Raw genomic sequence first — 144,179 nt, forward strand, 5'->3', positions numbered from 1 at the left:
AAAAAGGACAAGATTGATATTTTTGAGTACCTAATAAAAAATCTTCATAAAAGGACCTTAGATCAGAATAGGGGACTCTGGGAGATTTCTGATGATATCTGGTTTTTGGAAAACAAAGTTCAAATGTGCAAGATATGGCCTCAAAAGAGCAAAATTCAAGGATGACTTTGGAGGTCTAGTACTAAAAATTGGTGCAGAATATGGAAAAACCACCTACAGAATCATATTGGTTATTGGAACTAGCTTTTAAACAATACCTTGTTTTCCCAATTTTGACTTCGTATGACGAAGTTATAGGCAAAAAACTAAAGGTAGATTTTTAGGGTTTTGACACTAAAAATAGTGAAACATTGCTAAATTTAGTTGAGCGCCTTTTTTTGGGCCACCAAAAAAATCTTTAGTTTGTTGATATCAATGGGTGCACCTGCTTTTTGTAGGCCTGCACAGTCCTTGTGTACCTTCCTTTTGACATTTAAAAAAAATAGACCAAAGTTTATTTAAAACCTTGCAAACATTCCTAAAAGTTTTAATTAAAATTTTCCAAACAACTTGGCTTGTGATGGAAAAAAATTTACCAACCCATGAGTGATGGAGGCACGCTACGAGTATAACCTATACAACATACGAATCCATACAATTGTACGTATTTTTGTACAAACAAGGATACCCCACAAAAAAACCTCATTTTTTGCAACAAGTCAACTTTCAGCATTTTGATAGGCATTTTAGGGGCGTTTGGGCCTTTTATGCATGATCATGACCTCTGTTTGGCTTGAAGGTGCCTAGATCTTTAGCTACCCCCATATTTTGCCTCAATTTTTGTGCTCTCATCCAAATTGACCTGATTTTACAACTACTCAATTTTTGATGAAATGACAGTCAATCATAAGGTTTTGGGAAGCTACAGGCACGATTGAAACCTCCATTTGAGCCTAATGTGCATAGAAAATTCACCCTAGGTTGAATTTCTCAAGCATGTAGACAAGAACTTCATAAATTTGTTATGATACTATGTGGAAGTTGATGATCAACCACAGGAGTCAAGATTCATTTGCAAGCAAAACACCTATCACATAAAAGAGATAAAGCAAAGATAATATGCTCTATAACAACCAAACAATTCTATATTATGGCACAAACAATATTGGAGATACAATTATAATGAATGAATGAATCCTTATAAAGGATGAATGAAACCCTAGATGCTAAACCCTAATGTTAAATTAGGAGAACTAAAACAATGCAAAGTAGGAGCTAAATTAAGCTCAACTACAACTATAAAAGCAAACTCTAGATAATAAAAGAACCTAAATGTAGCTTAAGTGAAAAAGTAATTGCAAGAACTAATTAATAAATAATTGGATAAATGTGTCCTAATTACTCCAATGGGCTTGATGTGCATGCTCACATATCTTATTTTTCACCCACCCATACATCACTTTATAGTTTGCAATTTATATCTATTTTAGATTAGATATAGGACTGTAGGACTAGTTTTCATCTACAACAAATTGTACCTCATTTCTGAATCATTTTTTTGGGGTTTCACATCTTCATTGTATACACTTGTGAACCTTACATCCTTGGATAGATCATTTATTTTACATCATAGGTTCTAGTGTCCTCTATTTTAGGAATGTATTCATGCTTCCCTTACAAATTTTGACATGTGTGCATACTTCAAGATATTTTGATCTATTTGTGCTTAATTCACTTATGACATTTTATCACTCAAATGGGTCCTTTATACATGATCACATATGTTCATTTTCTTCATTAAAGAATTTGATAATCAGTTTCCCTTCTCTATTGAGTACCTTACTCCATTCAATCTCCAAGATTATAGTTATTGCATATCTCTTCTATGGAGAATGATATTAGTGTGTTTGATTCCATGTGCATTCTACCTTTGAGTACCTTTCCTTTGGATGATACACTTCATGCTACATCTATCTTACACGTCTGAGAATTCATTCATCATGATACATGCATATAAATGTATATATCACATACATGTTTCACAGCTCTTTATTCTCACATATATTTACTTCATATTATTCCATACATGTTTGCACTCTATTTCACACTCTTATCTTCCACTTTTCCCTCTTCATATAATCTCTTAATGCCTTTTAATAATGTTTTTCCATCCATCCTTTCATAATAACTTTTAGTTATTTTATTCTCACGAATTTGCCTTTTGTTCTTCAATATTTTACTCCTCTATAACTTATTTAGACATATTAGAGTGTTTTTAAGGCTAAGGGGTATATAATGGATATATGGGTGGACCCAAATGGCATTTGTCGCGCATCACAATGCTATTTCCTACCAACACTTTTTCTCTTTCTCTCATTCTCGTTCTTCTACTTCTAATTCTTGTTCTTTTTTATTTCTCTTGCTCTTGTTCTTATTCTTTTTCTTCTTTTACTAATTCTTGATGTGAAGAAGTTCTAGAAGAATAATTTTGCAATAAATCATACAAATAAATTTAAAATACTCTAAAAATTTTACTATAATATTCCAATGGAAAGGTCACAATTACCCAAGAAAAACTCCAAGATAATAATTGATTTGTAGCCTTGGAAACAGTTTTGATGGAAACCCTAATTTTACAATATACTGCTTATTTTAACTCCAATTTTTTTTAAATTAATATTGTAGACTTTCAATGTTTTCCTTCATGGTGCTAAGAATGTGTTCAGATGCCATTTTTTATGAAATAACTTGCATAAGAGATTAAAAAAAAATAGGAGATATGTTGCAAATAGTTGATAATAATATGCCACTTGAAAGGGGCAACCTCCTAATCCACTTCAAGGACCATACCTTCAATAGTCTTCACCAAGAATACAATATTCAAGATGATGATAATAACTAACTCATACATCCTATATATACCATACTTATGCCAAAGATATCACGTAAGTCAAATTAGATAACAACGTATAGGCCACGGGCCAGCATAAATAACTAGATAACAATATAATAATAAAAGCTAAGGTGGCCACAAGAAACTACCCAAAACCCAATCTACACTATAGGGTTAGGGACATAACAATCTCATCTTGAAAATATATTTTCTCTTTCTAGATTATACTACTCCATTTGCATTAACAAATCATTGTGATCCTAGAAAAAACCCAAAATGTATTGAAAGGCTCTTCCATGGCTACTACTTCAAAATTGACTATTAACTTGATTCCCTACACATTCACTTCTACATTTTTTCATGTGCACATGGTTTGCATACTTGAACCATCCGTTAAGTTAATGAACAAGAATTTGTGAGCTTTGACCTTCCTAATTTCTCCCAAGTCTTTTGTGGTATAATATTATATTTTGCTCCCAGGTCTACCATGATTTGTTTGACCTTTATATGATTAAGATGTGTAGTTATCATTAGTAGCATATTCTTCCAATCTTATTCTCTTTGCAATATATGGATTTGACATTGGATGCTTACCTATTTGTTCCAATATTTGTCAAACTACTCTAATTTCGCAAGGAGTTGCTTTTTTATTGTACCATGGTATGCAACTTCTTTAATGCTATAATCTCCTCTTTTACAAAATATTTGCTCTCTTTATTTTGTTGTTGAATGATTGTTCTTTTTGTATTTTCAATAACTTTATCATGTTGTTGTTTGCTAAGTTGGAAGTATTCAAGTTCTTTTTTTAATAGATTTTATATTATCTTCATCATACTCAATGTTTATTGTTTTTGGCGGTATTAGTCCCTTAGCAGGTGATTACCACAATTTTATTTTTCTTATTTTTTATATTTTTTTTGAAACTATAATTTTGTCCTATACTCTTCTTCAAAGGTATCGTCACTAGTAGATCTATCAAATGAAAATATATCTCGCTTCTGATATCTCTTATCTCCTTGTGGAAGATTTATTGGGGTTTTCCTTACGAATCTGACCCGTTTACTTGGCCTTTAAATTTTATCACACTTTGATTTGCACAGAGCATTCTAAAAGTAATTTTGTGTCTCCTAACAATTGTAGAGATAATGATCCAAATAGTTGCCAAATGTGTAATTCTTCTTTTTACCCAAGCAACATTTTAAAGCACAGTGTATGAGCTTTTTGCATTTAAAATATCTTGTATCATCATTTCTATGGTTTCCTCTTCTACATACTCTATCTCCTTTATAGTTGTAAGATTAGTTATCCTCATGGTCAAAGTATTTTACATTCAAATTGTATTCATGTTTTCCCTCCATGATGGTAGCCAATATCCATGATCTTTTGTATACAAGAGGCATTTTACAAGCCCCTTGACAGTTAGTAGTGTTTATTTAAGCTTTAATCAATATGATGTTATGACTGTCTATGATTATATGCTCTTATTTTGGATGGGTAGCCCTTTTGGGGGGGGGGATGGGTTTCAGGTATTAGTGTTTTTGGTTACTTACTAGTGGGCTAGCTTCATGATTTTTGTCTGGCTTCTGGTTGTGTCATGTTAGTTATTGTTCTGTTGTTGCTTAGTTTTGTTGTTTGAAGTCTTTCTTGTGAGGGATCAGGGCCCTTTCCCTTCTTAAGTAATAAAAAACAGATGTCATTGTTTGGTCAATTTCTCTATTATACCCATGGTTTAGCAAACATCAAGTTCCATGAGGTGTCTCCAAGTTTTTAAGCTTGAATTCTTTTGATGAATAGTTATTTGCAGCATGATCATCACACTCATCAACAAAGTCCACAAAATATTGATTAAAGCTTTTGCAATAGTGTTTGTAGCTCTACTCTTAATGTCGTTGCCTTCTTATCACCTTGTGTCTTAGAGCAATCATTCCTTAAATGACCTTCCCTAGAAGAGTAAGAACATCATATGTCTTGTTTCCGTATTTTGGATTCTTCTTTTACCATAATTTCCTAGGACAAGGCCAATTATTCAATTACCAATTGTAGTTTTCCTATAACCTCACTTTCTTTATCCTTATCTACTTTCCTCTGTGGTTGCACGTTAATGAGATAGGCTAGGATTACCATATCTATGTATATTCAAAGATTCTACCATCCAATGCTACTCTGATATCTTTCTAAAGCCTGGAGATAAATCATTCCACTTCATGCTTCTTTATTGGTGATTCCTCCAATTTGTAGGAGACTTAAATATTTTGTCATTGTCCTTTACTAATTCTCCCTTTTATGTACTAATTATCTCATATTACTTACAGACTCAAATGTGTCATTGTTTACGAAGAATTCATTTGTCACATTGAATCCTAGTCTTCATCACGCTTTAGATAGGCTTCCTGTACCAATCTAATGCATCTTTTCTCAATGATCCTACAAAGTCAAGTAACTTAGGTTTATCTTCATAGAATCATTTCTTCCACCAAAGTGACTCCAATATGAAGATATATTCTATAGCTTCGATGATATCCTTACCAAATATTGGCAATTTGATTGCGAGCTCCATTGCATGTTTGACTTTCTCTTGTTTTGGTTTATGGAGGGGTTCTATTACTCTTCTCCTTTTTGATACTTCTTGTTATCCAAGCTTGTCTTCTCAACTCTTATCTCTTGCTAACCTAATCTCAAAATATTCTTTACCAGAATTTCTTCAAAATATATCACAAACTACTCTCACATATTCTTTTCTTCTTGTGATACTTCTCGACTATAAATCCTTCTTGTTTTATATGACATTGGAGATGGGTCCTAATCTAATGGTTGAGTCTCTTGATAACCCTATTTCTTTCTATTTGTAAGCAACTTTTTATTAGTTAATATTGACAATTCTTTCAAATACTCCTTGTAGTCACATAAATCTGTCCACTTAATTAAATGAATATTTAATATTTATTTGATTATTTAACCATCAATTAATAATTAATTAAATTAATATATTTAATTAATTCATCTTAACCCTCTTCTCCTATTAATTAAATAAATTATTCAATTTATTTGATTTAATTCACTTAACCAAATTCAGACCATTAATTAAATAAATAAATCATATTTATTTAATTAAATTTTCTCTCACATTTAAATAAATTAATATTTATTTAAATCCCCCAAAATCCCACCTCTCACATTTAAATAAATTAACATTTATTTAAATCACCTTTATCCTCTACCCACTTGCATTTTCCTACAAATGCAAGTTGCACAACTATTTTAAATAAATCATTTATTTAAATCACCTTTATCCTCTACCCACTTGCATTTTCCTACAAATGCAAGTTGCACAACTATTTTAAATAAATTATTTATTTAAAATCCTATTTATCCTCACCCACTTGAAACCTTTAATGGTTTCCCTTAAAGTCTTCAAAACTTGATGGCTTTAAAGTTTTCAAACTTGATGGCTTCCTTCTATAGTCTTCTTAAGACTTTAATGGTTTTCCTTAAAGTCTTCAAGCCTTTAATGGTTTCCCTCAAAGTCTTCAAGCATTTTAATGCTTTATCTTCCTTTTTCTCATTTAAATAAATTAATATTTATTTGAATATTTATCCAAATGCAAATTACACCATTTAATTGAAATAAATGATTTTATTTTAATTGAAAATACCAAAATTTCTCCCACTTGCATTTTCCTACAAAATCCACTTGCATGCCTAAACCCCTTCTAGAATTTTCTAATCACTTCTAAATAACCTAACCCCTTCTCTAAACTTTGTCACATTCCTAAGCAAAAGGGAAGTCACTTCTCAAACCCTCAAAGTCTTTGATAACCATTAAAGGCTTTCAACCTTCAACCACTAAATGGCTCAAAGTCTTTGATAACCATTGAAGGCTTTCAACCTTCAACCACTTAATCCCCAAAGTCTCCAATAACCATTAATGGTTACCTCAAACCCTCCCACATGGTTAAAACATTTGTTTTGACTCAATCTCTACCCAACCCAAAGGTCTCATCAGGCCATTAATGCTTTGACCATGATTATCTCTTAAACATTTGCACAAAGGTTTATCCTTGGATTAACTCTTAATCCAGTGGGTAATCTTAATTTGGACTTGACCCTTAGCCTCTAGATAACCATGAGATCTTCTCAGGCCTTTAATGCCTCCAACCTCTTCTCTCAACCCAATCCTATGTTGACACTTGTCACCATTTTATTGGTGCCAATTGTGCACATGGATCCCCAACTTTCAAACTTGGCCCTTGATTAAACCATTCAATCTTAACCCTTCATTTCCCCATTTCTTCTATAAATAGAACCCTTCTCCTCAAGCAAAAAAAAGAGAAGCATTAGAGTATTGTTGTTATACTGGCATTAGCATAGAGCTTTTTCATAGCATCATTGTCTACACTTGCATAGCATTTGCTTATCATATTCAACCATCTTGAATCTCCATATGGCATCCATGGATAGTGCTAAAAGCTGAGAGCTACACTCATTTGGGACTTGGAGAGGAGAGGAACAAGGGAGGAGCAACTATAAGCATCTTGATTAGCTATTTTATTCTATGTTTATATGATTTCTATTTCATGCTTAATATCTCTCTTGATATGCCTGTTTAGGATAATCTTTTGTTGCTAACACTAATGTTTGTTTCTTGTGCTCTTGTGTGTGTTGCCATCAAACAGATTTTCTAATCCTTTTTGCAGAGCATCACTCCTCTTTGACAGAAAATATTTTTTGATATTTTTAGGAATTCAAGGAAATCTATTGTTTAAATTGTAATGCTTGATAGATATGGTTTTTTAATAGTGTTTTAGTGAAATGTGGTAATGCTTAGAACAACCATCTACAATCTTGCCTCGTTCCTTGCAAAAATCATCAAACCTCTCGTAGGGAAAATCAACTCCTTCATTCGTGACTCATCCCACTTTGTCCACTTCAATGATGACCAAAGGTTAGAGAGTAATGACATGTTGGTTAGTTTTGATGTGGTCTCGCTCTTCACCAAGGTTCCCATTCCTGACTCTATCAATATCATTAAGAGAAAGACCAATGCTGAAATCTCTAGCCTGGTAGAGTTATTTGATCTACCTTCTTTTCCTTTCAAGGTATCATTTATGAGCAGGTGGATGGCGTAGCGATGGGCTTCCCTCTATCTCACATCAGTGCTATACTCTACATGGAACAATTTGATAACATTTCCCTCCACTCTTTCCCACTTAAACCAAAGTGGTGGAAAAGATATGTGGATGACACGAATGTTTGTTGGCCACATGGCTTAGAAAAGTTGGAAGAATTCCATTCTCATCTTAATAGCATTGCACAATGTATCTCCTTCACCAAGGAGCTCAAATCGAATAACAAACTTCTGTTTTTAGACATCCTGCTCATAAAGAAACTGGATGGTTCCTGGGGTCGTTGTATGTATCGAAAAGCAACCCACACTGACCTCTACTTTCAGGCCTCTTCCCACCACCACCCCCAGCCAAAATTTAGGGATCCTTAAAACGCTCACCATTAGAGCGCATCGAATTTGCGATAAAGAATACCTAGAACCTAAGTTGAACCACCTACGCAAGGTTTTCTTGTTGAATGGGTATTCTTCTAAGCAAATTTCTAGAATATTCTACCATGTCAGGTCTTGGCTTATTTTGGACCCCAAACTTTCTCGTCCTTCCTTCTCGCTCTATGGATCTCTTCCCTATGTTGAAGATATTTCCCACATAATCAGCAAGATCCTTCTTAAGAAAGGCATTCGTCATGCTTTCAAGTCATGCGCCACTATTAAAAGGTGTCTTCCTCCCCTCAAGGACTCCAGAGACTCTTTCTTTGACTTGGGTGTTTACAAGGTGGTATGTTCATGTGGCACCCCTATATAGGTGAAACAGGCCTTTCCTTCTCCACTTGTATCAAAGAACATGTTGCGAACATTAGACATGACCAAGTGTCCCAATTAGCACTTGTCAAGAACTCCTCCTCCAAACACCATATCTATTTGGAGAACACACAAATCTTGTTCAAGGAGGATAATTTTTTCAAAAGGAAACTTTTGGAGGTCATTGAGATTCATAATCATCCCAATAACTTAAATAGAGATGATGGTTGGAGTCTTAGTCGCACTTGGTACCCCTTGCTTTCCAACCTTGGTAAGTGTCGCCCCCCATGACCGGCCCTCCTTCCCCCCCTGTAACCCCATACACCCACCCCACCACCACCACCCACCCTCTTTCCTCTTTGCATATTCTTCCTCCTTGTTCGTTCATGCCTTTTCTATGCTTTGTTTGGCCTCTTGGTTTTTTTCTCTCTTATATTTTAATTATTTTTTGTTCCTTTTGTTTGTTGGTGTTTGTCTTTTAGTTCTCTTTTGTTTTCTATATTTATATAAGTATATAATTTCATATATATATATATATATATATCAAAGAAACGAGACTCGGACTCGGCAAGGCTGACTCGGACTCGGACTTGGGACTCGGCGTCAGACTCAGCTCTAGAATCGGCTGGACTCGCGAAAGTGAATAACTCAAGAAATTTAGAGATTTTTAAAGATTTAAAACTTGTTTCAGACACCCTTTATTGAATACACCTTAAAGACACAATAACATCATCAAAATCGGCTCATCTGATTACATACACAAGTATACATCAAGCATAAATGCAAATTGTAGCTGAGAAAATAACAAACATAGATATATAAATATTGTCAAATGTATACAATATTACAAAACTCATGGAATAAAAAATACATGTCATCATATGATCATCATCAAATGTTTCATACAAATACCAAAGGTAAATACAACTACAAGCCTATGGCTCAGAGGAGCCTGCACGACAGCACCCTCTGGCCCCGACCCCTTGCGAAGGCGTCTAAGGTAAGTCCTGGATGATTGGACAGTCATGGCCGCTCCCCGTGACACCATGCCATGCTCACCAACATCTATTTGCCTCTAAATCTCCAGTCTCTGCTCGTGCTCTCCGCTCCTCCTCTGCCATACAGTCTCAGCCTCTATATCTACCTGGTCGATCCAATCAGTGTCAGACTCGGAGGTTAAATTTTCCCTACTTCTATCGACGCAGTTTCCCCCCATAATTTTCGACAGGGGTTTGGAGGTTGTAGTGAACAAAGACGAGACCATTCATTTTTAAAAAACTTCTTAAAATGTTTTTTTTTTTTGTCATTTTACTTAAGCTAGGCAGTAGCCGAGTTTGGGGGTCAAGACTTGCCGAGTTTGGCGAGTTTAAGCCAAACTCGCCAACTCGGCAAGTCTGGCGATTTTACTCTCCAGACTCGGATGAGTCCAAGTCCGAACCCCTAGGACTCACCTCCGAGTACGAGTGAGTTTGGGCGAGTCCCGTTTCTCTTGTATATATATATATATTCACATATACTCTCTCTCTCTCTCTCTCTCTCTCTCTCTCTCTCTCTCTCTCTCTCTCTCTCTCTCTCTCTCTCTCTCTCACTCTCTCACTCTCACACTCACACACACACACATATATATTTGGTGGTAATTTTTAGTTAAATGCATTTCATTGGTATGTGTGTGCGAGTGTGTATTTTTTATTATTATTATTATTTTATTTTTTTATTATTTTTTTTTTTAATTTCCTTTTTTCTTATGTTTATATATATATGTTTTGTAATTTTCTTTCTTTCCTTCCTTTATTTGATCTTTTCAATTTCTTATTTTATTTGTCTTTCTTCTTTTTGTTTTTTAACTTTTAATTTTTTATTGTTGTACTTGTCTTTTTCTTTGATCTCTCCCATCTTTTTCAGTATCATCCTAGTTTGCTATCACTCAAATTTTGCTTAATATGCTCTCATTCATCCTGATGATGGATCACGGAGTGTGATCCAAAACGTTGATCAAAAACTCGCACACAATCGTTTCCAGAAGCTTTTACGGATAACAACTTTCTTAATACCCCATATTCTTCTATGTTTTCTAAGCCTATCAAAATCTCTCATATTCTCTCTAAATGGTAGATAATTTACTCTAGAATCTTCCAAATTTCTCTCTTTCATCGTTTTAGCAACACTTATATCAATGCATTCAACAACAACCACATTGGTGCACTCTATTTCCTTTTCCATGTTCTTCATTCTTCTAAGGTGTCATTCCTCTCTTTTAGCATTATTTGCCTACTTTCTTCAATGTTTTAGCTTGTCATGTTAACTTCTTTTGTCAAACTTAATTGATTCTCTTATTTATCTAGATCTATTGTTTTTTTATTAACAAGCAACATTGATTGGGGCGCAGACCCTTTACATATACAGAGACTCAACAACACATTTACTACAACAAACATAGTCAGAGACTATCAAAAACACATATACAACAACAAAAACCTTAGAAATCATCAACAAACCAAACCAAACTCAAGGAGAGGTAGGGACACCCGAGCCTTGACAAGGAGGGGTCACCGGGATCGGGGAAAACTTCCCCTTTCACCTATGACAAACAACAATCTAGACGATATTGTAATTGGAACCGTCAAGAGAATGGTCAAGCGGTAAGGTCCATGCTTGGGTACCTGCAGTAGATTCAGGAGAGTTTAACTGCAAGGCACCGGTTGGCTGCTACAGAACAGTAGGGTGTTGTTGCATAACAATAGCAGGTTGTTGCAAAGGACTGGCATCATGAGCAGAAGCAATAGGTGTGGAATAGAGATGCAAGTCGAAGGGGGCAAGAGAAGAATCCAAATCAAGAGCCACAGAAGTTGAATCCTCTCGGACAATAGTAGCATCAGCAACAACATCATTGGTGGAGAGTGGCTCATTAGCCAAGTAAGTAGCATAAATAGTCAAGTGATCTAGGCCGGCATCCTTCCGCCAAGTAGGCACCCCCTTGTGACGCATGAGGGAGCAGTCTAACACAAAATGACCCATGGCAAAACATTTTCTACAGCAAAAGGAGAGGCCCTCAAAATCTAGTGGTTGGATCCAAGGCCCATCCCCAACCATAAGGACCACATCCTCGGGGAGAGGCAAGGAAATGTCAATATCCACCAGGATTCGAGCAAAGGTCGAGTGAACCATAAAGTCATGGCATCATCAGCCATCAGGAAACAGCCAAAGGAGGCAATGAAAAAACCTTTAGCACAGGGAAAGAGTTCAATATTTTGAGCAACCAGAGGCTTCCATGAGTTACTCACCCAAGAATGCAAATCAGGTAAAGAAGGCCAAAGTCTAGAGAATGTGCACACCAGAGCACAGCTTTGGTAAAACCCAATGTTGTCCAAAACATCTTGTCCACATACCACCACAGGGGAAGACTCGGCACATGGACGAGGACGAACCCCTCTTGAGGGCAGGGCAGCAAATCTGGCCACACGAGTAAAGCTACGCTTCCCAGCAAAGGAAGGTCGAGGTGGAGCATTAGCATCCATAGTAGGGTTGTCATCTGCATCACCCAGCCGGGAGGAAATTCCAATAACCCGAGTACCAACATCATCACCCACAACCAGAGGGGGCGTAGGTGCAGAAGGGTAAGCACCGGGCAAATCTCTAGATCTATTGTTATCCTTTTTTGTCATTAGTGTTTTTAATTGATGATACATTACTCCTTTATTTTATTCTATGGTAGTTACTTTGTAATTTATTTTGATGGATCACATCCTTTTAGGGATTCCTTTTGGAGATCCCTCTTTCCCTTCTCCATCCCCCTAATGCTTAACCCCCTCCCACGAGGCTAACACCAAGGAGATAGTATTACAACTTACAAGAAAGTTATTGTCTTTTGGTCTCCTTGTCTAAAAAATAATTTTTGCTTCTTAATTCCCTCTATATTGCCTAATGAGGACCCTAGCAACAGAACTAGTGTTAGCAAGAAAAGTGAGGGAACACAAACAAAAGTTTTGAGCCCCAACATGCTCCATGAATTATATTTATACCCGTAGAAGAGAGATAGGAGGTTTAGGAATAATGTGGAACACACAAATTAATAGAATAACATATGAACACAAATTTAATAGCCTTTGGCACATATACATTAACCAACTTCCTTGTATATATTGTTGTTGTCATCATCATCATCATCATGCAATTATAAATAGTGTGTATGATTCTTCATATCTGATATGATTCTTTTTCATACAATGTCTATTTCTTCTCTATTTTACATCTTACTACGGTTACATAATGTTCTATCTTATGCATATAGATTCCTAATGTCTCTTACATACTACAACTCTTGTATTTCTAGCCAAAGCTTCACAACCCTTTTGCAGTGGTTTGCAGTAGGATCTTCAACTTTGTTATATTCACTGGCATATTCCTTGCTAACAAACTTCACAATCAACATTTAATCCTCATTTTTTTGCTACAAGCTCTGTGAGGTTATTTGTTTTATGTTTGCTATGATTTCTCCTTTCTTTGTTTTTTCTATTTTTGAATCCTTTGTACTATTATTTTTGACATTGAGGATCAATTTTATATTAAATAGCATTGTTATCCTTTGTTTTTGCATCTCATTCAGCATTGATACAAAATTTATATTTCTTATTGGTACTAAATTTCCATTTCTTAATACAAAGCATATAAGTATTCAATATTATCAAAAATGGGTTGTTAATGCAATTTGAAAAGCAAAAGAACAATTTAACATGAAGAGAAACTCCTCGTGGCCACCAAAACATTTTTCCTCTTTAGCTATAAGTTACTATTGAAAACATATATTCAACCTAACACAATCTTGGTTCTCTCTCCATCTCTCTTTACCATTTACATAATTTCATTGTAATGGAAAAGTTCGATTTATATCACTTCACTTTGTGTTTTTCATTTCAAATTTATGTAAACAAGTCACATTTCTCAAAACATCATAAAAATTCCATTGCTTTTGATCATAAAAGACTACAATGTGAAACGTTTGTGCTTAGCACTAGTGTCCAATCCAGAAGCGACAGATTTTAATGTTAAGTTCTCTATCATCTTTCTACACTTTTATTTTCAGCTTGTTATTTCTCTGTCAATTTCCAATAAACAACCATCTATTTCCCTCTGTTTTTGCTTCTTAATGTATGTTAATGTAAAAAAAATTAGTTCAAACACCTTTATATTAATCAGTGCAATCTACTCTAAACATCAAAAAATTAGTTCTCAAACTCAAACAAGGCTGAGGCGTAGAATCTATTAAGATTAATCACAAAGTTGGTCGTTCACTAAGTCAACTTTTGATCTCTATAATATTCCCTAGAGATAATTGCTTGCAAATGCACCATAGACTTCAAACAATCTAAGGCTTCCTAAGATGAAGTTTCTCTTAACCCTGGAGTGTCTTCTAACTCACCCTAAGGTATGTAGAATCTTGACTTTGTCTATATATGTTCTTCTGAGATGTAGGTATTGGTGAGTTATTTCACATTCATAAGCCAAAATGTAAATAAAAGCGCGAGCTCTATAATATTTTGAAATCCCCAGCATAATGTTTCTAATCTGTACCACAACTACAAAGTAAAAATGTGACAACCAAATGCTTAAGCCCCACTACTTTTCAATAGTTTTTAATCATCAAAATATTGTAAAGAACACAATGTTCGAAAAATCAGTGTAAATATGCTTATATTCAAGAATCTAGAACAAGTATTGCAAACCAATTTGAGGGGTCAACCTTTGATCTAGAACATGTATTACAAACCTCTTTGAAGGGACAACATCCTTAACAGCAAAACTCCAAGATACAGAATATGATTTCAAAATTATTCTCTTCATCAATATATAAGCATCAAAAGAGTAACTTATGGGTTGCAACCTATATAGAATAAATCTATACTTACTTTGAACTTATTACACCACAAGACAGCCATTTCAAGTGATTGCATGCAACTCTATGACGGCCATTATAAGTGATTATGTACCCGTGTACATTAATACATGTTATCCATTTCAAATACCATGCTCCCTGAGACTACAAACTATCAATGACACCCGTAGATACCTGCAATAACCCATGCTACAATAATAGAAAAGACAACAATCGCCAAAATACAAGGGGAAATGGACTACATCCACTATTCTACCCATAAACAAAATGATCGCCAAAATATGCCCATGCTATCCACAAATCTAAACAAAAGGCTATAACCCCTAATTCCAATGAAGAAAATTCACATCCCTCAACAAGTAGCATAAGAGATGCATCACTTGTATGAGTCCCAAAATGACCTCCCAAATATGGAAAGACGATATGGACTTCCAACAGCTTCCCAAACACAAGAAGTTGAAAAGCCAGATGCCACGATGTAAGCTTAATCATCACAACACTTCAAATTCCATATTGTTCACCCAAAAATGTTTTCTAAAACTGGCCAATAATTTGTATCCAAGGGCCATCAAGTCATTCACCAAGTGAACCATACCTATAAAACTAGTGAACTCGCCATTCTCACCTTTTCAAGTACTTTCTATGGTAGTAACTTAGAATGGATGCATTTAAAGTAAGTCCCACACCATCCTTCACCTGCACAAACCTGCACCACACCCTTGCATATACCAGTTTGATGATGATCACACCACTCAAATGTGTGGGCTACACTCCAATGAGTTAAAATGTCACGATACTAATGGTTGAAATCCAACATGCATGTGTGCTCCTTTCCCCAACCAACCATCCAATATCTTATGGACAACTTAATTCGTCAAGTTTCTTGTAAACTTCTGAACCCTTCCCTAAATCAAGTTGCTACCAATAGTTTGGTTATCATCGTACGTAGCAACTGATAAATATAAATCAAGCTAGCAATAAAATTTATGGTTTATGTAATGACAACTCAATTTGCATTTTGGAAAACAAATCTTTCCCAAAGCAAAAAATGGCATCGCATAGAGATCCTCGTGACAAAATAATTACAATTTCATAGGAGGATATACTTCTTAGCACCAAGAAGGCCTCTCATGTTTTTCTTCATTTCTATGTTAAAATAAAATAAATATGAATGCATACAATTTCAGATTATAATAAAAAACATAAAAGCTTGAGCTCCGTACGCATTATGGAGAATGCAATATATTTAATTTACAAAGAAAATGGACTCTATAAAAAATGGCATCTATCTGAAGACATTGTGTGCCACTTCTATTAGTTTTAACATTGCATGTCACTTGTACTAAGTTCTCTTGGATAAATCAGATTAGGACTGGCTTAATCAAATCTCACAGAATATATATTCCCACAAAAATGAAGCTTTAAGCTTGTAGTGTCTCCCAAATAATTATGGATGTCTCTCAAGTGCATGAATATGAGTATTAACTGAGGCAGCGAATAATACTTTTAAATAACATCCATATTTTCTCTATGTAAGCATTTATAGTTCCTTTTATTTGTGCAAAAGATAATTTATTGAAACAAGATTTTGAGAATCTTCGTTTCTTCTAAGAATTTGGTTCACATGCTAAGATGGCAGTTCAGTAAACGAGAGACAACACAAAATGCCATATCAATAACATGGCATAGAATATTTCTAGCTAGAAGATGTCCAGGTCAGTGGAAAGCTGCAAAATCAGCATCCTGACAAGTATTACTCAGTCAAACGAATCATTAATCAACGGGTTTCATATCAATCACAGCAAGACTAGAAATAAAAAATTAACCAAATAAAAAAGTGGGCTGTTGAGCATTTACAACTTTCTGAAAGGTTCTCAAAAATGTGGCAGGCTAAATAATTTTGAAATCGAAAAAGAAAAGAATCTTCAAAATCTTGTGCTGTCTTGGAATAATTTGAGTAGGTGAGGCCAACAAAATCTGTGAAGATTGTTTAATCGTATATGATTAGACTAGAATAGAATCTTCAAAAATCTCAATTGTACTGGAATAAATTCAGGAGCAGCAGCCAACAAAACCTGGGAAGATTCTTCAATCATACATATGTTTACACTGACAATTTCATTGCTTTTAAGGTTTTCAATTTAGACTCACAGATATCATGTAAAAGTAATGCGAATCTGTGATGGCTATTTATAATCTTCCTAGGAACTGTAGCTGCATCCCATGTCTGCACTGCTTGACCTATCCTGGGACCTAATTCGGAAACCATATCCAAACTCGATTCTAAAATCTTAAGCACACAACCTGGTCTTGCAGTGATTTTTCCTGAAGAACTTTCATCAGTCTCTCCCCTTCCCTCCAGAAGTGCAAGAAACAAGTCCAGCTCCTGATCCTTGGAATTATCTAGATATCCTCCCAACCAAGATTTAACACTTTGGATAGTTGATGTAAATGAGGCTATGGAACATTGTATCACTTCAACAATTAATGAAGATGATCCATCAATATGGCTGCCAAGTGCCCCACTTTTCTTTTTCTTCTTTCCTAATGGAAGTAAATATCGGACACAAGATTGTAAGATAAGGCCATGCCAGGCAAATGATTCTGTTACAAGATGTGTCATTGTTGGCATGAGAGACCCTGCAGGTATGAACTTTAAGGAACAGTCAGATGTGTAAAGTTGAGGTGCAGCAGAACATGCAATTAACTCCTTAACAGATAGTTCCATTAGTCTGTCAATGCTAAGTGAGGAATCAAATGATAACTTTTCCTTGCTTGCAAACCCAGTTCCTTCAGCAGATAGTTTCCAGGCATTATAAAAGACTGCAAAGGTTATCCAATCCACCAAGTCCAGCTTCAATTCCTGAATTTTAAAGGGAAATCAACACATTAGCCTCCAGAATTTTAAGTATAGAACAAGTACAGAAAAAAAAAAATTTATCAATGTTCCACACAACCGTGTAAACCATACTAAACAGCACCTTGAACGATTTCTGCCCAGATTGTATACTGCTAAGGATTCCTAATGCCTCATCAAAAGAAAACCCAAGTGATGACGAATATTGTACAAGAAGCTGCTGAAATTCAGCACAACTTCCATGCATATCAGAGGCTTTTCCTGCATCTGAGTCCATGAGGAAGCCCACACACCGAATTGACAAGCATATGAGACGAGGCAAAAGACATCTTCTTTTAACAAATATCCGCATTTGCTTTTCCCTTAGACATTGATACTCCTGGAAATTGATAAGTGCAAATTGCAATATTTAATTGATAATCTGAATTACAAGCAATGTTGAACTCAATTCAAGCAAACAGAAGGAATTATCAAGTAGAAAAAAAAGATAAAATGTATATCACTATGCATTTCAAAGTTTTGATTATTACAAACTTGACGAAGATGTAAATGAAAATATGTCGAGAAACTAACTACTAGGGCAGATAGCCATCATCTAGAAAATCAGTATAGAACTGAGAAATATGTTACTATAGTCAATACTTCAACAGAATTATGCATGAGTGATTCAGTAAGCCTTCTTGATACAAAGTTTAGAGGTTAATTAATTACTAGGATAGGATAGCAGCACATACATGTGGCCAAAAATATGCAGTAGCATTTGAATACTCAATTTTTATAAGTTCCTTATAATAAAAGATAAGTATCTTTATACAGAAGATGAAACAAAGCATTCAATCAATTACAAGAATTCGACAATAAAGGTGAGACAACCTTAATTGATGCTCTTGAACATAAAGCAATGGTCCTGAAAAAAATCATGAATTGCTACATTTCATGGTTTCTTCCCCTCAATTGTCACATTTTCTTGAGCAAATTGTTGACTACAATTTTTGATCCATTTTTCACATTTAACCGCAACTAAACAGTCTGAATCATGGGCTGCCTGATTTTCAGTGATTTCTTGACAACCTGAGTTTTTTTCTTTTTTGGAAAGAGAATTTTACATGCATTATAGTCATGTGTTTAAGGAATTTACTTAATTTGGAAGGGATCCTTTGCAGGAATCGACTAGGGCACTTTGCCTGCAACATGCGACACATTTGCATTTTTGCCTGCATAAAAGTATTGAACTTAACCTACAAAATAGCTGTGTTCCACGGGGATGCGTCTCCCCCAAAACACCATGAGTTTCCGAGACGGGAACGTTTCTTGGACAGGGAGGCGTGTCCAAAACTTCTCTCCACCGCACCTCCACCTTCGTCACGTCTCTCAACAAGAGAAGAGACGTGTCTTCCATCCAAGAGCACAAGGACATCTCTCTCAAAAGAGATGCCACAAAGAGACACATGGACGTCTCCCGACAAGGAAAGAAATGCCCAGGCGTCTCCCACGGCGATAATGAAAAAATGTTTTTTAAAATAAAAAAACATAACAATGCCTTGGTAAACATAACCCTAAACTGGTAGAAAGCTCATAAAAGAGACATTCAGTCTCATTTCGGTCATTTGCAACCACAAAAAAGTTTAGAACATCTGATTTGCTCTAGCTTGGAAACCAAGAAGGTGGCCTGCAAGTTGAATCAGCAAGCTTGGACGAGGATTAGAGGAAGCTTCTTCATTCTTGCTGCAAGATTGAAGGTAGGCATTTGCCATTCTAAATTCCTTAAAAAGAAAATTTGTTAATTGGGCAAATTTTTTGATTGAAGAACCAAATTGCAGCCATTAGAATTTTAGAAAAAAAAACTTAGAAACTGAAAATTTTTTGTTTGCTTGAAGTTGAATATTAATAATCAGCATCATTAATAATATTCAACTTCAAGCAAACAAAAATTTTAAATTTACAAACATTTCTAAGTTCTTTGAAAATTATTGTTTGCTTGAAAAATTTCTTTTTTTTTTTTTCAACATTGTTTGTTGCAGCATCATTATCACTGTCAAAATGAGTTCTAACACCATGAGTGAGGATGAGGAGGTTTGAGATTCATAGAGAAAATGAATCATCTGATGAACCTAGCATAGAAGAAGTGGGGGCAAGTCAAACTGAAACAAGTTCGGTTGGGAGTGGAAATTTCAATTGCCCTTCTGAAATCCTCAAAAAAATGGGCCAAGGGTCCCTTTGATCCAAAATCACCCTTAAAACAATTTGCATCTAATGTACCAGCACAACCTGGGACAGCTAGGGGAACTAGAAAGTGGAAGTGCAACATGTGTAATCTTGAATAGTTTGGCAGCATTACTAGAACTAATGCTCACTTCCTTCTTGTTCCAAGCAAAGGTGTAGAAGTATGCAAGAAGATGCATAAAAACTTGAAGTACAGGGCTGAAATGTTAAAGTTATGGGGCTGCAATGAAGATAAGTACCTACATCGTGTACTTTGCCACATAGGAATAGGGCTTATCAGGTTCTTGCAGTTTCTTCTTCTAGTTTGCAAACTCAAAGGCTACCAATTCCATCCAGTTTAGGGGCAGCAGAGGCTAGGGGTAAACGTAAGATGGCTAGTCCATCTTCACAACCATTGGCTGATTTATTGAACATGCAAAAAAAGATGAGGCAGATGATGCCATTGGCAAACTCTTTTTTGCCAATGGCATTCCATTCCACGTGGCCCACTCTCCTTATTATGAGGAAGTTGTAGCAAAGATAATAAGGGCAGGACCATCATATGTGCCACCTGGTGAGACTAAATTGAGGACAACAATCTTGGATCAAAACTATTCCAAGATTAATATTTTGATGGAGAAGATGAAGAGAACCTGGCTCACAACTGGTTGCAACATAGTCATCGATGGGTGGACAGACATTAGTCATCGTCCACTCATCAATATCATGGTTACATCTACAGCCAGCCCTTATTTCCTTAGGGCTATTGATTGTTCAGGGCATAGCAAGGATGCTCATTTTCAGTTCCAGATCGTCAAGGATGCTATAGAGGAGGTTGGGCCACAAACTCTGGTGCAAGTAGTGACAGATGCAAGCCATGTGTGTCGAGCAACAGGAAGATGATTGAGGCAGCCTATAGACATATTTGGTGGACTCATTATGTGCATGCCATGAATAATGCACTCAAGGACATGGGTAAAATCTAGTGGATCAAATCTGTTGTCAATGATGCTAGAGATGTGCAGATGTTTATCTGCAACCACCATACTTCACATGCACTCTTTAGGACCTCCAAGAAGGAATTCCTAAAACCTGTAGAGACTCTGTATGCATCATACTTTATTCTCTTGGAGAGGATGCTTGAGTTGCAAGAGCCATTGCAACTAATGGTTATGACAGCAAAATGGAATAGGTGGCCTGAGTCGAAGATACGACAGGTGTTGAGGGTGAACGAGGTGGTGAAGAATGATCTTTTTTGGGCTGATGCCAAATATATTGTCTCCATCATTGCTCCAGCCTTCACAGTTATTAGATTTGGGGATTCTAATGCACCTTCCCTTGGAGAGGTGTATGAGTGCATTGATTCTATACTTGTTCAAATGAAGTTTGTTGTGCGAGAGGACCCTACATTGCAATTCTACAATGAGCATATTCAGCCAATCATTCATCGTAGATGGGAGAAGCTTAACACTCCCTTGCACATGGTTGCCTATGCATTGAACCCGAAGTAAAGGCCAAGCAAAATTACACCTATAGAGGATCCTAAGGTTAAAGACGGATTCATTAATGCAGTTGACAAATTGTATGTTCTTACTGAGGCTATCCAGATTTATACTGAGTCTAGCCAAATCCGTACTGACTGGACAAAATTTGCCTCTATGGGGATATTCAAAGGCAGCAAAGATAGATCTCGAGATTATGTCACAAGAGGACCCCAAGTTGTGATGCACCATGCATGGACCTAAATCTTTGATAACTACTCTAGCCATTCGTTTGCTATCCCAGTTTTCTAGTTCTTCTGCTGCTAAGAGAAATTGGTCTACTTACAGCTTCATCCACTCCATTAAGAGGAACAGGCTTACTTCTAGGAGGGCAGAGAAGCTTGTGGTGGTACAAAGTGTGTTGCGTCTCATTGACCGCAACACATCTACGTACAAGGAGAGTCCAGCAGACAGATGGGAAGTAGAGCTAGAAGAGCCAGAACAGATTGATGATGATGCTACAAAGACAAGGCTGTTGGTATTGGTATAGATGAGCTTGAGAATGTGGGGTCCAGCAGTTCGAGTGATGAGGACATTGAGGAATTTGGCGAGGAGCTTGGGAATGATTATTAGTCATTAGACTCTACTTTTAGTGTTATTGATGAACATTGGATCGTGATTAAGATGATTGTGAAATGAAAAATTTTGAAAATTATCGTTCCAATGTCTATATTTGATATTATGTTATACATCTCTATCTTTTAAAAACTAATTTTTCAAGTACTATATGTATATGTACCATGTATAGGGACCATAGTTGAAAAACTTGAACTCAGTGAGCCCAGAAATTTTTTAAGATATTCTCCAAAAACGCACATGTTAATAAATTTGTAGACCATATTAGTAATTTCCATCATATATAAATCAAAATTATGGTTTAATATATATCACAGACCAAAAAACAAGTTCAACCTTTGGATACGTATGAACTTCAGTTTCAATATCAATAAAAATTTGGTGATTAACTTCTAAAGTTCTATCCACATTTTTCCATCAAAATGTGATGAATATTTTTTTTTTTAAGATGCTGTAATCAGGAACCATTTTCCATGTCATTGTTTGATGCTAATGAGTTAAACCGTTGTTGATTCCTATTATCTTTTCCAATTGGCAGGTTGCATAAAATAGGAATCCACCATAGTAAAACTTTCCCATGCAACCTGCCCAATTGAAAAAGATAATACTCTAATTGAAAGGAATAGGAATCCACCACAGTAAAATTTGTCATATTCATGCAACGGCCGATCAGTTCAAAGGCAAACAAAAAGACCTATGTTATCGTGCTTTTGTTGTGTGCCCTAAGTCACCGCAGCCATCCTCAATCACATCTCAAAAGTATTTGAATCGCATTAACTTTTTAATGTTCTGAAAAAAAAGTTTTATACCAATTTCAGCAAGTTTTTGATAGGATTTCATGCAAAAATTGCTAGTTTTTGATGATTTTTCATGCCAAAATCACGAGTTAAAACCTTATAGCGAGCTTTCCGACGAGTTACTCACAATTGGTTCTGCCTCGCAACTACTCTTAGATTTTTGCAACTATGGTAGGGGCAATCCATTGCATGATGCAAAACCAACACAATAATCTTTCGAGTTTGAATTGACACTTCTACAGCATGCAGCCCAAACATAGATGAAGAAAACAATGATTCTTGACAAAGTTAGTGCAATAAGGACTTCTTTTGGTAGTGAAAAGGAAAAAGTTATAACCTTGAAACATGAAAGACTGAATTCAATTTATTTATTTTAGAAATTTATTAATATTGTCACGTGTGAGACTTGGTGTGAGCATATTGCATGTCAATCTTAGGTACAAAGAAATTCAAATGCAATTTTTGGGATTGTGATGTTAATGGAGACATATATATCCTCAAATGGCATTTGCCGAGGAACCAAGAATTGACATCATTCCTTGCCAAAAGTGCCCTAAAAACATCACATATCAAGGACACTAGGACCTTCAAGTAATTTCTTATGGCAAGGCTAATAAGACAAGAACTGGGACATAAGTGGAGGATTCTAATTCAGTAAATGGTAGGGGCAATCCTTTACATGAGGCAAAACCAACACAACAGTATTTCAAGGAGTTTCAATCAACACTTCAACAACACACAGCCCAAACATAGGTGAAAAAAAAATTTATCCTTTCTTTGAACCTCATACTTAACTAAGATTGCAAAGCACTTTGGAGAGTATAGAATGGAGGAAAAACATTCAAGAAAGGATGAAAAAGGCAATTGTGAATTTTTGGTTCCACTCTAGCCTATGATTCCATATCGCCAGAGTATAGTGTATGCTATTGCAACTATAGGTCTTGCATTCAAAGCTCTGATGTATGAGATAGTGAGAGCTGATACTATCAACGATGCAATACAAGATGTTAAGTGCGTTGTTAACGAACCTTCATTTAAATGGACAAACACTAAATGCACTATAATGTCAAACTGCTGGATGGATAGACAGAACCAAACTCTCATCAACTTCCTTGACTCTTGTGATATTGGCATGATCTTTCTGAAACTTGTACATGCATCAAATAGGATCAAATCTATAGCTACACTATTTTATTGTTTGACGAAGTGATCATGGATATAGGACCACCACATGTGGTTTATTTATTATGGATGTAATTACTTGTGTTGCTGCAAGGAGACACTTGATTGACAAGAATCCATCTATGGTTTTTAGAGCCCATGTGAAACACACTACCTTAATCTACTCTACCAATCCAGTGAATTATTGGCAAGACCTATAGTGAGGGTTTTGAAGCAGCAAACTCTGCATATCCACGAACTTCTTTTTTTACTTGCATGATCTCACCATTATTTTAATGGCCCCTTGACTAGACAAGACCTTAAATGACCTCCTAATGTTTAGACCTTGCAACATCCTTCAATTGGTAATGGTCACTCATAAACCCAACAACCACAACTGTTAAAAACCTTGCCCACACAACTAGAAAACTAACACAATTTCTTGTGATCAAAGATTTGTTAGTCAGTGCTTGTGGAAGAAAATGGCCATATGACCACATTAAGAGGCCTGTGAATGTGTAGTAGTCTAATAAATACCCCTGATTTTTTTTGATTTTTTTTTTCTTTGTTGAAAATGTCAAGTTGACTTGCTGTGTGTTTGCTTTCCAGTTTATCGTTTCGTTGATGGTTGGTTTCAATTTGTTTGCATCATGTTTGTATAGGCATTGAACACAATACAGCAATAAAAGAGCATAACACATATTCAATCATTTCACTTGAAACTCGTCATTTTAATCCAAATTAACAGCAGTATGGAATCAGAACATTAGGACAATATTTCCAGACCCGAGAATGTTGGTACAGTCATGAGAGTAATGCTCAGAAGTATACAGTGGCCAAACTGAACACCAACACTTAACAGGATACTTTGATAGATTGTTCTTAGGCTTCTTTACCTCACCGAATCTGCTCCAGCATGCAAACATCCAATCTGCAGAACTGGGCACTTTAATAGACGGTTTCAGACTTCTGTGACTGCAGATTGAGCCCCTTTATAATGTCCTCATGCCAAGATGGAGCTATACAGCCTGCCCTAGGGGCAAATTCCTCTTAGAAATCAGATCTCCAGCAAATACAGCAAATAATAGCTTGAAATGAAGCGCTTGGCTGTAAGGAAAACAACCGACCAATACCCAGAATGATATCCACAGACCTCCGGGAGTTATGAATAGGTAAAAAGCTTCAGCCACACCACAAAAGATTCCAGATTTCCTAAAATCCACGCCAGCACACTGAAGAAGTCAAAACTATCCATCCAGACTCACACCACACCACAAAAACACACACCACACTGATAACCTGCAATCCCAACTTAAAACACCATGTAAATCTTCAACTTCACACCCCAAAACACTCACCAAAATAATGGAAACTTCGATCTTCTAACAGTAACCAGTCTGAGTGGGTCTTCCACCACTGAAACAAGTGTCCCAGCTGAGGGTTTTCATCCTCAAACCAACAGATTGTCCTTCCTGGAAACACTCCAGCAGCACTTCCTTAGGTTGCCAAAATCAAGATGTTCAAAATGAGAGCTCATTGACATTTTTAAAAGAATGAGAGGGAGAGTTAGTGCACCTTTAGGGTTTCCCTCCATTTAATCTTTTTTTTTTCTTTTTTTGAAAATCACTTTATTCCCTCACATGGGTGTGTCCCTTTCTCTTTGAAATAAATTACATTTTTTTTTAATAAACTTTTCCCTCTCAACTAGGCATCCAGCCTATAAGGCATAATATTTGCCTTTAGTCATGAAATACATTGACCCCCCTTTTAAAACAACATTATCTCACTAGGACATGGGGGTATTTTCCGAGAGACTTAAAAGGCAACATTTTAAAGATTAATAAGGCCAATAAAACAAATATTTCTCTAAAGCCTTTTAACTTACCAATGATATGAATAGAAACTCTTCACTAACTGAAGGACTGGTGGCCCACTGACTTCTATATTTAGTAAACACCCAAAGTAGCTCCCTGCTAAAGAAAGCAACTCTGCTAGAATGAGAAAGCTCAAGAAACCACTGCACAATCTCAACCAGAGCACAAAAGTCCCTTAACCATGACCACATAACCTAAAGGGACTCAGAATAGGCTATTGGAACTCCAATGCTGACTAGGCGCAAGGAGAGGGCATTACAAATAAAAGATGCAAAAGACACCAGGTTTCAAGACATAAGTCATGAGTTAGCACTCGCATACTTATTCTGCATCTCCTTCAAACCCATGACAGTGATTTCCTTCCTTGCACATGATGTGATTGGGCTAAGACCTTCACTTTGATACCATATTAACAAATGAAAAATAAACATAAACAAATATAGCACTATATTATAATAAAATACTATAGTGAGAATTACAAAAAGGTTCATCTCGTCCTATAGAATTTGAGAGATGTAACCAACAGTAAATAATTTGTCCAACTCTTTGTCCAAGATTCTAAATATTAATAATAGCTACACACCATTAAGTCACTACGGTGACTTTATTATAAAGTCACCTTGGATTCTCAGAAGTATTAAAAAAACTTCTTACTGTGACAAGATTTTCAGCTAAGACAGCCCTAATACTCTATAATATCCATGCATACACTTCACAGAAACTCAAACAATGCCCTTAGATCTCATCTGCAAGTACTATGTTGCTCTTCTACGTGGACCAAATAAGCCTAAAGTTATGATAAATAGATGTCATGCCTATTTAAAACCAAGTTCTTTGGAAAAAATTACAGCAAGGTCAATACCTTGCGAAGACTTGGCTGTCAAAAGAAGAATCATTAAGAATGACATATCTGACATGTTATGCCTTTGGTGTCAGAGAAAGTAATCAATAAGACATTTACGTTGGTATAATAAGAATGATCATATCATAGGTTTAATTGGTTGTAGTTCCAGTGCAAGCATCTTCAGCAAAACCTATAATCAGATTTCAGGAATCAGATGCCAATGGACAGTTTAGACCAAGATTTGGGGGCTTTTTGGAGATTCACATAATTCTCCATTTCCAGATGATCCTACTTCAGATTGCATGATCTTCTAAAACGTTCCAGGTATGCCTGCAGGTCAATCAGTTGGCTTATCCATTATCCCTCTCCCTTGAGATAGTTTGAAGGTTACAGAATAAGATAAACTTGTCTGCTATAAATGTTAATTTAAAGGCAAGATGGAAGACAGCTGCTCATGCAGATAGTTCCTGATTCTGCATGGAAGAGTTGAATTGTCTTTAAATAGATGTTGCTAAGCACATTGTATTCAGAAATTATTTGTTTTGGCAAAGGATACATGCTCTATGCCTCTTTAAGCAAGTCATCAAATTTCCAGATTTTATAGGACAGGGTATTCCCATTGAACCTGATGCTCAATAGAAGACCAATGGTATGACTAAAATATGTGAATTTATAATGATTTTAAAATATTTTGAATATAGAAATTTGCTAGCCTAAAATATCAACAATAAATCTCATGAAGAAGCGTATTGTAGCCCTTCAACAGAAGCTGAGTTTATAAAAAAATTATGATTGCATTGAACTAAAGAAACTGATTGCAACTAAAGGTGCCTACATTCTTACCAAGTCATTTTTCTGATGACTGGCTTCCCCTTCAAAAGGACCTGTACAACAGATTAAACATTCATTCAGAGGATTCACTATTTATATGTAAAATATAATAGTAAACACTGTACTTGCCCTCAAAGTTGAAAGATAGTATGTGAATTAATAATGTAACAGACATGTAGCTAATGGTTGAACTTAGAGAAGGATTGACAACAGAAACATCAGCCTTCAAATCTCATGTTAGATGAAAAAAGTCATTTAGCATCATAATTGTTGATGTCAATTTCCTTTCCTTAGGTTGTTAATCCTCACTAAACATAAAATCAAAAGATTAAAAAAAGGTACAGCAAAAACAGCTAGAAAAGAATGCAACCAAATTGCATCATCACATAAACCTGAAAGATAACATTCATCTGGAGCTGGTGACCACCAAGGACGTGTTTTCCAGTCTCCATTAAACGAAAGAGAATCAAGGCATTTTTCTTCAGACCACTGAAGCACTTCCATTCCCGAATTCAATTTCATCAAGATATTCTGCAACAAACTAAAAATTAGAAAACAGCCACATAGTTAATAATGACAAATAAAATTGAAGAAATGGCTCAGACCAACCTCTACTTCTTTAAACTTATCTGCTTTCTCTTTCAGCTGTAAGATTGTTTGTTCTATTCTCACAAGCAAATAGTTATATGAATTCTGCATTCGCTCACGGAATTTCACAAACTCAAGAACCTGTATCAATACCCATATTCAGTAAACCATGTATGAAGGTGGATAGTCAAAAAGCGTAAATATGAAAACAGACAGAAGGGATCTTTTTTAATGTTAGAAGGATACAAGTAACAGCACCTACTTCATATGGAACAGCTTCTCTCTAAGAGGCAACCTAAGAATATTCTCTTGAAATTAAAAGTTAAACCAATATAAGCTTGGGTTCTATACAGAAAGGCCAAGTTTTAACTAGGAACGTATTGCACTGATGCTTTTAATGAAATATGGTTGATACTAAAGATTGTAAACCTAAAAGAAAACAGATTTAGAAATGCTTTGAAATTTGCAAATCAACATGAAAAAAACTATCAATGTGAAGAGGATTGAAGAAAGATAAAACACCAACCATGCTTCAAAAACTTAGCACAGTAAAAATATTAATAAATCCATAGACAAGCATTAAATAACATGCAAAATAGTGTTAAAAAGCATAAGATATGAATTTAATTCTTGCATAGCTACGAAAATTGTTGAAAAATTATTTAAATCCACAATTTTTAAAAAAGAAAATGATAAAAACTTCTTTCAAAAAGAAAAAAATGATTTTCTGCTTGCTCAAGAGTTTTTGCTGCATGAGTCAGTGTAATGAGACTCACCTAGACTTGCCAAAACTTGGTGAGTTTGAGGCAAGTCAAGCTTGCCAAGTTTGGGGGCCCGGAACTCAGACTTGACCGAGTCTTTCCCAGATTTGCCGAGGCTGTAGACTCACCCAGACTCTCAGAGTCTAGGCGAGTATAGGCCTAAGACTCGGCCATTTTAGATTTTTTTTCTAACTCGCAGAACTTCAATGTTTTTCATATGCCCCCAAACTATATACATGAAATATAATATTTAACTTGCCATTATTGTCTTCAAGTCAGTCTCATTCTCTACATCAGAATATATACATGAAATATAACATTTAAGTATAGGTCTTATACTTTAAGTTATATTTCATGTATATATTGGCAACATTTTTTAGAGTGGTTTCAAATCTGTAGGAGTTATGATGCAGATTCTAGGTTTCATTCTAGGTTTTAGAAAATCTTATAAATTTTCAGTTAGTCATATTTCAGTAATCAAAAAGCTCCTATCAACATTCTCTCTCTCTCTCTCTCTCTCTCTCTCTCTCTCTCTCTCTCTCTCTCTCTCTCTCACAGACCCAGACCCAGACCCCCCGCGAAGGGTGCTACTCGACCTAATTTTGCTATTGCCCCCAAAACCCCATCAAACTATTAAGCCTAAGCAAGTAATAAGCCAATGATGTATTATGATCATAAAAATCTACATAATACATATCCCTTGTTACAAATCTCTGCATATTCATAGTCAAAGCCACAATCAAGGATTATCTTGTTTCATATATCAGACAACTTATTCAGTATGCAAGGACCACTATAGACAAAGTTGGCATGCTACAGTCCTTGTACTACTGAAAGCAAGTTAAGTCTTAGTTGGCAAGAAATATCGTTTTCATCATGCAAAATATATCAATCAGCCTTCCACAGACAACTAATAGAAGAATCCCATCTATTGGTATCCTAGCTGAAATCAAAATAGAACATAACCATTTATCTTTTTACTTAGCCACTCCTCTTTGTTAATGAGCTTGTCAACAAATATACAATATTGAAGTGTAATGTCCCGTTTCTAGTATTCATAGCATAATGTTGTCGTTAGTGTATTTCCGCATGGTCCCGTAGGCTAACCAGGACATTAATGGGACTTAGAGACCGTTTGGCCTAGACAATTTTAGTTGCAGATCTTTTTGAGCAGTTTTGAGGCAGTTTTGGACATACTTACTATTTATAGGAGGTCATTCTAGACATGGCTGGACATCCACTGGTAGTGGCATGTCGATGGTAATTGTTTAAAATCGACAAGAAGAATTTTTTATCATTGATAAGATTTATTGTGCATTAATAAAGCTATTTTATAAAGTTAAATTTAAATATAAAACTTTATTAATGCATAGACTATAGATTGTGGGAAATATTTAAATATAAGAGTCCCCTTTAATTTATAATACATCAGAGATATAAGTTACATAAAGGGAGTTATGTTTATCCCACATTGACAAAACGAAGGAATGGGCTCTTGTGAGAACATTATAAAAGAGAGGGACGAGCTTCCATTTAGCATGCTTGGATATGATTAATATTATGCTGTTGGATTTCTTGAAAATCTGATTTAATGGGCTTCGAGGACGAAATCCCTCTTTGCCAGCATTCTCTTTGCTGTTGGAAGACAAAGTCAGGAGGATTATGGGGTGTTTTCATCCAAGAAACACAATGGGCTTCATTGGCGAGTTTGCATAGAGTTTTTACAAGGGTTTGAAATGCAGATCAGAAGTTGGTACCTATTGCTACAGTAGCCGTGAATAGTGTTTTGCTAGTGGTCATGAATGGTGATTTTGCTACATTAGCCGTGAATAGTGATTTTGCCACAGTAGCCGTGAATAGTGGTTCACTATAGTAGCCGTGAATAGTGATTTTGCTACAGTATCCGTGAATATTGATTTTGCTACAATGCCACCAAGATTCAAAGTTATAAGAGGTCCGGGATCAAAGGGAATTAAGAGTTGCACTTATTGCTGTGTGTGGGCTTTGTGAAGTTTGATATGTTGCTATTATGCCTCAATTCCCAGGTCTGAAATCACTTTTAAAATCTGTTATATATGTTTGTAATCTGCTCTTGAAATATCAATAATAAAAATCAGGTTATTGGAGGATTGAATGCTGCTACTTAGTGAGTTATTTATATGCTTTCTAGCAAATTGTTATATTCCATTTCGCATTATTATATCATGAATGGCATGTGAGAAGTTCAAACAAACAAATAAGAAAAAACACAAACATTGAACCTTCATACAGCAGTTAGGTACTTTCAAAAAAAATATTTGGGCATTCATTACAGTGGTATCAAAGCAGAAAATCCTGCCATCCTAAAGGGGTTGAACATGAACAAACGGTGATGACTGATTGGAGTGTACAACCATTATCGCATCATTACAACACATGGAAAAACAGGACTTTGCTTAATACCGGACAAGAGGAACAAAGAGCTGCAAAGGATCAGAATATTAATAATACGAGTGAAAGAAGGGACCCTGGTGAGGAGAAATTTTTACAGTTATTGGACACACTAGTTCAGGGACAGCAGTTAGCAGAGCAAAGAGCACAACGACAGAATCAGCATTTGGACTTACTAACACAGATGATAGCCCGCTAGATGGGTATTAATGTGAATAATATGGGTGGCAGAAACAATGCTGGATAATGATCAAAATGGAGGTAATAATGGACATACAGGTGTAAACAATGGGGGTAATAATGGTGGACAAAAAGGAAATGGGGGTAACAATGGAGGAAATGTGGACGAAAACTTTGGACATGTAGCTCAGCCCACTTGAATAGTGAGCTCTAGACCTCTTCTACCTACCTTCCCACCTAGGGCACCAGCACAGCCTGTGAATGAGCCTCAGATCACTGACATACAGGATCAATTCAGACGAGATTGGGAGAGTGGAGGACCCGAGTTTTCAGGCAGCTATATCTCTACAACACATGCTTCATGCGGGAGACAATAACCAAAATTTCGAGTTATGGAAGAAAGTAAGGAAATTGTCTCTACCGTATTTTGATGCTTCCGAGAAGACTACAGCACGAGCCTGGGTTCAAAAAGGTGGATACTTACCTTCATCTTAATCGCATGCCTGAAGAAGAAGCCATTAAATATGCAGCTATACACCTTGATGGAGTTGCACATGAGTGGTGGCACCATGGCATGGTGACTATGGGACATGATCAAATCACTTCCTATGTTGAGTTTACAAAACGATTGATAGAGAGATTTGATAGGAAGGATCCAGAACTACATTTTAAGAAGTTGGCACAGTTGAAACAATGGGGAAATAGGCTAACGACAACATTATGCTATGAATGCTAGAAAGGGGACATTACATGAAGGCTTCAAAAACAAATTACTAATAAATTCCTCACTTGAATATACACACCAATCATTGAGACACAAGAAAATATCATGGCTACATCATCATCAAAGACCCATCTTAGACGCCAATGCATGACTTTTCGTGATGTTAGGATGAGCAATGCAACCTCCTTTGAGCCATATTCTTGTAATTTTAGTTTTAATATTTGTTTCGATGCAATGGATTTCATATTCCATGAGTTTTGTATATGTGTATTATTTCCTTTAGCTACAATTTGCGTTTATACTTATGCGATCGATGTATACTAGTGTATGTGATCAAATTGGCTTCTATTTGATGATGTTATTGTCTTTTAAGGATTATTTAATTTATCTTTTATTTATTAAGCGATGCATGAAACAAGTTTTCAAATTTGCCGAGTTTATGTCACAAGTCCGAGTCCAAAATCAGGTTGCCGAGTCAAAGGCGAGTCCAAGTCTCATAGCTATGGTTTTTTCAGAGTACGCAGCAAAAACTCTAGCCAAAATCTCAACGAGTTATTGAAAAAGCAACTCTCTGGCTGGCTTTGACTCCAAGTCAGCAAGCTGCTCACAAACAAAAAATGAGATGCTCTCAAAATCAAACTACTACTTACAATAAAACATGATGTGATGAAGAACACACATGAATCAATCCATGACCGTTAATTACACCAATTCATTCCTGCTTGGCAAATAATTTTTTCTCTCTATGACAATTGTCACAAAATATATTCTCAGGATCATCTAGCATCCATGATATGCTCCTATAAGGAACACTTGAGTTAAACTCTATGTGCCGCTTACCTCAGCTGTTTTTAAGCATAAAAATTAATCACTAAGATTTTTAGCATCTTAATCTCAAGGTTTTGATAATGTTTAGGCATTTTAGCAAAAAGGAAACACTATTCAATATGTCTAAGGTTGCAATCGATGTACAATTTTTCTTTTTTTACAAAATCTTTTAGATTACTGTAGGACAGAAATTTTAGTCAATAGTATTCTCTTATTGGCTCTTTATTACACTTTTATAGAAATATTTTGCCATACAAAAGATTTTTCCCAAATTGCTACAGACCCTAAAACTGGCAAAAAAAGTTAACAGGCACTCAACAAGAATTAATCATACCTACAGTTATGGTCCCGGAACAGGAAATGCATTAGAGGCACTAATTAACACAACTTTAGAAATGCTTGGAGACTGTAAATGAGCTTGTATAAGAAATATTAGGATGAAGGAGATTTATGAAGAAATGCAAATGATATGCTCCCAATATCAAACTACTATTTACAATAAAACATGCTGCCATAAAGAACGCACATGAATTAATCCTTATCAGTTGGATACACCCATTCATTTCTGCTTAGCATAGAAATTTTAATTTCTATTACAATTGTTACATACTATGCTTCATCTAACATGCATGATAAAAGCTGCTGGTATAAGGACTAAGTGAATTAATCTTCATCTGCCACTTACATCAGTTTATTTCTGTTTACTGTACAGATGAATCTCTATGATAATTGGCAATCTCTATGATAGATGGTTTTTTTAGTAAAAGGAAACACTTCATCCAACATATCTATGATTGCAATCAAGGTACAGTATATTTTGAAAAAATCTTTTGCATTACTGTAAGAAATGTTTTTGTCACTGATACTATTTGTTTGGCTCTTTTGACTCCTTTCTAGAATGATTTACTCAGAGGTCAATACAAAGAAAGATTTAGCAAGAATTTTGAATGTTAGTTCAGATTACTCAAATAGGACTTCCAACAAGGTAGATCAGATTTTGTAACACTTCACTACAGTCAATCACAAATACCATTGTGATGCATGCACAACATGAGTTGTGGTGATGTTTGTTGAACTTTTTTTTTTGTCATTGATGTCTGTGTCTGTAAATATGCTAAGTATATATTTTGTTTCGTTTAAGCTGGTTGAGCAGCTTAAGCTGCTAGCTCAGTTGCTTAAGATAACTGTGTGTATGCTTTTGCCTAGTGGATGCTTTGTTGTCCCTTATCAACTTCCACATCAGATTTTTTCTGACAAGTCATATGTTGAATATTCCTTGTTGCCACTTAAGCATGTTGTGGGGCCCATTCCTTTTAAGTCAATTCTTTTCAAATCTTATTCATGGAAGAGACGCTATCTTAGGTGTATGATGCCATGTTTGAATATTAATGCAGCTCAGGCCACGATTTTGGAATTTTGTTCGAGGCTTCTGTATATGGTCTCTAATTCTCCATTAAGGGAGTTAGTAACCGAAAGTTTTTAAATGTTTGATATGCATGCCCACGACCTGAAGTACCATGATTTTATTCTTAATGAAGAGATTCCAGATTTCATATGGCAGCTTCACGACTTTGTAACGCCCTCTTAATATTTTGGCTTAATCTTTGGAGCTGTGTGGCTGTGCATGGGACGTTTTATTCCAGCTGCCGATAATCAATTTTCTTCTGGAGTCGCCGTCAGATTCTGGAGATCATTAAAAGATGATACGATTCTAAGAAATGCAAAAAAAAAAAAATTAAGTGCATTATAAATGGAGGGGAGGTTTGTGCCGCCAGATTCTGGAGGCCACCTGCAGGCTGGACTTTAATTTTTGTAAGGTGACTTAGTGGAAGAACAAAAATAACGGCTTCTAATTTTATCAAATATACAAAAAAACTTTCGATGAATGCTGTTTTGGATTTCTGAATTATTTTGGAGCCATGGAAGGACATTTTTGTGCATGGCGACCCTATAAAAATTTGAGCTGTGGCACTAATTAAGGTGTAACGGCAGGATAATGATTATCGGGTCTGCTGGAAGGAGTATGAGATCAGTTTTGAGTGAAAAAAATATACCGTGCTGCTTCAATTGGAGTGTACGGCTCTTGAACAGCTTTTCAGGTACTGCTGCTAAGGAGATATAAAAACAGAGGAGGGGTCAACGCCTTTTTTTTAGGTGTGCAATTTCCGATTTTTGAAGTCACTGACTGTAGACGTATACTTGTGTTCTTGAGGGTGTAAAGATGTTGAAGGGTACTGAGATGGAAGAGTAATGAAAATTTCTGGGCGTGGTGACTTGATCGGGTGTGATGGAGAAGTTATAATCTGAGATGGATCAAAATATTCTTTACTGGAGTGATGGTTCAAAGTTTAAATTGAATTTGATCTAAGTCGATAAGTGAAGAGTTATGCCTTTTGTTTTTGAAAGGAGTGTTGTGCTTTGAAGTTATCATTCGGCAGTGTCAAATCAAAAAATCTGGGCTTGCTGTTATTGATAGTTGTGAACAGTTTCTCAGGAAGTAGCACTGTTCTTGAAGACATGAAAAGAATTTGATGCTTATCTTTCTAGTGTGGGTCAGAATCTGTTCTTTTTAATATTTCTCAGTATATGAGAGTTGGAGCTCTCACAGAGGTTGGAGCCTGTCTCAAGAATTTTAGCTGTTCAGCGATTGGTGTCTCATTTTCACTGAGTTGGTGCTCAGTTTGTATTCTGGGTTGTAGCCTGTTGGGTTGGTGCCCTTTTATGAAATAGAAGGATCTTTGAACTGTGGTTTTTTACCCGAAAGGGTTTTCCACATGAAATATTATGTGTTCTTGTTGTGCGTTGTGTGTTTATCTTCATATCTCTCTGTTTAAAAATTTCTGAGTTTGCTACAAATATTGAAAAATTTATAACACTGATTTACCCCGCATCCCCCCACTCTCTGTGTTATCTGTGTGACTTTCAATGTTGGTATGCCTGATGCCAATGTGTTAACTATAAATAATAAGTCAATGCATGGGGTGATGTTGTGTCATTGCAAAAGTTTCGTACAGTGTGCTATCTAAGACGCTTATATGTTTTCTTTGCTTGCAATTGGCAGAAATCCATTCAGCCTCTCTACTGCTGAGAGTGACTGCCATAAATCTAAGAATTTCACCTCTGACAATCAAATAAGAATGCCCCCGACAGTTCCTATTAGCCATTACTCCAGTCCCAAAGGCCAACATTACAAGTCCAAACTCCTATAACATTATTCTGTGCTAATGTATTCAAAGTGTAGGCTTGCTTTGAGCACTCTAAATTTTTCAAAGTAACAGCACTGAAAACACAACTAGGCCAATTAAGGCCAGAAATATGTTGTCAGAAGTAGGAACATGAGGGCCAATGCACACAAAGTAGGCAGACCAACCATGACACCAAAAGTTCAACTACGGGCTTTTTAACAGCCACAACTTAAATATACACTATTGATGCTGGAATTACCACAGTTGCTGGCACCAAACTTCCTCTCTAATGGATCTTTGTTATGGGATTTAGATTATACTCATTCCAATTACCAAACTCGATCAGCCCAATGGGTCATTTGCATGCCTATTGCCTTCCTTGGATGAGGTCATCATTTCTCACACTCCTCCGAAATAAAACCCTGGTTCTCTATCACCAATCACTTCCATGGTAGACCTCTACCCTGCCATCGAAAGTTGACAAAGCAGAGAGACTGTGCAATCCGTCTCATTATCATGAATAACCAAAGCAGCAGGCAAGCCCACATTAGCCTTTTATCTTAAAAATGCATAATGCATCCCTGTCGTGATCAAGATTTGGTGCACATATAAGCTCTAGAATTAGTACGCTTATCCGAGTAGCAAAGTACCATCAAAGAGACTATAACAGATTTAATGAGCCATCCACAATTTCATAGTCTAAAATAGTTCATACATGGACATGCATGTCTTAATCTTTGAGACAAGCAGTATGACAACTACCAAGATTGACCAAGTAGCTACTTGCCATGAACAAGCCACCACAAGGCTGATGGAGTCTACGTGCAAAACCCCAACATGGGATACCAAAAAGGGAGCATGCATTCCTCCTTGAAACCAAACAATCCATCCACAACTTGAGAGAAAAGTAAAAAAATTGTGAAATGCTCAAAGCCTTGCATGAGGAAACCATCAGCGTCAACCGCAAAGTAGCAAGATGAAGCTTTAGTTGATTGGCACCTAGGAAGAAACTCTCATGCTGAGCCCTTCACCCTACATCTCAAAGCCCTTCTACTCACGAAAAGCAAGTCTACATGGAATGCATTGCACACACGGCCACCTCTATTATAAGGCCACTCAAAAACATCCATTTCCTAGGCATATCCCCCCTATGCACTTGGAGTGGTGCAACCAAACAAACAAGCCAATCTCCACTTTAAACAATTTCCCTCAACCAAGGCCCACATTTAATGGGACAGGGAGAGAATGTTGGAGCCAAATATTAGTCAAGTTTTGTTGCCAAGCACCAACGGAGAACATAGACCTCCATAGAAAAGATCCATGTAGGCCAAAGTGTGATGACATGTACAATCATGTGGAAAGAACATGTACAAAACCCTTTTCCCTACTTCTCGAAGCTGCACCCACTCATGATTTGCCTATATAAATATAAGTCATCGCACACATGGCCACCTCGAATATAAGATTGCTCAAGGGCATCCATTTCCCAAGTATATACCCCCATATGCATATCCATTTCCCAGGTATATAAACCTCAAAGGACTGTCCATTGGTGGGGCAAAAAGGAACCCCACCACTAGCGGTGACAACACCACTAGGGCGGGGCAGCAAGCAGGAGGTTGTTCTACCCAAGGCTATAAGCTCACGATTACCCACGGAACCACATGGTTGGTGAATCGCTTGGGCAAGCGAACCAAAAAAACATTGAACCAAAAAAAATATTTGTAAACAATTTTAAAACCACGTTTCTTGTACCTATGAAAAGACCATCTGACCGACCACTGACAAATGGCAAATCTGCATTATGACACCAACAATATGCCACTAAAGATAAGATATATGCCAATTTTTGACAAACCAGAGGAATTTTTGCCATCACCACCTGACTATACGATATGGCCAAGTACAGATCTGTGAGGTTGTACAAATTTTGTCAATAGACGAAAAAACCTCTGATGCCCCCAAACTAAAGTCTCAAAATTCAATGATTTGATAGTTGATACTTAGGTTTTGGGGAATTGTAGACACAATGGCAGCATCAGAATTGACCCAAAGTGCTCTGAAAATTCAGCTCCCTCCTTGATCTGGCAACTTTAAACCCTACTTGAAACCCTTGCAGATCTAAAAAAAATGACAAATTTGACAAAACGAAAGGCAAACTTGACTTTCCTCGATGCCCTACAAAGTTACTAGGAGACGGGGGCACTTAAAAATATGGAGATTGGTACCGCTACTGCTACAGGGAGATGCCATTTTTTTAATATAATTTAATAATTTCCTCTGTTACTTGGGAATGCATCCCCTGATCCAAACCCCGATGTCCCTGTCCCCTACCATTTCGGGGATGGGGAGACGCCAAGGGGACGTCCCTTGTCGTCCCCGCTTAACCGAAAATCCAGGGAAACATCCCCAGCCATTTGGGGACATTTCCTCGTCCCTGAGACGGCAAGGGGACATCCCCTTGGCATCCCCCCCCCCCCAAAACAGCTAGTCTTTCTCTGCAGCTGCAATGATTACAAGCTTACAAAAACAAAAAAAAATAGTTTTTTTTAATTTTCTTTGCATAAAAAACTAAGGTTTGCTACCCTCCACCTGATGCTTGCCATTCATCTCCATTTGTTGTCCACCCTAACAATGGCTCAACTGTGAATTGCCAGATCATGCACAAGAATCCCGACCTGTTGGATTCTGCTTTAATGAGCCCTCTAGAACCAATGGATAATTCTATTGTGATGGGTAACAAGGAAGGTACAAAACTTGAGAGCTGCTATCCAAAAGATCATGGATGGGCAAAAGTAGAAAGGAAGAAACAAAATCCTCAACATCAGATAACTGAGGTCTTCCAAGAAAGAGAAAAATATAGAACCTAAATAATTCCAACTCAGCCATATGCACTGGAAGGTAGAATTTCGGTGGTGGCAAGCATTATCGCTTGCATATAGCTTAGTATAGGTTTTGTTACTGGAAGTGGCAACTTTTTATATTTGGTCTAGAATGGCCCCTTTTTTTGTGATTATCCCCAATCGGGAATCTTTTGGATGCACCCCTATTCGTGGGCTGCAATTCTTGCTTTTATGATTATTTTATATATGGGAGTGGACCCCATGTCCACAACTTCTTATGGATCAGCACACAAAGAATTATTAAAAATAAAATAATATTATGTTGATTATAGATAAGATTATTCAAATAAACAAATTTAAACATAGAAAACTGTTTTATATATATGTATATATGTATCCTGCTGTATCCATATGCTAAGTCACAAGGTTTGCCGAATTTCAGCCATGAAGTTTGAAATTTGGCGAACCCAAAATTTCTACATAAAATTCATGAAATTTTGTACGAAAAGTAGCAAGCAATTTTACTTATATAAATATTTCGAAATGCAACTTTACAAGGGCTTTTGATAAGATGTTTTAATTAATAGTTCCTATCGTTGATCAAAACACAATAGCAATCTGGATTTGAAGAGGTCACAGTCAATCTGCACAACAGCGATTGCAGGTTATATCAAAGGTCAAAGTTCTAAACAACATGACCCTTGCCAAAGGTTTGTAGACTTGCACGACTTAGTTGATAGTCGTTCCATGAAGTATTTAGTGTTTTTTATTTACGTTTTTCATTTATTTAGTCTGCTTTCAATTTGGTGAGTTAAATTCTATCATACTTTTAAGGTTTTGTATACGTGGAAACAACTCTGTTCATTGTTTGCTCTTACCTCATCGATAGAAACCAAAATGGTCAGAGCGATTTTTTATTGGGTCTTTTATAAGATTTTCTATATGCATTTTAGTTTTTTAATAGAGTTTAGAACTATTATTTTAATTACATTGAATTTTTATCAAAAAACTTCATTTAATATTATTTTATTTTCGTTTGTAATTTTTTAATAGTAATATTTAATAAATTAACATTTAATATTATAAATAGATTTTAAATTAGTAACATAAAATTCAAAGAATTCAAATATTAAATTACATTTAACTTGCTTTATTTTAAAATAGACAAATTTAAATATTTAAATTTATTATAGAAACTTTTACAAACTTTTATAAATTTAATATATTCTAAATTTATGATAATTTATTGAAATTTGATATAATATCATTTATCTTTTATAAATTTTAATTTACTATGTATATAAATTTTTAAGTTTAAATTAAATTTTTAAATGTACTACTTGTATGTTTAAAAAAAATTGAATTTATAGAAGTAAATTAAATCATGATCTTTTTCCCAATAATATTATTTATCTTTTAACCGATCAAATAAAAATATTATTTATCTTTTATAAATAATAATTTACTATGCATATAAAATTTAACAAATATTAAATTAAATTTTTAAATGTACCACTTGTATGTTTCAAAAAATTTGAAGGCGAATTTAATCATAATTTTTTTCCAAATCTTTCTCCTTGTAAAATTTCATTCAAAATTTGTTGTTGTCAAACATGAATTCAAACTTGAACCTTGTGACAGTCCATATGAAGGGTCTTAAGAATGGCCATATCCGTATTTGATACTATATTTGTATCTGTATCTGTATCCTTGTCCATGCAACTTTGGTTTACAACATTCTCTCAGAAATTAGCAACATTCAACTTAAAATTCTCTCAGAAATTAGCAGCATTCAACTTGAACTTCTATCTAGACATTCTCTCAGAAATTAGCAGCATTCAACTTAAACTTCTATCTAGACACTTCACTGAGTCATTCAGGATCTCAAAGCAAGAATCAACTGGCACTCAACAAAACATACATGGTTTCAAAGAGATTACTGCGTCCAGCTACATGTGTTTAACAAAAAAAAAATGTATAGAACAAGTGCAATATGGGAACTCACTCTTGGAACAAGGATAACAGGTTTATTTTATTTGTAAGACTAGACCTCATGTTTCCCTGTTCGAGTTAAAGAAGACAAAAGAATAGACCAACATGAATATACAATGTCAAAGCCAAGTAACTATGGAAAAATCAATATGCTAGATCATATGACAATATTGGAAAAATGGCTTCTGGTATGAGAAATATATGAAGTAGACACTAAAGCTCTAATTTCAGAATATCCACACTGAATATAGTATTCTGAAACTGAACTTCACTGAATGCTTCCACTTGAAAAGACAACACCTACCTTAGAGTAATTGATATGACGATAGACCAGAAATGTATGATCTGCTGCTTCTTTCAAGTAATCTTCATGGAACTTAAGATATTCCTTCATTAATTCATATGATTCAGACCAGAGGGGAGAGCTCAGCAATTGAGGAAATATATGATGTGTCATTGACTCCAGCAGAATGTTTTTTATTTCCATACTTTTATACCTGATAAAAGCAGCAAGCTGTATAAAGACTGCAAAAAATGCATCAACAATAAAAGCACACTGCAACATAAGGAGTTATTAATGTACCATTCAAATGCTGAGTGAGTAGCAGCCCAATATGTGTACATATGAACAAGCATAATCCTGTATTGTGAAATATGTCTGGTACAGAAAAAAAAATGTTACCATCAAATCAATTATGTAAAACAGAAATTCTAAGTTCTTATATCACACCACATACAGAATAGCATAGAAATTTTTAGAATTTGGTTTCTCATGTTACATATAGAATAAGCAACCAAGATCATGAGCAGTATCAACTTTCCTAGTTGCCAGTATAACATTTTGAAATCGCTAAGATAGTCTATTTGATGCACAACATATGCCATATGTTCACCTTGATAGCCAAAAAAACTGTTCATATTGGCTTCAAAAATCAGAAACTTATATCTAGATTGAAAGAATGGTTGACAGTTTCCTAACAAAAATGTATGTCGAAGCTGACAAACAGAAAATTCCACCCTCCTTCCCAATCTCTTATTCTTACATTATATAGCTAAAATAAACTCACTTGAAATAACATATATAGCATTACAAGTAAGAAAAACTACAGATAAAATTTACCTTCTGATTGACAGGCCAAACTCTAATATCATAATTGCCTCCAACAAATAACCAGGATGTTGAGTACGCCAAAACAACTACAAGAAAAATCATACCAGTCTCTGAAAATAAGTTATAAACATAATTTAACCATGGAACATGATATGCATGAAGCAAGAAAATCGACATTGTTTTAAGTGCAGGAGATGGAAAACCATTGTGCATGTGAAGTTTAATGACATATATCAGTACAGTGTGCCACAAAGGCCTCAAACATTATTAGTTGTATAACATGTGATTTCAGACTATTATATCCATCCTCAATTAGACACCAAATAGACAGAGTACAGCCCACAAGTAATTGTATACATTTTTGTACAAATCAAGAATAACAAAATGCTATAGGCTAGAAACTATAATCTATACCTGCATTAAAATATTACACACCATTGTCAACAACTCTTCACCATGCATACTCTCTTGAGGATCAAGGTCTTTTGACAGGTTTAAGTTATCCAAATAAAGTCTAGTTAAGGTCACAGCCTGCACTACACAATCTGCAAAACAAAGACCACAATACAAAAAGAAAAATAAGTAAAAGATTTAGATCATTGTGTGAATTGCTCACCTCACACAGAAAGACAATATAAAACATTATAAGCCATGAAAATTGTTTTACGTAATCTAACCATATGCTTGGAAAAATGCTAGAGATAAAATTCAATCTGGACAGCATTAAAAGGATAGCCACGTCCCATCAAACAGAAATGGCATTTGTTCAAAGCCAGCAATATCACTCTTTCATCAACTTCTAATTTCTAGTTTTAGCTCCAGGTTGATCCAAACATCCACAAGCATTTTACAGTCTCCAAAAGAAGTTGACATCCAAATAAAAACATGTAAACAAGCCTCAAGCTAGAATATTTAGTTGATAAACTAGAAGAATTCAATATCAAACAAGAAGACTTAATATCTGTGATGCAGACTCGCACATGTACTTAGTTTTGAATATTTAGCCAAGAAACTAGCATGTCAATCAATGGATTCTAACAAGTTTAATCAAACTAAAATAAGTGACAATGTCTCCAATGTATGATTAAAATCTTAAACAGTATCTTACCATCATTGGATGCAGTAAATGTCATATCTAAATACTCTTCAACTTGATAAACTGCAATAGCTCGTCCCAGTTGTCGAACTGCACCATCTGAGGATAGCTGAGAGCAAGACTCGTGAAGCATTTTAAGAAGTTTTGGCCTTTCGGATGGATGAAAAAATTGTAAGAACTCTTCCACATCAGATTTGAAGCTAGCCAAATATCCAAATCTGAATTTGCAAGAAAACAAGATTTATAAGGAAAATAAAGCATGCAACTTTACAAAGATCAATTTTTTTATTTGTTTTTTATTTCAAGAAAGAAAGAACGACAAAAATTATATTAATCATCACAAATGACTAAAAAAGGCGGATGAGACTGCTCAGTGCATTCAGTTACATATAAAAACTACAAGTGTAAAAAAATGCCCTTGGTTTTGAAAGCAATATGATCACCTATTCCAACAATATAAAAGTAAATAGAGCACAATGTTTATCAAAGGTCATAAGACACGTTTACTATATGTCAATAAAGAAAGCTAGCAATTACATTATTAATCAATGTTAATAATCACTGATGTTTATCCCACATATATATATATATAACAGAGCAAGGGACATTGCATTAGGCTCAGAAGATCACCTCACCAGGACTGCATGGATATAACATTAATTGAAAATACAAGCAAAGCAACATAGATAACAGCTTAAAACAGCTATACTTATAAGCAAAAAACAGTGAGATCATTAGCACTACTGTAGAGAAAACAGCAGTGGATCTGTTGACTTATTTTCCAGAGCCTTGAGGATTAGGCAAGAGCTTTTTCTCATCATTATAGAATTGGGATATTCATGTTTCATTTCCTGTTTTGCAAATGTTAATTATGACTTGTACATCAGGGCGGTGACCCTCACATAAAAGCTTGAGTTGCTACCTCAATCCTCTTTCCTTTTGGGTTGTTGATAAGTCCATATCAAGCTGTAGTGTTATCCTTAATGTTTTAACTTCAAACTCAATTGGAAGGACAGCTTTCATCCCATACACAGTTTCATATGGTGTAAATCTTGTTGTAGTCTTCCTAGCTATCCTATAGGCCCAAACAGCTTCAGGAAGGTGAGCTACCCAATCCTTGTGGTGTAGAGCAACTGTCTTAGTTAGGATTGCTTCAATTTCTCTGTTTGTTGTTAAGTTTTATAATCAGATTAGATAGAAGATAATTCAAACACAATTGCACAGTATATACCCTGCGAAAACCTTCCTCTTGAAGGTGAAAAACCCAGCAACAAATGTCTTGTAATATATTAGCAAGATGTCTTTACAAATGCTTCACACTTTGAAGCCGTATGATCAAATTGATTCACTCTAGATCGCAGTGAATGCAACCCAAACTTCCAAAGAAATGTGTATAGTATAAGTTCAATCTGCCTTATGAATACGACCTGCTGAGGAAGGAATCGGACTGCTGAAGTTGAACACGAGATGCTGAAGGATGATATACACGATCTGCTTGTTGTATGGAAAATGATCGATGCCAAAGAAAAGAGGTATGATCTCCCTTTATATGTGCCGGTAGATACTCTTCACCCAAGGGTCGGCACCCTTCAAAGGAACACGTCTCCATATGATGCATTGTGTTATTTCACAAAGGATGGCGGACTTTTAAGTCGGCTCATTATGTAATAATTACATTATTTTATACAAGCAAATCATATTTGCTTAATTGACATTTTAATTGTCCCTTTTATTAAATCGGTATGAATAAATGTTTGTAAATTGATCTATAAAATGTCTAAGGCCGATAGGTCAATTAGACATTTAGATTAGCTATGTCAGCCCATAGAAGGAATCCGACCAAAGCTATAAACATCAACACTCCCTCTTAGCTAGGGAGGAATCCTTCTTGATATCTGAGACACATAGTAACATCCACCATGGCTACTCCCAGAGGGTGGGTCCATCATGGCTACTCCCATGTATGGAATTGCAAATGAACACAAGTGCCCATCACGGAATCACTCAACGTAATGTCATCATCTCATCATGACGTTCACAATGGCTACTCCCAGAGGGGGAATAAACACAAGTGCTAAGTCATGAAGTCTCTCAAATGACATCCACCATGGCTACTCCCAGAGGGTGGAACAAGGGCTTTCACCTCAAACTTTTCTCTCACAGAGAAGAATGAATTAAACAATGGCTTGCACCTCAAACTTCTCTCACAGAGAAGAATGCATTATACTACATCTCAAGAAATTACTAATGTTGAGAGTCCCTCTCAGCAAGTGCTTCATTCTCCACAACTCCAAACTTGTCGCGAAAACGCACAAACTTCACTTTGGCAAGAGGCTTGGCGAGAATGTCAGTTGTTTGTTCCTTAGTACAAATGTATCTCAACTGAACAGCATTCCTTTGTACCATATCTTTGATGTAGTGGTATTGGATCACATGTTTTGTTCTATCATGAAACATTGGATTGATAGATAGCTTCACACAGCTTTGGTTATCACAATGAATAAGTGTAGGCTCGAACAATTGTCCAAACAATCCTGCAAGTAACTTCCAAAGCCATACCACTCGAGTTGCCACACATGCTACAATGTATTCCGCCTCTGCGGTGCTCAGTGCCACTGAAGACTACTTCCTGCTACACCAAGAGATCATAGCAGATCCCAAACTGAAACAACAACCAAAGGTGCTCTTCCGATCAATAACACTCCTTGCCCCATCAGAATCAGAATATCCTTGCAGATTCAGGTTCACACTGGAAGAATATTTCAAGCAATATCCAACTGTGTCACGCAAGTATCTCAAGATATGCTTGGCTGCAACTAGATGTATATGTCTTGGTTCACACATGAACTAACTAAGTGCGCTCACTGCATAGCAAATATCTAGTCTAGTGTTAACTAGATACATCAAGGATCCAATCAACTGCATGTACATAGTAGGATTTGTTGATGTGTTGCTTAGGCACATGTGAACACAAAATAAAATACCATAAGTATCTTATCCTCTCTTGAACAAAATCTCTTGGATGCTGAAGATTTAGCTCAAGGATCACCCAAAAAGTCTCCAAGGTTCATATATGTAGGATCACTAAGTGTGGATAAGCTTAGTTGGTCGTTGTGATTGTTGTTTCATCAAAGGGCAGATGGTATGCAATGGGATTTTCTCCTAAGACAACTAAATGGTTACCGAAAATTTGGCAAAAGATGAGGGTTTAGAGGAATTCTAAGCTATTCTAAAATGAATGAATGAAGAGATGACACAAGTGAAACTCAACTAGTTATAGCTTTGCCGTACAGAAACAACTCTACTAGAACTAGTGCAATCTTCTAAGGATGTTTGAAGATTTTCAAATCACTACTAACCATAGACACCATCAATTGAATGCATATCAATGATTAAGCAATGATCGAACTTAAACACTTTCAAATGTTCCAGTTGACCACACAAGGCTTGCTTACAATCAGCAAGAAAGCTAGTGGTATGGATAACGAGCTTCACAATATATCAAATGCAACATTCCATCATGTAATCTAATGCTTAAACTATCATCAAAAGATTGGCTTGAGAAGATAAAAGAACCATGCAACAAGCTTCAAGGGTTGAGCAAAAACACCATAGCTTCAATGTTTCATTAATCCAATAGCCAAACAACAACAATTCTTCAAGTCTTTCTCTTGCCAATATTCTAGCACTGATACTCTCTCTTCTACTTTATTGCTATTACTAACATCATTAACATTGCTATTAGCCTATTCAAATGAAAGGAGTGGAGCTTATATAGGAAAGCATCATCATAAACTCACTTCCTTTTACCTCATCGATTTGAGCCTTAAGTTCTCCAATTTCTTCACATGAAAGCATCATCAATTTGGCCCTTAAGAACATCTATAGAGGAAATTCGCTCTATGACCTTCGGAAGGACGGGACCTAAAACAAAAATCTTGCTCTAGAGCCTGAGCAAGGTACGGGTCAATGTATTTAAGCAAATTTCAGTCCAATGACGTTTTTTGATGAAAGCTCAGTTCTCAAATTCGGGCAATGTAGGCGACCTCATGAATAACTCTTAACTTGACTCTTTCACCTAACTTTGCTTGACTTGCTCAATCTTTGAATCCTAATGCTTGATAATCTATTCTACTCCACTCACTAGAAAAGAGCATAGAGAGAGACTACTCCTAGAGAGGGCAAAACCTAAAACAAAGAGGGTCCCCATCTTGATGGGGCGATGTGTGATGTGGTCACAACAGGATCCACAAGATCTTAACTAACTACAAATTCCCTCAAAGTCTTCAAGTTAGTTTCCATCGGTGTAGACATAGACTTGCAGTCTAACATTCCAAATCTCTTCAAGATGTCAATGGTGTATTTTCCTTGACTCGGGATAATCTCATTAGGCCTCTGGCATACTTCCAAACCTAGAAAGAAATGCATGAGTCCTAGGTCCTTCATCTCAATTTCTGAAGTCAACTCCTTACATCTAAGGATGAGATGGTCTTCCCCAGTAAGAAATAAGTCATCAACATATAGCACCAAGATTAAAACTTCACCATTGAATACCTTGAAGTAAAGATTCGAATCAGCATCATTCTTGCAAAAACCCAAACTCAACAAGTATTTGTCAATTTTTTCATACCATGCACGAGGAGCTTGCTTAAGACCATATAATGTTTTCTTCAATTTGCATACATGAGACTCTTTCCCATGAATCACAAACCCTTCAGGTTGCTCAATGTAGACCTCTTCCTCAATCACACCATTGAGAAAAGTTGTCTTCACATCCATCCAATGTAGCTTCCATCCCTTAGCTATTGCAATGGCAATGATGGTCCTGATGGAAGTATAGCAAGCAACAGGAGCAAATGTTTCTTCATAGTCTATTCCTTCTTTCTGAGAGAAACCACGAGCCACAAATCTAGCCTTGTCCTTCTCAATGCTTCCATCAACTGCATGCTTAATCTTGTATAGCCATTTGGAAGATACCACTAACTTTCCTTCAGGTCTAGGTACAATATCCCAAACGTCATTCTTAATAATAGATTGATATTTTCCATCCATAGCATCTTTCCATACTTGTTGTTTTGAGGCTTCCTCAACACTGGAAGTTTCAATCTCAATAAGATTACACATTAATGCAACATAGCTAGAGAATATTTGTGGTCTTTTACTTTCTCTGAATGTGCCTCTAGGAGCCGCAAACTTTTATGCCTCCTGCATAATGTTCCTTGCCCAAAGAGGTCTCTTTCGATTCACAACAATATCTCTAGGCCCATCAATAGGATCCAAAGGTTCAATTGGATCATCATCTGCTACAGGTTCAGTGGACTCCCTCTAAATCTCGGGAGTATGATCAATGTCGATGCCTTGAGTGTTAATGATATAGCATCGGTAGAAATCCGACAGGCCGACTCAGCAAGATCAAATGTGTGAATGGCCTATTGGCCTTACACATTTGATGAATCTATCAACTTATATTAATCCTTTAATATCTTTATTAAGTCAAATATGCATTATCAAGTTTAATGATTAAACATACATTATCGAGTTTGACTTATCGGATTTATTTCAAAGGGGCCGACTTTTGGTTAAACTCTGCCACCCCTCATTTGAAGGCATGTGATGCTTCATGAAGGCCGTGCCTCCTTGATGAGAGCCGACTCTTGGATATCTCCTTTCGACGGATATATATGGACGTGGTCTTCCCTCTATGGAGCTGAGATCAGACAACAAGTTCGATCATAATCAGGCAGATCAAATTCATGTACAAGCAGATCAATTGACGGTGAGAAATTTATGTAGTGTGCTCGGGTGTGACGATAAGAGCATATAGTCTATGGTTGGGAAGGTAACAGATTTGATGTTTGCCTGTGGTTAATGAGCACTACCTTAAAATCAACATTGAGGAGTCTCATTATTTTTTAAGGTAGGAGATTTTCAAGAATCTCCTACCTTAAAAAATAGGAGATGGTGGAGAATTGTTGAAAATCTCCTCCAGAGCAAGGAGAGTTTGAGAAACTTCAAGAAAAAATTCATGGATCAAATTCTTCTCCCCTGAAGTTTTCTCTCTCCAAGGTTTTCTTGCCAAGTGGCAGCCCGGTCATTGCATGTTGAATTTAAGGCAGATTCTTTTTGCATGCAGCCGCCGCATGTGGAAATGATGGAGCATTTATGACATAATGGGGTGATTTTTGCATGGATGAATATTCAACATATGTTGGGCGAATTTGAAAGAGGTGGTGCATTTAATGCGCAATGGATGCTATTTTGGGTACTTTTGAATTAATTGTACATGGGCATGATGGGTTATTAATTGGAGATTCCCACCTTGTTGCATCATGTATGGAGAATCTTTTGGGCAAACCCTAATTAGGGTTTTGCATGTAATCATGACCTGAGGCCTATATAAAGGGGTGACCTCCCTAATTTGTAAGGGAGGAAGGAGCTTGTATGAAATTGTTGCGATAAGTTTTGGGATAATAATAGTGAAACATTGTTCTCTGATGGTGTCCACTTAAGTTATTTTTTCAAAGCTTGCATGGTTTCACCTTCCTCACTTAGAGTAGAAGTAGTTTAGTGCTTTGATTCCAATGGAGAATGTAATGGTGTTTGATGAATTTCCATGGTTCATACTTTTTGCATCTTGCTGATTGTAAGTTGCAGTGTAAAGTTAGCCTGAACCCCCAAATTTGTGCTAAGTTCAATTGTGAATAGTCGTTTGGATTGCGCCGTGTTGGGTATTCAGATGCACTTTTTTCAATATGAAAATCCTCCAACATCCTCAAAAGATTGCACCGGTTCCTACGGAGTTGTAGTTTATCTTGGCGAAGCAGAGCTTGGTTTATTTGGAATTTGTCCACCAAAGCACTATTCATTGTTATCATTGCCCTTAAGAGTAGATTTAGATCCTTCTAAACCCTTTTCCCCTTTATTTTCAGTTCATTTTAGTCTGTTTGAAGCAGCAGCATCGCAGAATTGCCATATCAAAGAAGTGAAAAAATGATGCAAACGTAAGGCCCCTTGGATTACAGCACATCAGCCAACTGAGTCACGTCTGTAGCATAAAGGAACCTTGGAGTTGATTGTTTGAACTTCTTGCAATCTTAGCATTCAATCGCACTTTGATCAAGAGAGAGTGAAGTGACCGTTAGGCAACTTTATTATGTGTTCGACGATGTCATAAAAAACATGTCAACAAGCCCCTCATAGACCAATAAAAGCAAAGAAATTTTTAAATAGCTATTTTTTTTTGTAAGCCTGGACTTATTCCCAACCGCAAGGGAGGGCTAGCCGTTTCGAGGACATGGGGGAACTCCAAGGGGATGTCCCCTTTTCGTCTCCTCAATGTTGATTTTAAGGTAGTGCTCATTAACCATAGGCAAACATCATGAGACTCCTCAATGTTGATTTTAAGGTAGTGCTCATTAACCATAGGAAAAAAATTTCTTGAATTTTTTCTTGAAAATCATGAGACTCCTCAATTTGGATTTTAAGGTAGTGCTCATTAACCACAGGCAAACATCAAATCTGTTGCCTTCCCAACCATAGACGATAAGCTCTTATCGTCAACCCCGAGCACACTACATAAATTTCTCACCATCAATTGATCTGCTTGTACATGAATTTGATCTGCCTGATTATGATCGAACTTGTTGTCTGATCTCAGCTCCATAGAGGGAAGACCACGTCCATATATATCCGTCCATTTTTAAATAACTATTTTTTTTTTTTAAGCCTAGACTTATTCCCAACCGCAAGGGAGGGCTAGCCGATTCTGGGACATGGGGGAACTCCAAGGGGATGTCCCCTTGTCGTCTCGAGGACGATGAAACGTCCCCAAATGGCTGGGGATGTTTCCTAGCGTTTCCTAGGATTTTTGGTCAAGCAAGGACGACAAAAGGGCATCCCTGAAACGGTAGGGGCCAGGGATGTCGGGTTTTGGAGCAGGGGACACATCCCTGTGTAACATAGGTAATTTCCTTTTACATGTTCTTACATGCAATATAATTAAAACGACATAGATACAAACAAACATTAGAAATTCCAAAATGTACAACATTCACTCTTCACACAAATAAGTTGTCCAAACAACTTTCGCTCAAATTTTCTAATCTGAATTAGACCCATTGATCATACTCCTACCCCTCTCTCTGAATAGCTTGACCAACCTCTCTACAACTCCATTATGCTAAGGGGTGTGTGAAGTTGTCTTATGCCTTGCAATACCACTATTCTTACAAAATTTGAATTGTCTACCATTGTCCATTCTCAAAACCTTACTCTTCATTTCTATCTAGTTCCTCACAAGTGCTTCAAACTATTTGAAAAGAGCATTCATGTTTCCTAGAGATGTCATCATTTAAAAAATATAGTGCAAGAATTTTCCAAGGATAAAATACGTCAATAAGACCAAATACATCAATACAAATCAAAAAGCCAATTCCAAAATCTCTACAAATCTAGTAGAGATAGAATGAAAGTTAATACAGTTTTGCTTCCCACAAATACAATGTTTGCAAGAGCCAAAATCCAAGAAATGGTCATTGGCCCATGTACTATTTTTTTAGATTCCAATACTCAAGGACTTCAAATGTGCTTGTGCCAAAGTGAAACGAAGTTCAAAACAAATTCCCTTAGCCAACACCATGACTCTGCAAATCATCTATCATTCCTTGTTGACAATTATATGCACATCCACACCATTCATTTTCACTTATAAACAATAGATTCCTTGCCAAACCAATGATGTGCAGAATGCCAAAAGAGACTCAATTCTTCCATCTCCAAACATGAGCTTGTTGCCACAACGAACAATCTTGAGAAATTTGTTGTCTCCCAAATAGACCTTTTCACCAAAAAATGCTCCATAACTAGAAAAGCACTATGTGGGATAGATGTGAAAAGAATCTCTAAAGTCAATCATCAATGCATCCTCACAATTTGGTATATAAACACATATCCATTATCTTCATTCAAGGCCCTCAAATTTGAATCATAGTCTTTAATGTGAACAGAGTTTCCTCAATTCCAACACTTAACCTTAGATCTATCAAGAAATTTAGATCCCCCTTGACCCCTCAACCTCTTATTCTTCTTATTCTTGTCTTTTTCCTTCAAGCAACATTTAATAACCAAGGCATCCTTAACACATTCTAAAGTTTTGGGCTCATTTTTTCTAACAATAAAATAAAAAGAGCCTCTTGAAGTTTTGTCTTGGATATGGTACTATTAGCCATGACAAGGTTGTCTAATGAATCTAGCAGCAAACACAATAAGGGAAAACACCAGTCTTCCTCATCTATTGTTACATTAACAATAGTTTACTAGCTCATCAAAAGGTTGAGGGCATTTAAGTGCTTTATCACTAAATCATCATCACTCATCCTTAACAAATACAAATCCTTATGAAGAAAATATTTATTGACAAAGGACTTTGTCCAATACAAGTTGCTTACCTTTTTCTAGACATTATTGATGGCACTTTCTATCGATACATTTAGGAGCAATGATTCAAAAGGTAAACGAAAAACCAAACTTTATATCTTTCTATCAATCACCACCCTAATCTTTTGTGGAAACATCAAAGGGTTTTTTACTAGAAACTGAATCCCACAAATCTCTATCAACGAGATCTTCCATCTTGAGCTTCAAAACACAAAGTTAGTGTCATTGAACTTATCAATCTCCATTATAGATGTTTTGGTCATTCTTGTACCTAAAAAAAAAGATCACTTACATAAAGTTCCCACTCAAACAAGGATTGATACAACCTTTCCTCCCTTTGATCTAATAAGCTACTCTGGCTCTTCTAACAAACATTGGGAATTCAAGCATTGTTGATAAACAAAAACTAGTTTCTTGTCTAGCATTTATAAGAGTAACTAAATTAAATAGATAATGAATCCACAATAAAAAAGAATAGCAAAGACATTTACACAAAACTACACCAAATTTATCATGCAAAACCCTTTTGAGAAATAACCTAAAAGAGAACATCACACCACCAAATTATTATTACAAATACAAAACACTTTCACCCATGCTAGTCTTCTATAGTGATCAAGCTCATTGCACTCCATGTAATAAATCCAATAGCAAAGCAAATTAAAATTCATTACAATAGCACATGAAACCACACATCACACCTGACAACTTCCTCAAGAACTTGTCACAACATGCAACTCTCTTATTGTCAATGCTCCACTAGCATACAAAAACATATCCATACCACTACCATGTGGTTGCTTATATAGACCAATTTTGCACAAAAAATTTAAGTGGTACCTGTTGACGTGTATTTTGTACATTATCAAACACAGAATAAAATACCCAAGGGTACCTTATCCTCTCTTGAGTAAAGCCTCTGAATGCTGAAGATATCGCGAAAAGGATCAATCAGGGTGACTTCAAGGTTCTTCGCTGTAGGATCTCTACGTCTGGATAAGCTCTTTGTGGTATGATGTGATTTGCTGGAATCACAAGGGGACTTACACTTGATGACTGAACTTCTAATTTGCTTTGAATATTGCTGGAACACAGGATTTTACTGCCTTAGATTAAAAAAAAAGGAAAAAACACGAGGGTGAGAAAAGGATCTAATCCTAACACTAAGAATGTAAGAGCAATGAATGATCTTTGATGAAATTCTAACTAAGTCTTGTTTTGACATCACAGGACCATCTCCACAAGGTTAGTGCGATCTTCGAAGGAAAGCTTTATCATGTTCAAATCATCACTGCAGGCATAGACACCATCAGGTTGATGCATATCAATGAAGAAGCGACAATTGAAGTTAAGCTTAAGCTGAATGATTCCAGTTGACTACGCAAGGCAAGTCTGCAATCAACAAACTGCTAGTAGTATGGATTACGAATTCCACCATCAATCAAGCACATTTCTTCCACTCATCTAATAACACGAAATCAAATATGAGAAGTATAGAGACCATGCAAATTGTCGCATCGACCCATAAATTTCACCATTTCTTCAATGAAGTTACAAGTCTTTTACAACAACATCTTGGCAACAATCTTTGCCTTCTCTCTCTACTCTACTCTAATTGCTATTCTATCAACTAGCTAGCTACTCTCTATTCACTAACTCCTTTCTAACTCTCTAACTTACTGCTTCCAACTGCCTTTACAAAATGAAGAGTTGGGGCTTATATAGTGCCCACAATACAATTCGATGGCTCAGATCAATTTGAGATCAATGGCCAAGATTCAACAATGAAAACCCTAATTAGGGTTTGTTACAACCATTACATAACATTTAATGCTTGATCAATGAAATAATTGTATTGCTTGGACACATGTCCTCTCTGGAAAAATCGACCAATGGATAGCCGAGGTAGGTACATCGGAGTTTGTGCCATCACCCATGAGTTAGGTACATTGAATCTGGACACACTGAGGTGGACCACACTGACTGGAGAAGTGATGACTAGGATGCCACCTCATCTGACACTTGTAACTTGGTAGATATTCAACTTGATGTTGTTGAGAAGCTAGCTTTAATTAATTCATCTAGAACTATCTGCTTCTTCAACGAACCCTTGCTCTGACTTCTCGTGTCCTTGATGTGCAGGATGATTGATGTACCTCGCCTTGGAATGCTGGATTGGAAGAGGTCACCCTTGTTGATGTTTGATCGAAGAAAGCCATCCTTGTCGATGCTAGACTGGAGGAGGTTGCCCTTGTCCTTACTTGATCTTCTTGGAGGAGACCGTCCTTGATCTGGCTTGATTTTCCAACTCCAGGATCTCCATTTGATGCCTACACAAAATATTAAAGTTAGTCTTTTGAGCATCAAACCTTAAAGCATGAAATTTAAGACCTTTCAAAGGTAAAACTTAAGATATTAACTTGAAAAAGTCATGATAAATCAAGAATTACACATTTTCAAATTAATAATGAATGGAAATTGGATTTTCAAGACTTAGATTTTACAAAATTGTAATGGGATCACAATAAGTCTTGAATGAGATCTTCAAAAAAGTAATTCTTCATACCTTCCCTTGAGTACTTAAGTACAAAACTTTGAAAAAAATGATGAGAGAAGACCGGATTTTGATGGACAAGCTTAGATTATAGTCCTCCCTTGGATGAATTACGCCTCCTCTAGCTTGAAAAAGAATAAACTCCACTAGCCTCTTCAAAAATCTGGAAATTCACCTTCAAATACCTTCAAAACATCTGGAAATTATCCTCCAATTTAGCAAGAAATTCACCTCTCCAATGGCCTTCAAGATGAATTTCGCCCTCCTTAGTCTCCACACTTAGTAGAAATTCGCTCCACTCCAACTAGATTTCGCACCTTCAATTAGCTCTCCAAATTCGCACTTGAAAGGATGATTGAATGATTTGAATTGTGAAACAACACCTCCAATATATAGAGCGCTCACCTTCCACTTACCCATGAGGCCGACCTAGCAAATAAAAGGTGAAATAATAAATAAAACCTCAAAAGGAGTAGGCCGACTTGTCAAATAAAGGCAAAATAATGCCTTGTGCGCTCAACTTTTAATTTTTAATTTCACAAAAATTAATTTTAAATGCCTTTAGAATAAAAATTCGATTTTTTTTTAGGCCCAAAATTAATTTATTAAATGCCAATTTAATTAATTTTTTCAAATATTCCAAAGTTAGCAATTTGGCATCTAATGCGATTTGGAGGATATTAACGTTGAAATAATGTAAAAATAAAGAATGCCAATGACTTCGCTCTGGTCCCTTGGAGAGGGACAGGAGCACTTTTCTCAATCTAGGCCTTGCATTCCTCATTTTCACGCTCAAACTTCATCTAGGCATTTTAAAATGGCATTTTTGATTGGAGTCTTGAGTTTAATTCACTTGATTTTTAGAAGGAACGGTGCTTTATGACATTTTCGCCCTGGACCCTGGGTGAGGGACAGGAGCGCTTTTCACTTTTGCTCTTATTTCTTCGTCCTTCATTTGTCAATTCTCGTTGTGGAGTGAGCAATGATCTATTTCACTTATTCCATGCATGCTTAACTAGTTTTTGCAAGGCAAAATAAGCTCTCCCAAGATTTTCGCCCTGGTCCTCCAATGAAGGATAGGAGCACTTTTTCATTTTTAGGCTAGGATTCTCAAATTTTGAAGTCAAATCTTTGTTCACCGTGCTTTAGAAGATCCTTCCCATCTCGCACAACCTTGCCTTAGCATAATCTCGGAGGGAAATTGTTGATTTTATAAAAACCGCCCTGGTCCTTCAGTGAGGGACAGGAGCACTTTTGAGTCCTTGTGCAAATTCTTGATGACATTAATCTTCAAATTACTCTCCAGGCGTAGAATATCACATTTCACTACTTCTTGAGTCTTGGTACTAAAAATATCATTTCAAAATGCAAGGTAAATGGGCATATTTGGAGAAATCGCCCTAGTCCCTTGGAGAGGGACAGGAGCACTTTTGCCAATTGTCATCAAAATTCGCAAGTCTTGCATCTCAATTCCACCTCAAAGCATTTTAAACGTTATTTCAAACTTGCGCCTTGGGCTAGACTTGTCCAAATTTGGAGAGAAAAGCTAGATAACATGTTTTTCGCCCTGGTCCCTTGGTGAGGGACAGGAGCACTTTCGCAATTTCAAGCTTATCCGTCCTTTGCTAGCTTTCCAAATTATCTTCAATGGGCTAATCATGTCTTCTTCCATTCATTTCAATCACAAACTTGCCCTGGCCTTGCAAGAAATTTACACTTTTTGGAAAATCGCTCTGGTCCCTTGGAGAGGGACAGGAGCACTTTTTTACATCTTGGCATACTTCTTTGTTCTTTAAACCTCTCAATTGCGTCTAAGGCATGAAACATCATTCGTCCTTCTCATCCAAGTCAAGTTTTGCCATAAAATCCCAAACAATGAGGAGAAACTTGAAAAAGCGCCATGGTCCTTCAGTGAGGGACAGAAGCACTTTTTGTCATTTGGGTTGATTTCCTCCTTTGTGGACCACTTAAATATTCAATGGATAAATCATGTTTTCCTTGGTCTCTTCAAATCATAAAATTGTCTTGATCCTGCAAAAATAGTGCAAATTTGAAAATCAAGCTCCGGTCCTTCAGTGAGGGATAGGAGCGCTTTTTGCCCTCTAGGCCAAAATGCTTCATCCTTCATCTCGAAATTCTTGGCTAAGGAAGATATCATCTTGCCTCACACTATGAATAAAAGTTAATGTCCAAGAAAGGTCTAAAATTGTGCATATAAAGAAAATCGCTCTGGTCCTTCAGTGAGGGACAGGAGCACTTTTGACCTTTAACCTTCAAAATTCACCATTTTCATGCCTTCAAAATCTTCAAAAGTATCAAGTCACGTCCAATTATCACTCCGGGAGACCCTGCACAAAACAAAATAGAAAACTCAGTGACAAATATGCATTAAATAACATTTTCGCCCTGGTCCTTCAGAGAGGGACAGGAGCGCTTTTGTCCTTTCTGGCTAATCTCCATCATTTCATCGTCTTTGATCAAGTCTGGATGCTCTATCACGTTCGTTTCGTCCTCCACCATGCCTTTGATGTCTCAATTTGACCAAACAAGGTCAGGAATGACTCCAATAAGCCTTTTCGCCCTGGACCCTTGGTGAGGGACAGGAGCGCTTCGCCTTGGTCCTCCTAAGAGGGACAGAAGTGAAATTCGCTCTGGATCCTCAGTGAAGGACAGGAGCGAAATTTGACATTTTGAACTCTCTATCAGGATAATTTTTATGGAATATAACATTTAAGTATAAGAAATAACTTTCAGGATGTTTGAGAGTGGTTTCAGACCTCTAGGAGTTATATTGCAAAATCTAGTTCTTTGAGGTTTTTTAGTTTCTAGACTTAGTCAAATTTCAGGATTAGAACATTCCAGACTTAGCCAATTTTCAGGATCAGGACTTTCAGACTTAGCCAAAATTTCAGGATCAGGACACCACTCAAGCCGGACTTGCTATCCATGTGATCCCCTTGGCGACACTCAAAATGCAAAGGCCAACGGACAAAACCCTAAAAGACAAACCCTAGAAAGCAAAAAAGCAGGGGTCCCCATTTGCAATGGGGCGATGTGTGAAAACGTCACAACAGTACCATATAAAACCATGAGCCCACTAAAACATGTGCCTAATGTGTGACCCTTCAAACTCCCAAGAGTCATCCCACATTTCAAGGCATCTCATCTAGTAATCATCTTCCTAATACATTCCTAATATCTGGAACAATGGTACAAGTGTCACCAAAATTACGTATCCTAATGTTGTGTCCACATCCTTAGATGCACTACATCTCAACATAATTACAATATTAGTATCATGTAGTTCCCTATATAGAATGTGATTCCCAATAAAAATGTTTAACCCCTACAACCAAGGGGGTCCAATGTAACCACTATGTACCCTCATTTTAAATCTGAAAGCACTAATCTTGCAGAATCAATAGGTCCTTGGAGATAGAGGACAATGGGATGCTCTTGAGGGATTTTTGTGCATATTTATGTTTATTTGCTTTTTGTATGAATCTCTTAAACTAATGTCTCATTGGTACACTTAGGCTAACCCCTTTTTGTGTGTACAGTACCCTCATTTTAAATGTCCTCTTACATTGCCCAATATACAATTGCCTAGTGGCATATAATCCATGGAATATTGAGATCCTCTTCAACTATGGCACACCATTCCATAAGGGCCAAAATATAACAACACGCTACAATAATTAAATAATTAGTCTTCCCCTAAGCTTTTGTAAAGTGTGCCACATCTAGTCCAAACAATCAATGGGCAAACAGCAATCATTTCCCTTCCTTGTTGCAAAGATAGGTTCAACAAATGATTTCTAGGCATGTTGTCGGACAAAGACTTTCAGATCTTCTCTACAAAATGGAGAGTAGTTGAGAAATAATATACTGTAGTACAGATTGCCCTTTTTAGCTGAGCCGAATGGGAAGAGAAGGCCATGACCTCAAGGTAAAGCTTTAGAGAACCTCCAAATGGGAGAGGATTGGCGAAGAGCTATGGGTCTTGCAAATTGAATGATGGCACAATGGAGTGTTCTATAAAGCAGCATTCAGAGAGAGGGGGAGTGAGATGCAACCCAAGCACAATCTGTTTTCTTCCTTCCTTTGTTTATGGACAACGGTAATTAGAATGGGAGATTCTGATAAAAGAAATGGTACATGATATGAATCAATCATATAAATATGTGTGTGTGTGTACATATATATATTTCTACAAACATATACACATACAAACATACATACATACATATACATATATATACATATATCTAGACATATACATATATATGTATATATACATATCCCCCAATAGAGCCTAAGATTAAAAAGGATGATGATATAGTAGAACCTGAAAAGCAGCCTACTTTGTCTAAGCTAATTAGTAACAATTTTGAGGCTGCTTCAAAATCAAATACTTCTTCTTACTTCATCTATTATGACATTGTGTGTATCTCCACGATGTCTTTTGGAGGCTTAGGGACTTTTAATTGTGCCAAAGGATGTGGTTGCCTCTTAGGAGCCACTTTTTTCTTTGTCTAAGGCTTTTGTGGAGATGGAGTGCAATCTGTATATGCATGTACATATATATGTACGTATGTATGCACACACACACACACACACACACACACACACACATATATATATATATTAACGGTAACAGGCTAGAGCAATGCAACATTTGAGAATAAAGATATAAATCACAATGCCTATTCTAAGTAAATAAACAATTCCTAAGCAAACAATTAGAATAATACAAAAAGGATTGTTTAGATGCTACTGTCAGTTCCCAAATTTGTTACCCCTACAATAAACTTAAAGATTAATCATATGTGTAGCCATATGTCAAGTCATTCCTATCACATCAAAGTCAATTATATTAGCTTTCCTATCAAAATAGCCAAGCCCTTAGGTTTTGGTCCATCTTAGTCCATTAAGAATGCATGCAGGTTACTCGTCATGAAGACTATCAAATTTTGAAACAGGAAGGAGACTCCAGCATAGGCAAAGCAAAGAAAGAGTTAAGTTAAAAGAAAGATTATGGTAGCAAAGGCAGGAAGGATCGAGGTCAGGCCAAATCTTCTCCAACTCATCGTGCCAACATCATAGGGGGAATATTTTCCAAGCATGAAATGCCACAATGGGTAATTCAGAATTCATGACAAACAGTCCAATGCATACCAGAGATCAAACTTTCTATTTTAAGAAAAAGAAACATTTTGCTTTTTGGTTGTGTCCCAGATTTAGGAGTAAGCACAAAAGTCAAAACTTCTTATGTTTAGAAAGTTGTTGTTTTTTCTATTATGTTTGTTAGGCGAAAAGAGGTGGATAGTAGAGGCAGAAGATTACTAGGGCTATTTCAAGCTTCATCACTTGAAAATGGACTTCAGAAACATAAAGGAGATGACAAATTGAATTATTATTAAAGTCAACATTTAAAAATGAAAAAATGGAATAAATTTAAACAGAGTTCAAGGTTGTTAGTGAATTATTTGAAAATTGGCATTTATGCCAAAAACCTCCTAGTGTTACACTTTTTGGGATCAAGTGGTGAAAGTTCCACTACACACCAACTTTGTCAGTTTTTACAACTTGGTGTTGAACCAAAAGACCTACCCAAGTTTCATTTTTTGGCATCAAGGGGAGAAAGTTCCACTAGGTGCCAACTCTGTTGGTTTCCATAACTAGGCACTAGCAACAGAAAACCTCCACAACATCCTCCAAAAAACAAATGGGTTTCTAAATCAATCAAGCACCAAAATAGCATGTTTCTCTTGGCAAAATAAAGAATAGTATTAAAGTAAAAGTTGCATCCAAGTTAAGTATATGGGCCCTGAGGATAAATATCAAATAAAGTGAAATAAAGGAAATAATTGTGATAAATTTGAGCCCTCCATTCAAAGTGATGCCCTCAATATCTTACTATTTTCCTAAGGAAATGAGAATCGGTTAAAGAAAATTAAAGACAAAATCAAGAGATCAAAGCCTTCAATTCAGTAAAATGTTCATGACGAGAAGCAGAAATAGAAAGAAAGTAATTTATTATATTATTTTTGAAAGATGAAGATAGAATTGCTTTCAACGAAACTATTTTTATTATTTTTGAAGCTTCAAGTAACTACAGTTAAAAGATTATAAATGTGTCATTTACACATAAATTGTAACGAGAGTTGATGCCAAACTTAAGCTGGAGAAATTGTCATTCAAGATTTAAGTCGAAATAAATTGTCCAAAAAAAAAACTGTGTAAAGAATGTGAATTTGAAGCTTTCTTATGCTGCCAAGATTAAATCAAAAGTAACCCCACGTGTTGTACTAAAAGAAAAATCCAATTAAAAAAACCTACATTAACATTTGTGAAATCAGTACTCAAATCTGTTTAGAAACTTTCAATGTTTTGTCATAATTAGTTGCCTTTATCTTTCTTCTTCATATCATTGTTATTCCATGTGTTTTCTTTTTTTTCAAAAAGAAATTGCCGATATGATTCCAAAAGATCTCTATTTTAATCCTTGGATAGTATTCTTGTTTACATTTTAGCTTTCATAAATTCAGAAAAATAACCAGTGAGATAGGAGTTCTTCAAAGACCTGTGCTCTAACCTTTAAGATCAAAACACATAGGTCAAGTTAGCTTATTTATTTTATCCTTGTGCAAAACCCCAAAAAACATATTGCACAAAATTCATATTAGCGAGTTTATTTTGTTATCAATTTTTAAATAGATTAAAAGTCCAGAGCTACAGATAATTAACTGCTTGCCAAATACATTTCACCAGCAATGAAAATTTAGCCTTTCAATACTCATTCAACACATTAATGATTTATCATCATGTTCCAAAACATTTAATAATCCAATGGCTCAAGAATCACCTTTTGTAGTATTCCAAAAATGCCTGCATAAACTCTACAGCATTTGCCTTCCCAAATATTGTTCGGCGTTTCTCTATCTCAAGATTTGCCAAAAAGGGTCCCCTTCTAAATTCATGCCCATCCATTTGTTGAAGCTTTTCAATAAACGAGTGTACATCTGATATACGTTTATCAAACTGCAAAAGAACACTTGCATGAAAAAAAAAATCTACAAATGTATACATAAGGTAAACCCAAAAACAAATTTATTAAAATTTGAATGGCAAATAAGAGGATTACCTCTTCCTCTGTTAGGCTTGTCAAGTGGGAAGAATTTGGCGCCGTGTCAGATTGATGATGGTTTTGAGCACTTATTAACCTCTTCTTCACTGAGTCATCTCCTAGAGAGCAGTCCAGGTACTGTAGAAATACTTCCCAATCATCCGTGCTGTACGAGAATTTATAATTTATGCAAAGATACCATTAGACATTGCAAATTAAGCACAAAAGAATAAAAGAACCTATTACAGCCACACTAATGATGTATGGTATACATTTACACAGCAGGAAAGAGTTGATACGATTAACCCTTTCATGATTCATGACCAATATGTACAAGAGGTTTAGCCTGTGGATAAAATTGAAATTTTGAAAATAGGCAAAATCCTTACAAAGGCGTGAACAATAGAACACAAACGAATGGAAGGGAAATATAGTTTATATTAATGTCCACAAATACACTAAAACAATGCGTATATAACTAAAAGGATTAAAGCTACTGCAGTTATTTACCAAATAATTGAGTTGATATCAAGTATAAATAGCCATATAAAAGCCATATGAATGAGGAACTACGGAAACAGGGATTTGAATAAGATTAAGTTGGAGACCAAGATTGGAAAATGGCACAGGCCAACAGAACAAACAATACATCACCCAGAACAAGAGGAGGACCCATGCAGGATTTAGCAAGAGGCAATGCTCAAATATTAGAAGTCAAAGTGACCCACTTAAAAGTTCTCCTAAAACCTAAGGTCAACTAACCTTTCAGGGTTAAGATAAAATGAATTTATGTTTACTAGTCCCCCTGACCCAGCTTGATGGAAAAGGGGTAAGAAAGACCAAAATGCAAAAACAAAGAAGGCTCATTCAACCTCATTTCAAGGGGTACATGATGCCTTGAACGAAGGCAACATCACTAGGATGTGTTAAGGAGAGCAGCATCACATTGAAGAAAAACATAGTTTACGTTAGGAGAAGAGAGATATATCAGTAAAAAATAGCTCACCCACTAGATACAAGTTTACAACAATACATATCCATGCTCAGATGATAGTCTTCACAATTGTTAGAACCTATGATTTTACTCTACGTGTATAGAAAAATAGATTTAATAAAAAAAAAATGCAACTGTATGTGTTTCATTAGCAGCAAAAGAATGATTAGGAAAGGTCGCAACTACATGCTTCTTTTCATAAAGATGTGCAATAAGGCCTGAAATTCACTGGTGACTTCATGAAATGAAATATTTTCATTCTTCCTCATGCTTTACATATCCACCTCTTCAGGTACCAATCACATGTTGAAATAGTAGCTAGCTCAGATACCTATCTATTGTATTTTAATGTTGTCAATGACAATTAAAATACACATGTATTATCTATTATGTAAATCGAACTTAGGGCTGGGCCCAAATACATGTAACTTGTAATTATGTCTTGCTTGGGCAAGACCTATATATAATGTAACTTGTGGATAGGACAGGCCCTATAAATGTAACTTGTAATTTGGTCTGACCCTAATTGGGCGATGTAACTTGTGGTCCTATATTGAATGTAACTTGTAGATAGGGTAGGCCCAATATGTATTTTGAGCGATTATGTAATTGGGCTGGGCCCAACCTCTGTGTGGTAAAGGCAATCAAGCAATAACGTCTTAATAGGTCAAGACCTATTTGGACGATATACATAATATTATTTTTAAATTAACAAGGCAGGCCAACTTGAGACTTGACACCACAAGTCAAGTATATAAGCAAGTCATTTGCACAGCATAATGAATCAATTTATATACAAGGCGAATCATTCTCAAGGCTGTCGACACATGTAATCTGCTCTCCAACATTTGGCGATCTCTCTCTCTCTCTTGTGCGAACTTGCTCCTCATCCATTTTGTGAAGGCTGGCTGTTAGGTGATGCTATCAAGATCTTGCGAAGCTAATGAAGACTTGCCTTGAGCGAATTTGGTGCTGATGATAAGGGCTGCAATCTCCATTAGCACATAAAGAGGAATTCAGATCTGCTATCTTGCTGGTTGAACAGCAATCTGAGATAAGCACACTTGCCTTGTAATTGCCTACATTCCTACATTTGAGATAATACACATTGTACTTTGTTGCTGGGTTTTTCACCTCCAAGAGGGAGGTTTTCGCAGGGTATTGGTGTGTCCTGTTTTGTGTTTTTATTGCTGTTACTGTCCTGTTATAACCTGACTATTTAAGATTAACATCTGATTGCTTAAAACTAACATCACAACCCATTAATAGACCCCCTTCCCAAACCATGGAAAGTTGGTGCAGGAGCATCCAGGTGAATATGCAATCGGCACCACCAAAAAAAGATTTCTAGTTTATTTGATAAATTTTGATTTTGATTTGTTTTCAGTAAGCATCTCTCCTTCAGCACCTAAACCTATTAAATATGTAATTGATTTCTTCATTTTATCTTGACAAGAGTAAGAGTTTCAACTGCTTGATAGAAATGTATGCAAAGTGTGAATCATACAAAACGACTTGTGAATTACTTGATTGCAGGCTATGTACAAATGGAATTAAAATATTCCTAAGGAAATGATTGGGGAAACAAACGAAATGCTAGTTGTTTGGTAGATGAAAGGCCCAAATATATACATTGAATATTAAATTAGTAAAGTATGAACCGATTGAGAAAAGGCCTTAAAGTGCGGCTTATTTAAAACTAATTGATCTTCCATCTACACAATGTAAGAGAAAGAGGTAGGAATGCGTAGGGGTAAGGAAAGAAGTCAAAGAGACCCCTGGCAAAGAGAAATGAAGTGGTTGAAGGCTGCACAAAAAGTCATGTGAGAATATCAAGCTTTTTGAAAGGGCACCAATCAAAATTGTTTGTTGTTTATAAAAGTGCCAGAAGTTTAAAGAACAGAGAAGGGCATCGTGGCAAGCAAAAGAGAGAAATTTGGTGCACGAGGGAAGGGTAAAGTTGTGTGTAGCGCTTGTGGAATAAGAAGAGAAAAGCATAGAGAATAGTAAAGAGGGTGTGAACTGGGCAAACACAGAGATAAGAGGAAAAACAGAGGCGTGAAGGACAGTACAGACATAAGACAAAAACAGAGGAGGTATTAGTGCAGAAGAAAGACATCAAGAACAGAGCATGAGGTGTGGAGAGAAGTTCAGAAAATAGCTTGGACTCCATTAGTGAATAGAAGGAACAAAAGAGCTCTGGCTACAGGTTTTAAAACATAAACTGTAAAAACGAGAAAAGACTTGATAGCTTATATAGAAGGGTTTTATTGTTTTTAAGTTGCAATTTATACCAAGCCACTCTAATAAAGTGAAGATTTTTTCTTAATTCTATTGTGTGATTCATCACAATGGCAATATTGAAGTTTAAGTGTTGAATTGCTGCGACTATACTATGTTTGAGAAGACTCTACTAGTGTCTTGCATCAAAAGTACTCCTCTCAGACAGGTTTTCACTTGCATATTGTATTCCTTTTGCACATTATTTGTAGCATTCCCTAAATCAGATCAAAGCATTCCCTGCAGGAGGATTTGATAAGATCTTACAAATATCTTCAGTGTAGTTGCTGCAACTATACTCTGTATGAGAAGACGCAAATAGTGTCTTGCATCAAAAGTACTCCTCTCAGAAAGGTTTTCACTTGCATGTTGTATTCCTTTTGCGCATAATTTGTAGCATTCCCTAAATCAGATCAAAGCATTCCTTGCAGGAGGAGTTGATAAGATCTTACAAATATCTGCAGCGTAGTTGGGCATCCTCAACTAATGCCCAACTGCCTGAAACCCCACACACACATCAGCTGGCCACATTTAGTCTTTGCTCCTTTGGCATAGGCAAATTCTATCGAAAGTATAGAACTCTAATCATGAAGACTTGCTTTCCCCCTATCAATTAGGATGTAAGAAATTGAACAACATAACTCCACTAGACCATCAAAGCTCAAGAAAGGGAAAGCCAAAATTGAACACAGAACACTAAATTTAAAGGAAAACGATCTAGTCCTACCAGAACTCTCTCTCAAGCAATATACCTAATTTCCGAACAAGAAGCTAACTGGAGGTGGGAGTGCTCCTCCACCCTCTTGGTAGGTCCTCCAACCTCCTCTTTGACCCCCTAAATTTTATCCACCACATGCAACATTAAAACCATTAAGGAATGCAAAGATAAGGTGTCAAGTTTAACTAGAAATGCAACCATTCCAACGAGGCTCTTATATTTCCAACCAATAATGCACTCAAAAAAAACACTTAACCTTATTTCTCTTAAAAGAGACAAAAACATGCAACTTGTGAGGTTTGAACATCCAATCTTTTAAATCCACCATAATGAATTTACCAACTCATCTGCCATTTAGCATTTATTTTAAGTCAATTATATATTTTTCAATGTAATATTGCAAGATGTCACAATAATTTTATACAAAACTTTATACCATTCCCCAAAACTTTATACCATTCCCCAAAACTTGGTAGGAGTATAATTTTCGTTGGGTTAACCCATTAAAGTTTTAAACATTAAAGGATGCATACGATTATTTTTCCTCCAATCTCCTTTAATGCATTCAAATAGGTCAAAAATTTCAATGAAGAAAAATGTGATACGGGAACAGACAAAAACCCCTGAACTAATGTGATACCAATATCCGATACTCTAAAACATTTCAAAGGCATTTAAGTAAAAAATGATCACTGCAGATTGGAGGAATATTTACAGCAGACATAAGAGCATAACTTCTATATTTCTGAGATACATGCTAAGAATTAAATCAGAAATATATAATAAAACTACAATTTCTAGGTTCATTAATTCAGATGTAAGGACTGCAGAGTGGTCAGAATCATTTAAGGCGGTCAGTTCTGCATCAGTCATTGTAGAGTTGTATGCTCGGAGTACCTAGTAAATGATATTCTATTAGTAGGTTCAAACTGAATGTGTGTCTATAACTGCAAAAGGGGAAAAAATAATAAATATGTGTATCCATTTGTTGGATAAAGTAATTCTGGGTTTGTTTTTGAATACCATTCGCTCGGGTATATCTGTTGTTAGAATCTTTTTTGCATTTATGATCCATACTCAATGGGCATCCAACTAAGTTCTGTAGGGACTGTTATCTGTAAAATTACCTTTAAATGGATTCACTGCTAGAGTTTTCTTCCCAAATTTGGCTTCTCCCGGTTAAACCAATGTGTCATAGTGTTTGTTGTGAATGTTATTTCTTGTGTTGTCTTATTTAAAAGTAAGTAGGGCATTCTATTTGCTTCCATTTGGCTAATGGCTGTAACATGCAGAATGAACATATGAGAAGATTGCAGGTTTGTGCAAAGGATGTTAGGGTCATTTCCATTAAATGGTTAAGAAAATTCCATCCTTATTACTAGTATTTGTGTTGCATATTGGTCCTTTGGCTTGGATAAAGTTGTGCTAGGATATCCATTTTTTTATGACTGTGCATGATGAATATCCATCCCAGTTTACAGATCATTTGATTATATAACATTGCATATACATTCAAATTTTTGAAAAATTGATTGTCAAAACATTTACATAATTGATCAATAGAAACATTTTCTGCTATTTTTTCGAATTTATTTTTCAAATAGTAATTTTCATATATTATATTAATAACCTGTCCACATCTATCACCAAATTTTGGAAAAACTTGTCAGTATGTCCCAATATTCCCCCATCCTGAAAATCCAAAGAAACTCTGATTTAGTGGCGTCTTTAACTTGACCCAACCTTTAAGAATAACAAGGCATGGAATGTATCAATGTAGTCTTGCACTTTGTTCTCATCCTTAGCACACTTATGACAATTATTTGCATTTGATCATTTGTTACTTGACCATTTGTTACTAAATCATTTTTGTGATGTCCCCTGCAGAAACCTTACTCAATTTACTCTGAATTGCCCTAATTAGGGCTTGGAGGATGCTAGGAAATGTGTTTATTGAACTAGAACCTTAATGTTGAACCACCAAAATAATAAAACACTCAGATCATTGAATGGATGATATGTATGTATCGGACTGAAGCTACGGAAATGCCTTCTATCTTTTCTTCCAGATACTTCCATCTATATCTCCCTTCTGCATTGTTGGAAATTGTTCTTTAACACCTTCCCATCGGTGGTGGCTCCTCCCAATGGAACCCATTTGTAAAGGATGTGCCTCTTGGTCATTATATTTCCTTTAACGACTGATCTGTCCCTTCAAGATGTTGTTAATCGTGCTAACTAATGCTCTGTTGTCTTCAGAATGGAATCGCACATCATTAAGAAATAAAATCGCATGTCATTACAGAATGATCAACTAACTAATATCACATATCATTCTATACTTCTGCCCTTGAAGTAGTCGATATTAATCATGCTCACTGATTGATAAACTGTTGTTCACGGTGCTGGGTAGAATCAGATAATGGAGTTTGCTGTAGGGGGCATAACAGTCCCACCCTTCCCGAGATCGCGTGTCCTCAAACAATGAAGGATCCCCATGCCATTCCTTGGAGATTTGTAATCCTTATTTAATTTGGTTGATCCCATATTTGCACCATATCTTGGATATCTTTCTACATCAAGGAGAGGGTGATATATATAAAGATGAGGATTAGAAGCATGACACACATTGATGACCTTCAATGCAATTCTTGTATCCATTTACTCTAGTTATTAATCAGACCTGAACCCAACACGGAGTATACACATCAATATATGCAGACACAAAGCATACATATAAAAACATGAAGCATACACATGAATATGCAGACACAAAGTATACAAACAAATACACATGTTGTTAGATCCCTTCCTTTTTTCTGAGCTAGAAAGTGGGCCTAACCCCAATCCTTCTACTCATAATCCATTTTGAGCTAGAAAGCGGACCTGACCCCAATCCTTCTGCTCCTATTCCATTTCGAGCCAAAAAGTGAGCCTAACCCCAATCCTTCTGCTCCCATTCCAATTTGAGCCAAAAGGTGGGGCCTAACCCCAATCTTTCTACTTCTATTCCAATTTGAGCCAGAAAGTGAGCACAACCCCAATCTTTGTGTTCCTATTCCAATTTGAGCCAATAAGTGGGTCTAACCCCAATCTTTCTGCTCCTATTCCAATTTGAGTCAAAAGTAGGCCTAACCTCAATCTTTCAGCTCTTATATGCTCACTGATGTGTTGTAAAGGAGGCCTATGCTCAATCTTTCAACTCTACTCCTAAGAAATTCAAGAGACGGTGTTGATTAAGACAAAGTAAACCTTACTTTGGTTCGCCAAATCAAACAACTAGACAAAGCAGGGTGCAATCTTCAAGGGTTTGTGTTTGTAATTTTCACATCTGAAGTAAATACCATCAATCTGAACAATATATACTTAGATAGAAGTTAAGCGCCCACATAAACAAGCTCAGGCTAACTTTGCACAATGAATGAAAACCATCCACTCATCAAAAGTATGAGCAAATAGCTTTATCTCGAATATACACTAATCAAATCTTGCATTTCATTTAACAACTTTAAGCAAATTCTAATCTATTATATTGAAGAAAATGTAAACCATGCCAATCACTTGGACAATAGAAATTACAAAGCCTAGAAGCAAATAAGCAATTTTATTATTAAAGTGACCTCTTGCAACAATTTATCAAAAACGTCACTCTCTCCAAATGAGAAGAGGAAACCTTATATAGGCACCCAAAAGTTTTGAACAGCCAAGGTCAAACAGTGATCAAGGGCCTAGATCGAAGAATCAAAACCCTAATTAGGGTTTTCCAAAACTCAACTAGTTAAAACAAAAGAGAACAAGAGATGTGTCACAAGTTGCTATTTTCAAGGAAGTATTCGTCCACTTTCCTTTTCGGAAGCTGTAAATTCAATAAATTTGGACGCGAGTGACTGGACCTCCTCCATGGTGACATGTGGCAAACTATTAATCTAGTAATCAATTATATCCATGTCATCGGTACATGTGGCAAAGGTGCCCTCCCAGTCAGCAGCTTGTGTTAAGAAGTTTTCTTCAATGAACAAAAACCTTGAGACTCTAGTAAGATCATCTTTGATGAATTGACCCTATAGAATTGAAGAAATTCCCTTGAATTTTGGCCTTCAGGTTCTTTGCCCGTAGATCCTTTTCACGCACCTCATCTTGCCTTAGTAACTCAACTGCCACGAGGAAGACCTTGTCCTGAATTCCCCGGATGATTTTCCCTACCTCCACACACTTCGCCTCCATTTTCTTCAAAGATCAACTATGGTAGTTAAGGCAAAATACCAAGTTTTAAAATCATATATGTCACCAACCTAGATCACCCCTCCATCGACTAAATCTTGCTTAGGAAACACTCTCATGGCCTTCAAGCACGGAATTATCTTGTTCTATATGTCCTCAAGATCTTGCTTAGGAAACGCTCTCATGGCCTTAACTTCTTTGAAAGTTGTTCCCATATCCTCATAGTCCATGGATTCCTATGGAAGAGGCAAGGGTGGAGCAATTGCTACCTCCTCCCGATCAATGGTGTTTCTCAAATGCTAGACATACCTCCTCCACTGCTCATTTTCAGCTTTCAGCTTCTTTCTTTTCTCAACTTCCTTTTTCAACCTCTCCTTGAGAGTATTACAGGAATCATCAAATACTTGGACCTCCTGAACTTTGGTAGTCTTACCCAAGCTTATGGTGGTCACTTCATATTCTTCAAGAGCAATATTCCCCTAAGCTTTATCAACTTTTGGTACTGCCACCTAGACGGATCTGAACCCTGCACTCTTCCTTTGAATCAAAGTAAACTTCTTGGCTGGCTTGGATGGCTTTTGTGTATTTCATCCAGCCAAGAGTGTTGTATTATCCTCCTAATGAACAACCTGAGGTGCTTTGACCTTCATTCTTTCTTTCAACCAATCGGGGATGGTTGATGGCTCCATGCCATTGTCATCAAAATCATCATCTATTCCTTTTAAAGCAGAGATTATGCCATCTAGGAATCCTCCCTCAGGTTCAGGGTTCTCTGTTTCTACAACTTTGGGGTGAACTGGTTCTTGATTCGGTTCCTTAATGATAGGAGAAGGAATCTCCATCTCATTGCCCCCCATCTCACTATCTAGTTCTTGTTCATCAACTGAAAGTCTAACTAGAGTTGTAGATGAAGCGTGGATAGTTGAGTGGCCTTCATTAGACTTTTGCCACCTACTAACATCCTCTTCGCTGGCAACTTTCTTTCCTTTCACTTTTACTGAATTCTCAATTGGCTCTTTCCTCTTCATTGAACCTACACTCTTTGGGCCTTTGGGATTGCTAGACGTCCTACCATGATTTGAAGACAAGGACGCATCAGTACCCATGAGATCATAAGTGAAGGAGACATTCTTTGCTCTTAGCTCTTTTGTTTTCTAAGCCGCCCACCATTTTGAATATTCAATCACGAGTCTCATCGGATCACCTAAGTTGGCTCTGTCAAAATCAAACCAATCTACTAAGGCAAGAGGTTTATTCTTCAGGTTAGCATAATGTGGTTGTTCATACTCATCATCTTCTTCAACTTGATCTGCAACTCGGAAAACTTCAGATGGTCTGATCAAACTGAGTGGAATTCAGGACCATAATCTCTTCCTTACTTCGAAGTTGTCTGTGGCATTAGCCCAATAGTCTTCAAGGTCCGGCCTGTCCTCAAACTTTACTCCATTCACCATTCTGATTCAGTGGAAGGGATCGAAATAGCTCCTTGACAAATACTGTAGGAATGGATACCACTGAATTTCCTTGTCCGCATGTGTAGCAGCCTGAGCAGATGGACAAGACTCCAACCCATTTCCAATATTGAGGGGAAAAGATGCTCCAGTCTTCTACTTACCCCTTTGTACAATCATGAAAGTTTCAAGCTGGCTTACCACTTCAAGCAAAATCATCCTATTTCTAGGATACATCGAGAGTCTATATGGAGCACCGGTGAATCCTTGGATTCACAAATATGTAAATCTGGGATATTGGATAAACCAATATCTGAATCTGCTAATCAAATCCTTTGACTCCTGAGAGAATCTCTGATGTAAGCCTCCCTGAAGGGTCCTTGTGATGTGCATGAGAAAGGCGTCATTGAGACTTTTGAAGTGATACTTCTCTAGGTGCAATTGTGGGTAGCAGTTGTATACACTAAACTGATACTCCTTGTTCCCCACCATCCCTCTGCAAACTAGGCCTCTATATTTGTAAGTTCTAGCCAATGAATATATCTGGTAGGAACTCATGTAGAAGGTCCTATTCTTCTCCAAGTTTCCAAGTTGATCATCAAGGTTATCACTGATGATCTTAGCCAAGTTAATCATCTTTACACCTGCTGTAATCTCGTGGATGAAATAATACATCCATGGTTCAAATGGAGCACCTTGCGGGTTGCCCACGACTCTATTCAGCAGAACAATAAGATCAACATAATCTTCCTTGAAGTAGGGTCTGAGGAGAGTCTTGGGCATCTTTGACACACTTTTCCGTGGCTTTTCCAACCACGAATGGTTGATATTAGCTTCATATTCTTCAAAGTTCTCATATAATTTAGTTGCCTCCTCTCTTGTTTTGTAGACTGTGTTGTGGTATTCACGAATACCGAAGGCTTCTCTTATTGCTACTTCTCCCACATTGGCCAACAATCTCCCATCCGGAGCTACAATCTCTCTCTCCAAGGGGTTGTAGTGTTTGAAACACTCAGTAGTCAGCTCATTACATTGGACTGTCGGAAGGAATCCAGCAGCCTGTACTATCCCATTTCTCATCATTTTTCGAGCAATCGGAGTGGGTAATTGCCCGTTTATGCCATGCATTCTTTTCTTCAACTCTCAAAGGTTGATATGTCCAAGGTTAGTGTCTCCAACCTTCTTCCACTTTGAATTCATCTTGGATTTTGGAGGAGAATCCTTATCCACATGGAATTTCATTTGGACTTTCCTTGACGATCCAGCTTCTGAGGTCATCCAAAACTTGCAAAAATCAAAAAGATTAAGTTAAAATCTTCATTTTGCGTGCGTATTTAGAGGTTTTGATGGCCAAGTGAACTCTGAATTTTTCAATTCACTCAACACTTAGAATCTTGGACAGGTTTTCAACACTTAGTTTTCTAGTAATTTTTTGAGAAAACCTCGAAATGTGGATTAAATTGAAAACTTTGAGACTGATTGTGATCAAAATCAGGCCGAATATCCAAGTCCCAAATTACGCTAAGTATACATTAAAATCAGAATCAAAGGGGCAGAAAATGAGAGAGAAGGGAAGGAAATTGTAACAAATTATTTCTTCCTCTCATAAAACTTCGAAAAATCAGGTCTAGGACCCTGAGAATATGTCTTGAAAACTCATTTCACCTTCAGAATAGAGACAAGAAAGAAGCAAGAAGATGCTGTTTGTCTCAGAAAATCTGTGGTTGTACTTGAAATGTTCTTATAATGCTCTTCAAAAACTTCGAAATCCTCTAGAAATCTGTGCAAAAACTCTCCAAACTTGTTAAAAACTCTTAAAACCTCCCAAGAAAACCTCTCAAAACTTCTCTCAAGTTCAAACTTGATTATGAATGAAATGAATTCATGAATGGCTATTTGTCTAAAACCTCAAGGTGTTCGAATTTTCCAATTAGAAACACAGCAAATCATTCCTATCTCGAACTAGTTTCATTTCTAAATTTGCTTCTGTCTTTAAATGCAAAAAGACTCCTATTTTCTATTTTCAGTTGAGTTTAGACTCCTTGGGAAAGCTTTGATTTTGAATTTCAGTTCAATACAAAAGTTTCTAATTTGAATTTGAGTTTATGAATCGAACTCTATCTCTGTTTCTCTTCCAATTTTAAAACTTTCTAAAAACCTTTTTCTTTCCCTTCGTTCGATCTTCCCTTTTTGGCAACTTAGAAGGACTTCATGAGAATCTATTCACTTCAAATTTTTAGCATGTTTCCTTGGGCGGACTTGGCCTTCCAGCTTGGGCGGACTTTATCATACATCTTCCTAATGAGGGCAGACTCTATGCATATCATTCCCTTAGCAAAGTTATTGAAGTGTTTATTGGACGGACTTCATGGAATTCATTCCATATGTGGGCAGACTTTGTAGCTTGCACTCCACACAAGGGCGGACTTGATCAAAGTTGTTCACCCCCTTACTTGCTATCTCCTTAACCTCTAGGCGGACTTGACCAAACCTTTGCACCATGTCAAGCGAACTTCACGAAATGTATTCCATCTTATCCAAGCAATGAGGGCGGACTTCATGATATTATTTTCCCAATGAAGGCGGACTTCCACAAGACCATGATCATGCTCAATCTTCTCCAAGGCGGACTTGAACAACTTCATTCCCTTAGCTCATGCATCCCTAGGCGGACTTTGTGAAAGACTTTCCTCATAAGGGCGGACTTGGGCAGATTCATTCCATGTGAACTCCAAAAGCCCCTCTCATGCTAGGCGGACTTCATCACCACCTTTCCTCTTTGCAAGCTAGTCCTAGGCGGACTTGATAGGAGTCTTTCCAAACCAAGGTGGACTTTGTCAAACCCTTTCTCCATTAAAACCAGAAATGAAATCTTTCATACTTTATCCAGTTTTGCTCCAATGACCTTGAAATTTTGAAATCACTCATCATTATGCCCTTGAATCCTTTTGAATCCCGCAAATTGAAATTGAAATTCAAACAAAAATTGAAATTTGGATGAAATTCTCTATCATTTTCACCATAATTCTGAGCATAAGTGCAAACCCTAGATCCCCTTTCCAAAAATAAAAAAGCAAGATTCCCTAAAAAATAGGAAAAACTTTCTAAAAATAGCTGCTCCGATGATCATGCTTAAAGTGTCAAAAACGAAACTTCCTAAAAAATAGGAAAAAGCAAAAAAAAACTTTCCAAAAATAGAAAGTTGTCCGAATTGACCCAAATCAATTGTGATCTTCGTTCTTCGGACTTTCTAGGCACACTGAGGGTGTCAAGATTCTGCTTTGACCATGGCTTGTTCAAACTGACTTATGACTCTTCAAAACTTAGATCTTTCAAAACTGACAAAATTGGGGCCGTGAAGCTGCAAGGTTCTAACAAAACCCTAAAAGGCAAAACAAGGAGGGTCCCCATTCTCAATGGGGCGATGTGTGAAAAAGGTCACAACAGATCGCTAATAATATCAAACTCTAAAAAGGTAAAAGGTAAAAATCCTCTCTTAGCAGAGACACAACAATGGTAGTCTCTCTGGGATATTACGACGTATAATGCGTTGGACAACAGAGTAAAAAGATAACAAAGTAAATTATGGTTGACCAAGGAGCTAAATGGAAGGCAATAAGATAAAGAACAACTAAGCCAAGAGCTTAATGTAGGGCAACATGTTATTAAGTAAATACCATGTAACAATACAGTAAAAAACATGAAATAAAAAATCAGACCTCCATAAACAAGAGAGTTAGCGTTTGAGATAGTTACTTAGAACCAAGTTCTTGATGCATTAATCTCACATTTGGCATAAGCACATGTGGAGAGGTGGTTGTAGGTGAGTTAAGGCACGTAGAAGAACCCTAATAGGCCGCAACCAGGAACAATAGAGACTTGGCATACATCAAGAAGGCAAATCCCCTATCCTTGAATCATCAAAGGTTTTCCTTTTGAGACTAGTTGCTAGCACATTGCTTGAATCTCCTCCCAAAAACAGCACACACCAATGGTGCAGAGTCCAGACAATGGTGTCATAGATCACTGCCCCAGCCAATGTTGTCTATGCAGGGAAGGCAACAGCAGAATTTTTATTATTTTAGATATTCATATGGAGGAATGTGTTTGCATCATCCTTCCTCTCCCAAAGGTTTGTCATTAATCTATTTTGGTTTTCCCCTTGGCAAATGACATGCAACAGTTACTAGCAAGGGCATGTTTAGAAGATCACAAACATGTAGACCACTGAGCCTCTGATTGCTTATAAATATGTGTGTTTGTTCTGTCAATAAGTTAATTCTTGGAGTTCCTTCATCCCATTGACATTATTCTTTGTTTTTTTTGTTTGAGATGCCGAAGACGAGGCTTGTATCAATATTTGACTAGTGTTTTGTCATCTAAATGCATTTACTGAAGGCGAACAGCTACTCAAATTCCCATTAAATTAATTATTGGGTAATTTGTAATTCACAATACAAAGGACCTAGGATTACAAATAACCACACTGTATCTAAATAAAATCAAACAAATTCTGATCTTTAAACAACCCAAAGTTGGCTAAGCTGAGAAAATGGTTGATAAAAAAAAAAGGTGAATGGAATAAAAACTGCATTTCTCCTTGTAGATGGACCAATTTAATCATTAAACAAACACCTTCCACTATAAAATTAGGCTTCACCAATTAATAATTTGTCCTCCAGCAAAAATTCCTCTATACCATCACTTAAATGGAAAGTTTAACGTTGAAGCTACATGTGTGCTACCTACACCATCAATCTTAAAATCCAACTGCCTTAACTTCTTTCACTGTTTAAGCGGCTGTAAGTTTATGGTACTTCTCCAAGAGTTTGACAAGAAACAAGGTTAAATCCTAAACAACCTAAAATACGACCCTAGATTAATTTAAATTAATATGCCAGGTCAGAGACAATACAACATTTGGATTTACTTGCCAGATTTTTTAAACTTCTCATTTTTCTTCTTATTCAACAACTAGGAAATTTTGGACATACCATGCAGTACAAAAGCCTAACAAAAGCAATGTTTTTCAGCTCATATATATGCTTACATCAAAGTCTGAAAATAACTACTTTTTCAATGCATACCAAGTTTCCAAGATGTTCCTCAGGATTTTTTCTGCAGCAGCATATTCATGTCCACAAATTAGCAGCTTCCCCTGTCAGCTTATTGCCACAGATTACCACAAACAACAACTAGAAGAATTTAGAAACGGTTTCTAAGGAATTACAATTTATTGATTGCATTAACACATTGATACATGATGCATGGCTGCTTGACTTATTTACAAATGGTATAAACCTCTAAACAAAATTCATTTGATGAGCTCGTAAAACCAATAACTGTTCTAATTACAGTTTATGATTTTTTCACTTAGTGCTTTTCAAGTAACTGCAGAGCATGGAACTCACCTGGATCCTTAATTTATCATTTTCAATCTTAAAGAGATCGCCTAGCTTTCCCGCAAGCACATCCAAAGCCACTTCAAACTTACCTAGTTGTTCCAGCACAGAAATATATACGCGCAAGGCTGCCAGAAATGACACTTTCAATGAATGATAGTAACTAAGAATTTCTCAACTATCCTAAACATATGTTATCTTAGTAGAACTTATAACACATGGAAAATTACCTTCCAATTCAAGTAAACCATGAGATTCAATGCGCTTTTTAAGTAAAGCTTCTGCTAATGACAACAACTTTTCACCTCCATTCCCACAAGACACCTAATATATACAGCATTGACAGATCAGAATAGAAGCAACTTCTTTATTGGAATAAAAAGGCTAGTAGTGAGTTTAGATAGGCCCTGTAAAAGACAAAGCAGTAAGAAGAAATGATAAAATAAGGCACTTCTATCCTAGCAAAATACAGAACAATATTAACACTTTAAAAATAACAAAACTGAAAGATTTCTATGAAGTATGTGATATAGAGAAACTTATAACAACCATTGTTTCCTGTGCGAGCAAAAGTAATGTTAATATAGTAACAAATGAAGATCAGAAAAAATGTTTAGCTAGAGCTTACGACCTTATTTCCAGAGCCCCCAAATATTTAATTATTCTCAAAATGTTTATGATAAAGCCTCTCATTTGCTTTCAGGATAGACGATTAAAAATAGGATGCAACATTCCCATTCCATATGAAAGAACATCATGAACATCTGAAATATGTCACTCTTCTAGGTTGAAGTTATATGACAACCTTCATGTCATCAGTCAAGATTAAAATGATTTACAATGTGGAGAACTAAAAAATCTATCTCAATCACATGAATAAAAAAATGATAAGTAAAAGGTGGACTGAGTACACAATGATGAACTTATGGATAGTCCTCAAAGTTCTAATATAAGACTTACACAGCAGAAGATAAGAAAAAACCTAATACTTCTTCCCATCAATCAGCTAAGGCTCAAATTCCACAGTGTAAGCATAAGTTCACACTAATTCACCACAGATCTGCACCCAGTTAAAGGGGCATCAAAAAATAGTTCTCCCATGGGAGAATGACCCCTTTTCTCACAGCAGAGAAGGATTCGCTTTCCAGCAGGAAGCATAAGGAATTCCCTTGGGGTAAACGAATCTTCACCTCAAAAATTTATACAAATACATGATAAATGAGAAAATAAATAAAATGCCATCTCATTGCTGTGTCAGAAACATAGTCTAAAGAGTAGTAAGACAAGCCACAACCAGCATTTGGGGGAAAATTTCTTGAAAAAATGGATAAGGTCCATTCTAGACACACTTCAATACTTGCATTCTAAAAGTAGTAATGTGCAAGGTGACACAAGTGAATCACTCATATCTAGATTCAAAAGACTAAATAAAATCTGAAGGACATGATTTGCATGCTTATGGAATGAAAATCCTGGTTAAGGATACACAGAAGATGGTGTTAGCTTCTAATTCCGACAGCTCCACATTAATTTAAGATCAAAACATTTCTGGCCATTGATAGTGCATTGACTCATTAAAAATCACATCAAGAATTCAATATCAACCACAATATTGTTGTAGATATTTCCTCTTCTTTCTTTTTATATTTTAGTCTATGTCATTGAATTCACTTCTACAGTACTTGCTTACCCTTGAATTTTTGGATTGCAACTGGATACACTTGTGAGTATCATGAACCTCCTTTGATCACTCATAAAATCGGTTTATTTCATTCTGTGTTTCCCTTTCTATCAGCTGAGAATATGTTCCCAAAAATTAGTAAATTAGAATGACAACCATAATCCAAGACATCGGATCTCCTGCCTTTGTTCCCCTCAATGAAGTGGAGAGTAAACAACAGTTTACTTTCATGTTCCTTTTCTACCATTAATTCCAGGGAAAATATCACTCTCCGTACACAAACTCAAAAGGATTCCTGCCAACATTTTTTTGTCATACATTTCAAAGGTACTTGTTCTTTACATCAACAGACTTAACACTAGAGCTATCAGGTTTCCACAATCCACGCTAATATTCAATAATTGCTTCTGGATTTGATTGTGTATGCCAATTTTTATCATTGACATTTCGAATCACACTCCGTGATTCATTATCAGGATGAGACAAGAATACCAAGGAGTGATTCGAAACGTCGATGATAAAAATTGGCATACACAATCAAATCCAGAAGACTTAACACTGTCAGATTGGGTTCTACACAACTACTAAGCTGATTATCTCCTTTCTTCCTATTGCCAACCAATAAACATGGAAATTGGGTTTTGAATACAGCAGTTCCACATAAGCTGCTACCAGGGTAACAATCCTTATATGCACACTTCAATATTCATTGTTCAGCTGCCCTCTGTAAGGTCAGTTAGTTCCCCTTGCTCACAGCCCAGGATGTAGGTCAATCAACCACAAGAATCAAAGCTATCGAACATCAAAAGTGTTATAGTGTTTCCTTTCAAAACTTTCTTGCTACCTGACATGGTAAAGGTAACATGATTGAACAAATATTCCCCAAGTTCAAAAAAACTGGACGAAATATCAGGTTTTAAACATCCATGCCTAGGAAATGAAAACTCTGTCAGGGAACTCTGACCCAAAGACTTGGAAAATGTTACAGGACTTTTTCCCATGAAATTAACTTGCAATTAAATTATAATGTAGCATAGAATTATGCACAGTAGTCTGTATAAATCAGAATTTCCTTTAAAGCTGATAACACAGTTCAGATCATATTATTTAATGTAACTGAAGATCACACAATATTCTGTATGATATCACAACTTATTGTACTGCAGATCGCTGCTGTATGCACGATGATATCGACTGATCCTGTTATAACAACCACTTCTTATAACTTTCATCGAATGAATAGAGCCGAGATATATACTCTCAATGGTCAACATAGAGTCACGGCTCTATGTGGAATCGACATGATTCCACAGAGTCGTGACTCCTATGTGGAGCAGCAACCATTGATTACCCTCGATAATCATACGCAATGTTTGATTAAACAATTAGTAATCGGTATAATTACATTTAATCATCACTCTTGATAATCGATATACAAACATAATCAATGCTATGTATAATCCGATTGTCATATAGATGATTATTGAGCAAATCGATTCATCATATAATATTGTGATCTGTGATCAGAATATGCATATACAGTGAAGTACGATCAAGGGTAGGAATAAAAGAATTTATCATACAGATGTCTAAGGCTATATTAGAACAGTTAGAATTATCCAACCGTTGCTACATATGTTTCAACACAAGATAGCGGCAACTGTCTCCCACCAACCTACGAGAAGGAAGAGAAGGAAATAAAGATCAATTGGGTTGAGATGGAAGTCACAGATTTGAAAGAATTGACGAAGCAAGTCTAAGCCTACACACGCAAATGGATAGATGTCCAACATCAGAAGTTGAAGGAACAAAATATGACTATGACATTCAACTTAGAAACAAGAGTGGATGATGAAGAGGATGCGAGTGCAAGTGCAAGCGCTTCTCAATCAACTCATTCTAGAGGTTCGAAGAGAAAGGATGATCATGGAGAAAAAGAATCATCAAGAAAGAGACATAAGTCAAATTTTGGTCATCCTTCTAGCACTTCCTCCAGGCATGAAGAGGAGATGAATCAAAATGAAGGCCATGAGAACCAAGGACTTGATAAAGATTTGAGTCATGGGGTGAACGAATCCATGGAATCAACAGTTCAAAATGATAGAAGTGAGAGACGAGACAAAGGAAAGCTCTTGCAAGAAATAAGGAAGACATCTAGAAAAGTTTTGGTGAGAGAAAGGATAATGAAGGACGGACCAGCACCGAGCTTTCTCCATTGGGGAAGCTTGCTTCGCATGAGGAAAGTCATTTTTGAAGATATTAGTAATGGGTGCAATCAAATTGAAGAAACCATTCACCTCATTCATGATAATGATTGTAGAAGTAGCACAATCATCCTGGAGAAGAAGATCGATCCTGGAACGCACATAGAGACCAAAGAGTTGGAAGAAAGAATAAAGGTCATATTCCATGGAATGGATGGGTTGATCATAGAGAAGCAATTAGATAACGTGCATGCACTCATGGTACTCGTAAGCAAAATGAGAGACCTTGATCCTGGATGGGATACTGCTACCATCACAGCCTTTGAAGAAGTCATCCACCTAGAAGAGCAAATGAAGAATCTGCCAGCAGCTCCAACAACTGAGATTGAATGCATGGCGACCAGGTTCATTGAATACGCCAGAAAGGAAAAGGAAAAAGGGAACAAAATTCTAGATGACAACTTGATATGATCCTATGTGGCAATTCATTTTCTTATTGGAGGATGCTTCCTCGTTATTTGTGCCAATTGATGTCATTTTCTCTGATATTTTGATGATGTCTATCTAGATAGGTTTTTGATTGTATCAATCCCTAATTAGGGTTTAGGTGGCGAAATCTAAGCCCTTGATCTTCATTCGATCTCGGCCATTCATCGTATTTGGGAGTGCTATATAAACCCCACTCATTTCATTTATATATATTAGATATAGGAGAGAATTAGAAAGATATTAGAGATATATTAGAAATATAGAGAACAAGAGAGATAAGAGAAGGACTTGAAGAATTGTTGCTATTTTGCTATTGGATTAATAAAGACATTGAATTTGTGGTATTTCTATTTAATCCTTGAAGCTTCTTGCATGGTTATTCATCTTCTCAAATCAATCTTTGAAATTAGTTTAAGTGTTTAAATTGAATGATGGCATGTAGTGTATTATTTATGGTGAAACTCCTAATCCATACCACTAGCCTCTTGCTGATTGTAAGTGTGCCTTGTGTGGTCAACTGGAATCCTTGAAAGCGCTTTAGTTCAATTGTTACTCAATCATTGATATGCATTTGATTGATGGTGTCTATGTTTGGTAATGATTTGAAAATCATCTAATACCCTTAGAAGATTGCATTAGCCTTCGTGGAGTTGTTCTTGTATGGCGATACTAAGACTAGTAGAGTTTCACTAGAAATCATCCTTCATTCTTGCATTCCTAGTTGTAGTTTAGTATCCCTCAACCCTAATCTTTTGTATTTTTTTTATCAACATCTAGTAGTAGTAGTAAGTGGGCCACATTGCATATCATTCATTAAGCATTCCTTGAAGTCAAGATATCCATCCCTTAAGAAGTACGCAAGGCCCCTTGGAGTAACAGCAATCACAACGACCAACAGAGCTTATCCACATGTCGTGACCTGACATTAGGAACCTTGAAGTCTTCCAATCGATCACGTAGTTTACCATTTGGGAGGATTTTGTTCAAGAGAGGATAAGATACCTTGGTATTTTATTCTGTGTTTGATTGTGCATAAAAAACACATCAACAGAACCCAAGGACATCATGGAAGGACGTGTAGTTAGAGATTGAAAAGGAAACTTGACCACAATTGAAGATAAGAAATTGTTGGATGGAACCAACAATGAAATAGAATTTAAAGGCAGCTTGGCTTGCCTTGAAAGTGGGGACAATACTCGGTGTTAAAAAAATACATTTGGAAGGCAATTCACAAATAATTGTTTATGCCATTAAAGAAAATAAAACTCCTAATTTGAAGTTAAATAAATTTTTAGAGCCAATTTGGCAATTGCTAGAAGAATAAGAGGATTTTCGAATATCCCATATATATAGGGAAGGAATTTCTCAAGCTGATCAATTGGCACAATAGGCAGCAACAAGGTCGGAGAAGGAATGATTTTGCAAGACCTTTGGCACAAATTGACATGAAAACATTAGGTAGGAATGGTAAATGGTGTTGTTGTCATTAATGAGGATAGAAAGCTGAGTGTGATGAAAGGACAAAGGTGTATTTCGATGAGGCAATTTGCATTTGCGTCGAAGTGTGAGTGGGCGGGGTAAGTATTAAATAGATTCAAGCGGAGATGGACACCATCAAAGAAGGAAACAAACTTTAGCTTGACAACCAAGGAACAACAAATCACTTTCAAAGGTAAAGTGTCTAATGAAAGGCTATGGAATGTCTTCAAACATCATTACCTTATCTTGCTACAAGCCATCAAAATGATGTTGGATGAAGAATTCTTGAATTTAGATTTGAAGTATGGAACCAATGTGGACATCGCCATGATGGTTTTAGCTTGGCTACTAGAACTAGAGAGCAAAGAAGAAGCAAGGATAATGTAGGAGTGCATCTAGGATATATAGAGGGGAAGGATGGCAGACTTCATTGAAATGGCCGAACTGGGAGCTAGTTTTCGAGCTTGTGGTGGTTGTTGACCACATCTCTATTGTTGCACATATAAGTTTATGTTGTCATTTATGTCAAACTTATCAATGGTTCGAATGTTGGTTTGCAAGTGATATGATGCAAAGGTGTATGGTCTGGCAGTGATCTAGTTGAGTTTTGATATTGGTGTCAAACTTGTTGGTGGTCCAAATGTTGCTCCGGAAGTGATATGATGAAGGGGTGTATGAATGTCTTGCAAATTACATCAGTGTTCCACGAGCGTTGGGGACGGGGGGACGCGGGGACGTGTTTCCAGGACAGGGGGACCAAGGGCCTAAGTTTGGGGACGGCGGGGGGACGGCAGCGGGGGGTTGGCGGGGTGGTGGTGCTGATATAGTTATACATATACATATAGTACTTGAAAACTAGTTTTGAAAAGATGTATGATAGTATTACAATGTAAGAATTATATTTCAAATGAGACTATAGGAAATTTGAAATACTAAATCTAAATACCAAGATTTCTAAGTTGTGTTGTTATATGGAGCCTAATCAGACTCGGAGGTTAGATTTTCCCTACTTCTATCGACGCGGTTTCCCCCTATATTTTTCAACGGGGGTTTAGGGGCAGCGCCCCCAAGTTGGGGTCAAGGGGCAACGCCCCTTGCGCGATACAGGGCGAGGTCGAGGGGCAGCGCCCCGCAAGGCCAAAAATACTTTTATTATTTTCTAAAGGCGTCAGGTGTTATTTTTCTTTTGGCCCACGTCCAATTAGAGTTACCCCTTAACCCTCAAAAAACTTAAAAAGTCACTTTTTTTTAAAATTTTAATATTAAATATTGCATATACGTGGGGGCGACAGGAGACGTCTGGGCATCGCCCCGTCCTTGGAGAGACGTTTGCACGTCTCTCGAAGGACTGGGAGACGCCCAGACGTCTCCCAAGGAGACGTCTCCACGTCTCCCTGGGAGACGCGGGGACGTCTTCGCGTCCCGGCGGCGCTTAGGTAGCAGTGGCGGGACAGCAGGGGACGCGCCCAAAAGGGGGGGGGACGCGTCCCCGTGGAATGAGGAATTACATGCAATATATTGGCAAATATGCATGATGATGAAATAAGGTGCTATGATGTTTTTGTCTGGAATGAGGAAGGTGTACATCAGATTTGTGTGAGGACATATTGGCTTGTGAGATGACACTATGGTGTGTGTATAGATGTTGTGTGGATATGTAGAAACTGTTTGAAGATGTTCTAGATGGCAAATATTGATGGTATGTTTTGTTCTAGTAGATTGATGTCTTTCTACTTGGTCCAGAAATTGTATAACTATTTCAGGTGACTTCTCTGGTGAACAGTATCTCTATTTGGTGGTTTGTGATTGTACCGGATATGTATCAAACAGATGTGTGAATTGGAGAGGCATGGTTATGGAAGATCGATTTCCTTATATTTCAGTTTTTCAAATGGACGGACATTTTACTGTGAGAATTATTTATGTTTGTGTTCAAGAATAATGCAGTTACAAGATGTTGCGGAGGAATGTGTTGCATTCCATGACTTGCTAGTACTCTAAGGGTGTTGTGGATCATTGATTTATGTTCCTTGGCACTTTATGTTTCTTCTATGATGGTCCACAAGTCTTATCATTTTGGTCTAGATTAAAAGTTTGAATAAGATAGATTGGTATGAGCCAGCTTATCTGTTTTGGCCCGAGTTGTTGCATATGGTGAGTGTAGAACCTTTTGGGAGATATTTGGAAGGTGTGTCGACATGGTGTGAATCTTCACATATCTATTTTGCCTTCTGTGTGTTTTTTATAGATCGTTTTGGGTCGATGGTGCATATACACGCTACATATTATAGGCCAACCTAATGGAGGATATTGAAGATCCAATTGATATATAAAGGACGGATTAATTAAAAAATGAAATGGATGACATATGTGTGTGACTAATATGGATATGAAAGTATGATGCGAGTTTAAGGTGATGTGTAATATGCGAAGCTGAAGCGAAGTAATACAAAGGTCCGAATGTGGTACAATGCAGTAATGAAGGTTGGATCAGATGAGTATTAAGTTGTGAATTATTATCCGCATATTGGTAGATGTCAATCCCTTGCAGTTCAATCTCCTATCTTTATTGTGTCTGGACAAATGTTTTGTATCTTACTTTGAAGAAGTGATCTTCAACTGTGCAAGTCCTATTGTATCTTATCCTACGGTTGTGTGCCTTATCCTGCAAGTCAGGAGAAATGAGCTCCCTGGCTTGTGGCCTAAATCTTTGTAAACAACTTTGATATATATATCTTGCTCTAAAGAAGTGATCTTCAACTGTTCAAGTCCTTTTGTATCTTGCCCTAAGGTTATGCGCCTTAGCCTACAAGTCAAGAGCAATGAGCTCCCTGGGTTGTGGCCTAAATCTTTGTAAACAACTTTGATATATATATATGAGGAAGTGATCTTCAGCTATGCAAGTCCTTTTTGTATCTTGCCCTAAGGTTGTGCGCCTTAGCTTGCAAGTGAAGAGCAATGAGCTCCCTGGCCTGTGGCCTAAATCTTTGTAAACAACTTTCATATGTGTGTGTGTGTGTCTATATATATATACACATATATATAGATAGATATATAGATATAGATATTTGAAGAAGTGATCTTCAGCTATGCAAGTCCTTTTTGTATCTTGCCCTAAGGTTGTGCGCCTTAGCCTGCAAGTCAAGAGAAATGAACTCCCTGGCCTGTGGCCTAAATCTTTGTAAACAACTTTCATTTATATGTGTGTGTGTATATATATATATATTGTGAGTGCAACTCTCGCCGAGGTTTTTCCCAATTTGGGTTTTCCACATAAAAATCCTAGTGTTCTTGTGTGGATGTACTTATTGTTTCCGTTATTTCCTTTTATGCATGTGCGATGAATGATGTTTTGAAGACTTAAAAGAACGAATGATTTAATCTAATCAAGTTTTAGTATATGTTGATTCACCCCACCCTCTCAGCATCTAGTAGTGTTCAACATCAATTGCATGTTTAACTACCCATTGCAACCCTTCATAATCTAGGGCACCAGTATGAATGAAGACCAGTGGCATGTGGTTGGAATTTGTTAAAGGAATGTTGGAGGAGCCACAAAATACAGGCGAAGGAGACAAAAAAAAGCCTTGATGTGATGCCTCAATCCAAAGACCAGCATGTTAGAAGTCTAGTGAGTTGATAGGGTTTTTTGGGAATCATCGTAGCATATATTGTTGTGTAGACAACCTTTTGTTATCTGCAGAAGCAGGTTAGGGGGATTTGATTCTTTTGGGTAATTTTTTGAATATATGGAAGATCTCTGACATATGCAATACAGTAGTGATACAAACCAATGTAATTTGCATCTTTTTGGTTACCCAAGGTGTTCCTGCGACCCAACCCATCTATTCAGATTAGTTGAGGTGTGACTAGTCTATTGGGTAAATCCAAGTTGGTGTCGACCTCAAGACCTCATAGACCGAGACTGGAAACCTTTAACCAACTATGCCACCCCTCTGAGCGATATAAAATTGTAATATTATTTTTAAGTATATTTATTATTTTTATAAGTATCTAAATTTTTGTAAGTACAATAATATTTATTTCTAAATTTGCATGTAGTTCATTATATTTAAATATTATCTTATTTAAAATAATTTTTAAAATTTGACATGGTCGCAGCTCCCGAATGTGCATTCATAAGGAATAGATGAATAGTCCCCCAAGTGTATGCAATATAAGAATAATAGGGCAATAGCAGTATCAAAGCAAGGATAGGCAGGTGCAGAGCCACCATCTCGTCCAGATCAAATCAAGAACACCTAAACCAGATCCACCAGTAACGTCTAAACAAGCAGGCATACCTTCTGTCATATCCCCCCCCCACTGATCATTATATATATAAAACGTTAATGAAATAAATATTATTAATATAATATTTATTAATAGAAAATTAAATGAAATTATTTAATACTTAATTATTTATTAAACATTATTATTTAATTAACATTCATTAATAATAATATTCTGAAAATATTCAAATAAGAATAAATCAATATTATTATAAACATTACATATAGACTGTTGCTACTTTGAAGCTATCAGCGAAATCAGAAAAGTTCAAGAATATATATTATTATTACTCAGAAACTCTTCTCATTCCTAAGACTTCACAATTTTCTGAAACACAACGCTAAACACTGAGTAGTATGAGAAGTTCGGGTGGCAAACTGAATAAGAATCGTTTAGATCAATTATTGTTTAGCGGTCAAACTTAGCAATGCAACAATCTCTCTTGAGAATCAAGATGTAGCGATTGAAATTGTTTTAAACAATAAACACCAAACAACAGTTTTATTGGAAGATTAATTTATATAAATATCAGTGACTGGGATTTGTTTATATGTGCAGCGATTAAGACAATGATTGACAATAAAGAAAGACTGTGTCGATATATGATATATATATACATATTTTGAGGAGCAATGGAGGAATGGATCGATCATCATTAAGGCACGAATTATTAGGCTACAGGGTGTGTATTACATATAAGAAGTAACACACTGGTTAATGATTAAAGATTAGCAAAGGTATCGGATGAAGCAGCGATAACAGTGAATATAAACAAGCAGCGATTTCATCATAAAACCAACAATAACCTCAGGCAATGATACTGATAATACGGCTCGTATCAAATATTGATAATCGCCCCTCCTTCCTCACGATAGCAATTACCAAAGCCACAATAAAACCATTGATCGAGTGTTAAGATGCGATTGGAGGGAAGGTTAAGATTCAATAAGGTCCCGCAAAACATTAATTACGAACAGTCACCTCTTTTACAAACAGTTGTAAGCATGTGAGGGGTTGTGACTTCTCACAATCTATGAGAAGATATAAATATACAATTCAAGCAACCAAGATTGGTGTGTTATCGGCAACCATCTTATAGATGGGGGATTATCCTATAGTCTGTACTCATAAAAGGGGGTCAGACAATGGATCAGATCAGATCAGAACTGTTATTATGTTACAGGCAGTAACATCTTTGTTCTTGCTGATATGCATGGGACGTACTTAATATGTGATTGTGTCTGAAGCCGCTGGCTCATATACAGGATTTAATAATAACACTAATAATAAGAATTTAATAATAATACAAATATTAATAACAAAATAATAATTATGATTATTATAGTACTTGTGAGAACTGCTCTACAGTAATACGTATAATGTTGATATCTGAGTATATATATATATAGATATATATATAATGTAAAAATATCTAAGTTACCGGTTCGGGTTCGGGCACCGGTTTGGGCTCAAAGAACCTGGTATGCCGGTACAGCAAAATTTTGAAAAGGGGTTTGGATTCGTTAGTACAAAAACATGTATATTTTATATATATATATATATATATTTTGATATTTGTGAAGCCTATAAGCATGAATTAAAATTTGCATGTCACATAGCATCATATAAACAACAAAACAAACATAAGCTTGTAATCATAGCATCATGATGATACCATAATAGCATCATATACATCAAGTTTGATATCAAAATGACAAAATATTCAAGTATCATTGTTTCAACTTTCAACAATATAAAGTTTAATCATCAAATGGATCATCTAATTCATCCTCCTCCTCCTCCTCCTCCTCCTCCTCATTGACATTGACATTAGATGAGCCAATGCCACTTGCACTTGCACTATAAGTTGGCTCGATATCCGAGTCATCAAGTGTCAATGCAAGAAAATGAGAAGCGGGAGCATCCAAATCAGTATGCTCTAGCTCTATATCCCACATCTTCGTTTCCCCTTGTGTGTAGTCACATTGTTTGTGTGAAAGAAGACGTAGGTTGGAATACACATATACTAAACCACCTCTAGAACCACTCGGGTTCGACTGGGTTCGACCCGGGTTCGACCAGGGACGAACCACCTCTGGGTTTTTCAAACCCAATCCGAACCGGACCCGAACCAAGAACCCGTTCGAAACAAGACCAGTACCAGAGGGGTCCAAGGGCGAACCTGGTAACTTAGAAAAATATAATATAAAATATATACAAGTACATATATAAATATAAAAGAATATTGTTTGATCCGACAAACTAATGTTGGAATATAAATCAGGAAGACTTCATAAGTTAATAACAGAAAGAAAAGTATGTTTTTCTGTTAAGACTACCAGTATTTAAGAGGTTGGGGAATGAGACCTAGAATTATGAATGATAGATTGATTATCTAGTATAATAGATGAACTATTTGCTCATTAATAATTGATAAATTAATTGGAACTAGGGAATATTATTGACTTGATTCATAGTTTTGTCTCCTAATCAACTTAGTTTATGTCACAAGTAGGTTGAGATGGATTGATTATGGTTAGAATAGGCCTAAATCTAGTAGGGGACATTACACCTTCCAGCAGCTGCTTCAATCATTTCTGTCGAAGGAGCCATTTCATACATATCCATGTGTTTTTTAACGAATGCAACATTGAGCCATATCACTAATAGGAGGCCTTGCAAAATAGTTGTATCCATATGAAGGGGCCTTGAAAAATAATTGTATCCATATCCGTGACCACGCAGCTCTATGTAAAATGCCTTCACTATTAAGTATTATCTAATAGGAGAGATAGATATATGAAATCTATTAATTTATGTGCATCTTTCAAAAACCAAAACTCTTTCGTCTTGTGGAAATATTCTGAAAGAGAAGCCATATGATTATCAGATGATATTTCTACAGAATATCAATTCAAAATAAAGAAAACTGATCCAAGATAGCTTTTCTTATATTAAGTTTCCTTCTATGGAACACACAATTCCCTTAAAAAATAAATAAAAGCAAAAAAGATGTGATTTATTATAAAACACCTGCAGCTGAATACTGCATACAGCCCACAGTAGGAATCTCTCCTCACCAACAAGCTTGTACATTTTCATAGCTGTCTGCCAAGAGAATTAAAATTTAGTTGCTACCGTTCAAGAATTAAAAAATTAATTTAGAATTCTTGCAGATAACTTATGTAGCTAAAACACGAAATAATGAGTTGATAATATTAGAAAGTAAATCTTCAGCACATCATTCTACCTGTTGTTGCTTTACATATGAATATTCACGTACATAACAATTGAAGAGACCCATCATTAAATCTAAGTTGTTTGGCAACTTTGCACAGGCATGCTCGTAGCAAGAGGTTGCAAGATCCACTACATCGGCAAAACATGAAATTAATAAATCCAATTTCATTAAAAAGAAAAAGATGAAAATTCCAACAGATAGATAAAAGTTAAAACATGCACATGAATCACAAATTACAATTAAATAATGCACATACAACAATCGAGCCGTTGAAATACTATCTGCAGCGTACTGAGAGTAAGGTCATCAACAGGACCGGCATCCTTAGCATTTAAGCAGAGAGGCAACGATTCCTCTAGCTTTCCCATCCTCTCTAAAACCAAAGCCTTAAGAGCCTGTAGTTGAAGAGCATAACAAATAGAAAGGGATATTCATTAAATTATCTACAGGTTGAAAGATCATTACTCCATTAAAAAAATGTCAACCATAACAATGGATGAATTGATATAGGTTATATAAATGTGTATGACTAACTAAAATTGATCAATGCAGCAAGTGAAATCCTTAAAAAAACCACATCAGATGAACAAACAAAAATAAAAGCATGTTAGTCAGAAAATCCTAAGAGATTGCAAAAATAGGCAACCACTTAAAAGTATTTGTCTTTGTGGTATACAAGTGAGACCCTTCATCATCAGTCACAGAAACTGAAAGGGAAATGTGTAGAGTCATTGCAACTATTTTTCCAGCACTATAATATGACAATTATGTTAGAAAAGTGGCATCCTGAAAAGTGCTGACATAGATATCCTCAAAGCTAACAAAGTATCCTGCATTCTCCTCATATATTGCAAATTTCATGGAAAAGTTCACAAAATGTTATATGAAACTGGATACAAAATTTGAAACCAAGTAATGGAAGGCTGTCACCCTGTAAATCTTGATATTTCTAATAATAAGAGGGACCCTTAACAATCACCAGTTACAGAAACTGAAAGAGCATGTGCAGAGTCGTCACAACTGTATACCCAGCAATATAATCTAGCAACATTGTTAGAAGAGAGTGACAATCTGATAAATGCTGGTGGAGCTACACTCAAAGGTAATAATGTACTTTGCAGTATCCTCAAATTGAAGACTTCCCAGTAGCAATCAGAACACATTGTCTGGACATGGCTTCAAGATTTCAAAAGGGAAAGAAAAAATGACTATCATCCTGTACCAATTACAAACAAAACATGCATGTCTTGAAATATTGTGTGGCATACACCAAAGTTGCATTGAAATGGATATGATATCAAATACAGATAGAGCAGATTTTCAAAACCATATGTTACAGTTACAGCTAAGTCTGGCAATCATTTGCTCTATCCATATTTATACATCTAAAGGTTTTCAAAATTAAAACATAACATAAAAATTTGTGAATAAAAAATTAATATTTTACTTTATCCTAATTATTTTGTTACATTCTGTGTTTTTATTGATTTAAATATATGTGAGTGAATGAGATATTTAATGTGTTTCTTTCCTTTTTTTAATCTTTTCTTTTTTATGTCTGTCAAGTTTTCGATGTCTCTCACAAGTCCATAACCATATCTTACACCACTGCACCAGACAGTGTGGTACCATATCCAGACACGGATACGGCCTAAATATAAGCTCTAAAAGAATACAGTTCATGCAAACCATCCAGCCGCACTATATCCATATTCATATCCAATAATGGATACATGTTTCTGGGCAAGCAAGGTCAGTATACCACAATTCCGGTGTACACTAAATGACCAATATTGATACTTTCTCAGTCACAATGTTTGGTGATTTCCAAAGCAAAATTGTAGATTTCACCAAACATAAATACAAACCTAAAAAAGTGTAAATTTGCTTTAAAAATCATCCATAAGATTTACAAAACAAATTTCGCTTTAATTTAGAAATAATAAAATTATAATGCTTTTTTGGTATTCCTGAAACAAAACACATTGATATTTTTCATTAATTCTGTTTTCAGGCCCACGCGCACTTTTAGAACTTGCAATTTGCTGTGATCATAGTTTGAAAACTCAGCAGCCCAAAATTTTGACTAGAAGACTGGAATCATCAATACAAGCGTAAATATGAATCGCATAGAGAATGAATTTAGAAAACATATTAATCTCTTTTGATCAAAGCAGCATTACTTAAAGTCACAATTGTCTCAGTAAAACAAAAGTATAAATGGAATTCGCTTGCTAAAGATTTAATTGTGAGTTTTAAAAATGCTAAAAAATTCATAAAATTTAGAAAAAAAGGTTATTTTTGTTATTTCAAAACAAATAAAGGGAAAAAACAGAGCTTTTTTTTCCATATGGCACAGCCTAAAATAATTTTTATGTTTTGCTTTATAAAACCAGATAAAAAGATCTGTGGATGGTAGGCCCTGACAATGTTGGCAAGCTCAAGGGGCAGACCGCTCATCACCAGGCCAAAATTAAGGCCTTTGAGACCATGGAGAACTTCATCGCAATTGCCATTTATCATAATTTTATCACTTTTAACCAATACTTGTTAAATTCTTTCAATCACTCAACAATCAATTAATGCCACCGATACTCGACAAGCTACCAGCAATTCCAATGGACATATGCCAGAGCAGTAGGGTAGTGATAACAATAGCCTGTAAACTCATCCAGTATTTATCAAACTAAATTCAAAAAAAAAGAAAAAAAGAGAAAACAAACATGATGATATAAAGATTATGGAACACATTTACGAACGTTATCCAAGATTAACTCACACATTAGAGGCAATACACACCTCAGACAAAATTGAACAAACCAAGTAGATAAATTACTTAAAGGGGAACTTCAAAAAGATGATTTTTTTGTAGTTTGGAAGAAGTGAAAGTACTTACCAAGATGTAAGGAGAATCTGGATGTTTTGCTAACAATGTATTGGCAAGCTTGAGCGCGTTTTTGTACTGTCGAGTATCAATGGCATCCCAGAGAGGCCGCACACGCCTCTCTGCTATCCCCCCTGCTACCAAAAGCTTTGAACTCATTATTGCATTCTCCAAAACTCAAAATAACCAGAGTTTTACTCAGCGACTGAAACTCTAAATACTATTCTAGGGTTTGGACGATTCTCCAATAACAAAAACGCTGAAAATAGGTTAGAATAGAATGTTATTTTTTTCCACCCGGAGCAATCAGCTATCTTTCACCTTCCGGGAAAAAAAAATTAAAATTTTTAAAATCTAATTTAATCGTATACCTATTTCAAAAACGGCCAATTAATCAAGGTCTTTCGATTTAAAAAAGATTATTAAAAGATTTTCTATTGATTAATGTTTTATTAACTCACATAATGCATGAATAAAAACTAAAACTATTTAATTTGATGTGTACTTAAATTAAATAACTTAAAATACTATCAATTCAATTCAATTATTTTGGGCTTCCACGTGTTAACTAGTTAAAAAAAAAAGTAATAAATAAAATTAATTTAAATAACTAAAAACTAAAATAATAATAATAATTCAAAAACAAAAAAATTAAATACAATAATTTAAATTTAAATTAATTAAATAATTTAAATATTGTAAAATTTAAATTGATTAATTTTTTTTTTAAAAATCAAATAAAACAACTTAACATAAATTAAATTAAATAGTTTTCTTGCTTTAGAAAAAGAAAAAACTAAAGTTAAGTTTCTTTACACGCAACACTTCGATTAATATATTAAATTAAATAATTTAAATTAATTGAAATAAGTAATTTAAACATAGTAAAATTTAAGTTGATTAAAATTTAAAATTTACATAAGAATTTAAAAATCAAATAAAATAACTTAAATTAAATTAAATTTAAAAAAAATAGCTTAAATTAAATTAAATAATTCTAACATAGTAAAATTTAAGCTAATTAAAATTTAAGAATTGTATAAGAGTTAAAAAATCAAATAAAACAGGCATGTTCATGGGCTTTCTAAGGCTGATCTTAGTGTTGGCAAGAACTCGGATAGTGTTTGGGTTAAGCCAGAGCGAGGATGGATCAAGGTAAATTTTGATGGGACTTCAAGAGGCAACCTAGGTATCTCAAGTGCCAGATGTGTAGCTTGCAATGCGAAAGGCAAGATATTAATTAAAGGAGCTCAGAGGCTGCAGGATGGGACCAATAATGAAGTGGAAGCACAAGCTACATTGTTGGCGGTTGAATTGGCGAGTAATTTAAAAATTCCTAAGGTGCATTTAGAAGGTGATTCCAAAATTGTAATTGATGCAATTTTGAAGGGCTCTTCTCCAAGTTGGCGGATTAATAAATACGTCTGAATTATTTGCTCCAAGTTGATTGCATTTCAAGATTTTTGCATTTCGCATATTAGAAGAGTAGGGAATGGGGTGGCAGACTTTTTGTCCAATGTGGCATGTGAATTGGACCATTTTGTAACTCGTTGGTGGGATAATGCTGACAAGGAAGTACACTAGTCAGCCTAGTTGTATAATGGCATCACTATATCTTGTGTCATGTGGAGGAGATGGGGGTACTTCGTTTCGAATTAATTGATATTGCTTGGAGATTGTGCGAGCATGAGTGTGATTTAATTCCAAGTCCTTTTGATTGGGAACCGTTGGTTGAGAATGTTTATATTCTTTGTTGTCAGTACGTGCTTTAAATGCACTTGTAGTTTTCCTCCCTTGGGAAGCATGCAATCTCTGCTTTCTTGCTTGAAGGGCGGTGGAGTATAATGACAGTGCTCTACATTTGTGGTGTTTAAGTGGGGAATTTATTAGGCTCTTAATTTTTGTGGTTCCAAGTATTTTTGTCCAGTTTTTTCCCTATGATGTAGTGTGAAGTTGAACATTAACGGAGGTTGGTGGAGTGGCTCCATTGTAAAAACAAAGTTATGGAGGCGAACTTCACATTGAAGACTAAGAAACAACTCTATCCTTTTCTCATACCAATTTCAGAGAAGCATTTGTTTGGAATCTTTCTCTCCAAAGATGAAAGATTGGTGAAGCGTGTTTAATGAACTCTGGAAGAATCTATTGGTGGTGGTTTTTCGATACAAAACCAGCATGGATATGTATTCTCTTATCTTGGTGTGGTGGTTGGAATTGGAAAGCACTATGGAACCAATCAAGAAGGTGATGAATGCAATTTTGTTGAAAGATTACCTCCTGGGAATGGAGTCAATCCTTGAGTGGGCAGTCCCGGGAGCTGGCTTTGACATTTGTGAATGTGTTGAGAATTTTCATCAAATAGCCGAGATTGATTTTGTTCCCTTTGTGAGGTGGTATAACGATGCCTGGAAAGCCCGTTTCAGAGAAGAGGCGTGCATTGGCTGGGAAGCCTTGAAAGTGTTTGTGGATTTGATGAAGGTTGATGTTGCTTTACAACACACGATAGAGGAGGCGCGAGAGATGGAAGGTGGTGGGCGCGGGCTGAGTAAAAGGAAGCAGGTGGTGAGCACACCCTAGACTTCTTTCTGGGTAGCTTCCAGTGGTTTGTTTTTGTTTAATAATGTATTTAATTTTGGTCTATGGGGTTAAATCTCGTTTGTAATTGTGTTTGCAAACATTATAATTTTATAAATTTCTCCATGTGGGATGGTGTGCAAAGCGATTTTTGTACACTCGTTGGTATTGTATATGGGTTTGGGGTGGTAGTTGCATGGGTTTTTTGGTTGTTTACCTCTAAGGGTGGTTTGGGTGGGTGGTCTCTGCATTATTTTTGGTTGGTGGTGTTGTTGTCTTCTCTTGTTGAATTGTAAACTTTCCTTAATTATTAATAAAATCATACTATTATCAATAAAAAAAATCAAATAAAACAACTTAAATTAAATTAAATAATTTAAATAAATTAAATTAAATAACTAAAACGAAATTCAATTAAATAGTTCTTTCTTTGGAAAACGAAGAAACTAATGTTAAGTTTCTTTACACGTATCAATTAAATTAACTAATTTAAATTAATTGAAATTAAGTAACTTAAATTAAATAATTTAAATATAGTGAAATTTAAGAATTGTATAAGAATTAAAAAATTAAATAAAACAACTTAACTTAAATTAAATAGTTTAAATTAAATTAAATAGTTTTATTTATTAAAAGAGAAATTAAAGTTAAGTTTCTCTGTTTAATAATAAAACTAAAAACTAACTTGAAGATACTAAAAGATAAATATAAAAATAATATCTTTTAAGAAAAGCAAATATTTTTCATAAAACAAAGTGAATTTTGTTAAATTAAAAAACTAATAATAAAATAAACATTATAAAATTTAAGCTGATTAAAAAAATTAAAAATCAAATAAAACAACTTCAATTAAATTAAATAAAATAGTTTTTTTTCTTTAGAAAAAAGAAGAAACTAAAGTTAAGTTTCTTTACACGTATCACATAAATTAATAAATTAAATTAAATAGTTTAAATTAATTTAAATTAAGTAACTCAAATTAAATTAAGTAATTTAAACATAGTTAAATTTTAGCTAATTAAAATATAAAAATTGTATAAGAATGTCTAAGGGGTTGAGCTTAGTTGGTTAAAGCATTGAGTTCTCAATGTGGAGACCCAAGTTCAATTCCCATGAGGGACACCTTTGTGTAGAATTCTAAGTTGTGACTCTTGGTCTTCCATTGGTGTTTAAAGTGGATTTCTAAGTTGTGACCCTTGGTCTTCCAATTGTTGTTTCTAGTTTGGTGCTCGAAAGGAGCTATATTGAGCGTGAGTATGAACAAATACCAAACTTTGTAGAGCAACAAACGATGTGTAGGGAGGGTGCATGGCTAAAAAAAAAATAGGTATGATGGTTTGCAAGTAACTATTTAATTAGTCAAAAAAAAAATCACATATTTAAATATTAAAATTATGAAAATATAGATTGGCGATATGTTCTTTCCAAGCATGTTGTAATCAAATATATTGCAAAGTATGTCGCAAAAGCAGAAAAAATCTCAAAAACATATAGCCAAGTGTTGATGTGTCTTTCAAACATGGAAAACCTGGATGATTTAGCTGCACGAGCATATAGAAGGCTTCTAACCAAGATAGCCATAAAAAGAGACATTGGAGTTCAAGAAACATGTCACATGTTGTTAGAACTTTCATTAGTAGAAAGTGATAGAAGATTTGTTAATCTAAATGTTTTACGTGAGGTGTTTAAACCTATAGTTGTATATATTGAAGAGAGAGACGAAGAAGAAGCAATATCTCTCATTGATGGATATAAAACAAAGACTCCTTCCATAGAACATGTCTCATTGATTGATGCAGCTAGGTCATGTATTTATAATCCTAAACGAAAAAAGAGACAACAAATGGGAGCCAAGGTAAAGTGCATCTATTGTCAAAATTTTCCCTAGGTATGTATTCATTCCTCCATGTGACTCAGATAAATAGATTGACTTCTATTTTTCAAAGTTATTGTTGTAGAAACCATTTCATGACATAGAAAGATATATTGGTCATGATCATGACTCTGTAATAGAAAAGTGAGAGTCATTCAACTATAATGCTTGGCACATGGAACGAACAATGGCTGAAGAAAATGTTGAAAATACCAATGATTTTGAAATTGAAGACAATGAACCTATTCAAATAAATACCATAGAGAATGTATGGGAAATTTTATCTATGTTGCATCAAAGTCAAAATATACAAGTTTCTGAAATAGATATGTTGGGAAGAAGAGACATTGATAGATATACAGATTGGTCTCATGAATATGAAGGTGAATAGTACAAGGAATGAGAAAGTTGTATCTGATTGATTCCATTAGTCAAGCCCTCAAAAATGAGGCAATACCAGGTCGTTCTCCCCTTCTATTACTTGCACCAATAGGAGTTGCAATATTCAATATAGGAGCCTCTACAGTTCAGTCAAAATTGAGAATCTCAATACGAGACTTCTTTCAGCTAGAAGGAACAAAACTTGCAAACTTTCAAGAATATATAGCACATATCAAATACGTTTTGATTGATGAAATGAGCTTTATTGGTAAAAACGTGTTGGAAGATATAGATTCTTGACTTCGACAAGCATTCCCACAAAATGCACACATAAGCTTTGCAGATCGATCTTTCGTTACGACTAATCAAGACAACTATTTTATATTATATTTATTATTATTCATAAATATGAATTTTTTATAATTTTATTACATAATTTAAAATATTTTTTTATCTGTCCTCTTTCAAGTATATCTATTATTTTGGTTGGAGATTTGGGCCAATCGTTTCCAGTCAATGATAGACCAGCATATGACAGCAATAGACGGGCAAAGTTATTGTGACAAGAATTCAAAACTATGGTTACGTTAGATAAAATATTCAGACAAGATGGATAAAATAATCAACAACAAAGGTTTCGTCAACTTTTGACAAACCTAAGAGATACAAACCCACAAATTGATGACTGAAGATTACTTATGACAAGAACCCCAATTAATCCTATTGTGCGTAGTCTTGCAACAAAAGTAGGAAGTGCACATTAAGAAGAAGATTTTTCAAATGATGAACTTGATCTAGAAATGTTAATCATAAGGAATTCGAGGGTGGTGTTGACTTCAAATCTTTGGATACAAGAAGGACACGAGAAGGACTTGAAAATGGAGCTTTGAGATATGTTCGAAAGATTATCTATAAATCAGGAAGTTCTCCACCTGAACCACCATCACATGTCATTGTTGAATTTGACAATTATATAGGAATATCATTCGAAGATCATCATCCAAGTATAATTCTAATAACACCAATACAAAGGGGCAAGACATTTCAACTACCATTGAGATTGGCATGGGCATTGACTATACATAAATCTTAGGGGTCCACTCTATCAAAAGCCACAATTGATATAAGACCAATTGAAAGAACGGGATTGACATTTATGACAGTGTCTTGAGTAAAATCTCTAGAAGGCCTTAGAATAATGTCAGCATTCACATATGAGCATTACGAAAAAATGAAAATTGGTAGACAACTTGCAAAGCGAAAGGCCAAAGAAAATAGATAAAGTTTTTAGAAGATAATTGATGTAATGTATTTTTTTGCTTCTTTGTTTTTGTCGTCAACTTTACATCTTTTGGGTTGTTGTTTATAGTAACATCAACCTTGTTTTGTTGCTTGTTAATATCAAAAACAATTAAATTTTTGTTCCAATGTATTCTGTTTTTCCCAATTTTTACTTTTATTAATGACTTATATTGTGACAAATAATTTGATCGAATCATTCTATTTTTTAATTATTTATTCAAAATTTATCCAAACAAAATTCAATTGAATACTATTTATAGTTTTACGTGTCTATTTATTAATACCTAATTTAAATTTTGTTTGAAAATCTTCAATTTTCTGTAACGTCTAAATGATGTATTCAACCATTTCAATTTAAACTTACTACTAATAAAATTTTTATTATTATTATGTATGAATATTAAATATTTTCATAATTTGATATCTCTCAGCGTATCTTACTTAGATTTTGTTTTTTAAATATCGATATGCTAGTTTTTATAAGAGATCTAAGATGAAGGCATAAATATATTAGATTCACATTCTAAAAAGATTTTCTACAAAGAAATAAATTAATGTGGATATTTTTAAAATGGAAGTTCTGGATATTTTTTAAATGAAAATTAAGAATAAAGTATTAAATGGATTAGTTAACTTCAAATTTTAAAAAGATATATGGTTGATTAATGTTTGATAAAGAAATTAATGAGATTTGATATTTTTTATTTTTAAATGAAATATATGAATTAAGTCTTAAATGGACTAATTTTAGATTGTAAAATGATTTTTATTGATTATAATGTTTGATGATTAATTTGTAAAGGATGCAAAAACTTTTATTAAGAGAGAGTGCTAAAGAAGTAAGGCCATTTTGTAACCCTAGTTGGTGTGTTGCAGTTCCAATTGGTAAATAAGTAGACAAAATCTAGCGTTTCTACTTTCCTTGGCCGCTACTCAAAGGTGCAGCAAGGATCCTTTTCATAGGTAGGTGGAGTGTTTTCATATGTCAGATTGTAATCTTGTGGCTATGCAACTGAAAGTGGAGAGAAGGAAGGCGATGGGAGATCTAATGGGAGATGTGGGGGACAATCAAAAGAGTGAAACCCTTTCTCAAAATGATGGTGAAAATGTAACAATTGACCTAACAATGAAAGATATTAAGGGAGATAAGGGAGGGCTAGCTTTTGTAATAAACAATGAGGGTGCAAAAAAAAAATTTAATACAAAAGTGAAAACACAAGCGACTGGAGATAAAGAAATGGAGGAGAAATTGAATGAGGGTAATACATTAGCATATCTCCTTCATGATGATGTGGTTGGTTCTATTGCAGAATGTGCATAGGTTTATAATTTTGTTCTCTTTGAAGGGCATTTCATCTGAAAGTGATTTTAGTGAATGAGCTAGATTTAATTAGAAAAGTAAAAGGTGGGAAATTGAAGCCTTGAGAGGGTTGGGCAAAGGGTATGTTTCCTACGAGTTTAAATTTGTTAATGATGTACAAATAGTCCTTCGATATAGAACTTAGGTTATCTGTGGGAAAATTTGTTACTTACAGGCTTGGACTTTGGATATTCATCTTGAGAGTCCCTCTAAGTCTAAATACCCGATGTGGATTGACCTACCTTTTCTTAATCTGCCACTTAGACTTTTTTCTTAAAGAAATAGTTTCATAACTTGGGAGAGTCATCTGCTGCAAGAATAGTTTTGATAAGTTTTCCTAGCCTTAGGGTTCATCCAATAGCCTATGTTAAAATGGACTTGAAAAACTAACTTATTAATAGTATTAAGCTAGTTGGACCCGAGTTTGAATTTTTCCAGCCAATAAATTATCTTAGTAAGCATAATGCTTTCTTCTTCTATAGACAAAATGACCATTTAATAAGAGATTACACAGTTAAAAAGATTGGATATAGTCAAACTCATCTTGCAAATCCTCCCAGTTCTCAACCACAATTAACTCAGCCCATCGTGATGTCTAATTTTGTCCCTCAGCTGAATCAAGTAACTAATGATGCTACAATTGAAAATGGTAATGTTAAAACAAATTCATATAAGGATGTTGCAATGTCTGATAGTTAGAGGATGGTCAGGAAATCAAAGGATCCTCCATGCACTAATACATTTGGGGTCAAATTCCGATGGAGGTTTCCGAAGGACAAGGAGCATTGTGTGAAAATTTGATTTTTTTTTTTTTAAATGCCCGTGTTCGTCGGAATTCTAACGACCTCGGGCATTTTATTAAAAAAGAAAAACACAGTGCATTTTCATTTTCAAAGCAAACCGAAGCAAGACCATCTTGCCTCCCTACCCCCCCCCCCCCGCTAGAGCGATCTTTGCACAAGCAAGGTAAGGTTTGTTTTGCAAACAAAGCAACTGGTTTTTTTTGCGAATTAATCCATTTTGTGCATATCCTACGATCTTAAAACCATGAAATGACATCTCTTTGAGGTATTCTGTCATACAGTTCACATGCCGTGTGTATGCTACCCCATTTTGCGATTTTTTTTTTAATGGAAATTTTTTTAGAAGCTCATTTTAGCATTTAATAATTGCCATGCATACCTCGCTTGAAGAGTTATTACACAAAGAAAAATGGCAGAGGAGATAACATTGTCGCTCCTGTCTTTAAGAAGGGTGCCTCCATGAAAGTAAAATGCTCACAGCCAATACCTAGATGGGGAAGGCTTGGCTGGCTTCTGCCAAAGACTAGATAACAAGTTTGTTGTGGTTTTGGAGTCCTGACTTTCACTGTCTCAAACTACTTGATCTCTTTGTACCATTGGGTGCATTAGAAACGACATTTTTATAAATTGTCCACAGGGTTTCTGAGCCATGATGCCCTTCTATAATCTTGATAAACCTTCCCTTTGTCATCATCAATACCTTGAGAATAGAAAGACCGTGGCCAATGGCGGACTCGATTTTCTGCCAAACCAAAAACCTGGGCCTCATAGACCGTTCTAAACTGTTTTGCAACAACTTAGGATGCAACAACTATAGAATTTGCAGGGACCTCCAAATGATTAACTACAAATTTCATCTTCTCACCAATATTTTCCTTGGAGAAACTTAAGACTATAGGAGCAATCCTAAATACTCGCCAGATTTCCTAATGTATAACTCACATTTGTGACATGTCACTAATGCAATTCCTTAGTACTTGTTTGAGTACTATCTCCTCTATTGTTTTCTATCCACTTTTGTGTCCTTCTTAGAACAAGTAATAGATTAATGAGAAGGTGGGAAAGGTGGATTCACCTAAGAGGGAATGGATTTTCCCAATAATATGTGAGATTCTCCCAAGGATGGATGGACTATACACTTGAAAGGTAGATGATTAAGGATGATGACAAGGTGAATTTTCCTTAGAATGATAGGGTTGATTTTCCTAGGAAAAAGTAGATTCATGTAAACTAGAGGATACAAATTTGGACAAAATAATGGAAGGAGACTAAAACTAGATAGATTCACCTAAATGGGAGTGTAGTCATCTAAGGATAGGAAAAAATCACCATTTGCGTAAGAAAGATGGATAAGATAAATGATTTATGTGAAATAGATTCACCTAAGAGAAAGTAGATTCACATAAGGATAGGTGGATTTTCCTAAAGATGAAGGGATAAGACTTAACAAAAAGAGGACTTAGGATGATGACAAGGAGGATTCATTTAAGGATATGGCATATTCACCTAAGGGACAGTGTATTCTCCCAAGAATATGGAAAAATTATTATTGGTGGAATGACATACTAGATCAAGGAATGATACAAGGGTAGATTCACCTAAATATAGGGTAAATTCAGCTAAAAGGGTACCCATGAGATTGTGGTACTGAGTACCTATCTATGGATGGTGTATTTGGATACAAGTATGATGAAACCATGCTTGTGTATGATGAAACAAAGTCCAGATCTCTATTATAGGTCCAACATAATCTCTATTATTTGAGACACCATTTTATTAGCATATCCAATTAGGGTAATTTGTGGGTTTAATTATGGATCATGTTGTCTATTTCCATGCACTATTGAACTTATTTGGATGTATTGTGATTGTTTTAATTTTGAAGTTATACATAAATTATGTTTGTACCTTAGAAAGGGTAACTCCAATTGATGTTTGGGCAATTTATTTGAAAACTTATGGTGATTATTACCCTATGTTATGTAATGGAGTTATTTTTACACTAAGTAATTAACTAGAAAAATGTATTTGTATTGTTGTACAAGTATGATACAATACAAGTATGATGAAACCATGCTTGTGTGTTTACATGTTTGTGCATCCTATTGAGAACCAACCTCATTGTTGAGGAACTCAATAAATGTGGTGTTAAGTAGAAGAATGGAAAACTCAAGAAGCTATGGTGACATGTTGTGGCATTAGTAGGGATTATCTCTATTGACCACACCTTTCAAAGACAGTATCCCCTAGTTCTCCTCATAGAATGGACCATTGGATGGCTCATAGTGGTATTTTATCCTACATTTATCTTGATGGCATTGTCGATAGTTGGTACGTGGTTCTTGGTACGGGTTTCCTCTCACCCTATTATCTTATTTATATCTTTGTTCCAACATGTGGAGATTGATTTTTGTCATGCTATGATGATTTTCATGTTTGCATGTGTTTTGACATTATGCAAATAGATATGATGTCACACCATACTTATGTTTTGATATAGTGTAGGTGATGGTTACATGTTGTTGATGGTAGCGATTTGGGTTCAAAGACACAATTCCACACACACACACAAATATTTGAAGATGCATTTTATATTATTCCTTCTCAGTGGCGATTAGTGTTGGAAGATTTGCACACATGTAGAGAGGAACTCATGTTAGATACAATAGGTTGTGTTTGATAACATATGAATGTGCCTCATGATGTATACATATAGCTTTGGTGTGTGACATGCATGCACATTTTTCCATAAGACACATTGCTATGTGGCATGTGCCCTATGCATGTCTTCTTTGTGAGGCACATTGCTATGTGCAATGTGGCCCTAGGTGTGTCTTCTCTATGAGGTGTATTGCCATGATATGTTAGGATTTGTAGTGTGCAGGGCACAAATGCATGCATGAGGGACTACTATTATAGTCATGTTTTTTGGGCATGTAGCCTAGGCATGTCTTCTCCATTAGGTACATGGCCATGCCGTGTGGGAGTTTTTTGTGTTCATGCCACAAATGCACACATGAGGGACTATTATTAGAGTCATGATGAATCTTCACTCTATTTAGCCACAATTTCTAGTCGTATAGTTATGTAATGTGCACTTTTAAGGATTGTGAAGTTTCCTTCAATTATTGATGATCTCTCATCTTTGTTGCATGGGCCAACAATTTTATTTTATCTTGTTTGAATTAGTTTAATCACTATTGTGAGTTTTCTCTATTGTGTAGTTATTGTGGCTATGTTTGATTTGCTATTGGAATTGAACACATTTATTTGGCTTATTATTGTTACTATTTTTTCTTTCTTTCGATATTTATGATCTTTGGTAGTTTAGTGAAACTCTTGCTATTTTTAAATGTTGCCTTCTTTGTTGTGATGTGATTCCTCACCAAGATCGACATAGATAACCTTGGATGAGTGTATATAAGGAATCAAACATTGGGAAAATTTGAGGATAGGGGTAAGTGTTTGTTGTATGGGTAGCTACGATCCACTTGTACATTCTTAGTGATTATTGACGACTATGTCTTGGAGCTGGCTAATCCCATTAAACAAACAAGGGGGAAGTCATACATAATCGTATGGATCCTCCCTAGTTGTGTGTGGATTCAAGACCATCATTTCATATGGTTCTTGGTTACTTCGTGAGACCATGGCATCCTCTTAGACCAATATGTGAGCCTTGTACTGTTATCCCTGCAATGTGGATGAATAAGTGTATGTTAAAATAAATGCTTTGCTTAGAATACTCAAAAATGTCTCTCAGAAAGTCTGCAACAGGCAAACTTTTAGTAAGAATTTGCAGACACGATGCTCAAAAATTCACACAATCAGCTACATTAAATACGTTCTCTATTAAGTTCAATGTTTTAAGATGAAAAAGAAGAGTTAAATGGTTTTGGTTCGATTTGCAATTTTTGTGAAGCTTTTGCACTGAAGTTTCCATAGCTTGATTTTTTTGCCTGTGAAGAAAGACCATTTCAGATAATATCAGCAAAGAACAAAACAAGGAGACAATTGCTAGATTATGGTCTAACTTGAAAAGAAAAGGTGATGGGAAATGTTATTGTCCCTGCAAAATTTGTAAGGGCTTAAAGACTAGAAGACTTCTAATCAAAATAGCTAAGAAACATTGTAGGCAACATGGTCACATTGAAGGGGGACATGATTATCATCCACTGGTAAGTTGTTCATTATATCGTTTTAACAATTTATATACATAAGAAATCACTTGATAATGAGATCATGATCATAGTTTATTTATGTATATCAATTTTATATAGGTGGAGCACCCTGGAGCACATGGTATGGATCAACAAATCCCTAAGAATATGGTTTTCAAAGTGGAGGAACATGGAGGTGTGAATATCAAAGCTGAAGATAATGATCCCATGGAAGATGATGATCATGCACCAGAAAACACAATTGAAGATGACGGTACAAATACATTGATCCATGACACGTTTAGTACTGGCATAGTTGATCATGATGATCAGGATGACCTTGATGTTCATGATTTACCTCTTCTTGAGAAGGCATATGAGCCCCTTTACAAAGGCTCCCAAACAACTCTTCTCTCTGTTGTATTGGTGTTGGTGAACTTGAAGGTTATGAATGGTTTATCCAACATAACAATCTCACGTATGTTAAGGTGTGTCATACATGTCATTACAGTTAATAAATGGTGAATCATGTACCATTAATATTCTTTATATTAACACCTCAAACTTTTTTTTGTTGTTGTAGATTGATAGGTGAGTTTTTCTTACCACCATCAAATATTCTACCTCGCTCATACCGAGAATTATCTGCCATTATGAAAGATATTGGAATGGAGTATCAAACAATAGATGCTTGTCCCAATGATTATATTATATATCATAAACAACATGAATCTGGAACAGAATGCCCTGAATGTCATATCAGTAGATATCGAATAGATCAAATAACAAAAAAGGTGCCTCGCAAGGTTCTTCGTTATATTCCCATTATTCCACGTATGCAACGATTATTCAGGTGCACTAGCTCTGCACAATTTATGGATTACCATGCACACAATAGAAGTCGAGATGACATTATTCGAATGCCTGCAGATGGTTCAACATTTATGGACATAGAGGAAAAGTGGCCACACTTTAAAGAAGAACCTCGTAATCTCAGGCTTTCATTGGCAGCGGACGGTGTCAATCCATTTGGAGAGTTGAGATCTGTTTACTCGGTGTGGCCTATTTTTGTTATCAACAATAATATTCCTCCATGGATGTCAATAAAGAGGGAGCACATAATGTTGGCAATGATTGTTCCAGGTATTTTATCATTTAATAGTCATCTACATTTAATTATAAATATTGCAGTAAAATGGTCATAATAATTATGTAATGTTTTTGTTCATTCCACTAGGAAAGTACCAAGTTAAAGATATGAATGTATATATTGAGCCTCTTATCGACGAGTTGCTGGAGTTATGGAATGGTGTGACCATGTATGACATCTCTAGACCAATAGGACAAAGACAATTTCAATTCCATGCAATGCTTGTATGGACAATACATGATGCCCCAGGGCTAACACATTTTTGTGGTACGTTATAGTGTTCAAGTTGCGCATGATAATTATAATTATAAAAATTAACAGATTTAATAGAATTATACATTATCTTGTAGGTCTTCAAACAAAGGGAAAATTTGCATGTCCAATTTGTGGTCCAAAGATGAAATCTCGTCATTCAAAAAGTTTAGGAAAGCAGGTGTTTGATGAGTATAGGCACTTCCTTCACAAAAATCATAAGTACCGGAATACTGAAAAACGTCTTTTCAATGGGAAAGAAGAGACTACATCAAAGCCACGAAGAATGACTCCTCACTTATGGAAGTTGGAATATAATAGAATTAATCATCAAGGTAATGTCATTCCATCTAATGGTTTATGTTTGGAATTTGAATTTTTCTATCATGTTTTGTTTACTGATGATGTAATTGATGATATTGAAGGTCGTCAAGGCATGGATGGCCACCTTCCAAAGGGACTAAAAAGTTATCCCAGACAATTCAGTAGGTTGCCTTACTACGAGCAACTACAAATTGTGCATTTGTTTGATACAATGCATATTGGAAAGAATATAACAGAGACATTATGGAAAATATTGGATGGAAGGCGTGACAAAGAAAAAATTGTCAAAATTTGTAGTGACATTGTGGAATCCAATCATGCAATGAAAAATGTCATTCAATCAAATAGCAATGGAGATCAGATTAATATAAGTGCCCTTCCTTGGTTATTAACGGAGCAGCAAAGCAATTCTATAAAAGAAGTCATACGAAAAAATTCGATTTCCCATAGGATTTGCTGCGAACATAAACAATCTCATATCAAAGAAGAGTGAATTTGGGCCAGGGATGAAAACGCATGATTGGCATACCTTCATTAAGGTAATTCACGTTCTTGTGTATTTCCTATATATTTGTATACTGCACATGTACTTTTCATTGTATTATGTTAGAAAACAATGAAAAGATCATTTTATAATTGTTGCAGTACGTTCTACCTCTATCTCTCTCCGACCACTTCGACAATAATATCAAGCAAGTCATATACGATCTTGGAAAATACATGAGGTAAGTAGTGATGTTTGCTCAATTTGTTGTATAGATATTATATTTGCCATTTGTTTTACTTGTTATGCAATATATTGCATATTATTTTATAAAGTCTCGTTTATATATTTTTGCGTCTTCAATCTCTTTTAGGTGGATGTCATCTAAAGAAATCCACAAGGAAGATATAAAATATTGGAAGAGAAAAATCCCTCATCTAATGTGTGAAATGCAAAAGTGTCTACCTTCAACTTTTTTCAATGCACAAGAACACTACCTCATACACCAAGTTGAGGAGATCGAATTGTGTGGACCTGTACACACTAGGTCAATGTGGATGGTTGAGAGGCACTTGAAATTTTTGAAGGCTTTGGTTCGACAAAGAGCACAGCCTGAGGGTTCTATGGTGGAGGGATATATGGTATACCAAACTATGGTGTACATTACTGAATATCTTCCTAAGTTTGTAGTAAAAATCCACGTAGATCACATTTTGGATCCCAACCCCATTAATAAATTCGAAGGGGAGCACTTGATGGGGAAAGGTAGATTGAAGAAAGTGAGAGGTAATTATAAGATGTTATTGCAGTAAATTAATTCTTCATCTTCTAAATAAATTAGTTGTAAGTGGTCTATTAATTATTTGTACAGTTGGTCGGGAGTGGGATGTGCTACATTTGTATATTGCAAACAATCTTGATTGGATGACGGTGTGGATTGAACGATGTCAACATTCTAGTCACACATTAACATGGGATGGTGTTGCTTCATTGTTTAAAGAAGCTCATCGTAATGGAGATTCCAATATTACACAAAGGGAAATTGATTTAGCATATGGTTTAAGAGATCAATAGGTATGTATAATTTTATTAATCACCCGTATGTTTATCAACTCATGATGCAATAATTTTAATATGTTAGACATATTGCAGGTCAAACACCACAAGGCTATGTGCTGCAATGGTCATAAATTTCGCATCAAACAGTTGGATGACACGAAGAAAACTTGTGATTCTGGGATAACTGCAGTCTTTGAGGTGACCAATATTTCATCTAGAAATGACATACATCCTCAAGTGTCTCAAAATCGATACCATGGCATTTTGGATGATATACTCGAGTGTGACTTTAATTCCTTCAAATTAGTTTTGTTCGTCGTCAAATGGTATAGGCTACGACTGAATAAAAATGATCCTGATAGAATTGTTATCGAACATGATAATAGATTTACAATGGTTAATACAAGGTCGTTTGAACGAGTTGGGGATGAGCCCTATGTTCTTCCAAGTCAATGTGAGCAGGTATTTTACTCGGAGGTTCCACATAAACTGGGTTGGTCATTTGTTGTTAGACATGATCCAAGAGGAAGGCCAATAATGTATAATGTGATGGAAGAAGAAGATACCGAAGAAGTAGAAGATGATATAGATGATCACGATCGACAGTTACTCGATGATGTTCCTGACGGAAATGTACACGAAGAAGAAGTTGATGATGATGATGGTGCTGCTGGTGATGGTGATGGTGATGGTGATGGTGATGGTGATGGTGATGGTGATGACGATGACAAACACAATGACGATGACGACGACGACGATGATGATGATGATGATGATGATGATGATGATGATGATGATGATGATGATGATGATGATGATGATGATGATGATGATGATGATGATGATCAATGACATGAATGAAATGTATGAGATGCGATTACTATATTATCTATTTAATATTGATATCTTGATAGAAATTGATTTGATTTATATGGTTACATAAATAATTCATATGTTTTGAATTCTAATGCCATTACTTAATTAATTCATGATGCACCTCTAGCTATGTGATAGATGGTGATTTAAAATACATGTGTGATGGATTACATGCTTATGATGATACATGTGACATTGTTTGAACTTTGTGTTTATTTATGGAATGTGGACTACTTATTAGCTATGTGATGGATGGTGATTTATGATACGTATGTGATGGATTACATGTTTATGATGATACACATGTGATTCTTATGATGCTCAATTACATATATGATGATACATATGTGATGCTTATGATGCCTATGATACTGCAGTATTTATTGTTTATCAAATTACAAATGTAATGCTTATGATGCTCAATTGTTGGTGCAGGAACCTGAACCCCTTTGACAAGGATCCTGCACAGTCTCATGGATCGGCAGGTATAAGTCAATACACCTTATAGAAATAATATATTTTAAAAAAATTACAAGAAAAACAAACTTCCTCAGTTTTTCAAACCTCAACATTAGCAGCAAATCTAATACAGTTATCAACACTTGAAGCCCCAGTTGGACTTACTCAAATTTTAATCTCAACATCAACTTTATGGCTGACTTCTTCATCAATATTACCCTCATTTGCAAAATATCTCTCTCATTACCAACTAACTCTCTCATTTGATGGTGCACAGGTATCACCAAATAGGTATTTGTCAGATGTGTCTTCCTCGAGTGAGGGAAATGCAGGAATAGAAGAGGAAAGTGAGACATGTAGTAGATCTCAAATAGGGAGATCAACTAGAGGTCAAAAGATTAGAAGAAAATTCAATAAATGCATGGAATTTTTTCTTGCTCAAGGGGGGTCATGTTCTTATAATGATGAGACCAAAGGCGACATTGAGGTGCCCTTGAGGTACAAACATCTACTGAAACAATGTGTACCCAAGAAACTTCCTCCAATAAACACTGATTTTTGTGTTAATGAGAGGATATATCGCATAGCACCTTCGTCGTTACATGGTTTGGGCCTATTTTCCATGGACAACATAAAGGTCTGTTACAACAAAGTTGCTGAATTGATGGAGTTTGTTGGACCTTGTTACAATTATAATGATTGGATGCAGATTGTTCGATATAAAAAAAGTATGCATAGGTATGCACTGTCAGCCAATTATATACAACAAAAAGATAATGATCAAAGTAAACGAGTGGCTGTATACATTGATGGAAGGCCAAAAGCAACAAGGAATATTGCAGGTTTTATAAATAGTACACGACCTGGGTCAACTAATAAGCAACCCAATTGCATATTTGAGGCACGTGAGGGAAATTGTGTGTTTGTATGTGCGATAAAATCAATAAGTGCAGGGGAAGAGCTGCTAATCGACTACAATTTGAATCGTATAGATACAAACAAAGTTACTATCATGGGGGTGGTATGTACTATATATATACCATTTAAGCCAACTTCCAATTAATGAATCCAATAAACCATTGTATTATTAAGTTTTTTTGCTAAGTCTATTGGTTTCATTTCGCTAATGTTTTTATATTTTTTCTTTGTCACAGGGCCACATGGATCCACCACATAGCACAGATAGGGGTGTAGGTCTCGACACTTCTTCGGAGCAGGTAAACCTCATTGTAATTGTACAAATTAGATAGAAGCAAACTGTTACATTATGATCTTTTCTCGAGTGTTTTGAAGTAATTTTGATAGTGTTAATTATATTCTTGTCATAGACGGATGTTCGGGATAAGGGAAAGGAACCTGCAGTACCTCAACACCTCCATAGGGATGTGGGGCGCTCGAAAGTGTTATGCGCTGATGACATCGCACTTAGCGCAAACTCTATGCAATTTGTACAAAAGAATATTAGAAAAATTAGGCAAGAGATTGTTGATTTGGCAACCACAAGCCCTCAGACTGATGAGATAACAAAGAGGGTGCAACTATTGTTAACGACAATGGAAAACTTGCAAGTAAGCAGTAATGAAAGCTTTAATCATAACAAAAGTTCAATAATGGTTTATATTTTTTTCTCTTTTATGTCATTAACTAAAATATGTATGTGTTGTTTTTACAAAAATTTATAGGGCCTCATCATCCTGGTGGCGATGATCAGGGTATTGCGAGTAGTTCAAGTGATGACCATGTTCTATATATTAAAACCACTCCTTTGGACTTGTGAACTTGCTTTTTTAATGTTTTACATATTTAATGTATTACTCTTCAGGTGCTGACATGGGTCCGAGGTCGAGCCCAACTATATTGCTGACTGCAATGTCGGCAACATGTAGCATGCAGACATCGTCTGTTGCACCGGCTCGTGTTGACCCGCCCACTGGTGGTAGATCCCTCTTTTTCTCTCTCTTTCGTTATGTGTTTATTACCCTTGAAGTGTTCTTTCTTGGAGGCATTTCATAGTGGATTCATTTATTGTGGCAGGAGATGCACACGAGGATGCGCTAGAGGCGAGTACTGCTGATAACATACCATCATTTCCTGGATCTTCCCGTATTGCTAGTACGAGAACGTTGTAGGCCACATTAGTGGTGAGCGATGAAGAATTGATTCCCTTGAAGATACAGAAGGTTCCAGGTACTTTAAAAATAATATTATATATAGTCTAATTGTAATTTACTTACTAATCACTCATTTTGGACTAATGATCCCATGTTTTTTTTGCAGGAAATGATATTTTTTATAAAAATCTTAATGGCATTTCATTGCAGATATTTGGGCCCACCATACGTAAAAGGTGGAACATCATATGTGAACTAACCCTTATCCACTATTTTGATTTCATATCATTGCTAGAATAGTTTTCCTTTTATCCATTTCTTGAACTATATCAAAGGTAGCTTCAGTTTCTTTCTAAATCTAACAGGTTTGTTTTTGCTTTAAAGGTGGAATGACCAAGAAAAAAAGTTAAAAGATGAACTCACAAACCATATGGTAGGGTTGTTTGGAAATGACACATTCGACAAGACTAAGCTCCTGGAAAAAGCTGGCACATATCTAAAGTATGTGAGGGACCAATACATGACACATTTAGAGAAGAACATAAAGTATGAGCATCCCCCCATGATTCTAGAGAGGGAATGGAAGGACCTGATTTTGGATGCAAAGGAGAGAATTGAAAGGAAAAAAGGAAATACACCACCGGACACCAGAAGAAGGTATGTGATACTATTAAGAATGTGAATATGTACTAATTATTCATTATATTTATATAATCTAACATATTTCAAACTTTTCATAGATTGAGTGACACGTCAAAGGCAACCAAGGCAAGACGAGAAAAGCATGGGCAACACAAACTCGGCTCTGGTGGTTATATGAAACTTGTCGCACGAATTGTAAGAATCAGTAAATTAAGTATCACATCAAAATATTTATAAATTGCAAACAATTTTTTTTTGATAAAACAATACAAGCAAAATTCACAATACTAAGCAAAAATGCAGGGCTCTGAATTCAATAGAGTGCCCACAGAAGATGACAAGAGAATTGGCTACCAGCAAGGCTATATAGCCGTGGCTAAACGGCTACGAGAATTGAGTGGGCAAATACGAGATTCTGATGCATCTGTCACAACGGTAATTAAGCTAAATGAAAATTATTTCAAATTGAATACTTAACCAATAATCTATTTGATGTTAAGTTTCAACATAAAGTGACTATATTTTTTTTAAATAAGCAAGCAATGATAACACTGCGCATGACATTGGAATGCAACATGATAATCATGGAACAGAACCCGTACATGAAGGTCCGGATGTGCATCCTAGTAGTGGAGGTATTCATTTGCTACTCAATTTTTTTTATGTAATTATTAATACAATTAAACATCTTAAATTGAAAATTAGTGTAGTAATTAATGTAACCTTTATTGTTAATATTTTAGAGCATGTAGTCGGTGGTGACCAAGTGGAGCATGATCCGAGTAGACAACATCAGGAACGTGATGTTCCCCAATCAGGTAAAGAGGACCACTGTTATTCCTTTAAACAAATTTAATTGCAATTGGTGTATTGATTAATGTAACATTTCGTATTTCAACTCCAGAGGATCTAGAGGGTGCTCAGCATGTCGAGGTTGAGGCTAGACAAAATGATGTGGAAGATGATGTGGCCCCATCAGGTAAAGAGAGTAACAGTTGTGTTCTTTAAATTAATGAAATACTTGTAACAATAATAAAAAAAATGTTTTGAATTTAACCCAATTCTTTGTTATTGCAAAGGACCCCCCTTTGGTTCAACATCCTCGTCCTTTGTATAGGACTAGGCATACATCAAGAGCACGAGAAGAGGGCAAAACATCCGAAGATGGGGGAAATGATGAAGAAACTGATGTTCCACTTAGTCTTTTCATAGCTTCAAAGAAAAAAGAAAGAAAGAAATGATTGTAATCTACCTTGTTTGATAATGACTGATTTTTATGTGTAATGAATGTAATTATGTGCTAATGAATGTTCATGAATGATATGTGTTGATGATTATTGATGAATGTTGCGTTTTAATGAAAGTTAATGAATTTTATGTGTTGATGAACGTTATGTGATAATGAATGAATGTTATATTTTAATAATGGATGAAAGAATGAATGAATGTTAGATGTTAATGGGGAATTTAGAGTGATGTTAGGGGAGGGGGGGAGGGGCCAAACGAGCTTCCACCTTCATGTGGTTGGCCCTGTTAAGTAGAGAATATTAAACTATTCTTGAAACAAAGTGAAGCTCAATAAGATGTGAAACGTTTGAAAGGTGAGAGTCCACAAACATATGTGAAATGTTTACGTAGGCCTCCCAATGAAGTGGATCTCATAGACACGAAGAATCCTATATAGAGAATCATTGAGAGCCCTTGAAGAAGCAAATTTGAACTTCGATGAAGCAATACATGATGGAGGAATATCTTGCAAGAGGAAATCAAAGTCATTATGGTGTCATCTAGATCTGAAATGTGGTCTACTTTTCAAAAAAGTAAAGATGCTTGATATGAATGTGTCCTAGTGGGGTGAATCTAGAAGACATATAATCCTATTGCAAAGAATCATGGAAAGTTCTAGAAGAAGCAACTTTTAATGCTGAAGTAGCAACATGTACAAGAGATGTTCTCATTTGTAGATGGAGTATCAAGAGGAGGATCACTAGTCCATGGACCATGTCATTGTTGTTAAATACCTATGCTTTTGTTCATAGTCACTTGGTGTAGGAATGAATTCAATGAGATAGGGTAGGAGATCCTACATAATGTAATTGTGGTTTCCCCATCAACCTCTACCATTGTGATTAAAGGGGTCTCAATCATAGAAGGGTGGATAAGGTAGCATGGATAGGGAGGGCAGGTACAAGTTTACCCACTAAGCAAACCACCTCATATGGATGGCGGACTGCCACATGGGGCCAAGAGGGATGGCATATCCGCTCTTGGGCTTAGCATGTGGACAACTTCGGGTGCCCTATCGTGTTTCTCATCCAAGCCCTATTATGGTTTAACTCCAATTATGCATTATAGATATTGTGTAGTTCACATAAAATTGAAATAGTTATGAATATATGCTATCTAAACCTAGTTGAAATGGTTGCTCTATGAATTATACTTTCAATACTTGTCTAACATGATTGCAAGTTTCAAAAATTATTCTAATACCCTGATGGTATTGTTTCTTCATTGTGACTACTCACATGCATTCGAGGACTGCTAAACTATCATATTTGTGTAATATTGTCTCAATAATAAAAAGAGAACCCTAGGTCATCTTTACCATTATATGCTTTTGATCTTGCAACTCTGCGACTGCAAATACGATTTTAGTGGGATTATAGGAGTTCTCCTATGTTTTGATTTTTGCTTTCTCCATTGGGGCTATATTGTTCTAGGGTCTTAAACTAAGACAGTGTTTGTCTCCTGTAGCTTCATCCCTAGTTGTCATTTGTATAATTTGATGCCAATAAGGATTGATATGCTGCTCCTTTCAGTGAAGTGTCATAGTTCTTTGGACTGCTCATACCATATTCTATAATTTTATGAAAACCCTACAATGAATGACTCCTTGACTATCATCGTTGTTTGTATCTTACCATTGTGAAATTGAGTCTTGATTTGACTATATGGCTTCTCTCAATAGAAAACTGTTTAAGGCATTTGTAACTTCTAATCCATGACTTCTCATCAAACTTTGGCACATTGAGATTGGAATAGGGATCCTATACACCATCACTAGAGATTATCAACAAGAGAAGATTCACCTATTGATCCTTTGAACTGATAATTCTTGATTGCCTTTTTGACTCATCATGCTTTGTAATGGTGATTAGCTTATTTATGGCTTGATGGATATTGATCTCTCTCTCACAAGTGTTTCAACTAATCTTTGATGAATACAAACCCTTCTCTTTTGTTGAGTGCAAATATCATGAATGCATTTATTTTTCTTAACTATCCATAATGACATTTTCAAATATCTGAGACTACACTTAGGCCTGTTGTCTCTTGATTTTTCATTGGACTGTGGTTTCTTTGATAGTTCTTTGTAGCTTTATCTTTGAATGGTCATTGTCTTATTTGTAGCTTTGTATTTCCTTTACGGTGGCAGACCTCATGCAACGTTTTCACCTTTAAAACCAACGCTAAACCTTTCAACAATCATCTTCATAGACAGTTTGATATCAAATTGTGATACAACATTAATCATTTCACCACTGTTATCAATTATATTTTTGCATGCTCAGTGTCCATGCCTTCATTATGCTTGAGTTGATGACTGCTGCAACTTTATTACTGTCAAATCTGCTTCATGATATCTTGTATGCATATGACATAATGCTAACCTATTTATTAGTGCTATAGACTTTTCACTTTGTGTCATGGCATCCTTTTATCTTTCATCACGATTTGGGGGTGAAGAAAATAATTATGACACTAAATACCTATGACCTTGCACTATGAACTGCCCTTGCACATCTTCTAGAACTTCATGGGCTATGGAAATACTGTGATTTTGACCTTTCACAACCTTTGGATTCTTTTTTGGGCTGCTAGATGGTTGTCTCTGATCTAACTGTAGACCTTGGTGCTTCATATTTATTGTTCTCTCTTGAAAAGACTCAGATTGGGACCTCTATTCATGCTTTGACAGTGATACTTGACACTGTCATCTCCATATCATGGCCACTGTCATTCATCAAATCTCATATATTGCTACTCTCAGTGTTATACCTATCAGTTATCCATGTTGAAGACTCTCACACACCTTCTAACACTATCTTAGACTTGGATTTTGCTATTTAATACAACATAAGACTGTAATGAGGCTGTTATGTGTCATTGATTTGACAATCTCTAACGTTTGGTAGATGACTTCGATGCTCTCAAATTGTTCTTGAAGCTTATATGGCTTGGTTCTGATCCTTATAAGCTTTTAGACTGATTTAGGCACTATGATCTCACTGCAAATTTATCATTTATTGGTTGTTCTTTTGTTGATAGTGACATTTATCACTACTTTCATCTGAGGCAATCACTTCTTGACAGTCAAAAGGTTGCCCATCAATTAGTTTTCAGTGTCTTTAGCTTCTTGAGACCTCTTATTTATTGATAGAGAAACACAATAAATTCTTCAATAATCAATCAAACCCACTCAAATAAAGAAGGAGCTTCTTCTAAAGTTGGCAATGATCCCATATTCTAAGAAGAGGATTTCCATTTCTTATCCATGTTGATTGTTACAAGTCTTATGAGCTGTTCACGTGGCTATAACAGTGAATGTTACTACAAAAATTCTAAAATCCACCTTTCTATTTCAATGTAACCCTATAACTTGTAATTTTCTGTTGTGATTGTCTTTGTGTTTTGAACCGTAAAAAAACTCTTATCATTGTCTTTTTAATTCAAAACCCTTCTTCATTACAAGCTCTAAGTAATCTATTCCTTGCTATACTTATGATTATCTATTAATGCTATTCAAGAATTGGGGAAAACCTAGACACTATTATCAATGTCTAAACCTTCTAACAGACTACTCTACTAGTCCTTACTGTCATTGTTATTTTGGTGGAGGTTGGACTATACTTCATTTGAAACAAACAAACCATCCATACAAATCATGCTTTCTCAAAAATGTGAAATCCTAGACTAGAGTAAAGAAGATAGCTAGCCCAGACATGAAATGCTTTGAATGTTCCAGACACGTAGCTACTCTTTGTTAGAATTTCCCTTCTAATTTTGCAACATGTCATGGTTCTCCTTCTACGTGGCTGTCATACTGCACCTTCGACTAGAGCTTACCAAACTAAATACTAGGGTTTTCTCCCATCAAAAGTGGAGTCCTCTACCAATGAACTCGAGATCCTCATCTTTACCACAAGTTTATCTTGAATTTTGATTGACCTTAGTTAGAATGGGCATTGAATAGTCTACGAAAATTACCTCCAAAATGTTAAACTCAAACTTCAACTCATGAATTATAAGGCCACGCAAGTTTTTATTTCTCTTTTGATGAAAGTTTAGCTCCCCACTTTAAAGATTTTGACAGTATTGCCATAAAACAAATGTGACACCTTTGAATAAATTAAGGCTTTAAAAACCTTAATAAAAATTGGAATGAGCCTGAAGCTTAGAATATGAAAAAGAACTCTAACAAAGAAGCCTATAGAAAATGTGTTCCACAACAGAAAGGTAGATTCAAATTCAATTTTGACATTGCTCCAAAGGACAACCCAGGTATTGCAGGAAGTGGAGGACTCATTATGGATAGTGAATGTAAAGCCCTTCACATTATTAAGCTTTAGCCCTCCACTTTGGCATTAGGGGACTAGAGATAGAAGAACACTCACTCCTTGTGATCAAAGGAATGCAAAAGAAGGGAGTGACCAGCAAGAGGTTATATAATATTAGAACAATATCAGTGCTAAGCACAGACATAACTTTTGCACATTGTTATGAATAGGCAAAGTTGGCAAACAAACCAGCGAAACTCCTCATCTCCAGAGGAACCCTTCAAAGCAATCAAATAATTTACTAACGTCATTACAAAACTATCCAAAAGCAAACACTGGATTTCACTTATAAGATGAATAATTTCAATAATTTGAGTGAACAACCGTCTATGAGTTCATTGCCTTCATTCTTCATCATTTTGATGTCTTTTGTACATTGGAAGGTAATTCTTGACCACCATACCTCAATCTTGACCTATGCTACCATAAAACCCTACAACCTAGTCATGTTTACAATTGAGATCTTGGTGACTTGATCACTTAATACAGCTTAATCATGCAAGTCTCATCTAACTCCGACTCCAACACTTAAGCAAATCAACCCTAGCAACCAAGTACTTTGGGAAATATCTTGCAACTTGACAACATGGGTAATGATGGGGGAATGGAAGGTGAGACCTATAGAGGCGAGAGAGAGAGAGAGAGAGAGAGAGAGGGTGAGAGGAAGAGATAATGACCTGGAGAGGGTAGAGAAAGAGAAGTAGAGAGGGAGAGAAGAAGAGAGGGATGGAGAAAGAGACCTAGAGAGGGGAGAGAGAAGAGAGATAGTAGAGAGGGATAGAGAAGAGAGATAGAAGAGAGATACCAATGTCAATCTTTTTCTATAAATTTTTTTTTTCTGAAAAATCGGCCTACCGTCAGAATTCCGACATCAAAGGGTAAAAATTCCGACAGAGGAGTGTCGTCAGATGCACAACATCCTCATCGGAATTCTCCTGGAGGTCGTTGTAATTCCGACACAAAAGGGTTAAAATTATGACGGCCTCCAAGAGAGTTTTGACAAGGATGTTGTGCATCCAACGACACTCCTTTGTCGGAATTTTTACCCTTTGATGTCGGAATTCCGACGGTAGGCCAAGATCGCGACGGTATTCTTTCTGGGTATGAGCATCCATGGTGGCCGTCGGAAAGGTTGGAGCTGATGTCGGAATTGCAACGACCACAAGGATAGTCGGAACTTCCGACAAAAAGTTTTCAATGACTTTTTTTGTCGTTAGTGCGATGAAATTGCGTTAGAATGCCGACGATTTGCCATCAAAATTTTGACCCGAATGTACTAGTGATGATCATTAGATTCTTGACATTGGGTGTCTATTGCTCAAAATCACATTTCTCCTCCTACAAGGTTCGTTGCAAGGAATAAAGAAACATCCTCTCCAAGTAACTCTATAAGACATAGATCTCCATCTCCTACAATGAGGAATGGTCCTCTAGTTTAAACAAAGAGACAAAGATCTAAATCTCTTATTTTTATTGTGGAGGAACTTGTGCATCCAGAGAACTCTATTATGCTTGCTAATCGTTTTGATGTTTTGCCATGTGAGGAAGACTATTCTAAGACTATTGTTCATCGTGAACTATAAAGCTTTGTATTGCAATATTAGAGGGTTATCACTCGCTCATCGCAAATTTGAGGCCAATAAATCTATTGTCAAATGGAAAGTTGATATTACTTTTTTGTAAGAAGTTAAAATCAATGGTCCTTGTTTTGTTGCATCACTATTCAACATATGGAGAGATGATTCCTTCTTCCATACATTGCATAGTGACGACAGGGGTGTTGTAATTGGAATAGCACCATGGATCAATAGGTTTGTTATTGATAAATGGGAGAATCTATCACACAATTGTGTATGGGTCCTCACCTTTATCAATGCCCATTCTATTGGTTTTTGTTTTGTGTATGCCCCTAACATTGCAAAAGAAAGATGTGAGTTATGAGAATGGATGTCTAATCACTTGCCTCATGTTGATTGGATTATTGGAGGGTATTTTCATGGTATACCATTATTTTGATCGTAGCTAGTTTAATCATATAAAACTCAACAACAAAGAATTTGCAAATGGTTGTTTTGTCGCAACTCTATAGGGGTTTTAGATCCATTGTATAAAAAAGAGATTGTCATAAACATAATTGGTATGCTTGGACCAATTGTATAATAGGAGTAGATAAACAACTTAGCAAAATTGATAGGTTTTATATCTCTCTTAATCTTCAAGTGGTCCAAGACTCAGTTGGTGATTATATGAAGGTGGATTATAAATTCACAGCTGCCCTTCAAGATTAATAGCTCATATCTAAAAACACCTTCTTGTGTGGATGCTTTGGTCGGTATTTGGAATTCTATTCCTAAACCTGGGGAAGGAGAGTCTTATAGGGTCTAGTGGCAGCTCGCTTTATCAAAATGTGCATATCTTTTACATTCATTTGGCAAAAGGCTAGCTTGGCAGCAAAAAAGGAAAGAAAAATCCTTGCAAGGGGAACTTGAACTACAAAGAAAGATGTTGATTGATAATTCAAAAAATATAGGTATTCAATCTTCCATTGCCTCTATTGAAACCCAAATTTGTAGACCGGATCATTATAGAGGGCAAGGTGTTAAAATTTGTGCCAAATTGCATTCATTCAAGGAAGACAACAAAAGATCTAAATATTTTTTTCAATTCTTAAACTATAAGCATGAGAAGGATTTTATGGGTTCTATATATGAAGAGAATGGACATGTTCATACAAACCCAAAAGAAATTTTAAATCTATTTTAGGACTCTTATGGGAATCTTTTTCAAGAAGACCAACATTGGTAAGATGTGCAAATTATTTTAACAGATATATTTGGATATATTATACCCAAAAAGGTGGATCAAGATTATAGTCATCTTACTAATCACAACCTTTCAATTGAAGATTTGAAAAATATTGTTTTTTTTTAATGTCTTCTAATAGAAGTCTAGGAATTGATAGATTTTCAATTGAATTTTATCAAACCTTATGGTAGCATATTAAGAATGACTTCTATTTGATGTATTTGGAAGTAATAAATGAAGGTTCCTTGGGTCCAAACATTAATAAGGGCTTAATAAAGTTCCTTCGAAAAGGGAAAAATACAGATTATGTCTCTAGATGATGGCCTCTTACTTTACTCAATACATCTTATAAAATTATTGCTAAATTATTAGCTACAAGGATTAAACTAATGACTAAAATGATAGTTAGCCCTGAGCAGACTGGGATCATAAGTGGAAGGTTCATGCTAGACAATTTGATATTGGCTTGGGAAACAAGTGAATGGACTCAATAGTCAAGACAAAATGCTTTGTTGGTGAAACTAGATTTTGATAAAGCATATGATAGAATGTGAAGGAGTTTCATCTTAAAGATGTTATATTGGTTTGGTTTTAGTCCCAATTTATGTAGCCATGTTCGTATGCTTTTCAATGATGGTAATGCTCTATTGAGGATCAATAACTCAATATCTAATCCACTTCCTCTTCAATGTTTAATAAGGCAAGGCCACCCCTTATCTCCATTCCTCTATGTTTTACCTGGTGATGCTCTTGGTTACATTTTGCAAAAATACAATCAAATGGACCTAATTAAGGGTATCTCTATTCCTAATGATTCAACTATTATAAAATTACATTTTGCTAATGATAGCTTACTGATTATTCAAAAATTTGAATAAAAAATCAATTTTTTTGGAAGCCTTGGATTTGTATTGCTTAATTTCAAGCTTTAAGTTAACACATCATAAAATTGAGTTTCTAATGATTCAATTTGATCCAGTGACACATTGGATTCCTAGTCAATGGAAACAAGTAAAACATGGTCAAATTACATGGTATCTAGGTATTCTCTTTGGGCTTGGTGTTTCTACATGATATGTGGAATTTGTTTCTTGCCAGTTTAAAGAGAAAAATATTTAAATGAAGCAATAAGCACCTCTCACTAGCCAACAAATTTCAGGTTGTTAATTAGATTTTTCAAGCCTCCCATGTTTACTATTTTTCTTGTTGGATGCCTTCCGAAAAAGGTTATCAGGACCTTAACAAAATTATTCGATAGTTTTTATGGACTAATTGTGTAGATAAAATGGGATTTAGTTATGCTTCTTGGATTTATTATATTCAATCAAAGCATAGAGGGGGGTTGGGTCTTTTGGATCACAGGACTCGAGGGATTTGTTTGTCTGCTAAGTGGATAATAAGAGGTATTTCAGGAGATGAACAATGGAAGAACTTGATGTGGCATATAATAGCCCTTGCTAATATGAATAACAAATGGCATTCAGTGGGTTGGATGGACAAGATCTTAGTTGCTCCCTTTTCCGTATTAAAGCTTCTTTTCATTTGCAGTCTATCTAGAAGTCTTGGAAACTTGTATGCAATTGATTAAACAAGAGAATGAATGCATCACAACATGGTTTCAATTTCTCTAATTATTCTATTTGGTAGAATTTACTTGTGCAATATCCTAGGGAATTGTTGGTTGTATTGTGTAAAGAAGTTAAGTAGCAGAACACCTTCCTACACTAACCTTGAGAGGAGGGTAATTCATAAACTTTTACAAATCGTTACAACTGTTATAGAAATTTAATAGAAATAGATGATAACATTCATACCTGACACAGTGATTTACATGGGGAAAACCCTTTCGAGAGAAAAACCCCACACTCCAAAAGCTGCCCAATATATTATTCAGCAATCAATTACAGATTACAATATACTTGCAGAGCAAGCTCTTCGCAGGAGTACCACTAATCAAAGATTCAGAGGTAACTCAATATCCATAAGACTCTTACACACAACCTCTATCTCACGCACCTCATATATAAGAGATACAATACAAGAAACCATCAGACGATATTACAAAACCATGGGCAAAAACTACCCAATAAAGTATAGCCAATCGTATCTCCAATCTAGATGCCCTATGACATGTCAAAACACACATCAACATGTGTCCCTCCCTTTTAAAACTAATTTACATGTTTGATACTGAAGTAGTCGTCGGTGAGGAGGGACCTCAAGGAGATCAATCCAGACTGGTTAGAAAAAGTAAACATAACGGAAACACACAGATATGATGGAGGCAATGCAGAACAAATAGTTTTATTGCATGAAATTTGATTACATCCAACTAGTAACAACCGGGTTATAACATACCGGTACATAGGCCTGGTAGAATAGGTCACAACCAGGACCTTGAATCGAAAGATCTATCTTTTAGGCACAGTCTATCTATCTAATACTCTGATTGATTCTCATTTATTGATTACATTCTAAAGCATGGTTACAAATATATATATATCGATCCAAAGGATCCAGTCGGCCCAAAAGGGATCAAAACCTGAAGAACAAGACCTAACATGCAAAATAAACAAGGTCCGACACCGCCAAGAGATTCCTTCAGAAAATCCAAAGGATGAAACGTAGATCACGGAAAAAGGTCATCCACACGCCAAGGAACATTGAAATCAATGCTCAAGGCTCTACAAGCTTCAGAATGGGTTCCAGAAGATCACCATAATAGGTCTTAAGTAGCCGGTAACAAAAGAACAACCGGTAACAAGAAACTGTCATGGAAACCGGTAGTGATATCTTGTCGGTAAGTGATCCAAATGAGATGCGGTCTGAAAGCAAGAAAGAAGATCAAGTATTCAAGTAGAATCCAACTCCATAGGATCCAGTGAGCCAAAATTGGGACACACAAGAAGGAAAACTGAAACTGCAAACATAAAATAAAACATAAAGGAAAATGTTTTTGGTTGATGCAAGATTGCTGTGAACCGGGGATGCTCCTGCATTAGACATCCGGGGTTAATGAAAAAGTGAGCCTCTCACTTTGTTGGGGTTAGAGGGAAACCAAGGTAGTCTACCTCTGCCTGAGAAATCCAAGATGAATCTTCAACTGGTATGCCCTTCCATTTCATAAGATATTCCTTGTACTGACTGTTTCAGGTACTACGCCCAATCCTACTGTCCAAAATCTCTTCAATTTGATCTGGTTCCTTTTCCGGGGCAATTGTTTCTCCAAGTCTGCAACACTGTCCTCATTGAATTCTAGTTCATGGTACTCATGAAGATCTATAATGTTGAATATAGGTGAAATACTTAGACTATCCAGTAGCTCCACTTCATATGCGTTTCCAGAACTAAACTTCCTCAAAATCTTACAGGTTCCAAATTTCTTCATCTGCAACTTATTATAAGTTCCAACCGGTAATCTCTCTTTTCTCAAATATACCATCACTTCATCACCAACTTCAAATTCCTTATGTCTTTTCTTCTCATCTACCTTCTCCTTATATTTGTTGTTCATGTCTTCCAAATGTTGTTTAACCTGAATGTGCAATGCTACCACGTGATCTGCAAAATCTTCAGCTTCTAAACTCTTCCGGTCTTCACTACTAATGTCTCTCAATTCTGATATTCCTCTACGATGCACTCTAGTAATAATCTCAAAACGTGGTTTTTTGGTACTCCTATTCACTGAATTGTTGTAGGGAAACTTTGCTTATGCAAGGATCAAATCCTAACTTCTAGTTTTATCTCCCACTAAACATCTCAACAAATTTCCCAAACTTCGGTTAACAACTTTTGTCTGTCCATCAGTCTGTGGATGAAAAGTAGAACTGAACTTCAAATTTGTCTTCATCTTCTTCCAAAGTGTTCTCCAAAAATAGCCAACAAACTTAGTGTCTCTGTCTGAAAGTATGCTCTTAGGTAATCCATGCAATCTCACCACTTCCTTGAAAAATAGGTTTGCTACATGCAATGCATCTGATGTATTCTTACAAGGTATGAAATGAGCCATCTTAAAAAAATTATCCACTATCACAAATATAGAATCATTCCCTCTCGGTGTCTTAGGCAATCCAAGTACAAAATCCATGCTTATATCCTCCCAAGGTCTTACCGGTACTGTCCAATATTTATACAGTCCCACATTCTGACTACTACCCTTTGCAACTTGACAAACTCTGCACATATCTCTTAACATCCTTATGAATCTGGGGCCAAAAGTATTGCTCACTCACCGATGCAACTATTTTGTCAATGCCAAAATGTCCAGCTAGTCCTCCACCGTGTTTCTCTTTTATTAGGTTCTCTCTCATGCAACTCTTATGTATGCACAACTGAACTCCCCTAAATAACATCCCATCCTGAATGAAATAATTCAACCATTTGCTTCTATCTACCATAACTGATTCTCTACATGGTTTCCAAGGTTTTGCAAAATCTGGGTCTTCATCATACAAGGTCTTCAAATCTTCAAAACCTAATACTGTCACTCTCATCTCAATCAGCAAATTCCTTCTCCTACTCAATGCATCAACAACTTTGTTAGATTTCCCACTTCTATGCTTCAACACAAAGGTGTAACTCTGCAAGAATTTTACCCATCTCATATGTCTCTGATTCAACTTACTCTGACTATTCAAATACTGCAAAGCTTGATGATTTGTATACGACACAAACTCCTTAGGCAACAAGTAGTGTCTCCATTTCTTCAAGGCTTGAATTGTGACATAAAATTCTTGATCATACATTGAATATCTCCTCCGGGCATCATTCAATTTCTCACTGAAATAGGCTACTACTCTCCCTTCTTGACTCAAGACTGCTCTTATTGTTGTTCCACTTGCATCACAATCCACTTGAAATACTTTATTGAAATTCGGTAAAGCTAACACAGGCTACTCAGTCACTTTTTGGTTTAATAATTCAAAACTTTTGTTTGCTTCCGTGGTCCACTTGAATTCCTTTCAATCTCCTCTCATGGTCTCAGTCATAGGGTTACAAACTCAACTGAAATTTCTGATAAACTTCCGATAAAAACTAGCCAATCCATGAAATGATCTTACCTCCACTATGCTTTCTGGTGTAGGCCACTCAATAGTGGCTTTCACTTTCTCAAGGTCCATCTTCAAAACGTCCTCAGATATCACAAATCCTAAATAGACTAACTCATCCTTCATGAAAGTACACTTATTAATATTGATCAACAACTTTTATTCTCTAAACCTCCGCACTTGTCTTAACTGCAACAAATGCTCCTCTTTTGTTTTACTGAAAATTAGAATGTCATCCAAAAACACAATAACAAACTTACCCAAGAATTTCTTCAATAACTCATTCATCAGCCTCATGAAAGTACTCGGTGCATTAGTCAATCCAAAAGGCATCACCAACTATTCATATAGTTCTTTGTTTGTCTTAAATGTTGTCTTCCACTCATCACCTTCTCTGATCCTGATTTGATGATATCCACTCTTCAAATATATCTTTGTAAAGTATTTTGCTCCACTTCTATAGTTCATTATGTCATCCATCCTAGGCAAAGGAAACTAGTATTTCACCGTGATCTTGTTTATTGCTCTTGAATTGGTACACATTCTCCACTCTCCATTCTTCTTAGGTGTTAATAATGTTGGTACTACACAAGGGCTCATACTCTTCCTGATCAAACATTTTCTTCAACAACTCCTGCACTTGTCTATGCAGTTCTTCATTCTCTGTCGGTGTCAATCGGTGTGTAGCTTTGTTAGGCAAACTAGCTCCAGGAACCAAGTCCATGCAATGACTAATACTTCTTATAGGTGGAAATCCATCAAGTACATTATCTAAAATGATGTCCTTATATTATGTCAGCAAATCTCTTATTTATTCTAGGTGCTCTCCTTTCGGTTCCGGTCTCTCAGTCTTGTTAGGAATTAAGGCAAAACACACATTCTCATGTCTCGGTCCATCCATGAATTTCCTTCCATCTACTAAATAGATTCTAGCATTCGTGTAGACTTCATTCTTCAAAGGTTCCTCCAAAGGTAACAAGGTTTGCTTCATCCCATTGGCCACAATAGTGTATGTATTCTTCCTCCCATCATGTATTGCTTATCTATCAAACTGCCAAGGTTTACCCCAAAAAAGATGACAAATATCCATAGGCATAATAGCACACAAAACTTCATCATGATAATTCCTAATTTTCAATTTCACCAAACATTGTTCACTTACTAACAACTTACGTTCATCCCAAATCCATGCTATCTGATAAGGCTTAGGGTGTTTCAATCTCTCCAATTTCAACTTATTCACCATCTCTTCTAAAACAATATTATTTGAACTACAACTATCAATAACAACTTTACAACACTTACCGGATACCATACATCTAGTCTTGAACAAATTATTCCTCTGCAAGGGCTCTTTATCTCCTCTCATATGACACAAAGCTCTCCTCATCATCAACAATTCTCCATCTTCCGGTTTATTGTCTAATCTAGTGGGGTTTTCTTCCACCATTGCTGCTCTTCTGGTAGCCTCTGTCTTCTTACACTCAAATGCACAGTGTCCTTCTCCTCCACACTTAAAGCAGGTTCCTCTAAATGTCCTCTTATCTTGTCTTCCAAAGTTCTCATTCTGGTAACCATCTGGTTCTCTCCTTCGGTATAAATTTCTATCATCCTTCTAGTATGAATTACCTTATTTTCTCACTTCCTTGTCCTTGTTCTGATCTATACTGGTTCCTCTTCCTCCGGTATATCCTCTTCCTCCTTGAAATCTTCCTTTGGTAAACCTGCCACCTCTACCTCTCTGTCTCTGCTCATGTCTTTTGTTCAATTTCTCTTTAGCCTTTAGTGCACATTGCTAAGCCTCTTCAACACTCTCCAATTTGATCATACTAAGTTCATCTTGTATAGACATCTGCAATCCATTCAAATATCTTGCAATTTGTTCAACTTCATCATCAACATGTCTGGATCTGATGTTCAACTTGTAAAATGGTTCGGTGTACTCCTTCACACTAGATTCCTTTTGTCCCGGATTCTGCAACTTCCAGAAAAAATCCACTTGATAATTCACCGACACAAACTTCGATTTTAATTTAGCAATCATCTGATCCCATGTATTAATCTTTTCTTTACCTCTTCTTTGTCCGTCAACTTGCAAATGCTCCCACCAAAGAGATGCATGACCTTTCAACCGAGTACAAGCATATTTCACCTTCCTCTCTTCTGTTATTTTTTCAAAATAGAAATACTTCTCCATCTCCAAGATCCAATCCATCAATTCATCTGAATCTAACTTCCCATCATATTCTGGTGGGGTAAAATGAGGTTTAGTGTTCACCCTACTCAAAACCCTTAAAAACCTTTTTTTCATCTAGATCAATTATCGATAGGTTTACTTGTTTTGTCGGGGCTTCTTCTCCTTCATCTTCACTCACATATTTGATATGTCGGCCTCTTCTTTGGGTTGTCTCAATGGCTTCTAATCAGGCTGATATTCCTTGCAACATCTCCATCACAGTAGGGTCTCCATTCCCATGCGCTCCACCATTCCTAGTTCCTCTTCGCGCCGTCGATTCACGTTAGTCCTCTGCAATTGCAGGTCAAATCCTCAATCTGCCACCCTACAAAAAAATTCGAGACACACAACCTCTGGAATGAAACTTCGGTCTGATACCACTTGAAGTAGTCGCTGGTGAGGAGAGACCTCAAGGAGATCAATCTGGACCGGTCAACAAGAGTAAACACAACGAAAACACACAGATATGATGGAGGCAATGCAAAATAGATAGTTTTATTGCATGAAATTGATTACATCCAATAGGTAACAACCGAGTTACAACATACTGACACACAAGCCTGGTAGAATAGGTCACAACTAGGACCTTGAATCGAAAGATCTATCTTCTAGGCACAGTCTATCTACTTGATACTCTGATTGATTCTCATTTATTGATTACATTCTAAAACATGATTATATATATATATATATATACAAAGGATCTAGTCAGCCTAAAAGGGATGAAAACTCGAAGAACAAGACCTAACGTGCAAAATAAACAAGGTCGACCACCACCAAGAGATTCCTTAGGAAAATCCAAAGGATGAAACATAGATCGCGGGAAAAGGTTGACCACATGCCAAGGATCATCGAAATCAATGCTCAAGGCTCCGCAAGCTTTGGAATGGGTTTTGAAAGATCACCAGAATAGGTCTTAGGCAATTGGTAACAAGAAACTATCTTGGAAACCGGTAGCGATATCTTGTCGGTAAATGATCCAAATGAGATGTGGTATTAAAGCAAGAAAGTTGATCAAGTCTTCAAGTAGAATCCAACTCCATAGGATCCGGTGAGCCAAAACCGGGACACAGAAAGGAAAACTGAAACTACAAACAAAAAACAAAACAGAAAGAAAAATGTTTTTGGTTGATGCAAGATTGCTGTGAGCCGGGGATGCTCCTGCATCGGATACATTTTATATTTCCTATTTCAGGAGTCCAAACTTCCAGAGGCCATAACTCGTGAATCGTGTGTCTGATTGACGAACTGTTTGAAGTGCCAGAAATCTCTCAAAGTGCTCTATCACCTCATAAACTACTACACAGTTTATGCCCACTTTTCAAGGCATTTCAGAGGGTCTAAAGTCCCCAAAATTAAGTTTAAACCTTTCATTGCACCCCTCTAAGATGGAAACTTTAGTATCTTCAAAACAAGCTTTGACATTGCGATGAAAATTTACCGGTATGCTTATCTAGCCAACCAGAAGCTTTGGGGAGAATTTTGCACCATTTCATGCTCAAATGAAAACTTACTATAGATAGTAACCTCATGCAAATGCAAGGTTGAGACACCATTTTCCCAACAATATCCCTTGTCGAACACCTTGCAAGAGCAAAGGGAGGATAAACATAATAAAATAATTGCTAGGGGCCATGAGGCCTATAGACTCCAAACACCATCTGAACTTCTCTATGCTCATATTCATAGTTAAATAATTTGCAGTATTCATCAATGTTTCTACCTTAACTAGCTTCACCCTGCCATATTCAACCATATCTTTGACAAAATGATTCTGAACATCAATGTGTTTGGTCTAGGCATAAAATGTCGGGTTCTTAGCTACACAGATCACACTCTGACTATCACAATAAACTGTCACTGCTCCTTGTTTTATTCCCGTATCTGAACACAGTCTCTTCAGCCAAATGGCTTGTTTATAAGCATGAGTAGCTTCCATATACTCTTCTTTAGTAGTAGACAAAGCAACCACAATGTGTCGCTTACTCATCCAACTAATTGCACCACCAAATAAAGTAAACACATAAGCACTGGTGGATATTCTGCTATCAATATCACCTACCAAGCTTTAATCCACATAACCATGAATATCAAGGGAAATCATGTATCCAACCAAATTACCATGATAACACAAAGAATACTCTAAGATGCCCTTCAAATATCTATAGACCCTTTTGACTGCATCCCAATGAACTCTACCAAGATTAGACACATATCTGGAAAGAACCCCCACTGCTTGGGAAATGTCTAGTTTAGTACAAACCATATCATACATCAAACTTCCAACTGCACTTTGGTAAGGCACTCTACTCATGTCTTCCATCTCTGATGGGAATGTAGGACAATTTGCAACAGATAATTTCGTTCCAACTATAAAAGGAACACACAATGGTCTACAATCTTGAATGTTGAACCTCTGTAACACTGAATTCACATACTTACTCTGGCCTAGCCATAGCTTTCTATTCACTCCATCTCTTCTAATTTCCATCCCAATAATGTGCTTTGGTACACCAATATCTTTCATTTCAAATTTAGCAGTGAGCCGAGACTTTAGTTCTGAAATCATACCTTTCAATTTACCAATGAATAACATATCATCAACATACAATGCAATATACAGGAAATAATCACCATCAAATTTATAATAAACACAATGATATGATTTGGAATGCTCAAATCCCAAACTCAACACATATGTATCAAATTTTTGGTACCACATCCTAGGATGTTGTTTGAGGCCATGCAAAGATTTCTTTAATTTACAGACAAAATGACTTTTACCTTTCACCACATAGTGCTCTACCTGTGTCATATAAATTGTTGGCATTACAATAAATTGGGAGATTGTTAGCATTACAATAAGTTTGATGGTTGATGATATTGAGAAGGTTGTTGGAGATGAATGATATAATTGATAAAGGATGATTACTGTCTTAATATTATTATTTTGTCATTGATGTCAAGCAATTGATTTTCTGATTATGATGTTGCCATATCTTAAAAAGTATGTTTTGATGGGTATAAAGATGTCGGTAAGTGACACAAAAAGAATGTGAAAATGAAGGGGAGTAATAAGTTATTCAATGGGCAACTATTACCGAGTTAGACAATGATGAGATTATGATGTTTTGATTGTTTTGATATCCTATATATGTGTATTCGAAGACTGAACAAGAAGGGAAAAAATTTCATGTAATAGAATGAGTAAAGGTTTGATACTATTCTATTTTACCGAGCAAGGAGCTAGTCAGTAAACTCCAAGGTTACCGATGTCGGTTAATGAAAGAAAAAGTCATCAAGAAGATAATGTCTACCAAGTAAAGTTCAATATTAACCGAGTATCAACCGAACTTAACAGAATGCATTAAATAAGTGTATACATTATTAAATGAAGGATGCCAACGAGGTGGAGGTTTATTGAAGATAGGAATGTCGTGCAAGAAGTTTCTTAAGGATCAATGACAATTAAAATTGAAGAGTAAGATCTACAACATAGATTGAACGGTCCTAACCGAGCACAAGTACCAAGAAAGGCATACAAGTTTCAAGGCAAGATAAAACATTTTTCAGATCGAAGGATACAACGAACCTAGTCAAGTTTGAAGATCTGATGGCTAAGATTAATCATGGGAAATGTGATTAAGGAGATTAAGCGGTTGGGAATTGCTTATAAATAAAGTAATGTTTTTGAACAAAGGATGCAGGCAAACTGAAGCACAGTGATGCTATAGAGGTGATTACCGAGTACAGAAGATTGAAGATCTGATTGAAGAACAGATTGAGAAGCCCAGCCAGGAGAAAGATAAGTCTTATGACAAGATTATCTTGAGCACATTGAGCACATAGAATCTGCTTTAACATTTTAGATGTGAAGTTGCAGATATATTTTATTACTGTTATTTATTTTTGTAAGTGATAGGAAATCTCTTAACCAAGTGGACTTAACAGTCTTATTTGTAAATCCTCTTGGAAGGGAACATTCTGAAAGAGTGTTTGAAATCCTTTGACAAGGTCACTTCTAACAAAGTGAAGATTCTAACAGATCTGAGGGAAATCCCTTGACCGGGTCACATCTAGCAATGTGTATGTAATCTTTTACATGGTTTGCTTTTAACCGAGCATACTCTAGAAGAGTATATTTTCGTGTGGGTCCAAAATCCCATAATGGTTTTTCCCTATTAGGGTTTCCACATTAAATTTAGTGTCAAATGTGATTTAATGTTTCATGTTTATATGTTTATGAGTTTGAATGATCTACAGTCATAAGTTGCATATCAAGTAAATGCTACCGAGGTTGAATTTGATTAGAGTAATTATTATTGAGGTTATCTAATTCACCCCCCCCCTCTCATCTAACTAACAATAAATATCCTCCTCCAAATCACCATGAAGGAAAACAATATTCACATCCATTTGCTCAACTCTAAATCATAAGTAGCAGTAATAGAAAGCAAAAATCTAATGGATGTCATTTTTGCAATAGGAGAAAATATGATGCAGGAGCATCCTCAGTCGATGAGAAATCTTGCATCAACCAAAAACATTTCCTTTCGGTTTTGTTCTTGTTTAGTTCTTTGTGCAGTTTCAGTATTCTTACCGGTATGTATCGGTAGTTGCTTGTTCATTGTGGCAGATCTTGTTATAGTTTCTTTGTAGTTTCATGTGGTTGATTCCACAATTCTAGTTCATTTGGGTACTTCTCTGGTCAGTTATCACTTCCGGTTGGCTGTTTCTGGGTTCCCGGGATAGTTCTTGTGCTTACCGGTTGGTTTTCCTACATTACCGGCGCGATTCTTGGCATGTGGATCCATCTTGGGTCTTGTTCGATGTTCTTTGGCGTGTGGATCCATCTTGGGTCTTGTTCGATGTTCTTTGGCGTGTGGATCCATTTTGGGTCTTATTCGATGTTCTTTGGCGTGTGGTTGACCTTCCTACTGTACCGCATCACTTGGTTGTTATTTTCTGGAAAGATTTCTTAAATCTTAGGGCTGACTTAATTACACATTTCATTTTCCTACATTGGTGAATGTAATCTTTTGAGGCTGACCCAAATATGTTTTGGTGGGTATAAATATGATGTTATGTAATCAATTATGAAGGAACGAGAAGTAGAACTGGGAATAAGGATTGAAATTCATATGTTGTGATCCAGTTGATTCTTAGAGTCCCGATTGGATTGTATCTGGCTTGAAGCCTGCATGTAACCGGTTAATTACCAGATGTTCTTTGATGATAATCTGATGATTACCAGATGATTTCCGGAAGTTCCATGGATTGAATATAATCTGTTTATATGAATTTGTTATGTTTCCTTACTACTTTCGTTGTGTCTCTCTTGCTGCATAAGTCGGTTGACTCTTTTGAGGGTTTTTACCAGTTATGGCTGCATCAATTGGTATTAGAGATGGTTATGGACAAGTTGGTGGAAGAATCGTTTACGAACATTGAGGCATTCCTTGAGGTGGACAGATCGCCGATTAGAGGCAGGCTACATGTGTGTTTAATAGATCATCGAGGGGAGGCAATTGAAACCAGTAGTCATATCGCCAAGTTGAGGCAGTTCATCGAAGTGGAAGGAGAGATGTCGCCGAGGGGGACAAACCCCTGAAGGGTAGATCAGATGATGGAAGACTTAAAAAATGAAGTGAGGAATGAGATCCATAATGCTTTGGCTGGTTTGTGAAGAAACCTTGACTCTGAGGATGAGTATGAGGAAGTTGGTGAAGACCTTGAGGAAGTTGAAGGACCAGAAGATGAGAGAGAGGAAAGATTCCTGAGAGCAATGGCACAAGCAAGTAAAATGCATAAAGTTGAGGTTTCTAAATTTTCCAGAATGTTGAACCTGGAGGATCCGATCAATTGGATCAGAGAGTTGGAGGACTACTTTGAGTTTGAGGATGTCAAGGACCCATAGAGTGTCTAGTTGGCACAAACCAAGTTGAAAGTGCATCCTACCTTGTGGTGGAAAGAGTTGCATAAAGACAGTGGAGAATGGTGAATTGAAGATCACCCATTGGATACAGATGGTTGCAAGGTTGAAGGCCAAGTTCATACCGGGAGACTATGAACTGGAGTTGTTCAAGAAGTTGCAGAACCTGAAATAGAGAAACATGACTGTGAAGGAATATACTGAGGAATTCTACAGGGTGGTAATTAAATTTTGATATAGAGAGATGGATAGAGAAAAGGTGGCGAGGTACATCAATGGGCTTGATTTTAACATTTAAGATGAGATGAGTATGTTGAAGATTTCAACAATTGAAGAAGCTTACCAGTATGCTTTGAAGGCTAAGGAGAAGGTGAGAAGAAGACAACCGAACAAGGGAAAGGAGAAATTCAAGATGAATGATAGTATGAAGAAACCGGTTGAAGAAGAGGAGGCAAAACCTGAGTGGAGTAAAGATCAAGAGCATAAGACATCGAGGAAAGGCAGCAACAATACCGATAGAGAATTTCTTGGCAAATGTTTCAAGTGTGGTCAAACTGAATAGATCCTATGATTGCAATCAAGGAATGGCAAGAAGTTGTGTGGCAAGTGAAGAACCGGATGGTACCGGACTTGACTATGCACCAGAGCATCCCTTATGTTCAGAAGAAAGGATACCAGATCTACTTAGAGGAAGAGTCTTTTCCGGACGGTATGCAAATCAGGTGGTAAGTGTTGCAAGGTCATTGTGGATAGTGGAAGTAATGATAATTTAGTATCTGAGGAGATGGTTGAGAAGCTTGGGTTGAAGAGGCTTGAGAATCCTTGTCCCTATGAGGTAAGTTGGTTACAAGGTGATCTGAAGATAGAGATAAAGGAGCAGTGTTGGGTGGGTTTCAATATTGGACCTTTCAGAGATTAAGTTTTATGTGATATCATATCAATGAATGTTTGTCATGTCTTGTTATGAAAACCTTGGTAGTATAATAGAGGAGATATTTATGATTGTAGAAGAAAACTAGTTACTATTGAAAAGGATGGGCAAAAGTTCACATTGATTTCTTTGAAAAAAAAAGAGAAGCAGGTGAAGAATCTGAGTTCTGAGAAAATTTGTAGGAAACCAGTGGCAGAGATTATACCGAAAGGTTTGATAGAATCGGTTGTAGAGGTTACACAAGAGGTTTTGAAGAAAGATCTGATAGAACCAGTTGTAAAGATTATACCATAGGGTGACATGAGTTGGCAAAAGGATCTGATAGATGAGTCTGATGGATAGATGGCACCAGATGATAGGGAGTTGATGGTAACAAACCGGATAAAGTCTTGTGGCATAACCAAATCAGAATTGCATAAACAAAGGTAATGTGCAGATCTAAAGCAAAGAAGGAGAAACAAAGAGAGTCATAGGTTAGAGAAGCCAGTTGAAGCACCAGGAGATAGAGCAGAGATTGGTAGATAAAGAAGATGTTTGGATCATAAATGAGCATGGGATCTTCATTCTGAATCCTGTTAGGTGTTCATGAGTTGCCTCTCATGGAATATCTTTTTCTACCTGGTTTGTCTAATGCAGGAGCATCCCCGGTCGATGAGCAATCTTGCATCAACCAAAAACATTTCCTTTCAGTTTTGTTCTTGTTTAGTTCTTTGTGCAGTTTTAGTATTCTTACCGGTATGTACCAGTAGTTGCTTGTTCTTTGTGGTAGTTCTTGTTTGTAGTTTTCTGGTAGTTTCATGTGGTTGATTCCAAAATTCTAGTTCATTTGGGTTCTTCTCTGGTCAATTATTGCTTCCAGTTGGCTGTTTCTGGATTCCCGGGACAGTTCTTGTGCTTATCGGTTGGTTTTCCTTCATTACCGACATGATTCTTGGCATGTGGATCTATCTTGGGTCTTGTCTGATGTTATTTGGTGTGTGGCCGACCTTCCTATTGAACCACATCACTTGGTTTTTATTTTCAGGAAAGATTTCTTAAATCTTAGGGTCGACCTAATTACAAGTTTCATTTTCCTGCATTGGTGAATGTAATCCTTTGAGGTTGACCCAGATATGTTCCAGTGGGTATAAATATGATGTTATGTAATCATTTGTGAAGGAAGAGGAAGTATAACTGGGAATAAGGATTGAGATTCACATGTTGTGATCCGGTTGATTCTTAGAGTCCTGGTTGGATTATATCTGGCTTGAAGCCTGCATGTAACCGGTTAATTATCGGATGTTCTTTGATGATAATTTGATGTTTACCAGATGATTGTCGAAAGTTCTATGGCCTGAATATGATTTGTTAAAATGAATTTGTTAATTTTTCTTACTGCGTTCATTGTGTCTCTCTTGTTGCATAAGCCGGTTGACTCTTTTGAGGGTTTTTACTGGTTATGGCAGCATCAAAATATCTCACCTTAACCAACACCCTCAACCTGAGAGTAGCCTTTTGCAACCAACCTTGCTTTATACTTCTCAATGCTTCCATCCGAACAAATCTTTTTCTTGAATACCCATTTACATCCAACAAGTTTTCATCCTTTAGGCAATGGTACACGATCCCATGTATGATTCTTTTTTAAAGCTAACATTTCTTCTTCCAAGATTTTGCATCTTTCATACCTAATGCCTCTTCTACAAATATAGGTTCATCCACATTAGTATTCAAAGGAAAAATACATCTCCAATCATTAGGTGAATACCTTTCAGGTGGTTGTCTATGTCTTGTAGACCTTTGAACAAACTAAGTTGCAGGTTCTTTCTCCTCTTCTTAAGATTTAGAGCTAGATGAGCTCTCCTCAACTTATTGCCTATCTAGGGGTCTTGATTCAACTCTTTCAGGCATAGAAGGGAATTGAATCACGTCTCCCTGTTTAATTTGTTTTGACTGCAATGTAACAAAAGAAGACTTAATTTCTCTAAAAATAACGCTTCTAATATGAATTACCTTTTGTGCAACAGGGTCCCAAAGCTTGTATCCTTTCACACCATAACTGTATCCAATGAAGATACATTTCACAACCTTGTTCTCCAACTTTGTTCACTTCTCCTTTGACACATGTACATATGCCTTGCAACCAAAAAATCTAAGATGTCTCAATGAAGGCTTATGACCCGACCATGCTTCCATAGGCGTTTTATCAACAAGAGTTTATGGAGGAGACCCGTTAACCAGGTAGCAAGTAGTGGCAACAACTTTAGGCCAAAAATTTTGTTCTAGACCAACACAACTTAGCATACTCCTAGCCTTATCCATCAGTATCATTTCCATTCTTTTTGCAACTCCATTTTGTTGTGGAGAATACGAAGTTGGCTTCTATATATTAATGCCACAGTCTTTCCAAAATATATCAAAATCATTAGAGCAAAATTCACCACCATTATCAGTCCTCAAATATTTAATTTTCTTTCCAATCTGCAACTCAACCATTTCTTTAAATTCTTTAAATCAACTAAAAACTTCAAATTTACTCTTTAAAAAATATAACCTTGTCCTTCTACTAAAATCATCAATAAATGAAATATAATATGTGCATTTTCCAATCGAAGGAACATCTACAAGACCAAACACATCAGAATGAATAAGATCTAAAACACCACAAGATTTATGAGAACTCGAGTGAAACTAAACGCGGTTTTGTTTTCCATAAATGCAATGCTCATAGAAATCAAAGTCAAGATTACAATCATTCAAACCTTCAACAAGTTTTTATTTTTCAAGGTTCTTAGACCCTTTTCTCCAATGTGGCCAAGTCTTTGGTGCCATGATATAGTACTCTCTATAGGTAATTTTTCCTCAAAAAAAAGTGCACCCTTAGGTACCCAAAAGCCATGTTCATCCGCTGAAGGTGAAACCTTCAAATCTGACGAAGTATCCACATATTTACTTTTTAATAGAAGTGCTATTATACTCAACAGTGTATGCCTCTACCTTAGACAAAGTGTCAAACCTGACACTTCTAGCAATCACCATAGCACCCTTAATCATCTTGCATCCAGCATCAGAAAAGACTACCTGCACACCCGCATGTATCAGTTTGCTCACAAATAATAAATTTCATTTTAATCCAAGGATATGCAACACACCACCAATCCTTTTTATTCTACCACCAAGAAACCTGATCCTAATTTTACCACGACCAACAATATCTAAATGTGAATCATCACCCAAATACACCTTGCCTCCATTAAATTCTTCATATTTAAAAAACCAATCTCTATTGGAAGTCATATGAAAAGATGCTTCTGAGTTAATTAACCATGCATCATAACCTGCATGAGTAGCCAAAGCCACAATGAATGCATCACCATCTCCCTTCTTGGATGCAAAACCAGAATCATACTTCTTTTCTTCTTTGTAGTCCTTACAGATGTGTCCTAGTTTACTGCAATTTCAACAAATGACTTTGGACTTTCCAAGAGATTTTGATCTCCCATTGGACTTGGATTTATTACGCTTCTCATTCTTCTTACCTTTTTCTTTAGGTCTTCCACAAAAAGTTAGATCTTCCTTCAAACTGATGGATACCTTCCTCTACATCTCTTCACCAAGTAGGGCTCCCACCACATCTTCAAATTTTAAAACAATATAAGTACTATTGATAGTCATAACAAGAGAATCCCATGAATTAGGCAAATAACAAAGCAAGATCCGACATTTCTCCTCTTCATCCATCTTAACACCAACAAATACCAATTGATCCACCAACATATTAAATGCTTCCAGGTGGTCTATAATTCATCCACCCTCTTCCATCTTCAAGGAATACAATTTATTCCTTAAGAAAATATGATTTAATAAGGATTTGACTTGATACATCTCACCAAGCTTAGTCCATAACTTTTTTGTAGTATTCTCTTCATGGACATTGATCAAAACAGAGTCTACCAAGCACAATCTTATTAGACCCTTGTCTTTATGGTCCATAACATCATATTGAGCAGCCGCAATAGGATCTGAGGGTCTTTGGACATTCGCATCAACAACATCCCACAAATCTCGATCTATTAGCAGATCTTCCATCTTCAGCTTCCACATCTCAAAATTACTTCGATTAAATTTCTCCACCTCTATTCTCCTTGACAAACTTGCCATATGAAAATTCCTGCAACAAGATCAAATAGTGTCTTCCACACAAGCTCCCACTCAAATCTGGATTAGTTCAAAAAACCCAACAACCCACAATTGAAACCAAAGGTGATCGGGCTCTGATACCACTTGTAAGGAAGTTAAGTAGCGGAACAACTTCCTACACTAACTTTGAGAGGAGGGTAATGCATAAACTTTTATAGATCCTTACAACCGTTACTAAAATTTAACAGGAATAGACAATAGCATTCATACCATAACATAGTGATTTACATAGGTAAAACCCTTTTGGGAGAAAAACCCCACACTCCAAAAGTCGCCCAATATATTATTTAGAAATCAATTACAGATTACAATATACTTGCAGAGAAAGCTCTTCGCAGGAGTACCACTAATCAAAGATTCAAATGTAACTTAATAGCCATAAGACTCTTACACACAACCTCTATCTCATGCACCTCATATATAGGAGATACAATACAATAAACCATCAAACAATATTACAAAACCATGGGCTAAAACTACCCAATAAAGTATAGATGACCTTATCTCCAATTTAGATGCCCTATGACATGTCAAAACACACATCAACATGCGTCCCTCCCTTTTACAGCTCATTTATGTGTCTGATACATTTTATATATCTTATTTTAAGAGTCCAAACTTTTGGAGGCCATAACTTGTGAATCGTGTGTCCGATTGACAAAATGTTTGAAGCGCTAGAAAACTTGTGAAGTGCTCTATCACCTCATAAATGATTACGCCATTTACACCCACTTTTCAAGGCATTTTGAAAGGTCTAAAGTCCCCAAAATTAAGTTTAAACCTTTCATTGCACCCCTCCAAGATGGAAACTTTAATATCTTCAAAACTAGCTTTGATATCGCGACGAAACTTTACCGATATGCTTATCTACCCAACTAGAATATTTGGGGAGAATTTTGCACCATTTCATGCTCAAATGAAAACTTACTATAAATAGTAACCTCATGTAAATGCAAGGTTGAGACACCATTTTCCCAACATATTATTTCCTAAATAGGTTGATTATCTATTTAAACAAGGAGTGAAATAATTAAATGACCTTTGGGATTTTAGGACTCTAGATTGGATCTACTAACAATGTGTTAAAAATTCTTTAAATTTAGAAAACAAGTCCACTTGGTTTTGTTTTTTAACTCTATAGTTCCTATGGAACTCTTGATGAAGCTATGTACTATGTTACAATGTAGTGTTTTCAAAGATTGGTTATGGTCAGAAAAAAATCCTTTTTCTTGTTTTCATTTGAAAAATATTTTATCTATAGATTTTTCTTTCGATTAGATTAAACCCAAGACTTATTTTTTTAATTTAATAGTTGGTATGGCCTAGTATCCTTTATATTGATAACTGAAACTGCATTATATCATTCTTACAGTATCATTTGTCATTCTACCAAGCCCTTCTTTTATCGAACATCTACAATAGCCCTACCAATTTGACTGACTCCTTGACCATTATGTATTATTGTTACCCAATTTTTGCCTTCAAGCCAAAAATAACCTTTTAGGTGAGTCATAGGTCATATTTAAAACTACTAAGGGGTTTCAAGTAGATCTAAGAAATCTAAAAGGGGAAACTTTGTTTTTACTAAAACTTTTTACATTCTTATGTCTTGGTGTTTTGATAAATATGAGCATATGTTTTGAGTGAAAGTCAATTATTATCCAAAAGGCTTTAATGTTTCTCAATTAAAGGCCATGCAATGTTTTGAGTGAATTTAAAAATTTATAGGAAAAGGAACTACCACATAACATGGAGTTGAGAAGGCTTGTTTGGAGGGAGATATAAAGGTGAAGGTGTAAGTTTTCACGTGACTTTTAGGGTTTACATTGTGTCTTTACTAAAGAGCCTTCAACAGGCAGATCTTACAGAATTCACTGTTCCACGTACACTTCATTTGATGAGAAATGGATGGAGCTTCGATGTATTCTCAATTTTTGAAGGAGTTGAGGAGGCCTTTCAAAGTTTTCAAGTGAAAGAGCTTGGTAAAGGAGGAAAAAAGTCAGAGATTAACAAGATAAAGTATATGAAAACTCGTGCATATCATTATTTTAGGTTCACTCTAATTTATTTAGTCTTCTTGCTTCTGTTTATCTTCATAAAGAACTAAAATACCTTTGCATGATCTTTAAAACCCTAGAGAGATAGTATTTTAGGATACATTAGTAAAATAAGAGAGAATTGTCATAGGGTTGGTAAAAATAAGATCGGTCCATAGGTCTCATGCAATTAATATAAAATCTCAGAGATCTAAATCAAAGAGAGTTTGATAGTTCAAAAGAAAGGAAATACAACTCTATGGTTATTGATGGTTCACAGTGTGAGTATGAAGAGATTTACCAACAGTAAATCACAAAGTTGCGTGTTAAAGATTATTAAAGTTCATTCATAAGATGTCAAGGACCTATAATAGTATGCCATGGACACTTCAAAGAACTTGTCACAACCACAAGAAGACAATCAAGATCCAAAACACATTGATAAAGCTAGAAAGCTCTAAGCAGTCATAATCTTTATAAGGTCTTCATGAAGAAGTCAGAGTCACCTAGAATATCTAGAGGAAAAGCACTGACAAAGGATACATCCCTATCAACAAAAAAGATCACTATATAGCAGTAGCATCTGAGATTTCCAGAACAATGAAGATCACAGTCATTTAGAGCACAAAATAATGAAAAGTCTTTGATGCAGTGAAACAAAGTAAGAGCAATCCTTACTCTGCCATGAATGATGTCATTCTAGAAGCAAATACATTGTTCAAGCAAAATGAAGTCATGCCATGAGACTATAAGAGAGCTATTCATTGTCTTGAAGTAATCAAAAGAAACAACAAAGATAGATGGCAACATTGACCATCAAAGAAAAAAGATGAATAAACTACTATCATAGTAAGAAGAAACATAGAGAAACAACCTTTCACACTATTTTAAAAAAATGCTTAATGAAGACAAAGGCTTTTTTTACCAAGAAGAACAAGACAACAAGAAATCACTATCACGATAGTAGCATCAAACTCACAAGAACAATCTTGAATCAAGAAAGGGTAATCTATCAAATTAAAGCACCATTCATAGTGTTTTTAGAATAGTCAAAAGGAGATTTTTATATGTCCATGATGTCCATGAAGGCCTAATGTGTAGTCACAATATTCTTCTTGACTGTCATTAAGTCACCATGATAAACAAATCATAGCAGGCAATAAAATAATGCAAATAAGGAAAGCTATTGCCCAAATCAAGTCATGAAAATGTAGTCATTCACAATATCACTACCAAGATTTATGGACACTAGCTATAATAGACAAGTCACAATAATATCAACATTGATAGAGACTCATAGCATCTTGTTTAAATAGGAAGAGGGACAACCAAAGTTCTTAGATTATAACAACCACAAAGAAAATTCTCAGAGGTTTAATATAGCAGTTAAGCAATGAGACAGAGTACAAAATAGAAGATGAAGAGTAAAACAAATAGAATAAAGGTTCATATCAAAACCTTTATAAGAACCTTAAGTAGTCAAGTAGTAATAATAATAAAAAACTAGTTACTGATATGCAAACAATTAAAGAGAAAGGTTATCATAATAACCATTACAACACTCCCGATGATCAAAAAGATAGTCACCAACATTGAAGGTGTTTAGACATAAGCATGGACAATACAAAGACAAGAAGTCATGAATGTTGCAACAGGAGTCTTAGCAGTGACAAAGTCATGAAAGATCATTTCATACAAAGGAAAGACAAAGACCTACAAGACTCTTAAGCATAGTAATCAAAAGACAATGTATTCAAACTATGTAAAAAGGATAGGTCAGAGATAGAAATCACAATGACCGTCAAAGTAACAAATGATAAGCCTATTATCATGATGGGTCCAATGCAGATCTATGGTAGGATAATCCATTAATGGAGGAAAGAAATACCTAGTAAAGAGGTCAATAATGTGTTTGAAGACAAAGAATGCTTTTTGTTAAACAAAGAGAATAGCAACCTTAGAGATGAACAGAGTAAGTATGGCAAGATAGTCACAAAGCCACAAAGTTTTATAACAGTCAAACTCATGGAACTAACCATTGTTTCAGTCATGGAGGTCTTTTTGTAAAATATCACAAATATCA

The 144,179-nt window shown here is 35.9% G+C and overlaps 1 protein-coding gene across 1 annotated transcript; it reads right to left on the reverse strand.

Annotated features, from left to right (window-relative positions):
• Positions 1-16,433: 16,433 nt before the first annotated feature.
• LOC131041804 (N-terminal acetyltransferase B complex auxiliary subunit NAA25) lies at positions 16,434-93,805 on the reverse strand. The gene is made up of 19 exons (XM_057975018.2): positions 93,514-93,805; positions 90,874-91,012; positions 90,627-90,745; positions 90,410-90,484; positions 77,461-77,554; positions 77,240-77,358; positions 76,916-76,986; positions 62,183-62,330; positions 61,904-62,079; positions 43,059-43,264; positions 42,365-42,495; positions 41,960-42,036; positions 41,423-41,497; positions 41,144-41,336; positions 27,918-28,037; positions 27,701-27,839; positions 27,321-27,361; positions 17,607-17,861; positions 16,434-17,488 (listed from the first exon to the last, which is right to left on the reverse strand). Exons 1-19 carry the CDS (start codon positions 93,658-93,660, stop codon positions 16,730-16,732), a joined length of 3,084 nt encoding a protein of 1,027 aa, XP_057831001.1. The 5' UTR covers positions 93,661-93,805; the 3' UTR covers positions 16,434-16,729.
• Between the last annotated feature and the right edge of the window lie 50,374 nt (positions 93,806-144,179).

Source organism: Cryptomeria japonica, chromosome 7, assembly GCF_030272615.1.
Source record: "Cryptomeria japonica chromosome 7, Sugi_1.0, whole genome shotgun sequence".
Taxonomy (NCBI): Eukaryota; Viridiplantae; Streptophyta; class Pinopsida; order Cupressales; family Cupressaceae; genus Cryptomeria; species Cryptomeria japonica.

Bases quoted from the DNA above. Each gene is read 5' to 3' on its own strand.
- LOC131041804 (XM_057975018.2), bottom strand. From the start codon at position 93,660: ATGAGTTCAAAGCTTTTGGTAGCAGGGGGGATAGCAGAGAGGCGTGTG. The intron at 90,485-90,626 runs GTAGAATGATGT...TTCTCTTGGCAG, and splicing joins CATATGTAAAGCAACAACAG to ACAGCTATGAAAATGTACAA. The intron at 62,080-62,182 runs GTAATCCTCTTA...GTTCTTTTGCAG, and splicing joins CAAGCCTAACAGAGGAAGAG to TTTGATAAACGTATATCAGA.